This window comes from Ambystoma mexicanum, chromosome 8, assembly GCF_040938575.1.
Source record: "Ambystoma mexicanum isolate Mex_15411 chromosome 8, UKY_AmexF1_1, whole genome shotgun sequence".
NCBI classification, from domain to species: Eukaryota; Metazoa; Chordata; class Amphibia; order Caudata; family Ambystomatidae; genus Ambystoma; species Ambystoma mexicanum.
Genome location: NC_090929.1, coordinates 545,794,551 through 545,938,729, shown reverse-complemented (window position 1 = coordinate 545,938,729; position 144,179 = coordinate 545,794,551). Strand labels below are relative to the sequence as shown.

General features: G+C 46.5%; 1 long non-coding RNA gene across 1 annotated transcript; it reads left to right on the top strand.

Moving 5' to 3' along the window:
* Positions 1–37,368: 37,368 nt before the first annotated feature.
* On the top strand, positions 37,369–99,231 carry LOC138473631 (uncharacterized). The gene is made up of 3 exons (XR_011268823.1): positions 37,369–37,591; positions 39,399–39,646; positions 98,460–99,231. It is a non-coding gene; the product is annotated as an uncharacterized lncRNA (long non-coding RNA).
* Positions 99,232–144,179: the final 44,948 nt, after the last annotated feature.

Sequence of the window (144,179 nt, the reverse complement as noted above, 5' to 3'; positions counted from 1 at the left end):
TGTTTTGGCCATATCTGACCTCCACAGGAATGCCTTGCATTGACAGAATCAGGGAAGTAATTCTGTAATTACTTAGATTTCTGGTCTGGATTCTGTCACTTTGGAGATATTGTGAAGGCTGGTGGGGAGTCTCCACTATGATGTGTTCCCCCTGGATGAACAGACGTACATTTTTCAATGCCCACACCATTGCCAGGAGTGCCTTCTCACAAAATCGTTGAATTTTTCCACCACAGAGGATAAAGTCTTGCTTGCTTAGGAGATGACTTTATTGACCTTGTCATGATTTTGATATAATACTGCGGTCACGCATGTATTCAAGAACCCTGTCTCCTAGAAGAACTCCTTGTTTTTGACAGGGTAAGCTAGACAAGGCGCCTGTGAGAGGCTTCTTTTGAGTTGCTTTACTGCCTCGGCTTGTTCTGGACCCCACTCCAACTTGACCCCCCCCCTTCAACAGATGGATCAGGGGTCTTGTGATCTCTGCGTAATCCTCAATGAACTTCCTACTGCAATTAGTCAGTCCAAGGAGGCTTCCTAGCTCATGCAGAGTTGTGGGACTTTAAGTTTTAGGAGTGCAACCACTTTTTTCGCCTGGAGACAGAGACCCTCAGGAGTTATCTCATGCCCCAAGAAGTTGACACGGGTCCTGCACCACTGTGCCTTTTGAAAGGAAAGTTTTTCTCCGGCAACCCTCAACTGTGTCAGCACATAACGGATGTCCGCAATGTGTTCCTGCACAGTTGAGCTTTTTATCAAGACATCATCCACATAGGTCAAGTTACCCCTTTCACCCAAGTCGGGCATGGCCTTATGTAGGGAGATGTTCAATTTGTTGCCGGAGTTGATGTATCCGTAGGGAGTCCGGGTCCAGGTGTGTTGCTGCCTGTGTGTCGAAGGTAAAGGCCAGCTTGTATTGGTCCTCCCTACTGACAGGCACGGTCCAGTACCCATTGGTCAGGTCAATGGCAGTGTATACCTTTGACCCCTGGGTTGATGTAGGGGAGAGGCCATCGGGAAATATGGACACATTTGTTTAGCTCCCTAAGGTTCGCACAGAGTCACCACTGGCCGTTCGGTTTTAAAATCCCCAGCACCGGATTATTAAAGGTGCTGTGGACTGGACGAATTATCCCACGGGACTCAAGGTTTTTGATTATTTCTGTCAGGGACTCCAGGGATGCGGGAGGCAAGCGGTATTGCTTCACATACACCGGAGTCATTACAGGGTCCATGGGAATTGTAGTTGTATGGATTTCAGTGCGACCACAGTCTTACGAGTCCACCGCAAAAAGATCTTGAAAATCTAAGAAAACTTGTTTCAACTTTTGCTTTTGCTCCGGAGTCTCAGGCATCAGCTAGGTTGACTCGCTCTCCAACCATTTGCCTGAAGCCTGGAAAGACATCCGGTTTTGATATCTCAGCAGCCTCCTCCAGCTGGGTGGAGGGGTCTCTGGTTAGAGTGCTGGCCTGGACAGAGGGTTACAGGTAGGCGAGGCTGTCATCGGGGACCTGGAAGATCACCTCATCCTGCCTGATGTCACAAGTCACCTCTTCCTCCCCGTAAGGTCAGGAAGAGTACACCAGGAAATTCCCCCCTTGCCGGGTGAAGATCCTGTCTGGTGGTACGTCATTGGCACTATTACTGTCAAAACAGTCATTAGGGATTGGTCCTATCAGCTCATTACCTAGATCCATGGTGAAATGTCAGTCATCAACCGCCATTCCAATGATGGTGCCTGCGCCAAGAGTGATACTCCTAAGGTCGCTGTTATCCATCAATATTGGAATGGTGTTGTGTTCTATATTGACTAATGGTGTTGGGTTTAACCCCAACCCCTGCTGTTGGAGATGGGCATTGAGGTGTACATATGCGTCAGGATTTTGCAGTTTCTGTCCTCTTTTAATTTTTAATTCAAGTGGGAATAGTCGTGTCCATCCTGGGATGGTGACCTCCTCTCCAATTTGAACTTCAACTGCATACGGCAGCAATTCGGCTGACCAAAATGTTTTTTCTAAATCATCAAAGTCCATGGGATTGCCCCCTAGTCGGGACCAGGCTTTGTATTTTATCAGGTCCAAGTTAATGGCAAAATGATTGAGAATGTCACTGCCTAAATAGAATGCAGTAGGGACATCTCGCACGACCCAACAATTATGTACTATGCTTTTGTTTCCAATAGATATTTTGAACATACACCTGCTAGGCAGGAGATATTTGGAATTGGGAATTTCCAGGCCCATTTCCCTCTTATCGATCAATTTAAATGTGGGAATGGCTGGATCTTTTGGGAGCTTTCGGAACATGGCTTCGCTAATGAAGCTCTTACTGTTGTTCACACACACTCGGGCGAGAACAGATTCCTTCCCCTCATTTAACTGAATAGGGATGAATAAATGTTTTCTAATTTTCTGAATATCAGCTAAACTTTGAGCTGGTTTCTCATCACTTTTGGCTATGGTATTGGGATTTTCAGATTGTGAATTGGTATAGAATTTCAGAGTATTTGCTTTCAGTGTGGAATGCCACTTGAGACTGGAAGGAAGGTTGATTTTCGAGAATGAAGTCCCCATCACCAGTTTGTTGTCCTACAGCAAATATTGTCACGTCAGGTATTTGTTTATTCTGGAAATGAAACTCAATATGATCAGATTTCTGTTCAACCATGTGGCATGTGCCATTTAAACTAACATGGCTGACACTCAGTTTCAATTGTAGTGACCTGCTAGTCTGCATCCAGAGGACCTTGTTCACACAGTCTATTGAGGGGGACCACCTTTGCAGGATGTCATTCCCTAGTAGACAGGGTGTGCCCTCTGGAATTATGACTATGACAGGGTGGTTCACCTTATGTCACCCAATTTTTATTTCCAAATCCGCAGTCTCCTCGACAGGAATTTCGTTCCCATTGAAGTTCTGGAGTTGTCCAAGAAGAGGGGAGAGAGGGATCTGGTATCTCTCCCCCCTTCCTGAATTTAGCTGCTCAAAGGCCCTTTTTGACAGAAGAGTGGCTTGGGATCCAGTGTCCACCAGTGCTGGAATTGCACATTGCCCTTGCACTTGGACAGAGGCATAGAATCTACCTTCTTTCTCCTCCAATGGACAAAGGTAATGGGCATTCTGGGCAAGCTGGGTAGTCATTTTCCTTATTTTTGACTCCGACACAAGGGTAGTTTGGGCATAAGTCTGTGTAGTAGTTTGGGAATCTGAAAGAAAAATGTTGCACTCGGAGATACGAGGAGTTTCGGGCTCCTCCTTTTCTGATTCTGGGCTGCCCCCTCCCCCTTTTTGGAGGCGGTCACCAGAATCGCTTTGGGGAGTTTTGTAACCCCCTTGCAAGATTATGTCCTCTTGATGTTTATTCTGGGGCTCTAGGATGGGCGATTCAGAATCAGTCCCCACTCCCACCCAGTCTTCATTTAAATACCTTGGGACCCATTTTTCTTTTGAAGGAGTCCCCAATTCCCTGAAGGAGAAGATCTTTTTCCCAGAATCCTCTGAGGATTCTTCTCCTTCAAATTGCAGGACACTAACTTCCTCCACAAAATGGGTCTGTTTCGGTTCTTTATTTCTTCTACCCGCCCTCTGTTCCTTGGGTGGCAGGTTTTTGTGGGCAGGGGATTTTGGTTCCGGTACCGGGTTGTCCAGGGGCTTTTCATGAGTGAGAAAGGAAGCTTCCTCTAGGGCTTTATACCCCCCTTTCCTCCTCCTCTGGAACTGTTGAGTTGTCAGGGTTCTAGCCACGTCATTGTTCTGGGGTGCCAGATCCTTGGTTTGTGGGGTTCTGAGCCACCATGTTTGTCTGAGGGTTCTATTGAGCCCTCAACATGCGACCCAGATCCTGTGTTAAGTTTTGGACCTGGCGCTCTAGTTGGGATTCCCATTCCGGCTTGTACGGGGCTCTCTGGTCAACCGTAGGGGGATCATGGGAAGGGTAACTATCCCTTCGCCCATAGTACCCTGGATATGGTGAATTATGGTAACCCTTCATCCTTGGCCTCCCCTCTACCAGATTGGGCTGTCTGGGTTTCCGAAAGCGGGGAATGAAAGGAGGGTTGTCCTGCAGGTGGGGGTTTTGTGGGTATCGGGGAAAGAAGCTTAACCCAGCATTTGGGGAATTCCTGCCCTCCTGAGGGAAGCTAGGAGGGAAGTTTCCCGGGACAGCACTTACCTGGTTGGATCCCCACCTTGGGCCAGGGGAGTCCAGACATACCCCAGGATTGGTCGGTTGCCCTTGTCTCGGGGGCTCATATAATCAGGGGAGTTAGGGGTCCCATTAGTGGGATTACCTCCCTGAGCAGCAGGCCTTCTGGGTGTGGGATTCTGCTGATTTTGTGCAGGTGTATTTTTAGGCTCCCCCATCTCTAAGTCTAAAATGGGGGCAACCTTCACCTCTGCCACCTTAGCAGCAGCTGGGGTGTTGGCTGGCTTAGGGTTTTTGTTCAGATTTTTATTTTCTGCGGGTTTTTGGACCTCATAAATGCGGGTCGCCTGCTCTACTACCTATTCCATCGTTCTTTTCTCGTGGAAGTTCCTCACCGGCTGGGTCATAATATACTTGGGGAGAGCATGAAAGAAGGTGGTTACAAACTCCCTGCTATCTGTGCAAACTCTCGTGGGGCCTGATCTTCCCCACACTGCAGATTTTAGGCCGCTTTGCGAGCCTCCTGGGGGTTCCGGTGGGCGGAGAAGTGTTTCAAGATGGCCGCCCGATAGGTGGACCATCTTGAGTGGTTCTGGTCCTCCAGTCCCGCAAAGAAACTGGAGTATTCAGGGAGAATGTCGACCTTACATACTCGATACAGTTTTGATTGTCTCTCATATGAAAAGTGTCCATCATCTGCTCATATAGCTCTAGGTGTTCCCAAACAGAATATTTTGCATTTCTATGGTAGGGGGTTATGACACTCCTAAGGGCCTTAATCTGCCTAATGGAGTCTTTGGTCATAACTCGCTTGAGCTTGTTTGCCTTCTTTGGCTTAGTCACCCGAGCCCACTCGCTCTCTGACTCAGAGGCGCTACTAGTTGAGGTCCCCTTTTGATCATCTAGGCTCTCCCAGATTCTGTGAGCTTGAGAGGGGCATGCAGAATGGTGGGGCCTAGTTTCTCCACTCCTGTGGTGCACAGGAGAGTAGTCTACTGACTCCTCCCGACTCCCAGGGTTGACAGAGTATTCCCTCCACTGCCCTAATTGGGTAGAGGTCTTCAGGATACTATGTTTGGGCCTCACTTCATTTGGTTTTTCATGAAATTGGACCAACTGGTCCCTTGGAAAAAATATTTCGGCGGATCTAATTCCCTGACCCTCCCCTCATAGGAGACTTCCTGGTCAGAGACATCAGTCTGAATGTTTGGGTATCTATACAGGGAAGCCCTTCCATCAAATTCTGTGGGGTGCTGACCTGTCAGTTCCATCATGCTGGGTCTATTGAATTCTGCCGGCCTCAAGGTTTCAGGCTCATGTGAACTGGTAGACATGAAGCTGGCAGTATTCACAGTATTAAATGGGTTGGAGTCCCTTAGCATAGAGGTCCTTATACTATGATCCATACTATGATCCAGGGTTACCCTGTCCCTCTCTACCTGTTCAGGGTCCCTCCAGTTGAGATTACATCTAGCACCCGCTTGCTACAACTTTGCTAGTTTCTCCTTTTCAGCCCCTGCGTCTAACTGCGAAGCAAAGATCTGAGCTTTTTGTTCAGCTATCAAGGCTTTACTGGCCTCTATGACCCGCTCTTGCGCTGCCACTTGCTTGTTGAGCCCATCATTCTTTTCACAGAGAGCCTTATTGTATCTCTGCGCTTCCTGTATGGTCTGTGAAAAATTAGACCATTTCTGCTGCAGGAGACTCACTTCCTGAGTTTTAGCATCTTTGGTCTGGGTGTTCTCCTCCAGAGCACCTTCCACCCGTCTGGTGTGCTCCAGTAGCTTCCCATACTCTATTTTCAGTTCATTTAGCTCCTGGAGGACTAATTCACTTCCCTGTAAATTGTTTTTTAACTTGCTTATTTCCTGGTCTAGGGCGCCTTTCTCTTGATTTAGGGTGCCCCTCTGTTCAACCAGGTCATCCCTTGTTTTTTGATGGCATTGGATTTGTGGCGCACTTCATCAAATTCTGTCTGAGAGTGGAGGTCTCTCAAGAGGTATTATTTTCCTCTTTTAGTTCATCTCTCTGATTTTGCAACATGGTTATTTGTCCTGAACAGACCCAGTTATAGGTTAATTGTTGAGTCACCTTCAGTTGACTCTATTCTAGCGCGTCAACCTTCTCCTGGCACTCTATTTTTGCTGCTTCTAGTTGGGCCTCTTGCTCTGCATTATTTTGCTGATGTAGTTTCCCAATTCTACCTCCAACTCTTGGCCCTTCTGTGATTTTTGTTCTGCTAACTCTAAATCAGTCTGGATTTTGTTTAATAATGCAATTTATTCTGAGCCAGAGATGTGTTTTCAACATGCTTTTCCCGCATCATTCCCATGTGGAGATACAGGTAGGCCGTGATTCTGGCAATTTTGCTTTGCTCCGCTAGGTGTAACAGAGCATCGTCCTGCCATGTATCCAGGTTCATGGTGGTGACCTGTTGGATTATGTCTTGTAGCCAGACTTTCTCATCCTGTTCTGGCCACTCACCTCTGACAAATAGCTTGTGCAGAAGCTTGAGCGCTTGTGTTCGCGCTCTGAAACACTTGTGTACGAGCGCGATAGAAATAAAATATCAATCAATCAATCAATCAATCAGAAGGTGCTCCCTAGCCATATTGATCTCTACTGGAAAAGCCATTTTGGAAATGTCCTTTCTTTATCAATTATTTCAGCGTTGATTTAATTTAACTTTTATAGACCTGCCTGGTACTTAGAGTATTTGTTTTGCGAGGCGCATGTACAGTGTAACCCAGTATCCACACCACACAAGGTATTACTACACTGCAGGTTAGTCTGCTGTGCTAGACTATCACGGGTGGCAAGCAAATCAATCCCCCGCACGAGCCCCCAAATTTGTTAAGGATTTCAATCAGCGACACACACCTTAGTCTCGGCACAGTATGCAGCGCACGACTGAAATGCTTATGTTGTAGATTAGATTAGATTCAATATTGAGATGCTACACCACTCATATCACACCCCCTTTTCAAATACCCCGTGTCACATTGTACCATGAACCAGGCTGGTGGGTAAAATATAATATTTATTTATTTATTTCAAAAATTAAAAGAAATCATACCATTTTTAATATGGGGCAGAAATCACCAATGGGGTGATAAGAACAATAGGAATGTAAGCAACGCACCTTGTTAACCTTCTATTTACACATCTACAAAATACCAGGGAATAGTAGCACTTTTGATGTTAGGTAAGATAGCATTTGAGTTAGAATTTCCCCTACAATGTTCACTCAACCCACAAATAATCAATTCTAAATGGATAAACAGAAACAGCAGGTAATCGGAATGACAAATGGAAAACGGAATTGAAATCGGATCTTCCCTCCCCAAACAAGAGAGAAAAACAGATTTTAAATTGGCAATGCTAACAATGACACTCATAAATGGATGAATAAATGAATGAATGTGTGAAAAACTATGAAACAAAATACAGTTCTTAACTTAAGCAACCAGGTAGAAGCACAAACAATCACAAGCAATGTATAACCAATAGCATACAGTTCAAAAATGAGTGGCAGGTTTTAAAACATGTTTGCAGCAAATGACACGGGAATTTTGCAACTTTGCAATTCCAACCTGAAATTACCAAAACGGTTTGTAATAAAAACGGGTGAAATATTGTAAATCGCAATGCGTTTTAGTGTTGGGGTGTAGCTATAGATCATAGGTACAATATGGAAGTGAAATTAGGTCTCTAGCTGGTAAATTGAGTGAGTTATGCAAGATCTAATGAGGTTCGTTTTAAGGAAAATAGAGTAGTGAAAAACAGAAAAGCAGCTTTAAAATAGTTTGCGAATTTGACTTAAACTGGATTTAATGACTAAGAAAAAGAGAATACCACCCGTGAATCTCCACAGTTACGCGGTCGTCATAACTCTTCATGTGGTGTACCCCGTTTCCTTTATGGAAAATGTATTTATTTAATCAAAATCGCTACTGGCTTATGTTCTAGCAAAAGAAAAATGAAGAGAAAATCGGCGCTAACACTAGGAATCAAAGGCAGGGTTACACAGATAATGCTGACAATTTTAACAAGATATCGGGGTCAGAATAGGATAGCTTAGAGATTGGGATAGGACAAAGCAAGGCAAGGTATACTATGAATTTCTATGGTTCCTATTGTTACTCACAGTTCACTTTTTAGTTTTTGGATTTTGGACAGTCCGCGCTCTGGTCACCACAAGGATCTGGTCTAACAAAGCACAGCCAGACAAAATCAGCACGACAGGATCAGCTTGGCATGGACTGGATACCGGGTACCACTTTTGGACTGGCAATTCTGGTTATTGGATAATATAGGGCATCAGGGTAGCAGGATGTCATCTGCATGCAGTGAGTGGCAGCAAGCCAATCTGGATAAAGATACCAAAAGTACCACCGTTTTCCCTTGTTAATGGGAAATTAGTGGGTTTTCAATATTGTAGGCCTTGCTGGAAATTGGATAAGCAATGCTTGGCCTTGTAGTTGGGATCTGGAGTCTGGATAGATGAAACAGGAACGCAGCGCAGGAAATCAGGAAGAGAGTCCGTCAGAGTCTTGTCAGGGAACCTTATTCATGATGCCTAGTGACATCATCCAAGTGTATGACTGGGGCAGGCTTAACTAAACACTCCTCTAACAAAGGGATTGGACAAGTGTGCTAGTTCCATCCTCAGTCTCAGTTGGTTGGATTTCAGGAAAATTATGTCATATTTATGAGGTGAGTTTTACAATGCCCAACAACTCCTACATTTACTTTACTTAAAATACGATTTTTTGAAAAACATACATTTATACAATTGCAATCTCTTAGCAAATTATACACACGGGTTAAATATGATGTGCAGCATATATCAGTGAAATCATCAAGTCTTGTGGGACTTTGTTTCACCCTTCTGATACATTTTGATAATTTTACACATGACATATTTGGCCTAAAATTCCTTAACGTTGTACATATGTGGGATTGATCATAAGGTATGTAAGTATAAACATTTACATTTGGGACATATACACTTTTCTGGTAATTTGTCATATTTGGTAACTTCTGTTCCCCATGCAGCAATGAGTTGTACCAAGTCTTAAAAGAAAGGCCATCAAATTACTTCCAAACAGTGAAATATTTACATTTTTCCAAAACAGTCTTTATGAACAAATGGCAGTTCCTTTGTTCCTGGGTCCATTGTTTTTCCTTTAACTTCAACTGTTGCCAACTGCCATTTCCTTCAGCAGAGTGGAGGTTTCTCAGCTTAATTGAAGTTTTTATTTCCCTTCACACTTCATAGGTTAGTGTCCCAGGACTTCATTTGTCAGGGTCACAGCAGAGACAAAAGACTGTCCAACCCTGTAATTATCAGAGCTGGCACTTGAATAATTTTTTTTGTTTTTTGTTGGGGCTTGCAAACTCAGCCCATGTGTTTTAAACTCTTTAATTTCTTAATGTGGGTCCTGAATTAGAACAAACCTGTGAAGGAAGATAGCCTATGTGTGTATTACAACCACTAACATAATCTTTTTGCATTGCTAAGTAAGCAGGCTTTCATTCAAATTTTTTATTTTAAATAGGCCATTTTTTCCTTCAGTCAGCAAAGCTCATTTTTACACGTGTTGAAAACTGCTAGCATTTCTTCCTTTAAATTCGGTTTGGCATCTGTCTTTCCATCATGGTTTACACAACAAACTGGACAAGGCAAAGGTCTCCATAAAATTGACATGTGTACATACAGCTCTGATTTCTTTTCAAAACAGTGATTTTGATGCTTTTTGGCCAAAGTTAAGCACTTTTCTGTGTTTGATGCAGTACAGCTTTTGTTGGTTTTCAGGTTTTGGCTGGCACAGCTTGTCATTCTGGAATAACGCTTGCTTTAGCTGAGAGACAGTGGGGACATGCATGGGCAAGGCAGAGCCTTATTAACCACACTGGTTGGAGGAAAAACAGATGGACATAGTGTCAGAGCAACATTTATAAAGGTGAAATGGGTTTCTTTTCAATGGATATTTTGGCTTTTGCAGTAAAGCAATGCTGCTTTTTCACTTGGTTCCATTTCTATGTTACAGAACACACAGGCATACTTTTTCAGTGTGTCCCCTTCTTCCATCTTGCCTGAAGTGTGCTGGCAGGATGGTGCAGCCATCTTTTTGTGTGCTGCCAAAATGCAGTTTTGAGGTCCTGGTGCGCACAGGAGCCAGCGCAGCCCGGTTGCTGTTTCTTGCACAAATGCAACTTAGTGATGTGAGGCAATGCCGTTGAGTGGGTCAATATATCCCACAGTGCTGCAGCCAGGCTGTGCAGCAGGGGAGCTCCCCACTCTTCAAGAGGACCTGGAATCATGTTGCAGGGTCACCACAATGTAGGGTAGGCCCAAAACCCGAAACAAGAAAAATCAATCCAAGGAGCAAAAATTAGTGCACGAATTGCAAGAAAAACAAATTTGATTACATGCAATCTCGGCCGGGAAAAAAGACAAGCTTCATTGAATGCATCATCATTAAATTGTGGTATATATAGGAGAGAGTCATGAGGAAAGAGTTGACATTCATTCAAGACATATGAGAAAGTATTGCAATCTTATTGGCTGATGCAAATAATCCCCTACAGAAAACCATACATTTTTTTAGCCCTATTGGCTTAAACCTTTGCTCGTGACCAGACCAATACCATCCCTCTAACAGTGACCTAATGTCCGGGTCAAATGGAGTTCTTATCTCCATTTGCCAGTGTCCTTAGGTTAAATGTATTGCTTTCTGACCCCTTTGGCATTGGTCAACCAACTCGAGTATCTCATGGTGTACTTCATCCCTCAGATTTCATCAATCTACTTGTGAGGTGTAGGCAGTGTGGCTCCAAAATCAAATACTGCATCCTATTCCCATGGAACTGAAATGCTTGGCACTCCCTGATAGTTCTCACCCTTGTAGCAGTACAACTGACAGCTTATATTGTGAAAAAAATATTGCATAGTTTCTGTGGTACCAACTGAATGGCCTTTCCTTCAGTGGTGGCAGTAGAGTTACACCCCTGGTTGCACGTCAACATTTTCGCATTCATATCAACTTGGGTCCTTCGTCTTCTGAATTGCTGGCTATTGGTTTGAAACATTACTTGTTACATGAGCCATTGTTCGACACCTGGGATCCAACTTCATCCTGCATCCTTAACCAATCACTGTGTGGCATTTCACACCACCTCCAAGGATTCTAGCCCTGTCTGTACACCAGCTAAAACAAACAAGAATTAAGCCTACTGCAGAAGTCTCTAGCAATTTCCATAGCTTAGTCATCTTCAATATCCAGCATGACCTATTCCATGTTAGCAAGAACCTCTGCTTGCTGTTAACACACATCTTTATAGGTTTCCTTATACATTCTTTAAGCAATCTACACCTACTTCACTGCCACAATACATAAAAGCATTTCAGCTACCGGGGGTGCCTATTGCACTTCTCTATACCTGCAAAATCTACATTAGTTCTAATCAGCTGCTACTTTGCTGCAAAACTGTCCCATGATCCCACCTGGCCTGTCCTCTGCGTATGGTGCATGCTACATGTTACTGCCATGTATTTCTTCATAGAACATTCTATAAAATGCACGTGAACCTGACACAGCTAATACATAGCAGAGTAGCCACACACAAAGACAGAATCGCTGACCCTATAAATGGCCCACTTTCCTTAGTATAGGAACTTCCTTAACTGCTACTTTCGCATTTGGGGCATTGGACATGCATTCCAAACTAGCCACATACTGAAATGGCAGTCTAGCCTTGTAATAACACTTATCATGCTTGCTTTATGTCATACATGTGCCGTAGGTCTGCCAGTGCCTCACATGCACAAATAATCACATTCATTATGCATGTGATTATGTGTGCATGTGAGGTGCTGGGGGGCAGAGGGCGCAGATTATGTGTGTAAGGTTCTGGAGCGGGACAGCCATGACATTTTTTGCCCAGTAAAAATTGCCATGTCTGCCCCCATGTAATTCCCAGGACCTGGCCATCATATATAACCACATTGTGATTATGTATGTGCGTGAGGCACTGGGGACACAAGCGGGCAGCAATGTCAGTTATTGTTAGGTATCTATCAGAGATGCCCAGTCAAAAATATCATGCCTTCCCCCTGTGCCCCCAAGTTCCGTCATGCACATATAATCAATGATGTGTGTGTGCGAGGCGCTGGGGGGCTGGCATGTTATTACATGTGAGGTGCTGGTGGGCCAAGGGGCAGGTGTGAATTATTTCAAACTGCATCTATGATAGATGCGCAGTAAAAATGGTCATACCTGCTCCTGGGCCCCAATCAATGTGATTAAGTGTGCATGTGGGGTACTAAGTGCTCAGAATGAATGCATGGAATTTTTTTTACCAGGCATCTATGATAGATGCACAGTAAAAAATGCTATGCCTGGGCTCCCCAGCGCCCCACACAGGGAACTGATTTTGACTGGTTGGAGGGTGACAGTATTGTGTAACAGCAGCATTTATAGATGCCCAGTAAAAAATGCATTGTAGCACACCCACACACCCCCTAATATCAGTCCCACGGCAGCCGAGCGCCAAAACACACTCATTCAAATAACATTCACTATCTCATTTACTCACACCATTCACACTCACATACACTCACTTATTCACACACGCATTACATAATTAATAGTACACCCTTGCATGCATGCACACATACATATATACATTACCATAAACATCCAACACACACATATGCACACATTCTTACAAAACAATTGTATTTGTTATCTTATCTGCTTGCGTCTTCTCCTGTCTTCTCAGAGCTGAGGGAATCTGGATCCAGCTCACCATGCAGACAGGAGCCGGGAATCAGGGAAAGCTTCCTGTCTTCTAACTTGTGCAGTGGAGCCGCAGTGCCTCGAAACATAGCTGTATTAGAGCCAGTGACCTTGGAGTCTTGCAGAGGGTGCAAATTAAAGGTTGATGTTCTGGGAATGACACAGACTGTATTATTATTATTATTGGCTGTGGCCAGGCCAATCAACCTCTGTTCTTCAGTCTGTATACCAATTTGAGTGTTCTGTCACTGGCTTCCAAGTTGAGGATTATTCTGAACTGATGTTTTTTTCTCTTTTTTTATATCTTTGGGATGGTTTATATGTTGTTATGTTCATCACTAATCTAGTTGTAAGTTTTGAAATTGGCCATAACACTGTTAATATATGAGTGGTTCCTGTCCTAACCTGTGGATCTGCTGCTTAGTTATTCGATTCGTTTTAGTTGTATGTGAGTTCGTCCTTGTTTCAGCGCTTCTATGCCTGAGGGCCATGTTCCAATGCTTTAGAAATAAATGAAATAAATAAATAAAATAAATCAGGTATCACACTAGAATCCAGTAGTTGAGAGACCAGGATTGTCAATATATTCACCCACAGAGACGGGGAAGCCTTGAACAAACCATTATTTACCTCATTGGGCTCTTAGTATAGCCTTCAAAACCAAGTCATAAGATATAAGGTCTGGTTGTATCCGTGTGGCCACTTTGCCTCCTGCTAAGGAGGGATACAACTCCCTTTCCTTTTTATAAATAGTCTCAAAATGGTCCACCCATTTTGTCTCTGGGATTGGATTCAGCTTCATAGAAGCTTGAGAACTTTCCAAGAAGTTCACTACTTGCCAAAAACCAGGTTTGTAACATTGCTTCCCCATCATTTTGTAACATTATAGAATGAAGGCTAATCAGCCAATTTTTGTAGTCGTGTTTAACTACTCTAATATCTTCTGCTTGGACAACAAACTGGTCCCCCTTTTCTTTATTCTCCGAATAGAGGATCTTAGAGAGCAAAGTGATGAATGTGCCTCCCTCTAGATTGTTTTTCACCTAGGCTGGGATCCTACAACTAATCACTTCCTTATCTACATTCTTCCTCACATAATCATGGAAGAAAATAAAAATCGAAATGTTCTATTCAAGAGAAGTTGTAAACAGTGTATCATTGAAAATATTCATGGCCCAACATCTTCTCCCTCCTTATGTCAGATATCATAAAATCAACGGTTTGCATATTATGGTTACTCAAAGTAAAAATGATTACTTTATAACCCCTACAACATTCAAGTATGGCACAGTCCACACATATGTAATCAATAATAGTGTTTAAAACACAATTTTTCAAAGTGGATTGGGGAGGTGGAGGGAATCGCCATTAACTTGGCCATTTAACATAGTTAGTAACCAAGATTCCATTAAATGATTCCATGCTAGTCCCAGAGTTGTTTTATTGTGGGGAGAACATTTCACGAACAGTCCGTCCTCATCCTCTTCAATGCCGGGATCTAAAAAGGCAGAGTTTAAATCACCTGCTAGTATTATAAAAGTATTCCCTTCGACATCAAGTCACCACAAAACCCAGGTAGCCAGCTTGGCTAAGAAATCGGACAAAAAGGCTATTCCCTCATGCCAATACACATTTAAAATTAAGCATCGGCCAACCTTGCCCTCAACAATTAAAGGGATCCCCACCCCCATAACCTCTGTCTGAATTGTAATTTTTTTAGAACATGTCTCGAGGAGGCTAGATTTAACAACAGTAAGGAGGCCCCACGAGGGGCGTCCTCCCTTATAAATAGCGGCAAATTGAGAGAATACTTTATAGCCATCAAACACTGGGTCATTCAAAAGCCAAGTTTCTTTCATTAGAATAATGCTGAATACTTTTATATAGTTCCCCAGGTCAGTATTTGTAAATAAATGTTGATTTCCCCTTTAGTTCCAAGAGATCAGCTTCAATGTATTATCACAATTGGAGGTGTCAAAGGCAGACAGCCTCACCCCTCTTGTTTACGGAGGACCTGAAAGAACAAAGAAATATCGAGGCTGAGTACCACAAAGGAAATACACAAATCACGGGCTAAAAAGATTCACAGATCTTTTATTGCTGTACAGTTTACAAAGGAAAACAGATAGCTATCTGGCTCCCAACACCTTGCCGTGTGTACCAGCCGACAAGGAGAGGTAAGAGAGTGCTGAACATCTAAACATTCATGCTTTTATACAATTCATGTAATATTGTCCAGCCTCTCTTCACGTTAATAATTTGTGGTCTAGAGTTTGTGCCTAGTTCACATACAGATTATACAATATTATGCAAAGGATTATATAAATTTGCATTTCCATGAAGACACAATTGTGATGTATGTTCTTGGATCCCGTGGTAAGCCTAGTACTAAGTTCCTTCACAATGTAGTTCAGCCAAAGTATACGCTCTAAGCTTGTTCTTCATTGTCCCAATGTTTATACAAGGATGAGGCTTGTGAGCGCAGACAACACTGGTATGACAGTTCAGATGAAGCACAAGGTCTCTTTGCTTGGTCTAAACAGTCGGCTCTCGGACAACGTGAACATTAACAGAACTCAAAGGTCGGAAGGCTTGGCTGCAAGTCGAAAACATAGTCCACCATTTTAGAACGTAGAACACACGAGTAGAAATCAAAATGGCGGATGAATCTTAAAATGACGGTGAAGTTAACCCTTAAATCGGAACTTTGAAACGCGGTTCTCCGTGTAGCGCGAATAGGCTTAGGCCAATATAAATACTAAGTAGGCACTAAATAATTACCATTTAACAGACCCTCATTTTTGCCTAAGCCAAGAGCCTTACTAAAAATATTCGCTTTACTCGTAACTCCACATTTCAATGTCCATAAATCATGAATCACATTCATCAGATATATCAATTGCCATCAAATCTTTAACAGTAATATCTTTCATTACAAAAGCATTAGTCAACTTCTCAGGTGCGTGTATTTTCGGTCCTAATGTTCCTACAGTTTGCGCACAACATCCCCCTACCATCAAACATATGACAGGAAGACGTATGCAACAACAACAGAACAACAGAATACAAAGAATTACCATTAAAACTGAAAAGAGTTTCCATCCCCAAGACCGTAAAAAGCCCCAGAACTAAGTACTAAGATCCCAGTTAGCCTCGGGAACATGTACTTCTGTACTTAGGACGTGCAGATTTTGTATTGCCTTGAATATGGTAGGGGAGGAGTCAGGCACGAAAACGCAACAAGCAGATCCCACCAATTTACATACTCCACCACGCTCAGCCAGGATGACGTCTAACACCATCCGGTTTTGTAGAGCCACTAATCTAATTGCTTTCTGATCTAACCTCATGTTGTAGAGTATATTGGTGGTCCGGTTGATGGTTCTCTCCAATACTCTTGCTAGTCTCCTAATATCCTTGAAATTCATGATCTGTCCCCAAAATGACACAAAGGATTTTGCTACATCACCCATGACTTGTGAAGGAGTATCACCGTTCTCGTCCTGCTTCGGACGAGCCCTAGAGACCTCAGAGGTGCTAGCTACATATACCCCTGATAGCAAGATACCCAAATAACAAGTACCCTGCCAATCCCTAGGTAGCCAAGGATAAGCTTCATTGCCACAAACGAAATAAACAAGATCACCTACATACAAGGGTCATTCCTCACTAGTCAAATTCGCAATATTGGTACAACCTCCAAAAGTACCCATTAGCAGAGAACCATTTCTTTATATGCAGAAGGAAACAGAGTTGGGGCTGTGATTGATAGTGTAGGAAGGAGGTGTGGCATCCCGGTTGCCTACGTTAGCCATCTTGAAAGAAATTAACGATTGGAAAGGTCTAGAAAGTCTATCGGAAGACCTAATAGAAGCAACATTAAGCTTGCTCCTATTTGCGAAAAGGGAACATCCCAGGGGCGTCAGGACTTGCCTTTCAAACTCATTTAAATTACTCCCGTCAAAATTCCCTGAGATGCTGTCATTCCAACGACCAAAGAATAATGCCCTTAGAGAGGCATTGCATGCAGTAGTTAGAGCCAACCCTTTTTCCCTGTGTTGTGGCAGATGCGAACAGATCCAGCAATTAGTTCTGTTTAAAATCGCATGGGTCCGATTCATGATTAACAAAAGCGTATTGTTGTGATAACTCTCTCTGTGTTGGGAATCCCTAGAAGATAGAGTGTGCAGATGCACAAAAGGAGAAGACATAGTGGGATCGCTCTTAGTGGGTATAAAAGTTTCAAGTAGACGCACCCCCTCAATGTACCAAAACCCAAGAGCAATTACTACTGTCAGACCAGTTAACATAATTACAAGGAAACAATACGTCCTCAAGGACCATGTATTTTTCTGTCCAATGTCTTTGTTAGCCACACAATTGATCGGTTGCTCCGTACGAGTAGAGATAGCGACAGGCATTGTTCCTCAAAGCTCTTTCCCAAAAAGTTTCTGCGATAGAAGTTTGTTTGTTGGTGATCTCCTGACCACATGATTTTTCTTGATTGAAGATAGCTCTTGCCAGTCCTAGCCACTTATTTATGTTTCAGCAAGAGGGTGGCAAAGGACGAGCTCAACAATAATTTCCTGTTGGAACAGCCGTGCTGTGCTGTAAGTCTAGTGCCGCGGACGCAGATCGTAACTTAAAACTCCAGGCACTGCGTGATCTGCAAACAGTACGTTGTTGCTTCCTGATGGAAGTGGTGAAACAGAGTCAAGGTTGATCAAGGGTGCAGAAAGATCCAAAGAAGAATTCAGAGACAACGCAGCAGTCTCCCCAGGCCCCACGGGCTCAGGAAGAGTCTCCGAAATACCCTTGATGTTCTTCAAGACCGATTGATCACCAGAAGCAGAGCAAATAGTTTCCTTCTTTTCTTCACCAACGTGTGGCAAAGGGCAAGGTATCCTCTTGATGTGTGTGGCATGTATCCAGTGTCGTCGGCCAGCTTCTCGTACAGCCGTCTGTGTGGCTAACAGGACCTGAAATGATCCTCTCCAGTGCAGTGCGAGGCTGGATGCTCTCTCAAATGACTTCGTGAGCACCCAGTCACTGGGTCAAATTCTATGACCTGGCCCCTCGTATTTAACTGGGAGGGCTTCTTGCACCTGTTGATAAATCAAATACACGTTTTGAGTTAACTGGTCACAGTATTCAGCAAGAAGCAAATGCTCTACATCTTTTAACGCTCTGGGTCTTGGCAGGTTCCAAATGTTAGCTGGCCTCCCCATAATAATCTCGTAGGGGGAGAGTCCAGTTCTAGTCTGTGGGGTTGTCCGCATGGACAGTAGCGATATAGGTAAAGCATTTCAAATTTCAAATTATTGCTAGCACAGACCTTGGCAATTTTGTTCTTCAAGATACTATTATGGCGTTCTACAAGTCCAGCACTTTGAGCGTGTCTAGCCGAATGGAACCGTTTATTGATCTGTAATCCTGCGCATACTTGCAGAATAACAGCAGTGAAAAAATGTGAACCATTATCCGACCAGATGATCCTCGGCAAACCAAACCTAGGAAAATATTCCGTAAGCATGGTTTACGCCGTTGTCATTGCTGTAGCATCTTTCACAGGGAAGGCTTCAACCCACTTGCTAAAGGCACAAATGACTACCAAGACATATTTGTAGTTGTTACAGTGCTCCATCTCGATGAAGTCGAAATCAATCACTTCAGAAGGCACAGAGGGGGGACCAAAACTACACCTCGGTGTCGTCGTACCCTTCCCTGCATTATGCTGTAAGCAAACCATACAATTCTGGACAAAACGCTCAGCAGTTTTTGAGATGTTAGCATTCACCCAGACAGATTCTAGCATTTTACAGATTTTCCTAGCACATATGTGAGTGGGACCATGAGCCATTCTGACCATGGCGATGACATATGCATCGAGTAGCATCCATCCTCCCATTGAAATGTCTACCCATCACCCTTTCTCATCCAACTTTGCCAAACTCTCAGTCCAGTGTTTAAGTTCTTCTTGCATGGCATCAGCTTGAATAATCTTTATCGAGTCAATCCCTTCATCTACTATACAAGTGTTTGTGGCTTCTTTTGTAACATACATTTCTGAGTATAAATCAGTAGCAGTCTGTTTAGCTATTCTGTCAGCGAAAGCGTTCCCTTTCCCTACATTATCTACTACTTTCTGATGTGCCGTGCACTTCATGATTGCTTGTTGAGTAGGGAGCGCAAGTGCTGAGAGTAGCTGAACTATCAAGGTGCCATGTTGGATTTTCGTTCCGTGTGAGGTCAAGAAACCTCGTTCTGCCCATAATCTACCGAAGTTGTAAACCTCCCCAAAGGCATACTAGCTGTCAGTAAATATATTCACTCAAAGCCCTTCGGAAAGTTTGCAAGCTCGAGTTAGTGCAATAATCTCTGCGGCCTGCGTGGAGTTATGCGAAATTCTCTTGGTTTCCACGATCGTGCTTAATGTAGTGATGGCATAAGCAGCAGTGGATGTACCATCCGGAGGTTTGAAGCAGGAGCCGTCGCAAAACAGCTCCCCTTGTGGATCATTCAGAGGTGTATCTTTCAAATCAGTCCTGCCTTTAGTTTCTTTCTCTCTAGTATAAAGGCAGTCATGTGGCATTTCATCACTGTAAGCAATATCTTGCAGAAGAGGTAATAATTCAGCTGGATTCAATACGCAACACCTTTTAATTTGGATATGTGGTGCAAATAGGATCAGTTCATATCTTGTTAATCGCGCGGAAGTAAGGTGTTGCGTTTGCGCTCAATTTAATAGAACGTCTACAGAGTGAGGTACCATCACGGTTAAAGTATGGCCTAGGACCATACCCTCACTCTGCTTTACAGACGCAGCAGCAGCAGCGACAGCTCTCAAACATCTTGGCAAATCACATGCAACAAGATCAAGTGTGGAGTAAAAATAACTGCACAGTCTATTCTTCCCCCCATGTTCCTGCGTTAATACAGCCAAAGCACATCCATCACGTTCATGCACATACAACTCGAAGGCCTTATCATAATTTGGTGTGCCCAAACCGGTGCTGAACACAGCGCAGTCTTGAGGAGATCAAAAGCTTTCTGGTGTTCCAAGTTCCATGGTATTGCCAAAGAAATGCCCTTCTTTGTCAATGCCAACATTGGTTTGATCACTAGTGAGAAGTTAGGTATCCACTGTCTACAGTAAGAAGCCATTCCTATCAAGGCTCTGACTTCCTTCTGTGTATTTGGGACAGACATGCTAGAAATGCTTTTAATTCATTCATGTGTCAATCTTCTTCCCTCCTTTGACAGGAGATAGCCTAAATAGGCGACCCCCTGTCGACAATACTGACACTTTTTCAATGAAGCTTTATGCCCATTCATTGCTAGATGAATAATCAATAACACAGCGGCTTCCTTGCAAGCACTTTCTGAGTCTGCAGCTAAGAGAAGGTCGTCGATGTATTGCAGCAATGTACAAGTAGAAGGCAACTCAAGTGTATCGAGATTCTCTTTCAAAGCCCTGCTATAAATGCTCTGACTCTCCGTGTACCCTTGTGGTGCACGGGTGAATGTAAACAAGCGTCCCCCTTGGGTGAACGCGAACAAATATCTACTATCCACGTGTATGGGAATGCTAAAGAAGGCATTCTTAAGATCCACCACACTGAAATGAGTAGCAGAAGCTGGAATCATTGTTAGTATCGTCGTTACATCAGGCACAATTGGAAATTGTGGAGCAACAATCTTATTGATAGCGCACACATCGATAATGAAACAGAACGGAAGCGCATTATCCCCTTTCTTATACATAAGTCAAAACGGGCTATCGAACAAACTTCCTGCAATTTCTTTGATTACTCCACGATGTACAAAATCGGAGACTATAGACTTCAAAGCTTGCTCACCATAAACTGAAATCTTATATTGTGGAATTTGTTGCAACTTAACTCCTGGTTTCAAAACAATTTTAACAGACTCAATTTGCAAAATACTTACATCATTGTCGTCAATTACCCATCAACACGCCGGAACTTCACTAAATTCTGGTGGCAAAGGTCTAGTCAGAAACTGTGAGGCAGAAGATTGCTGAGGTGAAATTGTCAAACGCACTCCATCCGAAGAACAATGAATTACGCATTTAATTCCTTCAACAGATTCAACCCCAACAAATTCTCTCCAAAGTTCATTGTCAGAAGAAACAGACAGTGATCCGTGAATGGCTCCAGTGAAATCGGAACCGGCAGAGAAACCAGACTAACCACTGGTGTGCCAGAAAACCCTACAGAAACGTTATTTTAACCTGACAGTGGAATGTCTGGAACCCGTGAATGATCAATGGAACACTTCTGTGCTCCTGTGTCTATCAAAAATAGATGCTTCCTATTCCCCACCATCATCTCAACATAGGGACCTTTCTGATTAATGGGAATAGGCGTCAGTTCCAGACCCTGCTTCGGGCTGTCCTAACAAAACAATATATAGTCAAAGACAAGATTTTCAGAAAGATAGGCAGTTGAAGGAATATCAAAAATATTTCTCCTATCTACACTAGGTTGCCGATTATCTTGTGAAAAAGACTGAACATTTTGAGCGAACTGACTTCTACCAGGACCCCCTACCCCAGGGCGGCCTCTGGATCGTCTACCCATGACACCATATGTGTTATTCAACCTTTGCTGGAGAATCAGGCATTGTGATCGCCAATGACCCTCTTGTCTGCAATAAGCACATTGGTTCGCAGGTACAGGACCCAACGGCGCATTACTTTGTGGAACAAATTGACCTCAAAACTGTGTACTTCCACCTCTAGGCCCTCTGACCATCTGCTGCAATAATACCTTGGTTTTTAGATATCCCCTTTTCTTTTCGATCCTTTCTTTCTCATTATTGACTCTATTCTCGTAATACTGAGCCATATGCAATACTTCGGACTGTGATTTAGCTTGCCAAGCACTCTCAGAAGTCATAATTTGTGACTGGATATCAGGCAACAATCCACGCACAAACTTAACCACAAACAATCTTATTCCTGACTCAGTGCTTAAATCCTGTCCGCTAAAATCTGAGAATACTTGTTCGAACCGATTAAAGAATTCGGTAGCACCTTCAGATTTTCCTTGGGTACAAGCAGTAAGTTTGCCCAAACAATCCTTCTCTCGGGAATTCAAGTCTTCAGTTTTGTTACTATTCTATCTGGCAGAGTCATTATCACTTGCAGTGGTCTTTCAACAGCTTTCCTTTCTCCATCTACCCTAACCAAGTTAACCCACATGTCACCTAATCCTGCTGGATGAACTACAGTCCTAATCTGTTTCCATAAATCAGCAGGTCGGATCACAGGAAACAACAAATCTATATCACCCAAAGTGAACACTGACGAGTGCAAGACAGATTCCATTTCTTTGTAAAACCCTGTTGGATTTATGTCTGGAATTGACTCTCTAATAGTATTCACTTCCTGTCTTGAGAACTGGACGTGAACAAACTGTGATACACAGTGAGCTTCAATATCAATGGCTGCTGCACCTGTTGCAACATTAGCTGGAATCTCAACTTTTGGAACGAATGTCGGAGGAACCTCTCTCATAGGCAGCTGAGAAGAAGGCAACTCCAAAAGTTTACTAAGCAACAGAGCCAAATTGAGCGCTAAAGTGGTGGAAGCAGTATCAGACACAAAAGCTCTCTTATAAATATTCAATAATTCTGCGGGGCAACAAACCTTTTTCTTTATACATTCATCCTGTAAGTATTCTGCCATATCCTGTAACACTTTCCTCTGTATTTCTAGAGTATACTGACTATACGTATCATATACTTCTATGGGAGATATCAACATATCTGAAATCCATCTAAGCGCACCCCTCATGCAAATTCGCGCTTCTTCATTCGTTGACTTACAAGGAGGAAGGAACCATTTCTGCACGTAAAAAAGCATCCAAACTGAAATACAAACGATAAGGGTACTCCTTGTGCTTATGTGGATCAGGGGGTATAAGATACTATTTAACGAACAAAAAAGGGAGATCCACAAGCAAAACAATATTCATTTCATTGTCATTAGTTTATGAAAAATGATAAGTTGGAAGGGAGGGGTTTGAGTCTGTGCCCAAAGGGTCACTTGGGGGAGCAACAAAGTGAAAACATACTCAGATTGAGTTGAAGTTTTAATATATTAAGATTTGAAAAAAAAACATTAAAAACATATGACATTATTCAAAATCATACACAAGATTTTGTTGAAGGTATATACAAACAAAGGATACATGTATATTTACAAAACAAAATCCTTAGAGCTGACAAATCACAGGTAAAGAAAAATAGTTCGATTGAAATAATCAAACTAATAATCAAGAAGAGAGAGAAAAGGAAAACAAAGCACAACAATTTAACAGGATTTAACTAATTTGCAGAAAATTAAACAGTTCCTGCTTGAAAACAAGTCAGGATATTGTTATGTATGGATCCTATTAGGCTGTAGTCCTTTCAATACTGTAGACCTGCTTAATGTTTAGACAAGTCTATAGATTAAATAAATGCCAACGTGTGAAGATGAAGAATCTTGTAAGGAGTAATGGCCAGTGCTACTGAGGAGGATGTTTAGAATATATGTTCCTCCGTGGGGCTGTAGGGCACTGCAAAACACGTTTCGGCTATGCCATTCATTAATAGCATCTGTATGTGGCCTTCCTCAGGGCGGAAAGAAAGAGAAGCTGCGGTCTCTGTTGGAGAGGGAGGCAGAAATAGAAGGTACAGATATGTATCAGGGTTTGGACAAAGAATGCTGACACAATGTTGCTGGCAAGCCTCCTCCAAGAGGAATGCTAAAAAAATCAGCGGTGGAGTCCACAGAATACTTACCCTGTGGTGTGAGCAGGAGTAAGCAAGGTGCATGACTACACAACCGTATTTACAGAGTCACATATGGTGCTTGGACCTGGGCCGTCTCCTGCCGACCACTTCTGTATTCCAGGGAATCAAGTACCTATAAATGAAAGGAAAGGTGTTTTATGAACTGGCCCAAGTGGCTGGTTCAGGGAGTGATGGAGACAGCCATGCGTGAGAGGGAAGGACCAGCTGAATGAATGTGAATACCAGAAAACACATAAGGCAGGGGAAGTTGGATGGTAAGAGCCATGCCTACTTTGTTCAAACAACAGAGAAAACAAAGTCGCGAACTAGTGGCCTATTGGGGCCACAGCAGGGGAGCCCAATGGTGAATCTCTTGAAAGGGAGGCATGTATGGTGAGGGTAATATCCGAGTGCCTAGTTAAGGGATATAAAACACAAGTCCGTAGTGTGGAGGCTGGGAGCCTACCTGGAAGTAGAACTGGTCGTCCTTGTTGAAGCGTATCAGTGGTCCATGTAGATCGGTCAGCGTGTGGAAGGGATGGCAAGTGGTATTGCTCATTCCTCAGAAGTTAAGAAAAGGGCGGGGTCCATTCCTTCATGCTGAAAGGGAATGGAGTACAGTATGAATGATAAAACATATCGCCTCCAATGGATGGTGTGTTGATTAATGTGCAGGCTATCGTGAAGGCTTTCTGCTGTCAGTTTTAAAGGCAGTCTCTTGCATGGGGATCCGCAGTGTCACGGAACACGACTCAAATAGTTTGCGTGATCAGTGCACCACAGAAAACAAAGCACAGGGTATAAATACCTTTAGTGTGAAGGAGAGCATTCTGAATAAAGCCGAAGGCTGGCAATCCCGCAGGGTCACGGGCGTATGCAGCAGCAGAGAAGTTAGTCAGGCAGCAACGCGGTCTGAGTGAGTCGAAAGCTGTGGCCGTTGCCTAGACTACCTTCCTGGCTCTCAGACAGACCATACCAAAGCCGCTATAGCAGGGGGTGTTGCAAGTGTGTTGACTCGAATGATCCAAGGTAGCGGGTCATTCATTCCCTGAGTTATAATTAGGTAACGGCCCCTATGGCTAGAGGCACAGGGGAAGACAAATTGTAAAGACTGAACCTTAGGGTTTGGGTGGGCGTGGCCCAAACGCTTAGAAGCAACACGGACATAGGGCACTTGGTATGTACCAGTGCCATGTGTGCATGAGTTGCCGTGGCAACCCAAAACGCGGAAGCGGAGTCTGTGGAGCACTTAGTGCAGACTACTGCTGCGCGTGTTCTGTGATTAAAAAAATATATATATGTACCAGACGTTGCCCGGAATGTAAAGAACGTCTGGACATGGCTCCAGTGATTAGAGCGGCCCGTAGAGATATAAATACATCGCACTGGGGGGAACTCCAAAAATAGGTCCCCAGGTGCAGGATTGAAGCTGAAATGGGCTGGGTTTTGTAAAATGACCCAGCAGACAGGTGGCCTAGCTGGCGCTCCCTGCAGTGTGACCTACCAGGTGTGAGTGCTCTGCATTCTGCACAAAAGAACAAGAAAAAAGGGGGTAGGTGAGGTGGAGTTTGGACAGTGTATATTAAATGGGTCCTAGACATTCTTCGTTCAGGCCATTATAATAACTGTCTAGACGGTGTATCCACCTAGCCTCTTTGTGCAGAAGACTGCTTGTGATGTTTGTTGAGTTGGTGACAGTATCAACAATCCACCATGTTATATCATCTGGTGAGTGGTCTGCTTCCATGTAATGGGCCACCAAAGGTGCTGACAGGTTCTTGCATCTGATGCGAGATCTGTGCTCGCAAATTCTCACATGGACCGGTCATTGTGTTTGGCCCACATAGCGCAAACCACACAGACATTCAATAATATAAATGGCCTGTTTGGTCTTGCAGTTAGTTAGATTTCAAAGGGTCCACACTCGTTCGAATATTTTGAAATCTTTAATTTTGCGGGTTAACTTACAGGAAGAGCAATTCCCACATGGAAAATGTCCCTGGGTAGTTCGCAGATTCCATAGACCTAACCTTGGGGCTGGTTAAGCATCCAAACTATCACCATCTACTTCATCCTTCTGTAAACGCTCTAACTCCCTTCAAAACTCAAAAACCCTCTCGACATGCTCATGTACTTTCTCCGCGGCATCCCTTGAATAAGCTAAAACATTCAAATCTATCAAACCCTTGTGGGACATCTGTGTCCGTCAATCTATTCCACATTACAGCCAAATGTATCCCCATCCCCTCAATAAAGACATTCTGATCGGGAATACTTTCTAGATTACAGAGCGTAGCTAAAACAGTAGATTGTTCACCTTTCTCTATACATTGCTTAGCCCATGCATTCAAATCTCTCCTCTTCGCTTTGAAAACTGTGTTCGCATAACAACTTTGATTCAGCACTCGCCCCTACATCAGCTATAAGCGGAGCAGAACCGCTTGGGAAAGAGAGAGTAGACAAATCCTGTACAACAGGTAGTGGAGATACTACCACTGGCAACAAAGATGGATTTAATGGAACAGTAACAGTCGGTAAAGGTGAAGGTACAGGCGGAGGAACAACAACAGGAAGCGGAGCAATAACTAGCGGCGGAGGAGCAACAGGAAGAACAGGAATTGCTACGGGAGGAGGAGCGACAGCGGGAAGAGGTAAGACAGCAGGAATAGATACATAAGGAGGTGGTGCAGTGGCACCAGGCCCACGTTCATTAAAGAGTTTATCAATTAGCTCATCTGAGGCATGAAAATCTTTAGATGGATATATTTTCTGTATAGCAAGTTGAAAAGCCCTATCCATGTTTCTAAATGGCTCTGACTGTTTTTGTTGATCATACAATAATGTCTTTTCTGAATTTGACATATGACGACGTGCATGCTTCTCTTTACTCTTAAGTTGCTACATAGCTTCCTTTTTCCAATTTTGTATTACATCAAATGCTGCAGGTCTAGCTTTTTTCTTTAACACTATGGATTCTAAATACTGTATTCGGGGAATCTCAAAACTACCATTGACTGGCAACTGAAGTTCGGAAGCATGTCTAGTTTGTCTGTGCCAAATATTGTTGAATACTATACTACCAATGCCATACTTACAGTACATAGTACATGCTGGCGACCCCTCCTGTGGTGCCGGATGGCCAAATTCTAAAGATTGTCTGTCTCTGCGGAATAACGCCCTGAAACAGGCAGACAATTTCCCAGGCATGTCAGATTACTGGTATTACCTGGCACCGATTGTGCTTGCGAGTACAAATCTACAACCAAATCTCAGGATACTTAGGAATCGGGGCACGACTCACCTGATTCAAAGGACAAAGGACCCTCATAGTTGGTGATTTCAGCAAAACTGCCCACCTCGATATATGGACCCTCGTCAAGATGCCGTCTCGGACCACGTGCTCACCATCCAGGGATCGCATTGTGCAGTACTGTTGAGGTGTCACATCTCATCCAAAAAGGGGCCCCGTTTTCTCACCATCCGATCCTGGTCCGATAGCCGCGTCAACTCTTCAACGAGGTGGCATCAATCTTGAGGGTCCCTATTCGGGCGCCATCTGAAAGAACAAAGAAATATCGAGGCTGAGTATCACAAAGGAAATATACCAATCATGGGCTAAAAAGATTCACAGATCTTTATTACTGTACATTTTACAAAGCAAAACAAATAGCTATCTGGGTCCCAACACCTTGCAGTGTGTACCAGCCGACAAGGAGAGGTGAGAGAGTGCTGAACATCTAAACATTCATTCTTTTATACAATTCGTGTAATATTGTCCAGCCTCTCTTCACGTTAATAATTCGTGGTCTAGAGTTCGTGCCTAGTTCACATACAGATTATACAATATTATGCAAAGGATTACATAAGTTTGCATTTCCATGAAGACACAATGGGGATGTATGTTCTCGGATCCCGCGGTAAGCCTTGTACTAAGTTCCTTCACAATGTAGTTCAGCCAAAGTATACGCTCGAAGCTTGTTCTTCATTGTCCCAATGTTTATACTAGGATGAGGCTTGTGAGCGCAGACAACACTTGAATGACAGTTCATATGAAGCACAAGGTCTCTTTGCTTGGTCTAAACAGTCGGCTCTCGGACAACCTAAACATTAACAGAACTCAAATGTCGGAAGGCTTGGCTGCAAGTCGAAAAAATAGTCCACCATTTTAGAACGTAGAACACACGAGTAGAAATCAAAATGGCGGATGAATCTTAAAATGGCGACGAAAGTTAACCCAAAAATCGGAACTTTGCAACGTGGTTCTCCGTGTAGCGTGAATAGGCTTAGGACAATATAAATACTAAGGAGGCACTATATAATTACCGTTTAACAGACCCTTTTCAGGACTAGTCATTTTCCCCCCTTTGCATGGGAATACTAGTGGGACTGCATGAGACCTTACGCCAAACCTCATTCCTTTTATTCATGGGAATTACTACCTTCTTACGGTCCCAGTCCTGTTTACTGGCCCCCTGTTCCCCAGTATCCTCTACATCATATGTATAGTGTGAGACCAAAATTCCAAACTGAGTCAGATTTTCGGATTCAGACAGAATGAGTTCATTTATGTTCTCAGATACTGTATCTAGGTGATCCAAGTCATTCTGTTGTCATCCACAACTTCTATCCTCTCCATATCCCTAGACGTAATCATTCTCAGCCCAGTCAATTCTGTGAATAGAGCCAAAATCTTATTTCTGTTGAGTGGGAAGGAACACCCGACCTTCCCAACAAATTCAAACAGTAGTTTAGTCACCCACATCCCTGGAAAAATGAAGTACTTTTGCCCGGCTTATGGTCTTCAGCCTAGTTACTGGCCCGTTTACCAACCAATCCCCCCAGTTGAGCTTGCAATTATTCTGAGAGAGCACCCTTTAGGACACGGATTGCCTGGGTCTTATCCGTACCCTTGGGGGCCCAATCCTGTTGGGCAAAACAATTTGTTACCCATGATGGCCCTTGTATCCGACTGTCAGGCTCATCTGACCTTTCCCCCCTGTCTCTATAGAACCGAACTGGTCATATTGAAGGGCAGGGTGTGGTTTTAGATGTTGTAGGGGAGCGTTGTAGTTGGAACATGCCTCCAAAGGATCTACTGAACTTTCTACTCTTCCAACTACTACTGTTGTGTCTATAGGGCTGGGGAGTTGCACTGTCTCCAGCCCCTCTTTACAAATATTTGCACTCCCTGCTACACTCATAGAATCCTCAATCAACACTCGGGGGCTCATCAGGAGTCTGGCAGTAGCCTGGCGGTAATACTGCTGGGATACCGCCAGCACAAATAGCATTACTGCTACTTGGTCTGGCGCTATTAGCGCCAGACCACGAGTAGCGGTACAGCAGTAAGTACCCATTCGCCATTGGGTCCAATGGACTCAATGGATTTGGGGGGTACTATTACCTCCAGTGGTAATTGCGCTGGCGGTAATAGCACCGGAAACAGGCAGTAATGGAGATGGAGGTAAAACTCTGACTCATGATTGACCCAACCCTTAAATGCAGCGGTAATAGCATTACCGTCGCATTTAAGGGCGAAGGCCCAACTCATGATGAGGCCCTTTATGTTGTTTAAATTGGATCTCAAGAATCAGAGTCAACCCTGCCTGCAATCTTTCACCCATTATGTGAATCTTGGTTCCCATCTCTGTCTCTGTTTCTTGTTCACCTGACCCCCCATTCGTATAACCCACCTCTTTCCCCAGATCTAGGTCCAGGGTCTCCCTATTCACCTTTAGACCCATCCCCTTTGCTTTCTCAAAAATATTTTTTTGACCACTGTATTTGTTTCAGGTGGACTCAAAATCCTAAGGAATTTTCTAGATATGTTTGAATTACATTGCTCCACTTACTGATGTTTTTTCTTCCTGAGTTGTTTCCCTCCTTTTTTTGGGGCCAAATATGGATAGGTTCCTGGAGCTAAGGAACCTATTAGTGTTCCTGTTATATCAATAATGGTAGGTGTGGGTGGAATACTGAGCTCCTCCAGGCACCCATCCCCTCTTCCACCTGAGGGTCTGGGACCTATTTAACCCCTCTTTGTAACTGATCCACATCTCCTATAAAAGAATAGTCCAGACAGTTCATCAAGTTAGTGCGGGTGGGGCTCACAGAAGCCTCACAAACAAGGCCCCTATCATTGTGGATCAAGGCCTTCTCTAGGGACCCTGTGGCCAAAACATTGTCTCCACCGTGTATGTTTTGGTCCAGTCCCACAGTGTTAAACTCCAAACCTTCCACAAGTTTCTTTAAAATCTCTGAATGAGCTGAAGACTTTTCAGAAATGTTTTATAAAGTTCCACACATTCAGTTAAAACCCCATTAAATGCCACAATAGCAGAGGCATTTTGGTCGTCCCCCTGTGAAGTACGGAATATGGAAGAGAGACCTCTCTGTTGATGATGGGCTGGTGATGACATTGATGAACTGTCACTTCCACCATCACTGTCACTTTCATCCACCATCCGTTCTTTAAAAATTGGAGGAGTATCAATGTAGCTGTCACTAACTTGACCAGAGATCTGGCATTCATTTAAGTCCACTATGTCTGACATTGAGTCCTCACAATCCCTAAACTCCTCCAACCTTTTTCTAATTGGGTGGAAGAAAGACAAGATTTTTTTACAGAGTTCATTTTTGTGAAGTTATTGGTTTCACATTTACCAGGAGCTAGCGGGAGTGCCCTTGCGATCTCCTATTGATGTATTAAGTCTGCCCGGCCTTATGTGTCATGGTAGTTTGCCTTCTTTTATTGCTCCTTAGGTTGTACATAGGAGTATTTTATGACCAGTCTCAGTTTGAATAGTTACCCCTGTAAGAAAGTTCGGAGCAACAATATATCCGGGTTCAATCCCTGCGGCAATGTTCTTAGTTTACCTGTCAGACAATAATTGGTGCATGAAACCATTGTGCTTAGATCGACTCTTTCAATCAACAGCTCGAACACTCTAGTTTCCGATTGAGGACGATTTGGTCAATCAATCCCATTGGACTAACCGTTTCACAAAGCAATCCAGTATGATTTTTGATTTGGGATTCAACCCACATTGACAAACATTTGAAAGCCTTGAGGACGACGCTTATGTCTAAACACGTGTCGGCTGATTCAGTGTGCTATTAAACACCCCAAACACATGGATTATTTCTGTTTTTTACACATAACTTCTAATGCATTTTTTATAATACTGTAGAATTAGAGGAGGAGCGTGATTTGCTGGTCATCAGTCAGTAATATGTTCCATTTAACTGTGCATGTGTAGACATACACAGAACTTGACCTTAGCAACGCAGCTCAAACTCCACCACTTGAACAAACTTAGAGGCGTGTAGAGCGCACACACTGGTCCCTTGCTTACCTTCTGCAGTTTAACTAGTGCCAAAGGACAGTGGGCGACAGCAGCACATAAGAATTACTATTAAGCTATAGTAGTTTAAAATGATGGGTCAAAAATATGAAAGGACACCAGCCAACTACTAGCTACTTCTCATGCGTGTTAGTATTAAACGTTGAAGATTTGGATAGGTAATGGGCTTATGCCAGTAGGTCATATAATTGCCTAGCCTCGGGCCACCCGAGCCCAGTGTGCTCTGACTGAAAGTACAGGGTGCGGAAGCACTCACTGCATACATGTCCCGGTTTGAACAGTCACTGTGGACCACCCCAGTCTCTAGAAATCCCTACACGCTGGGAATTCCAAGCTCCTGAGAGGGCACTATTTCTGGCCAATACTCTCTAACTGGGAATATTCTGCTCTCCCACTTCAGGGCAGTCTGTACACTTCAATAAGCTTCAAGTGTACTCATCAAAAGTCACTTTCACTGGCCTGATGGCCCGCTCCTAAATCACAACAGGTAATTTCTGGATTCTCCCTCCCCACAGATGCCAAATGGTGTGAGTGGATCCAGACAATACAAGATAAATATGGAGCAATGAGATGGCAGCCCACTCGTGTCCCCATCCGATATTGAACAGAAGAGATTAAAATAACTGTCCTAGAAGCGTGAAGAACGCGTGTGAAGCCGCACTGCCGCACTGAAGGAAAGCGAACAGCCGCTTCCAATACGCATGACTTTCAGGGTCTTGTTGAACTGCTCAACAAGCCGGCTCGTTTGTGGATGGAAGGATGTGGACACCAGTAGGTGACTCCACCCTCTTCCCACATAGCCTTCATATACGCTCATATGAGGTTTGTTCCCCTGTCAGAAACGATTTCCTTGGGGAAACCAACATGGGAGAATATACCAATCAGGGCCTTCGCAACCACTGGGGCTTTGATGCTCCGCAGAGGGACAGCTCCAGAGTACCTATTGGCGTGGCAGAGGGACAGCTTCAGAGTACCTAGTGGTGTGGTCTGCTACCACTAAGATGTATCTGTTCCCTGAGCTGGTTTGGGGATCCAAAGGACCCACAATGTCCATGCCTATTCTATCGAAAGGCTCCCAACCACGGGTAGTGGATTTAAGGGGGCCCTTTGTGGCACCAGCTGACTTGCCAGAAGCTTGACAAGTCGGGCAGGATACGACAAATTCCTTAACTTTTACGCCATGTAGGGGCCAGTAAAAGTGTGCTGACAAATGGTCTGATGTCTTAGTCAGTCCCAAATGACCTGCTAAAGGAATCTGGTGAGACAAATCGAAAAGGAACTTTCTGTGGCACTGGGGAATCACCAACCTTCCAGTGCCTTCACCCTTAGAGTCTTTTGTCTCACTGTACCGGAGTCCATCCTCCCAGTACAGGTTGAACAGTCCAGGGGCCTCTCCATTATCCTGCTCTTACGCCTGCTTCTGCAGGCCTGCTAGAGTGGGACACTCTTTCTGGGCCTTAAAGAAGTCAGTCTGATCTGGGCCCAAGCTGATGTAAACTCATACATCTTGGGAAAGTCCTTCAGATCTGAAACTACCAGATCCTCCACCTCAGGTTCCTGTGCTGTGAACCTGAACTTTGGTCCTCCCACTTCCTGGAGATTACATCATGTATTCCTGGCTGTCACATTCCAGCTAAATATGACCGAGGCAGACTGTGCCTGTAGGCTGTGTCCATGCCAGAGTGAAAGGGTATGTCCTTTTGTTGTGGAGTGAGCATAGGAAATTGTGTGTGGATTAGCCCCACCCATATTCTTGGGGTTGGTTTATCCTCATTCCATTTTATTAAACGTGTAAAAAGCTCAGATGATTACACACCCACCATGCGGATGGGTGAATTTCTCACAGCTACACTACAAAGATAAACTGTTCATGCATGCTTCCTTGCACCCTGCAGCTGTGGAACAATGACTGCACCGCTTTTCTTTTTGTGAACATTACAACAATACAGGTGGCCATTATTACAATTACATTTCAGTGAGTGCAAAGTAATTTTGTACTGCAAAAATGACCACTTGCACTGACTTTGCACTGCAAAAATACACTTTGCACAGTTCCATGAATCAGGGTGTGTGTCGGCAGTGCAAAGTCACTTTGAACTGTGCAAAAAGTCCATGAATTGAGCCCCTTGGATTGATCCGAGCATGTATGATGAAAGCAGAGGAGGACCCAGCGCTGCACATTCATTCAATTCAGGAGACGTGGCGCAAGGAGACAGGGGATTGAAGGTATAAAAACATAAACACATTTTACCACGTGTTGTGAAGGGGGCTGCCCACACAAGTAGTGGGCATAGAGGCGAAGGAATGGGCTGAGATACAGGCACACACAGTGAAAGAGGTTAGAATTAAAAAAGACTGAGGTACAAGCGCAGAGAACAAAAGTCAAACTGATACAGAAAGAATTTGCAAAAGTAAAAATGGAAGGAGTACTTACTAATACAGCAGAAGGGCAAACGGAGTGGGAACAACTGCAGGGATGGGGAGAGGGGCAAAGAGGTGGAAGAAGGGATGCAGGAGGTTCTCAAGCAAGGAGAAGTGGTTCCCAATGAGGAAGGGGGTAGGCTTTGGGGAGTTAAGGTTGAGGGTTGGAGGACTCTGTTGGATGTTTGGAACAATAGGGAAATTTGTGCGAGGGTGTCAGAGTAGGCCTCCCATGCAGTATCACCCCGGTACACCACCAGATTAATATCACCCATATCACAGGATACTGATGCCAACTCCAGTGTCCCCTATGCCCCAGGCCCAGTTCAAGCAATCGCTCCTGCATATGTCCCAGGCCCTGCACAATGACACGCCTGGTGCCCACACAGCAGCAGCCCATGCAATACCAAACATGGAATGCAGTGCAGACCCCCAGGGAGAAGGCTTGTGCTATAGCTAATGTTCCCCCATGGGAGCAAAATGCATTACCACATAGTTCAGTAACCCACTTCATTGGAGCAAGTGTCCTGGGGGTTAACGCTTTGCAGCTGACAGGGGCAAACACGTATCCACAATAGGACAGCCCACAGTGAGATCTGACATGTCCAGTCCTGTCTGTCACCCCTGACCCGGAAGAGGAATGCCAGGTGGCAGTGACAATAGGAGACCGAATGATCACCTTTATGGTCGACACACGGGCCACCAATTCCTGTATCATGGAGGAGAGATTTCCATTGACCAACAAAAGTATGAACACGCCGGGATTCACTGGGGCTGCTTCCATTCAGTGAAGAGTTAACTATAACTGTAGGTGCACACTAAATATTCTCATCCTTACCTTATTCCAAAGAAAGCCCAGTCAATCTTGTGGGTAGAGATCTGTTAAGCAAGTTACAAATGACCATATCATTCTCAGACAAAGGGCTAGTGTGCTTATATGAGAGTAGCTGCCGGTCTCCAAGCATAATGTAGCACATACACTGTGCGATGAGTGCCCATACACGAGCAGCTGTTTCTGTATGGAGTTAGTGTCTTGATAGTATGGCTACCCAGACTCCAGAACATGATATTCCGCCTACCTCCGTAATTCTTGTTCAGACCAGCTGTCCCACAGGAAAAGGTACCAGGCACCATTTCCACTTTACACATAGAAGTGGTACAGTGGAACATCAAATATATCCATTGTCATGGCTGTGGCAGAAGAAAGTTATTGCTAGCAATGGCAATTTTACTCAAGTTTTGGCAGGCATACTGTGCACAGTTTACACATTTTTGATAAATCATTTGTTTTAAGGAATTATTAAGAGATGTATATTCTATCAATTCCAACCAAATGTAGGGCTGCCAAGGTTTTATTCTATTTTATTTCATTTTATAATCAATAATGTATAATTGAGTTGTTTGGTATTTTGGTGCCTAAAGATCTATATTGAATAAAGGCTAAATGAACTGAACTGAGAAGCAGTGATTACCTGAAAATATGCAGTGATCCTAGCAGGAATGGATGAGGATGGGTTGGAGTTGTGCACTATCCTTTGCATAGATCCCACAGTACCACTAAGAGAAGTGTCTGATGAAAGTTTGTTCAAGGACATAAAGGAGGAGGGAGAAATGGTGTTTGAAATGTGCATACCCTGTCATATAGTGATACAACACACAGAAGTGCCACACGCGGTATTAGTTGCCAAGTCACCACCATCACATTTGTATGAAGACACAGTACAAAGCCCAGCTGCCTCTGGGCTGGCAACACCCATGATGCAGGGCTACTAAACAGCATAGGAGCAGTACATATCAGGCTCAAACCAGGTACAATACTGCATCGAGTGAAGCAATGCACACTGTCCATGGAGGCTGATTAAGGAATATATGACACCATTGCTGCATTATTTGAACAAGGCATTATAGTGCCATCCACATCCTCATGTAACACGGCTATTTACCCTGTGAAAAAAGCAAAAGGATCCTCTTGGATGATGATACAATATCTCTTCCCTTTAAATAACATTTTTGAGGCAGAGTTCCCAGTAGTACCCAATCTAGCCACTGTCCTGTGTAACATACCCACAAAAGCGACCCACTTCACTGTGATTGATCTCAAGAACGCATTTCTTTCAATCCCACTGCACCCAGAATCCCTGTATCTCACTGCATTCATCTATCGTGGTCAGATATTCGAACACACTTGCTTGCCTCTGGGGTATTGTGAGTCCCCACGCATAGTCAACAGAGTGCACATGCAGGTACCAAGCATAGTAATCTAGTGAGTAGAAAGCTGCTTGGTTTGCAGTACAACAGAAGAACAGTGCAGAAAGGATTCAATACAGCTTTGGAAATTACTGGAAGATAAGGGTTGCAATGTTGACAAGGACAAATACAGTACTGCCAGAAGGAACTAGTATACCTGGGACAAATAATATCTTCTTAAGGGAGGAGAAGTGCCCCATATAGAGCAGCAGTCCACAATAAACCCCAGCCAACTATTGTGAAAGAGATGCAGCAGTATTTGGGGTTGTGTAATTATTTAAGATCACGAATCTTTGATTACACAACCTACATCAAGTCCCTACTCCAGGCACTGAAAGAGGCACAGAAAACTAAAGGATCCCTTGAGTGGACAGATTAAATGACAGACTGCTTTATTGGCCTCAAAGTAGCAATTACAATGTCCTGTATTGGCAATACCAAATTACAACAAACCATTCTATTTGTTATCACACTCTGATGGCCAGGTAATGACAGCAATCCTTACTCAACACACAACCATGGGACGTAAACCTTTAGCGTACAACAGTGGGCTCCTAGAACCAGTAAAGTAAGGACATTTTCCATGTGAACAGGCTCTGGCAGTCGCAGAATTTGCAGTGCAGAAATCATCCACAATAATGATGGTATGCTTAGTAACTCTATATGTGGAGAATTCCATTTTTGCCATCCTGGAAAAATCCAAATCAACCTTCACCACTCAGAGAGCCTCAGGAAATGAGGTGATACTATCCAATACTTCCATCCACATTGACAGGTGTCATGTTATCAATCAGCGACAATTGTGGCAAGGCCTGTGCAGCTACAAGATAAAGTACATGATTGTGCAGTCTATGAGGGCACAACAGAGGAAGGTACCAAAATAAGTAAAGATGCTCTCGACACAGGAGAGCCTTTATTCATTGATGGGTTATCGACAATCAATCAGGAGAATGGGCAGAGGCACACAGGGTCAGCAGTATTGAGATATGCAAAGTGACAAGAAGAGGAATATCAAATAATGATAACAAAAAAATTACCCTCATGTTATTCAGCACAGGAAGCACAACTCATTGAAGCAATTGAGATGTCAGAGTATGATAAAGTTACAATATATTCCGACTCAGCATATTTCACCTCCACAGTACATTCTGGGTTGTCCAGATGGTGCAGCAGATGGTTCAGGAAGTTGGATGGAGCCCCAGTACAGCATGTAGCCCTGTTATCCAGATTGATAGATGCATTAAAGTGTCCCCCATGGCTATTGTAAAGAGCACTGCCCACACCAAAGTAACAGACACAATCTCATTTGCAAGGCAGCTGCAGATGCAGCCACAAAACAGGCAGCTTACCTGCCTTTTAAAGAGAAAGAGAAAGCCTCTATTATAGCAGTACAACAGGAGGAAACCTCAATTGCTTATACTTCACTCCCGGGGGAATACATTATAGAATCACAAGGACAAGCCCCACAGCAGGAAAAGGAAATATGGGTCAAAAGGGGATGTGCACAGACCTGATATGGAGACAACACATTACAGGTAAAGTAGTTATGCCTTTGAAATTATTATTCATAGCCCTGGACCAACTACACTACCTCAAAATGCATCCAAGCAACACATTGCCACTGATATCAGCAAGGACTGGTATATCCCCAATTTATCAGAACATGTAAGTACATTTGTGGCCAATTGATCCATGTGTCATTTGTTTAATACAGGAAACACACATTGAAGACCTTGAAAGCAACATTTCCTCGACCCATGTGGCCCTTCACGGACCTCCATATCGATTTCACTGATATGGTTGACAGGTGCATTACTTTCCGTTATATGATTGTTGTTGTCTGCCTATTCTCTCGATAGCTTGAGGCTGGCCCATCCATCCATGTGTATGTAAAATCTGCTGCAAGATTTTTGGTTAGAGAGGTATTCCCATGGTGTGGAATCTGCGATGTTCTAAGGTCCACCAATGGACCTCATTTTGCAAATTAGTTGTTTAGGGAAATCACTGAGTTACTAGGCATAAAACATAAGCTCTGCTCATCATGCCACCCTTCTTATGTAGGCGCAACAAGACACTAGAAGACATGCTTCAGTGAGCCATAATGCACAGATCCTGCACTTGAATGTAACCACATAACCTTAATAAGTAGAGCAGCACCTAACATTAGCCAGGGAAACCTTTGGGGCACTCCTAATGATAGTAAATAACTGGGATTATTTACACTAATTGAGTAAATAACACATGGAGGCCTCAATAACTAGTTAGCCATTTCCAAAGCATGAACACTCTCACTCCCTCAATAGAAAATATCAGCTAGGTCTGTGCAGAGAGGCACACACATACCAAGCTGCAACTTCCCACAGCAAGACTGAATGTTGTACAGTCATTGTTAAAGACAAGGGGGTCAAACATGTTCCCAGGCCTGAAGTGCGGTCGTGAGGTCATGGAAAAGAAACCAAGAAAATATCAGACACTGGAGCAAAAGGACAAATCCCTGCACACAGATTTGTTAAAACATATCAGCTTAGCTGAGTTCCCAAAGAATATATAACAATTTATGTTCCTCGGTGGTGCATGAAAACGTATCATAATAAAGGTCATGAGCTGGTAATAACTGAACAATGAGCAGTGAAGATCATGCTTGTCAGGACAGAATGCTCAAAGAACAACACTGCCCGTTGTGGGAAAAATCCCACTGAAAGATCTCCAGCTCCTAAGGAAGGAGCCACACAAAACACAATTATTAATAGAAAAGATTTAATTAGGTATCAGTGGCCTTTATGGAAATTCATGACCAACCATCACTGCACATACATAGTATTAGAAAATTGGATGTTCCTAATATTGCAAGTTGCATAAAACACACGTGTCATGTCAATATAGGAGAATGAAGTTTGACACAACTAAGCCCTCTCAGCTTCTAAGGTCAGAGGCAGAGCAAATAAAATCATGAGAAAAGAAGGAAAAGCAAGTGATGTTTCCAATGAACAGTTGCAAAAGTTGAATTGGCGATAAACAGTTTACAATGATAAGAATGGTAAGAAGGTGTCAATCGATGAGGTCAATGGGAAGGGGTTGTAAAAGTTCTAATGTTGCAGTAACACAGTCACATCTAATAAAGGGATTGGTTGAAACGTACTCAGTCACTCTTCCACGCATTCTCTTCCTGAAACAGCCAATCCAATATCAAGTTTAACCAATACAAAATTAAAAGAGTACCATCCAGTCAGGACCATGCGAAAGGTGATTATCTCAATGCTAATTAAATAATAAACTGACATCTTGATCCGGTCACAATGATAGAATAAGCCAAATGGGCTAAATAGTGTATAGATTCACCAATTGTGCAAATGATGATGTCCAATCAGAGGCTGGGGAAGTACAAATAACCTGTAACGTTTGCTGTTATTTATAGTCTGTAATTTGCTATAAAACCGGCAATTTTCTGTAATATGGTTGTATGTCTTTTGATAATTCCCCAGCCTAGGTTGTGTTGCAATAAATGTTTTCTTTTTCTCACATCTGTTGCATTATTTTTTGGCTCTTTGAATTGGTTTTTATTGTTGACTTGGGACTTGCCTTACATATTTTGTTGGCCCATATGGGTATCCAAGTTTCTTCCGGACAGCTGTGGCCTCCTACGACCCACGCTTAGCGAAGCAAGGTCCGCCTGGAGAGAAAAGAAGACTGTACAGACCAAGAGGAGGTAGCAAGCGCAAGGGTTATCCAGATGGCTTGCCCAATCACTTCAGGCCCTGGGTCGCCCCCTCAAGTGCAGGCCTTTGTGGGGAGAAGCAGCCCTGGAAGACTTTGGAAGAGCATAGCGAGCCAGTGCAGCTGACCCGAGAACGATAATGGAGAAGTGAGTATAAATGCGGAAGTGTAGTGAGTGATGGTATGAGCCACATGGTCCATTTTGATTTTTGTTTTCTCTTGTAGTAGAAACTGAAGAGGGCTCCTGTAGCGAGGAGCGGTGATGTCACGTTAGTCTTAAAATTTGGTAAGTGAAGTGTACACATCCCTTAGTAAAGGAGGGAGGGCAGCGCTGCTTTAGAAATAAGAGAGGGAAGTCCTGCACTGGCAAGGACTGTACCCTCTGTCTGCAGTAAGGGACAATAGGCAGAGAGCATACAAAATAGTATATATATATATATATATATATATATATATATATATATATACATATATATATATATATACATATATATATATATATGTATGAGACGATCAGAGGCAAATGGTTGGTGTAACGTTTTGAGTGTGGGGAAAATATAGAGTTGGAGATGATATTTGGGAGGGTGTGTGGTCTTGGAAATTATGGTTGTGCGCAAGGACGAGCTGTGATACATTTTCCAAATTGTTGTATTATCCAAGGTTGTCTTGTATTTTGTGCTTACAAGGTATCTTAGGGGTGTGCCATAGGGGTGCATCCCGCAGAGATGAAATTGAAGGTATTGCTTTGATGTTGTTTTCTGTGTAAATAATAATATTGATTAGTTGTGTTTGTACTTTTAGAGTGCAGAAGAAAATAAGTACTCCAGTAGAACATATGTGTTGCAAATGGGGGGTGGGAATTGAAGGAAAAAAGGGCACACATGATAAGAACATAATCGCCATATGTACACCCATTGTTGCCCACATACACAGGTAAAATGCTGAAGAAGAGACAGAGTATATTAGAGTGGTGGAAATTATACGAGGAAGATGTGAGAAACAATAAAGAAAAGGGGAATACTGCGGGTGCATCCATCCCCCCTGACAGGCTGCGCCAATACGACACAGGCTTTGAAGCCTGCCGAGTCAGTAGCCCAGGCAAGTGTAGAAAAAAGCACCCAGTCGGCACAGGCTCCAGCGCATGTGCAGCCGACAGCCCTGCCTGCAGTCAGACACTATCCCTTAAAACCAGGAGCATGGTACACAAATCCCCGATATACACCCCCATTCTATTCTGAAATGAACCCAGTAAAGGCAGCAGGGGTGCCCAGTGATGGGCGAGACCCAGAAATAGTAAAATTAGCAAATAAAGTGCATAAGGATTTAGAAGCAGCAATCCATAAGACAGAAGAAGAATTGTGAAGGGCAACTAGACAAAGGGAAGGGCCTTGCCGTACAATAGATGCTGAAACATGGGTATTATTGAAATTGCATAAGGCAGTGATAAAAAATGTAAAAGTTGAAACTGAAGGGACAGAAAAACAGGATGTAGGAATCTGAGGCATTTGAAAGTGAAGACGAGCAGGAAGAGAGTCAGGAAAATTGGGAAACTGAAGAGGATCAGGAAGAGAAGACTGCATGGGAGAGACGATTAAGATCTTGTGCTAGAACAATGGCAGTAGTTAGAGGGAAGAGAAAGCATAGAAGACATCATAGTCAAAAAAGGGGAATGCATTTCCCACTTATACAAAAGGGAGTAGGTAGATCATAATATGTACCATGGCCCCATATGGACTTGAATAATTTGATCAAGACACTACCACCTCTTACAGCGGGGGCAGGCGAGAGGAACTGTGCGTTAGAGAAACATACAGAAGGGGCTACCCTATCAGGTGGAGATATGAAAAGTCTCTTAGCAAACATAATCGGAGATCAGAACAAAAACTATTTAGGAACCAGCAGGGTACCCAAAGGTCCAGTTAGAGAGTGATACACATGATGGGGCTCCATTTAATAACTGTCAAGCCTGCATGTGGGATGCATTGAAAAGGGCACACCCAGATAGACCTGATGTAGGTGCCATTACGGCATGTAGAATGAAACACGATGAGGACCCTGCATTGTATATTCAGTGAATCCAAGAAATGTTTCGAGAGGAGACAGGGGAAACATGAGAAAAGAACATATCATTCTTCTACCATGTTTTACGAAAGGGTCTTCCCACATAAGTGCAAGTAAAATTAGACAGAATATTAGGTATGGATGCAAAAGTATGGGGTGAAATACAAGAACATATAGGCCCTCATTACGACCCTGGCGGAAAGTGACTGACAGGACCGCAACAGCGTAAATAGCGTTTCCGCCATTGCACGAAGGAGCAAAGTGCGGCCCATTCCGACCCATCGGGCACGAGCACCACGGCATGGCGGAAGTGCAAAGTCCGCGATGGCGGAAATGACCCCAAAACGGCCCACACCGCCGCCGTACGGCGCCCTAGGTGCAATACCGCCACCCATCACAGCGGACACCGCAGAGTGCGCCTACCGGAAAGTACGGTGACCGGAAATATACGGAAACGGAAGTAAAAACATGGGCCCGGAACGGGAAACATCCCGCCGTACACCTATAAAACCACAAAAACCACACAACCACTAAAAACACTACCCCGAGACACACCCCAACCCGTCATCCACCCTAGCGAAACCAAGAAAAATGGGAAAAGTAGCGAAGAAAGCGTGCGACCGCAAGCGGCAGGTCCACTTCTCCCGTGAGGAACTCACCGTGCTAACAGAGCCCCTCCAGGAGAATGCTGCCGTCGTCTTCTCCACGCAAATGACCAGGACGGCACTTGCGAACAAGAAGGCCATATGGGCTCTGGTGGCACAGCGGGTAAGTGCGGTGGGGACCGCACCCCGCAACCCACAGCAATGCAGAAAGCGATGGGACGACCTGCGGATACGCGTCCGCAGCATACTCTCTGCCAACCGCAACATTGCCACAGCCACCGGGGGAGGTCCTGAATCACCCATCAAGTTGACCCCCTGGGAAGAAATCTGTGCCTCCACCATCGGAATGGAGAGCATAGAGGGAGTCGGAGGGATGGAGAAAGGAGTGCAGACATCCGAAGATTCAGGTAGGTGGGCCAGATAAAACAATGCTAAATCCACAATGTCCAATCATGTGAAGTACCATGTGTCCACATAGTGCAACAGAAACCCATGTCCAGGAGAACGTCCACACACATCGCCCTGATAGCGCACTTTAAAACTCACAATAAATACATAAATAATTAAAAACCCCTAAAAAACGCACTACACGTGCAGCAGGCACACCCTAACTGCAGGCTGCCAAACAACTGCACCCTCACTCCACACACAAATGAAAGCACCTCCAAGGCCCCGACCCAAATCACCCTCAGGTACCACCCCAATGCATGTGATACAATGCCATTCCAATACCCACAGACCCATTAATAACCCTCGCCCTCCTTTACTCCACCACAGGGTCTGATCCAAACAACGAGCATCAGGACACCCCTACCAGCGCACCTGCAAAGAGGGCCAGGACCAACGGCCAAAGACCCTCCACCTCAGCTGCACGCATCAAGACACGGCAGCAGCACACATCAGGTGGAAGCACAGAGGAGGGAACATCAACAGGCACCCCAGCAGCCAGCATGCCCACAACACCACCACCACAGGTCCCCCCAACGGATGCCACAGAAGGCACTGCCTCTGGTGGGAGCAGCACCATAGGTGACACCCCATTGATGGCAGCATGCTCCGACACAGAAGACGGGGATGTCGAAGTCAGATCCATCCATGACCTGTCCCATTCCCCCTGTCTGTCCCATCCCATACAACATGAGGATACCACGCAGGGGCACCCACAAGACGACGACTGGCCATCCCCCACAAGCCCTGTGGCAAGGCAACATGAGGTCAACAGCCCCTCTGTGACACCCCCGCAAATGGCCATGGCCCAGCAGAGGCAACAGTCCCTCGACCAGTTAATCGTGCAACAGCAGCAACTGGCCACGCTCCTCAAGGACCATGCCGATGAATGTGGGCGCACTAAGGCAGACATAGAAACATCAACTGAGACACTCAGGGCAGAAATGGAGAGAAGTACAGAGACACTAAGGGCACAAATGGAGAGTAGCACCGAGAGCCTGAGAGTCCAAATGGAGAGTAGCACCGAGAGCCTGAGAGTCCAAATGGAGAGAAGCACCGAGAGCCTGAGGGGGGAACTGCATGCGACGTCCAAAGACGTATGTGCCGAACTTGCCGCAGTGCGCCGTGTGCTCACTGAGCTCTCACAAACCCTTAGGGACATGCATGGACGTGAGCAGGCAGACACATCATCCGTAGCAAGTTCCGTCCAGGGCAGCCCCCAACGTAGATCTGGGAGGAACCTGCGCTCCACAGGCAGGGGTGCCCCTGACACCCGCAGAGGGGGCTTGCAATAGCGACAGCCCACTGACAATGAGCATCTTTGGACACTGGTGTTCGGGGGGGAGGTAGGAGGGTGGAGGGGGTGTGTTGGGCTCACTTGGGTGGCGGGTCGATAGGGTGTTCAACATGATATCACATATGCCATAAACAGTGCACGATCAACCAATGAGATGTGTGGACAATGATCTTTGTGTACTAGGCCATCATAGGCGTACAGTCCATATTGTGCATGTACCAGACACACACAGTGCCACGAGTCCCGTGTCCATGTATCAGCCACCAGGCGTGAGTGCTAGAAGCATGCATCAATGAGATGCTGACGAATGTCACGGCCCTCCGGTGCCTCGCAGACTCCTTGAGGTGCTGCCACATCCCCACCCTCATCATGACCATCATCAGGTGCTTGCAGTTCTGCGTCAGGGGGCATGGGCACATTTCTACGTACGCACATGTTGTGGAGCATGACACATGCCATGACCATCTTTGCAACCTTCTCATGGCGGTACAGGAGTGCCCCGCCAGACCTGCTGAGGCAGCGGAAACGAGTCTTCAGTAGGCCGAATGCCTGTTCAATGACTACACGGGTACGTGAGTGGGCATGGTTGTAGTCCTCCTCATGCTGGTCCCGTGGGTTCCGGACTGGTGTGAGGAGCCATCTCTTCAGTGGATACCCAGCATCACCTGTATGTGGACGATAAACGTATGATGTGGAATGCCATTGCTACGTACGCACACCCCCCCCTTCCTGCCAGTTCATTGCCGCATCACATACCCCACATCATCATGCATGAAATGAGACTCACCGAGTAGCCAGGATCTGTTCCCTGCGTGTCGCTCCATGTAGCGTGGTATAGTAGAGTTCCTCAAGACCATAGAATCATGGGTTGATCCAGGGAATCTGGCACAACAATGTGTAATGATCCTGTTGGAGTCACACACCATTTGTACATTCAGGGAATGAAATTGTTTTCGGTTGCGGTACTGGGCCTCCATGGCATGTGGGACGACCAATTCCACATGGGTGCAGTCGATGGCACCAATGCAACCCGGTATGCCGGCAAGTGCATGGAATCCCACTTTTGTGTTGGTAATTTCCTGCTCCGAGCGTGGTAGAGAGATGTAGTCGTCTGCGTGCTGCAGGAGGGCATCGAGCACTTGCAATAGTGTCCGTGAGAACAGTGGCTGAGAAATGCCATGCAACTGTCCGACTGTGTGCTGGTAGGTGCCTGTGGCCAGGAAGTGGAGTACAGACACCACCTTCAGTAGGGGTGGGATGGCGGTTGGGCTATCTATCATGCTGACAAGGTCAACGTGTGTCATGTCCACTATTGCGGCTATGGTGTCCCGGTCCAAACGGTAGAGGGTGTGGATCTGCTCATCAGTGAGGTTGAACGGATGTGCTCGGAGGCGTGGGATTGCGGGCTGCCTGCGTGGTGGTAGTGGCTGTGCTGGCGGCCCTTGCTGGCCCTGCCTTCCCCTCCTCCTCCTCCTGCGTCTCCTCCGTGCGGCCGGTTGTAGTTGGTGTTCGTCTTCTTCTTGGAGTTGGAGTACTTGCAGTGCTATCAGGTCCCCCAGGGCCAACATCGCGAGTCCTGCCGGTAGCATTTCGGAGTGGGTGTGGTTGTGGGAGGAGACTGGGTGTGCAATTTATGTGTTTTCAGGCTGTATGGCCTCCACCTGTGGTGATTCATTCCACCTGTGCAAGCTGCTCTCCCCTTTGGCCGAGCACGTCCCGCACACAACGCTGCAATTCGAGGAATGGCATCTTGCTATTGCAATCATGTATTTGTACCCGATGGCCGTGTAACATTTGTTGATATGTACATTCGGCTATGGTCCCATTGTTTCACATACAATCTTTGCAGTCGCGAACAGACTTGTGATGGGTCAGTGGAACGTAGTACTCGAGTAACGGTGGGCCCTCATGCATCACTGTACCGAGTTGCAACGACGGGCGGGGCGTCCCATTAGTGGGCGATGGCAGTTGCCATTTTCACACACAGCCGCACTAGATGGATTAATTTGTGATTTCAAACGGCCACAGATGCCTTTTCGACGTGATGTTGCAAATGAGGAATTCGAAGGGCGGCGCTTTCGGTTTTCAGCTAGCGGAGAGGAGATGCCCACAGGTATGACTGCAAATATAACTTTCTATTGTTCAATGTCCTTGAGACAGGGGCCATGGCGAGGAAGCAATGATTGATATGAATAGTTTTGGATGCGCAATAGTGACGTGGGCGATGAGGCCGGACGTTCCCAAATACATGTAACTTCACAACACTGGAATTACGGGCTGGGGCACTGTGGATTTTGCAGGCTGCATAACGCACAGACTCAATGGAAATTTCGAATGTTTTGTGAGTAAATATTCAGGCGTTTTTATAACAGGATGAGGGAATGATGAATGGATGCATGGGCAGGTGATTTGATACAGGGTTTGCCATGTACAGGGCTTCTTGGAATCTATCCGACTCCCCTGCGCTATGTGATGCAGGGCTGCCATAGTGGGACCATCGTCTATCTGGCCTTGTTGAGCCCTCCCTGTCTCGACGCGCCTTCAGACACTTGTGTCCATGCACGTTAACATTCCCATCTGATGGAATCTGTTTTGACAGACGCATGAACAGGTACACTCGTTTGTGATGGTGTTTACACCTCGATATAGATAGTTATGAGTCGCAAGTGGTTTTGGGGTGGTGATGATCCTTTCGAGTGGGCTAGCATGCATATGACTGTGGATTTAGTGTGATCATTGAAGTGAGTTGTTCGAATGTAGTTCTGATGGCCATTCTGTTCTTTTTCTTTTCTTTTGGTTGACAGGTATCTCTCCTCCCCTTTTGCCACTGCCATCTGTATGCCACTCCTGCAGATGGCGTTTACTCCCGACACCTGCTGCTTCGTGTTAATCAGTGGAGCAGCATTACGATCTTATGGGACGATCGCCAATGGGCCACATGCCCTTACGCAGTACTAGTGGCTCGGAGCAACATTTCGGCCTTTCAGCTGGACTAGTGCCTCCCCATTGGGACGGGCCTGCGGTTCTGTGCGCTTCCATGTTGCCTTTTCGTACGTGAATGTGGCTCTGTGTACCATGATGGAACAGGGCGTCACACAAGTAGTAGCTGGTCATTCCTTGCGGATGCAGCCCACAATGGTGATATGTGTTTTGGAGTTCATGGACTAATGGCTGTATGGGCTTGATGATTTAGTTGTGCATTAAATTTCTATTCTGATATGGGCCGTGTAGCGTTCTTCTTTGCGAGTGATGTGGCATATTCCTATTTGGGGAGCGATGTATTGTGAGGAGATCTGCATTGGGTTCCAGCTTCGGAGTTTAGTCGCGTGGTACTGTGCTGGGCGCGTTTGCCTACGGAGCACAGTGAGGTCAGGGATGGGGGCTGCCAATATGACTGTTTGAATGTTGTCATGCTCAGGGGCGGGGGATTGGGTTTTGTGTAACAGATGCCGGTCAGCCAGGTGGACTGGTGGAATGTTGTGATTTTCGGAATATTGCTGGTCACAGGTGCCTGTGTTTGCGTGCGTTTCTGGGGGGGGGACTGTGGTCATGTCCATTGGAATGGCTTCTGTATTCGTGCCATCTGTGCCCTGCAGCTCCCATTGGCCCCTCTTGTGATTCTTTTGTTCGTTGGCATGCATGGGTGACTTGTACATTTCACTGGTTGCATTGTGACTTCATTGCACCTACGGGGAGTTGTACTTTGTGGGCAGGGAGCGGTGTACAGGCACTCAGTGGGGCCGTTTACGGTTGATTCGCGATGCCGTACTTCTCACCATGGCGGAATGGTGCTTTCCGCCATGCTTGATGGCGTTAGGTACATGTCCGCTAGGGTCGGAATTCGCGTACCCTTGCGCCATGGTGGTATTTACGGTTTGGCATGGCGCGCGCGCGCGTACTTGGTGCAGTTAGCGTTGGCGTTCACTACGGTGTCGCTAATGGCTTCGTACTTTGCGGTGACGGGTCATAGTCGCACCGAGCGCTATTCGATGGCGGTATTGCATTTCCGCCATCGTTTTCCGATTTCCGCCAGGGTCGTAATGAGGGCCATAGTGTTTTTTTGTAAATGCAAGCGCAAGAATGAAAGGGCAGAAGAAAAAAGGCACTGCACGCAGAAGTCAAGCTAGTGCAGAAGAAACTAGAAAAAGTTATAATGGAGGTAGCAGTAGTAACCAGCCCTACAGATGTGCAGCAAAAGAAAGGACCACCACAAGAGTGGACAAATACTCCAGATAGCAACCAATGACATGAGGGAGGGGTGCAAGGAGTAAGGTGTAGTTCACAAAAAGAACCAGGGAGAGGATTAGGGGATTACAACTTCAATTTGGAGGAGCATGCTGGACATGTGGGAAGATGAAACACAGGGCTGAGGATTGTCTAACCATAAACCCCATGCAATACTACACAGGACCAACCCAACTCCATATTACGCACAAGTGCCAAAATAGGGATTTTATGTCCCAACCCAAGCCATACCAATGTTTGCCCCAGGGTCTGCGCAACCCCAGAACGTAGGCCCAGTACAAATGATTGAACCCACAGAGGGGCAGCCCATACAGTACCCAACTTCAAATGTCATACAGAATGTCACACAACAGGCTCCAGTACAAGCAACTACAATACCATGGGAGCAGAATGCCATTCCACAAGGAACAGGGACACATAAAACTGGAGCTTGAGTTTTAGGGAGCAATGCTTTCCCACTTTCAGGGTCTAACACATATACACAATAGGACAGCGCACAGCAAGCCATGACTTGCCCAGTTCTCTCAGTCACTGCGGATGCAGACAAGGAACCCAAGGTGGAAGTGAGGATAGGGAACAGAATGGATTTTCTGGGGCAATTGTAAGGGTTCCTTTTGCAGAAGAATTACCCCTCACTATAGGGACTCAAGAGATAGTTGCACCATTACTTTACAGCACAGAGACACCAGTGAATTTACTGGGGAGGGATCTCTTTCAGAAACTGAATATCACCATTTAATTTACCAACAAAGAAATAGTGTGTTCCATGCCTGGCATGCATTACAACAGAGTAGCCACAGTAATACAAGCCCTTTACAGTCCTAACACAATAAAGCATTACCATTTTACATGAGACTCTAGTTACATATGCATTGACCATTTTGGTTGGCTAGGCTGGTTTCCATTGACAAACAACAGTATGGACATGCAGGGAGTTTCTGGGGTGATTTTAAGGTTTTTTTTCACAGTGTAATGACCTCTCACTATAGGGACTTGAGAGATAGTTGCACTGTTACTTTACAGCACATAGACACCAGTGAATTTGCTCGGGAGGGATCTCCTTCAGAAACTGAATATGACCTTTTCATTTACTGACAAAGAAATGGTGTGTTCCACGCCTGTGTGCTTTACAACAGAATAGCCACAGTAATAGAAGCCCTTTGTAGCACTAACAGAATTCGAGCATGTTAGGCAGAAACCTGTGCAGTTCCCTCTGGGACCACTGCAAAAGATTTAGGACTACAGGTGTTTGGCAATGAACCCACTTAGTAGCAGTCTGTACCACACAGATTCACTTGGTAGCTGTGGCTGAGCAGTCAGACTTCCCTCAAGAAGAGTTAGACAGTATGTGGAGTATACAAAATAGGGCAATCTTCACAGGAGAGCAAGCAAACACGGAACAAGGCTTCGGTGTAAAGATATAAGGTATTTATTTATAACAACACATCTATAGAAAACACTCTGGCACTAATATAGCAAACAACTTCAATCACAATTACTATGCGAAGAAAAAATATCAAACCCCCTAACAATAGTTCGACAGGTCTAGGTTCACCGGCATCACTTATTTGCAGACTGAGGTGTATGCTTTAACCTAGATGGCACTCTAGTATTCGTTAGGACGTGAGAGAAAAATAAGGCAGGTTATGAAGTCAACTCGGTACCAATACTTTACGGACAAATGCAAGACAAGGAAGGCAGGGTCTACTGCAGATCACAAAGTTCAGAGGCCAGGCCCACTCGGAGAGAGGCAAGGCGATATGTCCCAAAAAGTGTCTCAGTGGAAATGCGCTTCGAGTCTTTATCGCAAATTGTTATGGAAAGGTTGGACCAGTTCAGAACAGAAAGTTAAAGAACCCTTGGAGGCGACCCAATGGAAAGGCGAGGATTCAGACACCTCACTCTATCCGGCAGAAAGGGAAGCCAGGCGGGTACGGTACCTTATTTGTGGAGAGACAACTCCGGCGGGGGCAGATGTTCCTGGTGGTGGATGCACGTCGGGTCTTTGTTAAGAGAAGAGATTATCTCGTCGTCGAAGAAAAGTGAAGTCCGGTGCACCACCAGGGAAGAGACCAGCCGCGGAGTGCTCCGTCACAAGGCACCACCTTTTGGTCGCGGTACAGGGGTAGTGGCTATCCGGTTGCCGAGGTGCTCTGCACGGGCAATTCGACCACTGCGTCCTGGGCGAACAAAAAGCAAAGGTGACTGGTTGTTCCCACCAGCCAGGGGAAGAGACTCTCCGGCAGGGAGATCTCCTCTGTCGTCGGGAAGTGGTGAGTCGGTTCAGCAGGGCTCCACCGGAGGTGTCGTCGTTGCAGGTCGGCTCAGCTTTACCCTCGTCGGATTCTTAGGTCCTGTGGCGACTTCTGAAGATCCAGTCCCAAAAGCCCTGCTTTTATGCAGAAAACCCCCATTCATTCAGCCTAGCTGTCACTCAAAACACGCTAAGTGGTGAGCGGGGAGGCTCACCACTCGGGCCAATCACACCAGAGTGGGACCGGAGTTGGCAAGGCAACTCGGTCCAAGGTGCCTAAACCCCCTCCCACACCCCTGTGGTAACCCAGACAGAATGGCACCACTTTGGAGGGTCTCTGTACAGAAGCCCGCCAAAAGTGGAACAAAGGGCTCAACCTTTGGTTTAGGAGTCACAGAGACGAACACAGACGCCATTTTAAAAACTGAGTTCTGGCAGAAAATACCATCCGATAGACTTATTTAAGATAAGTAGACCGGTGGTATGTTAGAGATTAACGAGGAAAAGTATCAATCTCCAACAATGGGAAGAATCCCATAGGGTTATATTCGGGGTCGAATATAACAAGTAGTTTCCACTGCCACCAGCCAAAACTCGACGAGGGGGGACGGGACAGTGCCCCCTCGAATAACAGACCCAGGAGTAATTGAATTACCCCTACTAGTACATCCACAATAGGATGGTTTGTACTAGTTCTGTTAGTAAATTTAGGTCTAGTAAAGCCAATGGTGACTACATGCCCGGGGAGACAGTAGTCTGTCCCCGGGTATGGAGTCTATGATGGAGGTCCGCTAGGACGCCCCAGTGTTACGACACGTAGGGTGCGGTGTAACACACATAGAAAAACATATGAGACCCTATGGAGTAAAAGACCCCATAGCCCATAGAACACATTGACATTCAAAGGAATTACACACATTCATGTCCAAGAGTGGGAGAAAAAGAGTCTCACTCTTGGCAGGATGGAAAAAACAAACTCCAGAAATCCAGCAAAGCTGCTGGGGGATTCACTAGGTTAGGAAATTCAGCCTAAACAGAGAATTCTCCCTAACACTCGCCCCCCCCCCAGACTAAGGGACAGGAGGATTTAATCCACTCCCGGATGAATCTCATACCTCTAGTCGATGACATACATCCTAGAGAGACCATCAGCATTTTGGTGGTGACACCCTGACCTGTGCTCAATGGTGAAATCAAACCCTTGCAGGCAGATCGACCATCTCAGTAGTTTTGGGTTTTCCCCTTTCATTTGCATTAACCATCTCAACGGTTGGTGGTCAGTCTGAATGACGAAAGTAGAACCATACAAGTACGGCCTAAACTTCTTCAGAGCCCACACGATAGCAAAGCACTCTCTTTCGATTGTTGCCCACCTTGTTTCAGGATCCTTCAGCTTGTGGATGATGAAGCAAACGGGGTGCTCCCTACCTTTCCCATCCAGTTGACTGAGTATGGCACCTATTCCTACATTAGAAGCATCTGTCTGCACAATGAAGTGTTGGCGGTAATCAGGAGCTCTGAGTACTGGGGCTTGGCAAAGAGCCTTTTTCAGGTTTTCAAAAGCCTGATTGCACTCCTCGTTCCATCGAACCTTCTTAGGAAATCTGGGCGAGGAGATGACATTCAGTGGAGAAGCTATGGTCCCATAGTTCTCTATAAAATTCCTGTAATACCCAGTGAGGCCCAGGAAGGCTCTCACTTGGGTTTGAGTAGTAGGTGTTGTCCAATTTTGCACAGCTTCAATCTTACTGAGCAAAGGCCCTATTTCTCTACCTCCTACCTCATGTCCAAGATAGACTACCTTACTCTGTCCAATTTGGCATTTACTTGCCTTTATGGTCAGATTGGCTCGTCCAAGAGCCTGCAAAACATCTCTCAGGTGGGTTACATGTTCTTCCCAGGAATTGCTGAACACTGCTATGTCATCCAAGTATGCCATGCAGAAGTCCTCCATCCCGTTCAGAACCTGATTTACCATCCATTGAAACATAGCAGGTGCATTCTTCAATCCGAAAGGCATTACCTTAAACTGGTATAAGCCAACGGGGGTAGAAATGCAGTTTTCTCCTTGGCATGGTCTGTCAGGGCTATTTGCCAATAGCCTGACATCAAGTCAAATGTGCTGAGGAACTTGGCGGCGCCAAGTTTATCCACCAACTCATCTGTTCTTGGCAAAGGGTGGGCATCAGTCTTGGTGACTGCATTAAGAGCTCTATAATCCACACAGAATCTAAGCTCCTTAGATCCAGCCTTTGGTACTAACACAACTGGGCTAGACCATGGATTAGTAGAGGGCTCTATTACCCCGAGATCGAGCATCTTGCTGACCTCACCTTTGATGTGGGTTTGTACGTGTTCTGACATTCGGTATCCTCTGCTTTTGACTGGCAGACAGTCACCAGTGAGTATATCATGCTGGCCCCAAGGGGTCAAGCCTGGTGAAAGCGAGAACAGAGAGGCAAACTGATTCAACATGGATTTGCACTCTTCTTGCTGCTCGGGTGTCAGATTGGAGGGAAGATTTACTCCTTCAATTTTTTCGTCTAAAGGTAAGCCTCTGAGGAGATCCGGAAGAGCTTCACTCTCTTCTTCTTCCTCGGATGATGCTAGAAGCAACGCTCCTACATCAGGTCGGGAGACATACGCTTTGAGTCGGTTGGTGTGGAAGACTGTCGGAGCCTCCTTGGGATTGCCCAAGTCCACCCGATAGTTGACCTCTCCGAGTTTACCCACCACTCTGAAGGGTCCCATCCATTTGTCTTGCAAGGCCCTCTGCCTTGTTGGGATCATAACGAGAACGAGCTGGTCTTGGGCGAACTCAACCATGTTAGCCTTTTGGTCGTGCCAGTGCTTGACCAATGCTTGTACAGCTTTCAAGTTATCGCTTGCTTCTGTCATCATGTGCGACATTCTCCTCCGGAGACCTATCACGTAGTCAGTCACTCTGACTGGCTTGGGGGAAGGAGCACTCTCCAACCCCTCCTTAATTAGGGCCAATGGACCTCTGACGGGATGACCATAGAGAAGTTCGAAGGGAGAATAACCTACTCCCTCCTGAGGGACTTCTCTATAAGCAAAGAGAAGGCATAGCAGTAGAAGGTCCCACTTACGTTTAAGGGGTTCCTCTAAAGCACCTATCATGCTCTTCATGGTTCGATTGAACCGTTCTACCAACCCATTGGGTTGTGGGTGGTAAGCCGTTGAGAACTTGTAAGTAACTCCACAGGTTTTCCACATGGCTTTCATGTGGTGGGACATAAAGTTTGACCCCATGTCAGAGATTACTTCCTTAGGAAACCCGACCCTAATAAAAATGCCAAGGAGGGCCTTAGCCACACCCAGAGCTGTAACCGTCCTCATAGGAATTGCCTCAGGATATCTAGTAGCATGGTCTACTACAACAAGTATAAACCTGTTGCCTGAGGAGGTTGGAGGACAAAGGGGACCAACAATGTCAATCCCTACTCTCTCAAATGGGACTCCCACAACTGGGAGAGGCACTAACGGTGCCACATTCTTGGAGCCAACCTTACCAGAGGTCTGGCAGGTGTGGCAGCTCCTGCAGTGTTTTTCTACTTCGGCCCCCATCTTTGGCCAATAAAAGTAGAGAGAGAGCCTTTCCTTAGTCTTCTTGAAACTCAAGTGACCAGCCAAAGGAATCTCGTGGGCTAACTGCAAGAACTGTGGTCTGTTCTCTTGGGGAACTACAAGCCGCTTGTAGTCTCCAGGTGCAGACACAGTCGGTTCACTGTAGAAGAGGCCATCTTCCCAGTGCAACCTGTATTTCCCAGGCTCTTGCCCTTCAGGCTGAGCTTCTGCCTGGTGGCGAAGACCTTCCAGAGTTGGACATTCTCTCTGTCCCCTACTGAAGTTCGCCCTGTTGGGTCCACCTTCTGCCAGTAAAGACTGCAGCTCAGGATGGTCAACAGGATCCAGATCTCCAATGAGTTCCTGGTCTTTCATTAGCTCTTCCTCAGAGTCTAATTCTACCACACAGGGTTGTACCTCCCTCTCAGCCTCAGCGGGAGGTGGAGTTAGGGGTGTAACTTTGGACAACCACGGGGAAGTCCTTGTTGTCCGCTCTGAAATGCTGGCTGCTGGTTTCGGGGTAGAAGTCTTAGGTTTCCCTTTCGCTTCTGATTTCTTCGAGACAGCTGCTGACAATTCCAGGGGAGCAGGAGTGATCTCTCTCTTCATCATGTCCTGGAGAGTACCACACATGGTCCTCTCTCTTGCGGGTCTGGTTAGCTCCTGTAACCGTTTACTAGGAGGTCTGGGAGTATGCGATACAACTCCGAGAGTTTTCAAATCGTTACTCAACAGTATGCGTCCTGGTACCTCACTCTGTATGCTAACAGGTATCTTTACAGTCATGTTGTTACACTGGATGAGAACTGGTAATTGGGGAAGCATCTGCACAGGCCCTCCAGCTAACTTGGTGAGGCGTTTGGGTGCCTTAGAAACATACTCAGCCTGAAAAAACAATTTATCCACCACAGTTATGCTGGCCCCAGTGTCCCTAATGGCAGGAGTCTCCTGACCATTCACCTGGACACTGTCCTTATAATACTCTTTAGTATTATCGGGGATAGAATTATAGACATCTAAATTCTGTTGTTCCCACAACCCCAGAGATACTAAAGAAACGCTGGCTCCAATGGGTTCGTCAGCTAGCAATAGAAAGTTTCCACTTGCCATTTTGACTTCCTCCTCTGGAGCGAAGGCTAAGGAGACAAGCTGGACCCCTGTAGATTTACCCTTACACCTGGGATCTCCTTTCACGTGGTCAGTCGAGCCACAAACAAAGCATTTCCCAAATGCTTTCTGGAATGGTGGCTTGTTCTGGCCTGCTTCTGGGTTGGCACCAGAAGACACACTATTCTGCTGCGGTTTTCCTTGTGGCTTACCCTTCTGGTTTTGTTTGGGGCCCTCTTTGGAATTTGAGTAATTCGAATTCTCTTTTGAGTCTTTTTTAGGCTGTTTTCCCTCTTCCTTTTTCTGAGTTGCCCCAGAATCCTTGTGAGTAGCCCTGTTGGCAACCCACAAGTCAGCAGCCTTAGCCAGTTTCCGGGAATCCAATTCCTTAGAATCAGCCAAGTGCTGTCTGAGCTCAGGAGAACAGGCATCATAAATCGACTCCAACATAAAAAGATTCTTCGTACCCTCATAAGTGTTCACTTTGTAACCCTTAATCCATCCCACTAAGTTTTTCAACCCTTCACTCACCCAGGTAGCCCAAGGGGTACATTCATGCTTTTTGAGGGTTCTAAACCTCTTAAGATACTGGGAAGGGGTCTTCCCAAATCTAGCTATCAAAGCTAGTTTCACACTTTCGTAATCCGTCTTATCCGCCTCCCCCAACTCCATTACCACATCAGTCGCAACAGGGGGCAGCCTAGAGAACAACCAGAAAGTAAGTCATTCCCGGTGATGTCCTGGAGCCCATGATTGTACTCAAACAGCTTCAACCAATCCAACACATCCAATCTCGGTTCATACATACCCACTAATTCCTTCGGGACTGGAGCTCCTAGAGGAACCAGAAGAGAGAGAAACATTTTCTATAGACAACTTTTTCATCTCTAATGCATGATTAAGTTCTATTTCCCTGAGCCTCAACTCAGCTTGCTTCTGCTCAGCCTGGGCATTCATCCGTCTGAACTCAAGCTCTTGGTTTCTTTCAGATTGAGCCAAGAACCGCTTGTATTCTAATTCGAGCTTCATTTTTTCAAGTTCAAAATAAGCAGGGTTACATGTGGGACCTGGTATGGGCCCCGTAGGTACAGCTGGTAAGGCAGGTAGAGGAGCAGGGGAAACATTTTCGTTAGCCTCTCCTTCCTCTTCAGCCTCTTCAGCACTATCATCAGAATTATGATTTAGATCAACACCATCACTGTTATCTACATTTGCTGGAGAAGTTGGTTCCTCTGAACCGGTACCCAGACTTTGGTTTTCCAGCAATCTCGCTATAAGTTCTAACTTCTTGCCTCTTACAGAAAGATTCTTTTGCCTACAGAGAGCTCGTAAGTTCTCAGTATTTTCGCCTGACAAGGACTCTTGACTGTAAGCTTCCATAGTAGACATGTTTTTGAAAGTTGCTTTTTAGTGCAAAGCTTTGTGGTTAGTTATCCTAAAGTGTCGAAAAGCACTCTAAACTGTATACTCGATAGATATCCCACCGCTGTGCACCAGTGTTAGGCGGAAACCTGTGCAGTTCCCTCTGGGACCACTGCAAAAGATTTAGGACTACAGGTGTTTGGCAATGAACCCACTTGGTAGCAGTCTGTACCACACAGATTCACTTGGTAGCTGCGGCTGAGCAGTCAGACTTCCCTCAAGAAGAGTTAGACAGTATGTGGAGTATACAAAATAGGCCAATCTTCACAGTAGAGCAAGCAAACACGGAACAAGGCTTCGGTGTAAAGATATAAGGTATTTATTTATAACAACACTTCTATAGAAAACACTCTGGCACTAATACGGCAAACAACTTCAATCACAATTACTATACGAAGAAAAAATATCAAACCCCCTAACAATAGTTCAACAAGTCTAGGTTCACCGGCATCACTTATTTGCAGACAGAGGTGTATGCTTTAACCTAGATGGCACTCTAGTATTCGTTGGGACGTGAGAGAAAAATAAGGCAGGTTATGAAGTCAACTCGGTACCAATACTTTACGGACAAATGCAAGACAAGGAAGGCAGGGTCTACTGCAGATCACAAAGTTCAGAGGCCAGGCCCACTCGGAGAGAGGCAAGGCGATATGTCCCAAAAAGTATCTCAGTGGAAATGCGCTTCGAGTCTTTATCGCAAATTGTTATGGAAAGGTTGGGCCAGTTCAGAACAGAAAGTTAAAGAACGCTTGGAGGCGACCCAATGGAAAGGCGAGGATTCAGACACCACACTCTGAGGCAGAAAGGGAAGCCAGGCGGGTACGGTACCTTGTTTGTGGAGAGACAACTCCGGCGGGGGCAGATGTTCCTGGTGGTGGATGCACGTCGGGTCTTTGCCAAGAGAAGAGATGATCTCGTCGTCGAAGAAAAGTGATGTCCGGTGCACCACCAGGGAAGAGACCAGCTGCGGAGTGCTCCGTCACAAGGCACCACCTTTTGGTTGCGTTACAGGGGTAGTGGCTATCCGGTTGCCGAGGTGCTCTGCACGGGCAATTCGACCACTGCGTCCTGGGCGAACAAAAAGCAAAGGTGACTGGTTGTTCCCACCAGCCAGGGGAAGAGACTCTCCAGCAGGGAGATCTCCTCTGCGTCGGGAAGTGGTGAGTCGGTTCAGCAGGGCTCCACCGGAGGTGTCGTCGTTGCAGGTCGGCTCAGCTTTACCCTCGTCGGATTCTTAGGTCCTGCGGCGACTTCTGAAGATCCAGTCCCAAAAGCCCTGCTTTTATGCAGAAAAACCCCCATTCATTCAGCCTAGCTGTCACTCAAAACAGCGGGGAGGCTCACCACTCGGGCCAATCACACCAGAGTGCGACCGGAGTTGGCAAGGCAACTCGGTCCAGGGTGCTTAAACCCCCTCCCACACCCCCGTGGTAACCCAGACAGAATGGCACCACTTTGGAGGGTCTCTGTACAGAAGCCCGCCAAAAGTGGAACAAAGGGCTCCTAAACCTTTGGTTTAGGAGTCACAGAGACGAACACAGACGCCATTTTAAAAACCGAGTTCTGGCAGAAAATACCTTCCGATAGACTTATTTAAGATAAGTAGACCGGTGGTATGTTAGAGATTAACGAGGAAAAGTATCAATCTCCAACAATGGGAAGAATCCCATAGGGTTATATTCGGGGTCGAATATAACAAGTAGTTTCCACTGCCACCAGCCAAAACTCGACGAGCGGGGATGGGACAGTGCCCCCTCGAATAACAGACCCAGGAGTAATCAAATTACCCCTACTAGTATGTCCACAATAGGATGGTTTGTACTAGTTCTGTTAGTAAATTTAGGTCTAGTAAAGCCAATGGTGACTTTACGTGCCCGGGGAGACAGTAGTCAGTCCCCGGGTATGGAGTCTATGATGGAGGTCCGCTAGGACGCCCCAGTGTTACGGCACGTAGGGTGCAGTGTAACACACATAGAAAGACATATGAGACCCTATGGAGTAAAAGACCCCATAGCCCATAGAACACATTGACATTCAAAGGAATTACACACATTCATGTCCAAGAGTGGGAGAAAAAGAGTCTCACTCTTGGCAGGATGGAAACAACAAACTCCAGAAATCCAGCAAAGCTGCTGGGGGACTCACTAGGTTAGGAAATTCAGCCTAAACAGAGAATTCTCCCTAACAGAGCATTACCATTACATGAGACTCTCGTTACATATGCAGTGACCATTTTGATTGGCTGGTTATCAGATGTAGGAGGTGTGATATTTTGCCTACCAACAGAGTTTCTAATCAGGCCAGCAGTTCCACATGAGGAAGCCCCAGGAACAATGTTCACATTACACATTGAGGCAGTGATCATGAGACTATACATAAAGATCATAACTGGCAGAGATGAAGAAGGGATCGAGTGGACAATAGTACTATGCATAGACCCTACGCGACCACTAAGAGAAGTCACAGACGAACAGGGTTTTGCAAACATGAAACAGATGGATAAATAATATTCAAAATCAGCATACCTTGCCCCATGGTAGTGCAGCACGGGGAAGTACACCAGACCTTACTGACAGCCACAGCATAACCCTCATAGCTACAAGAAGACATAGCACAAGTACCTAGCCAACTGTGGATGAGCAAACCAAATGACGTAGGGCAACTGACCAGCATAGGGGGAGTTAAAATCAAATTCAAACCAGGCACCATACTCCCTAGAGTAAAACAATATCCAATATTCAAAGAAGCAGATGAGGGAATTTATCAAACAATCAAAGCACTACTTGACCAAGGTTTCATGGGGCCCTTAGACTCACCATGCACCGGAGCCATATATCCATCGAAGAAAGCAAAGGGGTCATCGGGATTTATTCAGGATCTCCGCCCTCTGAACAATATAGTGGAAGCAGAATATCCCCTAGTGCCAAACTCTGCATCAATACTGTGTAAGATACCCACCAATGCAGTTTACTTCTCTGTGATAGATCTAAAGAACACATTCTTCATAATACCACTATACCCAGACTCTCAATACTTGACTGTGTTTTCGTATAACAGAAATAGATTCCAGCACATTCGTTTGCCCAAAGGGTACTGTGAATCCCCTAGTGTTTTCAACAGGGTCCCTCATATAGACCTGGGGAACCTCCACATGACTAGTACAGTACTACAGTACATAGATGATCTATTAGCATGCTGCACAATACAAGAACGGTGCAGAAAAGACACAATACAACGCCTGATGATACTTGCAGACAAAGGGTACAAGGTGGATAAAAGACAAACTACTATACAGCCAGAAGGAAGTGGTATATTTGGGACAGATCATATCCTCAGCAGGAAGAAAGATACGTCCTGACAAAGTCACAGCAGTACGAAATACACCACCAACTGAAACTGTTAGAGAAATGCAGCAATTAGTTGGCCTGTGTACTTATTGGAGAACATGGTTATTTGATTATTTGTCACATGTCAGTACCCGATTACAGTTACTCAAGAAGGCACAAAAGGTGAAAGGCACATTAGAATAGACGGAAGAGATAGCAGAATGCTTTGAGGATCCCAAAATAGCTATCATCAGTGCACCAGTATTAGCAACCCCGGAATACAACAAACAGCTTTTCCTATTCTCACACTCAAATGGACAAGTCATGACAGCAGTACTCACATAGCGATCATCACAGAAACACAAGCCATTGACATACTACAGTGGCCTTTTAGACCCAGTAATGCAGGGACACTTCCCATGCGAACAAGCATTACCAGCTGCAACATTTTCTGAACAAAAGTCTGCCACCATAGTTTTGAGATGTCCACTCATTTTGTACAATCAAGCACTCTATTCTAGAGAGAAACAAATCAACATTCACCACCCAGAGAGCAAGTGGGTATGAAGTAATCCTGACCAACCCAGCCGTTACCATAGTGAGATGGCACACAGCCAAACCAGTAGATCCACAAGATGAGGCTCATGATTGTACAGTATATGAAGGAGAACCTGACTATTACAGCGGGGTGACTGAGGCACCCCCTTGCCACAAGGGAAGTACTCTATGTAGATCGGTCATCAAGTATAGATAAAGAGAGCAGTCAGAGACACACAGGAGCAGCAGTAGTAAAATATGTGAAGGACCAAGAAGAAGAATTTCAAATAGTGATGCAATAGAGATTATTATCACACTATACAGTGCAAGCAGTAGAACTTTTAGCACTCATACAAGCACTAGAAGCATCAGCATACAATGATGTTACAATATATACTGACTCAGTCTATATGACATCTACAGTACATTCAGGACTATCAAGGCGGAACAGAAGAGATTACAGAAGGGCAGAAGGGTCACCAGTCCAACATGCAATCCTGTTAGCAAGACTAATAGAAGCATTGAACGGCCCCCTTCATGTAGCAATTGTGAAGTGCACCACACACTCTGTGATTTCATGTGTAAATGCAGTTGTGAACACAGCCACCAAACAGGCAGCTTATATGCCTTTTCCAGAGGAAAGCCAAATGCTTGTCACAGCAGTACAGCAGGGAAGGTTACCAGAAGCTCAGAGTACATTATCAAACTAACACATCATTGCATTTCAAGTAAGTGCCCTACCCAAAGCAAAAGCATTATGGAAAAAGAGGATGTACCATGTTACCTACTGACATCATATGGAGTCAAAACAGTACAGATGAAGTGGTAATGCCCATAGAATGATTAAACATTGCCTTAGAAGAGCTCCACCTTCCTACCCATGCACCTAAGCAGCACATTGCTGCTGACATTAGTGAGGACTGGTTTGTACCTAATCCGGCTGAACAATTCAGCACATTTGTGGCAAACTGCACTACATGTCACAGGTTTCACCCCAAACATGTACTCAATACCCTAAAAGCAACACTGCCCCGCCCTACAGGGCCCTTACAAGAGTTCCATGTTGACACACAGGAGCAGCAGTAGTAAAATATGTGAAGGACCATAGACATGGTGAACAGATGTAACGCATACAGGTATGTACTAGTGGTAGTGTGCCCATATTACCGATGGATAGAGGCAGGACACTGTGCAAATGTAGATGCTAAATCTGCTGCAAGGTTCCTAGTGAGGGAGGTGTTCCCTAGATGGGGCATTAGTAAAGTACTAAGGTCTGAAGATGGGCTCCACTTTGTAAATTTGTTTTATAATGAGATCACTAGGCTGCTAGGCATCAGACATAGGTTATGTACAGCCTACCACCCACAGGCAAATGAGGTGGTACAGTGGTTAAATTATCTACTTAAAAAGAAGTTTGTCAAGCTGTGCAATACTCTCAAAAAGAGCTGGCTCTACTGTCTGCCCTTAGCTGTGTTCAGTCTGTGCAACCAGCCAAGCAATGACCACCACCTGATCTGCCCATGAAATGGTGACGGGAAGGGAGATGCATACCCCGGCTGTGCCGACACAAACAGCGCCTGATGCACAAAGAAGTGCAGTGTTGTTGGGGAAGAGTTTAATTTATATCTCACGAATATATCAAACTGTGCAAAGCTCATTTCTTCACAGATAGACATCAAAATGAACCATCGGACCCCAACAGACACACAAGACACAGCAATAAGAGAACCTCTCCAGCTACAACCCAGTGAAAAAGTCCATGCCAGACAGCACACACGATGTTGGAATCAACCAAAGTTCACTGGCCCGTAAAGGGTAGAGAAAAGAACACCAACTGCTGTAAAGCTAAAGAATCACTGTGCTTGGGTGCATTTAACTGATCTGCGCAAAGACACAAGCACAGGACTACAGCCCACTGATAAGCAATCGATGTTGGGACTCAAACAAGAACCAGCAACCAAAATTGATTATTTTTAAAAGACTTTAGGAACATACAATCGAAGAATTAAGGGGGTAATTCATAGAATTCGGCGCACAAGTGGCGCATGCAGCTGGCGCACAGTGTGCGCGTGCGGCAGTCTGCGCCAGCCGCGTGCACCGAAACCCATTTCAGCGCACAGTGTATTCATGGATTTCAACATCCATAACCAGCCGTGGCGCAGAGTGGGGCAGCGACCCTGCAGCAGCGGCAGTTATGCCCCCAGCGCACAAATCCAGTACATGGCGCAAAGGCCAGTGGAACAGCATACAGCCCGCCAACCATGAAAACGCGTGTAAAACTTCCCGCGCACGCCCCAGAATACACGTACCCCTCCCATGGCAGTGAAAATGCGTGAAAAACTCCCAGCGCACCCCTCTGAATACACATAACCCGCTCGTGCCAGGCATATAGCGTAGAAAAAGCACCCCCCCCTGTGGGGCATGCCAAGGGTGGATGGGGTGCCTGCGTGTATTTGGGGTGTGCCCGTGAAGTATCACATGGGATAGGCCTTGTGCGAGCGGGGTACATGTATTCTGGGGTTGTGCGGGACGTTTTACATGCGATAGGCCTTGGCCGAGCAGGGTACATGTATTCTGAGGGGTGCGTGGGGAGTTTTACACATGTTGTCACTGCCGCGGGAGGGGTATGTGTATTCTGGGGGTGTGTGGGACGTTTTACACGTGATAGGCCTTGGCCGAGCGGGGTACATGTATTCTGAGGGGTACGCAGGGAGTTTTACATGCATTTTCGCTGCTGTGGGAGGGGTACGTGTATTCTGGGGATGAGCAGGATGTTTTACACGCGATAGGCCTTGGCCGAGTGGGGTACGTGTATTCTGAGGGGTGCGCGGGAATTTTTACACGCGTTTTCACTGCCGCGGGAGGGGTACATGTATTCTTAGGGGTGCGTGGGGAGTTTTACACGCGTTTTCGCTGCTGCGGGAGGGGTACGTGTATTCTGGGGGTACGCGGGACGTTTTACATGCGATAGGCCTTGACCGAGCAGGGTACATGTATTCTGAGGGGTGCGCGTGGAGTTTTACACATGTTTTCGCTGCCGCGGGAGGGCTATGTGTATTCTGGGGGTACACGGGATGTTTTAAACGCGATAGGCCTTGGCCGAGTGGGGTATGTGTATTCTGAGGGGTGCGAAGGGAGTTTTACACACATTTTCGCTGCCGCGGGAGGGGTACGTGTATTCTGGGGGTGCACGGGACATTATACATGCGATAGGCCTTGTGCGAGCGGGGTACGTGTATTTATGGGGGTGTGCGTGGAGTTGCACACGCGATTTTGCTGAGTGAGAGGGGTACGTGTATTTCTGGGGGTACGCGGGGAGTTTCACATGCAAATTAGCAGTGTGGGACCTCCCAGGTGTGCCCTCTCTCCCCTCCCAAGCTCTGCAGGCATCCCATCCACCTAGGCCATGCCCCACAGGTAGCCCATCCACCCTGGTCATGCCCCACAGCCAGCCCACATGTCACCATGCACCAGTGAGCACCCACTCATTTCCCCCTGCAACCCCACCCACCCAGCCGGACGGACACCTGCCAGCAGGCCCCGACTCATGTCCCCCTGCACCCCCACCCACCCAGCAATGACAGGCACCTTTCAGCAGGCCCCGACTCATGTCCCCCTGCACCCCCACCCACCCAGCAATGACAGGCACCTGCCAGCAGGCCCCGACTCATGTCTCACGGCAGCCCCACCCACCCGGTAGTGAGGGCCACCTGCCAACAGGCCCCAACTCATGTCCCCCTGCACCCCCACCCACTCAGCAATGACAGGCACCTGCCAGCAGGCCCTGACTCATGTCCGCCTGCACCTCCTCCCACCCAGCAGTGACGGGCACCTGCCAGCAGGCCCCGACTCATATCCCCTTGCACCCCCACCCACCCAGCAATGACAGGCACCTGCCAACAGGCCCCGACTCATGTCTCACGGCAGCCCCACCCATCCGGTAGTGAGGGCCACCTGCCAACAGGCCCCAACTCATGTCCCCCTGCACCCCCACCCACCCAGCAATGACAGGCACCTTTCAGCAGGCCCCGACTCATGTCCCCCTGCACCCCACCCACCCGGCAGTGACATGGACCTGCCAGCAGGCCCTGACTCATGTCCCCCGGCACCCCCACCCACCCAGCAGTGAGGGCCACCTGCCAGCAGGCCCTGACTCATGTCCCCTTGCACCTTCACCCACCCAGCAATGACAGGCACCTGCCAGCAGGCCCTGACTCATGTCCGCCTGCACCTCCACCCACCCAGCAGTGACGGGCACCTGCCAGCAGGCCCCGACTCATATTCCCTTGCACCCCCACCCACCCAGCAATGACAGGCACCTGCCAGCAGGCCCCGACTCATGTCTCACGGCAGCCCCACCCACCCGGTAGTGAGGGCCACCTGCCAACAGGCCCCAACTCATGTCCCCCTGCACCCCCACCCACCCAGCAATGACAGGCACCTGCCAGCAGGCCCCGACTCATGTCCCACTGCACCCCCACCCACCCGGCAGTGACGGGCACCTGCCAGCAGGCCCCGACTCTTGTCACCCCCAACACGTCATCATGATCCACAATCATGGGCCTTATGGCCACCCAAAGCCCACTGCACGCCACCCCTCTCCAAAGAGCCAACCAAGTATTCCATCCACCCCACATTGAAATGCCCATTGCATGACACAAACCAAATGGCAAGTATGTACATCAACATATGTCCCTCACACGCACACATAATGGGTGGCAGTGAATGTGAAAACTCACATTGTGACATGCATGAAACCAATGAGAGAATACCACAAATTGAAGTACGAAACAAAAATGTATTGAACACAAAATGAAGGGAATCAAATGAAAACACACAATAATGGAAATAAGAAATAAAATGCAGCATGTCCCAAAATTAAAAAAAAATAAGAAATCAAAATCCAAATAAATCCAAATGAAGATGTGTCCAAAGTCTCTGTCCAACAAAGCAAATCCAAAGGGAAAGAAATAAGTAAAAACCCATTGTTCCATGGTCAAATAAAAAAGCATAGTAATGATACAAAATCGACTGTTCAACTATATACAAACAACAAACCCAGGGTCCATGAGCCCAACTATTGAAATGAAACCTACAAAAAAGACTACCTAATAAAGAACTATCTACAAAAAGGTGGGGCATAGTCCAAGTGCCCCAAATGAAAGAAAAAAATAAATGAAACCTAACACTAACTAACTATATACAATGCCGGCGGGCAAGTCCTATGGCTCACTTGTCAATTTCCCGGGCCAGGGCATCATTGAACTCCTGTTCTATGTCCTGGAGGCAGGCCTGTTCCATGGCCCCAAGGTTTCACAGGGATAACGCCATGTCCACCTCCAACTCCCTGTGAATTGCCTCGAGGCACTCGGCCCGGCTCAGCGCCCTGCGCAAGGAGTTCTCTGCCCTGACCATAGTGAGCCTTGTCTCTTCTGCCCGCCGCAACTCCGCATCTATGTGCTATCCCAACCGCTGCCACACGGAAGACACTCCCAATACAGGGTCCTTCGGCCCTCCGGCCGATGCCTGCCCCTCTGATGTTGATGTCCCAAGGCCATCATCGCTCCCACCTTGAGCCTGCTGCTGCTGTGCCTGTTCCCTGGCTCTTGATGCCTGCACGTTCTCCTCCTGCTGGGGTGCAGTTGTTGGTGTGGCCACTCCTCCTGGACCTCTGACTCCCAACTGTGGCAGGGATGTGTCCTCCACCAGCCTGGCCGCTGGGTCAGAGGCAGCTCCACAGGGTACCCAGGTGATACATGGGCCGGAAGATGGCACAGAGTACGACTGGCGCATAGGGGGTTCAGGTGAGGAGGGGGTCGGAAGAAGGTCCAGCAGACTGAGGAATCCAGTCCTGGTGACCCGTCCCAGTAGGTCGACGCGGTCAAAGAGGCATCCGAGATGATGTGAAGTGTCTTCACGAAAACACTGGAGGTCATCTCGCATGCCCCGTTGACGCAACGCCACCCCACCCAGGGCAGGCTCAACACGGTCCCAGATTGCCACATTCGCAGGGAGAGGAAGGCCAGTTGTTGTATGCTAATGCCCTCCCTGAGAATGGGTCTGGACGTAAGCATCCCTGCTGGTGGGGTTGATGCAGTCACAGGATCGGGGACAGGATTACACACAGGCACCTCCGCAGCAGCCTGTGCTGCCTCCTGTCCCTGCCCCTGGACTGCACCACTAGCACCAGTGGAATCCCCCCCTCCAGACCCTGTGTGTGTCCCTTCCACGGCCTCCTCCTCAACCAAACCCCCCACCAACCTGTATGACTCCGTGCCATCTTCCTCCATCGGACCCTGTGGGGTCTCAGCTGCCCCTTCTGCTGCCGAGGAGTCCACCTCCGACCTCCGCCTCTTCGACCTTCCCTCGGCAGCTGCGGACACGGACGCGGCACCAGACTCCTCACTCCCTGATGAGATGACAACCTGGAAGGGGAGCCGGGCCTTGCGTCTCCGGCTGGCGGTGGAATCCCTGCCGCTTTGCTCCACAGCACCGTCTCCGCCCTCTTCATCAGTTGATGCTGCAGACAGGGAGAGATAGAACACAGGCATCAGAGCACTGTACAATGGTCTGATAAACACATGACAGTTGTACATGAGTGGCAGTGTCAAACTTCAGAAATGGCATCACACTCCCCAACACACATGTCCTTAGAACTCACACACATGAGCACATCAACAGGAATGTTGCACCAGGCAGCACCATCCATACACAAACAACAGCATGAGCAGCCAAAGGTGAGCTCACCTCACATGCAACACGGGGAGTGCAGAACACATGCACACATGCCACCAGACATACATGCATATGTACATCTCCACCACCTTCGCAGTGATAAGATCACCATCCATGTCACATCTGGCAATCAGCCTCCTACATGTCACTGTCACATGCATCCATGGTGTATCACAGTTGCACACTTGTCAAATAAACACACATGCACATGTACATATTGCAGATACATGCAGGTGGAACCACCATCCATGTGTGACACCACAACCATGCCACTGTACATACACATAAATGTAAAAATGTGTGCACCCACACCTGCATTTGGCCAGCATGCTTACCAACACATACACCATCGATGTGTCTCACATATGAGAGGACTCACATGCGGCAGGCTCATTTCCCTGTACATACACATGCATACATGGCCCTACACAGACATTTGTACAACCTGCACATTCCTGCCACACCTCAACATGCACAGCATCCAATCAGTACGCATGTACACTTACTGCTCGACCCCAGACGGGTCTGCCTCTCAAGGATCTGGAGTTGGAGCACTGGGCGTATACGTTCCAGGACCCTCATTTGGTTGTTGGTTAGGCGGGCCTGGCACCCCTTGGCATCCGCTGCCTTCAAGGGGCGCCGGGCCTTGTTGAGGGTCCTGGACCTGAAGTCCTCCCAGCGTTTCCAGACGTGTTGAATGTCGCAGACTTCCACCCTCTCCACGTTGATGGCAGTCACGATATCCATCCAGATCCTCTTCCGTCCTTCATTGTCGGCGCACGAACTTCCAAAGAGGGCATCATACTGCCCCAGGACTTGCTCCACCAGGATACCAACTTCACTGGCACTGAAGCTGGTAGCCCTCTGCCTCTCTGGCTGGGGGTTGCCAGTGGTGCCAGATGATGTTGTGTCTGACATGGCAACCCCAGAGGCAGGTGTGGGTGGGCAACTGGGTCCTGGGGCTGGGCTGTGGAGTGATGGTATCCCAGTCAGGAGTCTTCTGTTCCAGCAGGGGTGGTCACAGCAACTGCACCCCTGCAGATGGCTGACGTGCAGGCACAAAACAGCAGGGCATGTGGGCAGCAGGCAGGCAGCAGCAGATGGCATGTGGAAGCATGCTCGGGGCTCTGGGGGGCAGGAAAATTGCCTTCTGGGCAGGAGCGTGGTCTTCCGTGTGTTGTTGCATGGCCAGCTTGAGCGATTTGGCACGTGAAAAAAACTGCACGTCTGCGTGTAATTCGAGGAAAGGCCCTTAGCGCGTAAGCGCATCTGTGACGGGATGCGCACAGGCATTTCCCTCAGCACGGGTTAAAGGTGAACAGGGCCAGCAGTTCGCTGTACGTGCCTTTCGTGGAGACCGACATGTGTGTTGCTACTTCGTGTTGTTCCACGCACCATCACAACTTCACAGTGGATCAAGGACGTATCTCTTCTTTTGGTGGGTGTATTGGCTATGCGTGTTCTTCATTATCACGCTAGTCTGATGGTGAGTCGCACATGCTATTTTTCCCACTGTGGGTGCCCCTGTGTATCGCATACCCATTTTTGAGGTCATAGTAGCCTGCGTGTCCCATGTGGGCTACCGGGGGTTGCTTGCACGGTTTTACTGCAGGTTTGGGGTGCCTGAGTGTTGCGTGGCCCGTCACTTCATCACCGGGGTCACATACAGCCTTGCAGGTGCAGGAGTGCTTTTAACATCTTGTATCCCACCATCTTCACCCCAATTGCCCAGGACAATTGACGTGTACACCTCCCATTGGCACTACTCCATCTGTGCCGGCACTACTCCATCTGTGCCATGGTTGGGAGGCCACGAAAAGTGAAGACCGCCTCAGCTGGGCATACTCCTCATAGTGGGCGTGGTCAGGGACGTGGCCGGGGTGACCAGGGAGTAGGGGGACTCCAGGGTGTCCAGGGTGGCTGCAGAGGAGGAAGAGCCAGGGGTGCGGCAGCTCGGGACGATGTTGTGCCACGTGTTGGTGCAGTCATGCTACCACCCCCTGCGGCTCCGGGAGATGCAGTTCATGCATCTGGCACTGGGGCCCATGTGACCCGGCAGTCCGTTTCATCGACTGCCACGGGCCCAAGGGTAGTGGTAGCTGCAGGTGCAGCTGTGGACACCACCACCCAGGCTCAGGGTCTGCCAGCGCAGGCTGCGTTGGCACTTGAAGAGTCCATGGAAGATTTCCAGCAGGTCAGGAGGAACACAGTAGGTGCACGGTGGGCTGCCCTGACCGAGGCAGGTGTCCCTGGGGCAGTAATGTCATCTGCTGCCCCGACCAGCCGGGTGTTGGCAAGTGAAGGGGCAGATGCAGCCAACAACACCCTGGTTGTGAGTCTACCAACCAGGACATTCGCGGTCAATGACCCTGGCACAGCGGATGTTGCTGCGCAGGGTCCATTCCAGGGCACCCAGCAGCCACTGACGCAAGTCAGGCCTTTGGTCGTCCTTCCACCTGCCACTCCCTTGGTTCAATCCACTGGTGCCATTGGCCATACTGATCAGAGTGGCATTCGCCAGCCAAGGTCTGCACCACCACCCAAGAGGAGGAAGGTTGCACCTGCAACACAGGCTGGGACCCCAGACACAGCCACGGCCTCCTGCACATCAAGGAAGAAGCCTTTAAGTGCGCAGGAACTGGACTCCCTTGTGGATTACATGCGGGAACACAGCCGTGACATGCTAGTGGGGCTGAATTGTCAAACTACGGCTGCCCATCGGAATACCCACTGGAAGCATGTTGCGGATAATGTGAGTGCATTCGGCCATGAGGTGCGCACAGCTGCCGAGTGCAAGAAGCGTTTGGATGACCTCAAACGCAGCGCTAAGGCCAAGCGTGCCACTAATTAAAGCATGACTTTGGTGCCTGGCAGTGGGCATCACCTTAGGAGGATGACCTCACACCACACAAGTCACTCGTTGCGGAGTTCAAACCGGCAGAATCGGTCGAAGGAGTGGGAGAGATAAGCAGTACTCTCATGCCCCGTCCAGTGAGTATTGTTGCGTGTATGTCCATCCCATGTGTGGTTTGCCTGTGTGATGTGTTGTGCTTGACTGCCACTACATGCTATGTGTACATGGTTCTCGTGTGCTAGTCATGCAATGCTTCACTGATGCATGGTGGACATGTAGAGCAGACGGGGACTGTCCTAATCACCACACTTGCACCCTACTCACATGCTAGTCACCCAGAGGCTCCTCCGGTCCATGTTCCAGCTCACTGGCCCTTCTGCATGTAGCCAGGGGTGTCTTTACTCTCCACACTGGGACTATGTCATTACATGACTGACGTGCATGTGTCCTCTGCCTGCATGCGGGTACTCCATGTAGGCATGCCCCCTTGCCCCTCCACCAACCCTGCACCCCAATTTCACCATTGCACTGGTGTGCATCATTTTGGCATACTGCAATGGCCTGTTCAAGCCTCCTGTGTAAATGCTAACTTCCACCAGGCAACCTGCCAGACAAATGCAGTGGGGTACATCCTCTGCCCTTCATGCAGGGTGTCTCACTTGGACTGTGCAGATGGCAGATGCTCTGCAGGGACATGAGTGCCCATTCATGCACCATGTGCATTTCATGCATGCCCCTATGTGTCCTTGACTGGATGATCATTGTAGTACCTGTCCAGGATGAGCTACATTTCTTCAGTCATCCCATGCCCACTCTGGCTCAGTCCTGCATCACACACATGTTTAGGGTGTCACAGTCTGTGTGGGGCACAGTCCTCCCCCTGTTTCAGGCCCACTGACTCTGTCCAACTGGTGTAGTGGCTTCTGCACACATGGGTATACTACTGAGGGTTCATCATGTGTCCTGCCTACTGTCCCATCATCATCTGCTGTGTTGTCAGTTGACTCAGATGATGCAATTAATGCTAGTCAACACTGTCTGCCAATACACAGGTCTCTGGTCACCCTTTTGCTACCATGCAAGGCATCCCTGCATTTTCACTAAGGGGGGAGAGGGGGTGTTTCTTGTAGCCATGCAACCCATTGCATGCACATTGCATGTGATGCCTGAACTCCCCCTTGCAACGCCTTCACGTTTTTTGATACACATCATGAATTACTTGTACATGTAGATAGTGAGTAACGTACACATGTTCTGCACTGCATCAACCTACTTCTGGGCTGTATAACACCCTCCTACATGCCTACTCACTAATGCAATGTCAAATTGACCTGGCATGCATGGCAGCTTCTCTTTTGTGTGTGACATGTCTGCTTCATGTGTTGGCTGTCTGTGTGATGTGTATGTGTGTGTGTGTTATGTGCTTCTAACATGTGTACTAATGTTTTTTTCTCTCCACTTTTCAGATGATGACGCAATGGAGCAAGAATATGGTGTTGTCATGCCAGGCACAGGGTTGTTATCACAACAGCAACTCGGCACAAGTGGGGGTCGTGGGGTTGTAGACCATGAGAACCAACATGTGCTACAGACCATCTTGTCTTTGGCTGGCAATGAGTTCAGCCCAGATGACCACTCTGACGTACATGTCGAGTTGGATGTGCATCAGGTCCATACGTCAGGGGTGAGTGATTCTGATGTGGACACTCCTCTGTCCGTGACATCTGCACTGAGGGGCCAGACAGTGGTGGGACCTCTGCCTGTGGTGGATCGGGACGCAGGGTCACCCTCCACACCAGTCGCTGATGTGCCTGGGCCATCACGTCGACGGGGGCATGTAGTCGTGCAGCCGCGGGTGGTGCCAACCCAACTAGGAAGGCCGGTCCTTGGGTCCCACAGGTGTCAAGCCCAGCAACGCGGTGGCCGCACGCCACCGAGGTATACTGAGTGGGAGCAAGACATGACTGCCAACTCAGAATGGCAGGGGGCAGCACTTGATATCATTGCTGTGAGCATGGAACATGTGGCCCAATCCGTGCTCCCCCCTGCTAGGTAGGTGCTTCTCCAGCAGCAGGCAGCACGGTCCACGCCCGCTTGCTCAGGCTGGGCATGGCGGCCTCAGAAAAGGCACGCCAGACTGAAATGGTGTCTTTGCGTCAGGCAATTGCTGCTCACGCAGAGGCACACATGGAGGCCATGGAGGTTGAGTATGCTTCCCTCAGATCCACTCTGGGTGTGCTCATGATGATCCAGAGGGAGCGGGCAGAGGAGAGGTTTGTGCAGCTTGAGCGTACCATCTTGGCTGAGCTACGTGCTTGCCGGGAGGTGCATCAGTTGTCCAGCCAGGCCTTGCAGGAAGAACTCTGTGTTACACGTGTTACCTTGCAAGAGGAAGCACGCGTATCACAGGAGGTTCTGCATGCAGACCTACGTGTCATCGCCGCACAGAACCAGGCTCACCCGTCTGGCAGACTTGCTGCTGATGAGGGGCAAGCTGCGGCTATGCCTGTTCTGGCTCCTGTACCACGTCCTCCTTTTCAGGATGAGCCAGACTCGGACGATGAGATATCTCCCACACAGGTCGGGCTGTGCAGGTGTTGAGCCCATGGAGTTTTTTTTTTGTCTCAACATCATCGCATGTGGGTTTTGAGGTGCACCCTGTACCTCCCCCCTCCTGGGTGCCTTCCCCCCGGGTCGTATGTGGCCATTTTTGATTTTTGATTTTAGTTTAGTTAGTTAATATTGACTATTTGATAGTTATTTTAATTAGGTTATGTAGGTTGTTCATTGTTAGTTTACTTAGTTAATATAGTTTAATATTGTTTGTCTATTGTGCATTTTTTTGACGGTGTGGTGCTTTGTGGCTTTTGAAAGCATCCACTGTCTGTTCCAGCTGGGCCCTTCAAGCTTGTCTCGTGTATGTGTTTGCAGCTTGGGGTCCTGATTTACATAGGCCACTCCTGCTTCCCTTATCCATGGGCTTGCTAGGATGGTTCGGTGTAACAAACATTTACACAAGGGCTGTGGACTTTTGTCATAACTGTGGCCTGTCTGCTGCTGTACTACTTGTGTTAACACCCCTAGTGGGGATTTGTAGCGTTTTATCCACCCCATGTCTGTAATAAATTTTGGTCAGTCCGTGATTGATGTCTCCATTAATTGATGTGGATTGTTATGTATTTTATTTTCTTGCCTGTATATGTGCTTTGTTGCCCTTCATGCTGTAGACAGTAGCCTGCACCCTTGGCCTGTCAAAGTCACACTGATGGTGGGAGGAGTTTGGATGTAGGTCTGTAACCGGGCCCAGTGACAAATAGCATGAAGACACACACACAGGGAACTTTCAAGCCTTATTAATATCTTTTATGCCCTTTCTGCAGGCAAATGAGCCTCCACACTACCTTTGCCAGCAGACACAGGGACGAGTAATCCTGATGACTTGCCACGTTCGGTGGTGCAGACGTGTGCATGTGTGCGCAAGCAGAAGCACAGGGCTTGTGCTCAGACGTCCGACAGAAGCAGACGTGTTTCCAGGAGCTCCAGGCAAGGTGAGCAGCACAAGGGCCCACACCGCAGCCAACCTTCCACCAGGCCACTTGCACATGCATGCTAAGCAGCAGCAGTGCTGGGGAGCTTTGCCAGGCATTGTTGGAGGAGCGCACAGTACAGCTGACATGCGTTGAGGGCCAAATGCAAAGTGGCTTTACAAGTTATCAGGGGCACACGCAGGGGCCATCAAACATATTCTCGAGTACCCCCTGCTCCATTGAAGCAGAGTTATCAGAGCAGTATCGTTCCTAGCCAGAAACTGATACAGCGCACAGGGACACCCTGCGAGGCACAGACTTGTGTGCAGTGCATATCATTTGCATGTGCAAATTGCCACCTGCACTACCTGTTGAAATCCGCGACTGCCAGAACACAACTTGTACTGAAGTTGCACCTTGATATACGCGTGTAGCAGCTCACCCAGGGACCATTGCATCATGTGTGATTCTTGACGGATTGGTCTTCCATTTCCCGCGTGCCCATATGTGCCTGCCTTACTGCATTGACAGTGTATGAACCATGAGGGGGCCAAGCTAACGTATGGGTACAAAGCAGCAGACAGGAGTGTTTGTTTATGGAGGAGTCACTTACTTTGGGGCATGGATGGTGTTGTGTGTGTGTGTTGTTAACACACATTCAGATTAGTAACTCACACTCTCTTTACAGCATTGAACTGCTCCTGTTACCAGACCTGAGAGTGCGCAGGCAGGAGGCCAGCACTCACCCCAGAGATAAGTCTCTCTTTGGCTTGCATTTGACTCATTTGGTACAATGTGCATGATGAACATGTTTTCTCTGATTGAGTATGTGTTATTGTGAATAGTAGATTTTAGTATTTTGACTACTTTCCCTTGCCAATCCGACTCCCCTCTCCTGCCCCTCTTTCCAGTTATCCTGCATACCAATGCCTGTCCAAACAACATATCCCTGACCCTCCTTCCCCACCGGGGTCTCAGAGGCCTGTGTAAGTTTGACCTTGCAGGCACCCAGACCACGGAGTGGGTGGTTGGTTTATGCCACTCCTGTGCCTGGACACCGGAGCTGAGACACTACCCATCAGTTGTTGCATCCTCATTGTATGTTATGTACCGTAAATGGTATCCATCCTGTAGGACCATTGTTCAACTGTGCTACCTTGGTTGTTCTATCATTGCGCTTGTACATGTGCTTTGACATTTCCTGCTACTTCAAGTCATCTGCTGGAGACTCTTCCAGGGTTTTTTGGCGCCTACAGGCTTTTTCCGTGGTTTGTGGATTTGGCTCCTTGGAGTTCTCTGCGATTTGGTATTTTTACCAGTCAAGGAGGCCTTTGAGAGTGCTGGACCCCATTTACACGCAAGCTGGAACATGGAGACCAAGGGGTAGGGTGATCCTGTAGCCAGGTAGACTTGAAGGAAGAAGGCTACATACCCCAGACACAGTTGTTCAGAAGGTCACAGTGATGTGTAAATGAGGGAGGGCATTTTGTTGTTGGACAGTTGGCTTGGGATACAGTGTTTTGGGTACTCTGACATTGTAATTGTGGGGTACTATGTACATGATGTGGTGTGCTGGTCAATGCCTGTTCCTGTGTTGTCTTTACTTTTCAGGTGTCAGGGGATTGGTGTGGTTTGACATGATGGGGTGTTCACAAGGGCAATGTGCACATGTGATGTGTACAGGACAATGAGGGTCACTTTATTTCACATGCATATATTGAGTGCATGTCCCTAATGACACACACAGTTGCACAATGATCCACCACACGTACAACCACGCTTCCATGGCCACAGGTGCACACAGATTGTATTCTCGGGCCCGCTGTGTCCCTGCAGCACATGATCTATTACCATTTGGGTACCCTGTACATGCGTCATTTGGTTATTGATTTGATTTGTCATTTTCATGTGATGCTCAACGTGTATCTGCAACACAATGGCTGCTCAATATGCTGTGTGCAGAGCAGTGTGCTGCAGGAGACACACACAGCACACGGGTTTGGGAGTAGGGATTTTGCCATGCCCAATGAGCATTTGAACAGGCATTCAGTGTTGTGTTCATGCTACGACTGGTGGAAAGCATTTGTGTCTGACTTTCTATGTGTGGGAGGTTGCTGGTCAGTCATTTCATCTGATTCCATGTCAGGCATCATTGTCTCGTGCCAGTTTTCATTTATGACATGTCACTTTGTATCTTATTGGTCATGTGTTGGCCTTTTGCTATTGCATGCCATGTCATCGTGTGGCAGACAAGGGTGATGTGGGTTGGGAGGGTTTGGGTGACATACGTGGGATTGTGATGGCCTGTTTTGTGGGGGGAGGGTGATACACACCTTGCATGTGTTCCTTTTGGTCACACAGGATTGGTATGTTTCAGTAGCTAGGGATGCACACAATGTAGCACTTCCGTGGCAACATTCTCAGGATGGTAAGGTTGTGACAGTTGACTGTCTCTTTGTCATCATCGATTGTCACCTGGTATCTGCCAGGCCTGTATGCACTCCGCAGGGGTGGGAGTTTAGGTGGAAAATGTGGCCACAAGCTGGGTCCGGACTGCCTCGCCACGTTCCCTTTCCCCTCCCATGGGCAGCACCTGTGCCTGTGGTTGGGGATGTGGGGGCACCACCATATCCACCAGTACATCCTGCCGTGTTGCAACATTGTGCAGGACGCGTGCTGCCACAATGATTCTGCACACTACTGGGAGTGCATATAGTAGCTGGCCGCCAGAGCGGTCAAGGGAGAGGAAGCGTGACTTGCGCACTCCGAATGTGCGCTCCACTATGCCCCTGGTTGCAATATGGGTAGCTGTTAGGAAAGATTTCATGATTGTAGGTAATTTTCCTTCCATGTGGCAACCCCCAAACTTTTTGCTGTTGTTTTACACCCTGATCTAGACTTTGCTGGAAAAGCGCAGCCTTCCGCCGCACTCCTCTGGGCTTTCGCTCCATTCTTACGGGGAAACTGACATGCCCTTAAGACAATCAGTACCGGGAGACTTCGTTTCCCTTAGTCCTTTCCTCATGTTGCAGCTTTTGAGCAACATGAAACAAGAGTGCACCGTAATTTACATTACCGCGCTCTAGGGTCTCTAGTCATTGCAATGGCCCTAGAAACTCTCGCTGGACTTATCATGAAATGTGCAAGTGTGTCACAGACGGGCCTGGTGGCAGCTATCGTTTCTTTGAGTTTTGAACCCCTTTTTGCCATGTTAACCGTGCTTCCCGCGTTTGGTGCAAATGGGTGGCCTGGCCTCCAAAAGGGCCATGCCACGAGATTCTTTGTCCTGTCCACTGACCGTCTTGCCCCTTCATCTTCCCCCAGGTCGAGCCGACACGGGGCAGTCCTTATTTGGTCATGCACTTTCCCGCGAAACACAACGCTTTCGCTGGCTTCTGCATGCCTTGTGTGTGCCTCCAGGATGTGGGCTGGGATGTCTGTTCCCAATACACATCCTGGGTGCCAGAGAGTCTAGAGTGTCTTGAATGCCTGGGACCACCGTGGTCCGTGATAGGTCCACGTATGGTGTGAGTGTTTTGAAAGCAGATCTCCCATTGGGTCCTCTCCGTTTTGGCAGAAAGGGAACTCTGGATAAGAGGAGGCTGGAAAAACCACTACCATGTTCATCTCCTGAGTTCTCACGAACGAAGGATAAGGAGCCAAGTATCCTGCCACTAAGAAGCTGAGTCAGGGAATCGCTGGTGACCCGCTGAAGGTTTGGCACCCTGCACTGCTGTCGTCCTGTGAGACCCCTCTGCCTCTGATCGAACGAGAAGGCCTTTTAGAATAGTGGGAACAACTATTCTCGGCATCTTCACCAAATCCTGTACGTAAGCCTTCGGAAGAGTCCCTGGGCCATCCAGTGGACTGAAAAGCCTACACAGGAACCTTGCTCTGTCACCGCTGTCTGGCTTACTGCTAATCCCGTGTCCTCGGCACTCTCACACGATTCGTAACACTTGGCATTCCCAGGTCTGAAGTGAGACGTGTGCTTTGGGACCGGAATACCAGCGGTTGCCGAGTCGCCCTTCTGTGGTAACAAACCTGTGCGTCCTGCTGTCGCGGAATCTACACGGCGTCAAGACATCCTGCTGATCGCATCTGAACCTGCCAGTACCGAACCGGAACCGGAGAAGCCTGGGTCTGCCTGCATCGGGGACCGGTGAGTAGTCAATACTCTAACCGGTCGCCCTCCCGTAGGAGCCTGTGGCTCTCCACCGCTGTCGTAAACAGCAACCCTTTTCTGCACTCGTGCCCTGCTTCTGCCCACAAGCGGAGGCCACGCTTGAGTAGCGGGGAACTGTTCATCATCGTTTTTGTTCACCTCTCTGAACTGCATGATCTCCCTGAAGAGACTCTCCTTTGCCCGTTGGCACCCGCGTGTGCAGGTACTTTTGAGCACAAGGCTCCACTCTTCGTAGGGCTCAGATTTCTTTCTAGTTAGGTGGCCACTGATGTCGAACTGGGTCTAACGATTACTTGCACTGCCTGTTTTCCTCCCCATCTAGGTGGTCTGCATATTTCATGCTTCTAACTCTTTAGATCCCTTGGTCTTGTATATATATTGTATTGCTTGTGATGTGTTGGTTTATTGGAGTTTTACCGTGATTCTTTACTATGGTCGATGTTACAAAGGCCTTGTAATAAATGTGTCTATATTTTTAATATAACACCTGTCTGGAGTAATTTGTAAGCGTCCTTGCTTTGTGTGCTCATTGCAGGCTTTCAGTCACCCTCACCCCTCTTGAGACCTAGTCTTGACTGCCGCCATCGCTACCCTGATTGGTCTGGCTTGTCCAGAGGTTACCCTGTTCCAAGAAACTAGGCTGGCTTTCTGAACCTCTGCCCCTCCAGGACAGAGTTCAGAAATCCATCTCAACAAATTGGTGTACAGCGGTGGGATACGACTGAAGGTATCCAGTGTTGCGCACGAGAAAAGGCATTTCAAGTTATTCCTAACAGGACACGTAGTGAATTGTCGTAGTATAACTCTTTAAAGGCCATAATCCTATCAAACAGTATGGAAACAGGTACCTTGTTAACTTTAAATGCTTCTAAATCCGAAACATTGAAAAAGATGTGTGCTGAAAGAGGTGTCTCCTCGCAAGGCACAAAAATGGAAATGATCCAAAGAATCATGGCGTGGCAAGAAGCTCAGCTTGATGCTATAGCTTCCGAGGACAGTGCAGAAGGAGGTGGGGCTGCTCTCACTGGCAGAACTGACAGTTCTGCCGCTGCACTGGTCCACAACGACCATGAGGACAGGGAGGATGAAATGGCCAATGTTTCCTCTGCCAGTGCTGATGGGGAAGCCATGCTTGAATTCAAGAAGCAAGAGCTGCTGTTTAGGCATAAAGAGCTTGAGTTCAATATGGCCAAACTCCAGGAAGAGCTTGAGTTCAATGGGGTCAAGCAAAAAATCGAACAGGCAGAAAAACAGAAAGACAGGGATCACCAGTTGGAAGTGGCCAAGCTTCAAGTTGCCAATGGATCCAAGGGTCCTGGACATGGGTCTGGGGCCTCCTCTCATCCACGGTTTCCAAAAGATCTGCTCAGTGTGTATGAGGAAAAGAATGCCATTATGGACTGGCTGAATACATTTGAGTATGCATGTGAAGTTCAACAAGTTGACAATGCTGATAAAATTGCCTGGTTACTCAGCAGACTGCCCCATTCTGGCTGCAGTGCCATTATGGAAATGTCGAAGGCTGAGCGAGCAGATTTTGCAATGTTGAAGCAAACTCTCATTTTAAAGTTTGGAAAGACTCCTGCCCAATATTTGAAACGATTCCGAGAGTATAAGAAAAAAGAAGGTGGTGCTTGGGTATCTTATGTAACCGAATCCTTAAAAAACTTGACTGGCTGGGTCGAAGGTTATAAGGTTTCTACCTTTGAAGGTATGATAAGTCTTGTCATGCTGGAACATATTTTTGCATCTTCTTCCCCTGAGCTTAAGCAGCATTTGGCAGATTCTAAGGAGATAGATCCAAAGAAGCTTGCCATTGCAGCAGATTTGTGGGTGTCACATCGAGTGTCCCATAAGGACAAGACTCATCCTGGTAAGCAGGAGTAATGGAAAAAGTCCAAAGATAAGGAGGATGGAGAAACTGATAAATCTTCTTCTCAAAAGGGCCACAAAAAGAAAAATACGGGTAAGACACAAGAGAACTCACAGGGTAGTGGAGGTCAGCCTCCGAAACAGAACTCTGGTTATAATAAGCCTCCCTATGTAAACAGACCCACTGGATCTTGTTTTGCTTGTGGAGCAACTGACCACGTGAAGGGGGATCCCCGGTGTAAGGTTAAACCTTTGGGGGTCCACTCCGCTAATCTGGCCTTCGCCTCCTACGAGGAAGAAGAGATTACAGGAGCATCCTTCTCCTCAGACTCCTTCCCCATTGGGATGGAAGCTGAGGTAGTTTTAGTTTCCCTGGGTTCCTGGGAGCCTAAAGTCACAGAGGCTTATGCTAGGATTCCAGATAATACCAAGCACTACTTTAAAGACAGTGTGCTGATCAATGGAGTCGATACTCCAGCTCTTAGGGATAGTGGGTGCAGTCGAACTGTAGAGGATTCTACCGTGGTAGACTCAGAGGAAGTTGCCAGAGCTACTCTGATGCCCACTAAATTGGCTGACGGCCCACCTCGCATGTTTCCAGTAATACCTGTAAATCTTACTCTCAATGGTACAGCAGTCAGGATTCCAGTGAGCATTCAGAGGAACATCCCAGGAAAGGTCTTGTTGGGCAACGATCTCATAGCTTTAGGGCTTGTGGGAGACACTGCTGACAGACCCTGCACAAGGTCTCAAACACGGGCAGCATTGGCCAAGATATATGCGCAGCCCCAGCCAAAGGGGAAACCCAAGGCTAAAGGAGTAAGAAAACCAAAACGAGGGAAAGAAAATATTCCCCCGAACTCACCTACCACTGCGGTGGAGAAAGTTGGTCAATCACCCGGACCTGACGAGGAGGCGGCGATACCTGAAGTATTTGATGCTAATGACCATCCTGAACTAAACGACTTGTTAGTAGAAGGTGGTCCTGACAGGGAGGAGTTCAGTAAAGGCCAACATCAGTGCCCATCTCTGGAAGGCCTAAGGAGACAGGCCTGCTCCCAGCTTGAGGGTGAACCTCCTGGGAAGCATCAGATTTATTGGGAAGGTGTACTTCTTTATAGTGAGCACACAGAGTCTACAGAAGGAGACCATAGGAGGTTGGTGGTTCCCTTTGCTGTAAGACCCTTCATCCTGCAGCTGGTGCATGAAGTGCCCCTTGCTGGTCACCCTGGTATTAAGAGGACCAAGCAAAGGTTATCCATGCACTTCTACAGACGCAAGATGGGGGTGCAAGTAGAAAGTCACTGCAGGAGTTGTGCCTCCTGGCAGTTTTCTGGTAAGAGTGGCTCAACAATCCAAGCTCCATTGGTACCACTCCCAGTTGTGGGAATACCATTCGAAAGGGTAGGGATCGACATCGTTGGTCCCCTTGGCCCGCAAACATCCTCAGGCAATAGGTTTATCCTGGTGCTGGTCGACTATGCTACCAGATATCCTGAGGCCATCCCAGTAAAAACTGTAACTGCCAAGTCAGTTGCAAAAGCGTTACTTGGCATCTTTACTAGGGTTGGCTTCCCTAAAGAAGTTGTGTCTGATCGAGGCAGCAACTTTATGTCGAAGTAAGAACTGAGAGACACGGGAAACTTTTTTATTTCACCCTTAGACCTCCGCGACTTCCATTAGTATCACAATGATTTTAGTATATTTAGTGTCGCATTGGTGCATGCAGAAACCGAAGACAAAGAGTTTCCCTACTTCGTTTGTCATAAGTAGAAAGTATTTGTCTGCACACATCTATTACTGCGCCACTAGGAAGTATTCAATATCAACCAGAGCCAATTTCATAATTTTCTTCCTGTATTTTATTTTCTTGCCCTTAAGGATGACACGTGTTTCGGCACTTTTGGCGTGCCTTTATCAAATCCGGGCATTTTATAACCTTTGTGAGATCCAAAAGAAAAGGTGCAAATAATATCAAATATGACGATCAGCATCAAAACATAATATACATTTTGACACGTCATTTATCATTGCAGTTCAAACAACATACATCATTATGCATTTAAATTAAAATTAAAATGCAAAACGTTACCATCATAGTGCCCAGTTGTTGTGGTCAAACATAAGGGACCCTGTGTAGAGTGGAGGGGAAAGAAGCATCGAAATGGACCATAGGAAAGAAAAAATAAATAAAGATATATATGGGCTTATGGTTAGGTTTGTGTTCACTTATTTCACTTATTTATTTTATTTTACTTAATTTTAGGCTTCTTTTTTGCCTCAGCCTTCAAAATAATGCTTACCTATCGTCGGGGTGTAAGTTGCTAGTTAATGTCGTAATCATAGAACGAGTCCCCTCAGACTCACAAGCGCCTATAGCACTGCAAGAGAAAAAATAGAGAAAAAGGAAAGACAAAGCAAACCATCAGGTTTCCCAGGTTTGTTCCAGTCCCGTACTATTAGTGTTTCCTATGCCTACAAATTGTTTATTTTTTTATTTGTATTTATATTTTATTTTCATCTCTTTATGTGTTCTATTCTATGATTTAGAGAACATTGGCAAGAAAAACCCCCATTTTGCGAAAATTCACTGTTTTGAGTGTCGATTGTTTAGCAAAATGACCATTCAAATTTCTAAGCGTTAGCCAAGTGGCGCTCATAAGCTTTATAGAAATTAAAGTCCGTGTACAGAAAAACCACTGACTATGGGGCCGGCATGTCAGAGCATGCCTGTTTAATACGGTCCATTCCCTGATTGGTGGGCTACTCTGGTGGGCTTGCGCCAGACCGCCAGGGTTTACCTTCAAAATTCAGGTTCCTGCTTCACGCGTCGGATTGAGAATACAGAACGCGTGAGTGTGGATGTGTATGTAAAGTTGTCAAGGCAACCCTGGAGTCCTTTCTCAGTCTCTATCACTGCTTAGGTGTCAGACATATTTTGGGAAAGAGTACTTGTACTAATACTGATACATGTTCCTTTGCAACTAAGAAGCTGAGTCGAGGAATCGCTGGTGACCCGCTGAAGGTTTGGCACCCTGCACTGCTGTCGTCCTGTGAGACCCCTCTGCCTCTTATCGAACGAGAAGGCCTATACTTGCGCTTCAACCCTTTAGAATAGTGGGAACAACTATTCTCGGCATCTTCACCAAATCCTGTATCCTGTATGTAAGCCTTCGGAAGTGTCCCTGGGTCATCCATTGGACTGACCAGCCTATACAGGAACCGTGCTCTGTCACCGCCGTCTGGCTTACTGCTAATCCTGTGTGCTCGGCACTCTCACACGATTCGTACACTTGGCATTCCCAGGTCTGAAGTGAGACGTGTGCTTTGGGACCGGAATACCTGCGGTTGCCGAGTTGCCCTGCTGTGGTAACAAACCTGTGCGTGTTCGCTGCATTTTGGGACACCCTCGACCCTGACTCCTGCTGTCGCGGAATCTACACGGCGTCAAGACATCCTGCTGATCGCATCTGAACCTGCCAGTACCGAACCGGAACCGGAGAAGCCTGGGACTGCCTGCATCGGGGACCGGTGAGTAGTCAATAGTCTAACCGGTCGCCCTCCCGTAGGAGCCTGTGGCTCTCCACCGCTGTCGTAAACAGCAACCCTTTTCCGCACTCGCGCCCTGCTTCTGCCCACAAGCGGAGGCCGCGCTTGAGTAGCGGGGAACTGTTCATCATCGTTTTTGTTCACCTCTCTGAACTGCATGATCTCCCTGAAGAGACTCTCCTTTGCCCGTTGGCACCCGCGTGTGCAGGTACTTTTGAGCACAAGGCTCCACTCTTCGTAGGGCTCGGACTTCCTTCTAGTCAGGTGGCCTCTGATGTCGAACTGGGTCTAACGATTACTTGCACTGCCTGTTTTCCTCCCCATCTAGGTGGTCTGCATATTTCGTGCTTCTAACTCTTTAGACCCCTTGGTCTTGTATATATATTGTACTGCTTGTGATGTGTTGGTTTATTGGAGTTTTACTGTGATTCTTTACTATGGTCGATGTTACAAAGGCCTTGTAATAAATGTGTCTATATTTTTAATATAACACCTGTCTGGAGTAATTTGTAATCGTCCTTGCTTTGTGTGCTCATTGCGGGCTTTCAGTCACCCTCACCCCTCTTGAGACCTAGTCTTGACCGCCGCCATCGCTACCCTGATTGGTCTGGCTTGTCCAGAGGTTACCCTGTTCCAAGAAACTAGGCTGGCCTTCTGAACCTCTGCCCCTCCAGGACAGAGTTCAGAAATCCATCTCAACAAATTGGTGTACAGCGGTGGGATACGACTGAAGGTATTCAGTGTTGCGCACGAGCAAAGGCATTTCAAGTTATTCCTAACAGGACACGTAGTGAATTGTCGTAGTATAACTCTTTAAAGGCCATAATCCTATCAAACAGTATGGAAACAGGTACCTTGTTAACTTTAAATGCTTCTAAATCCGAAACATTGAAAAAGATGTGTGCTGAAAGAGGTGTCTCCTCGCAAGGCTCAAAAATGGAAATGATCCAAAGAATCATGGCGTGGCAAGAAGCTCAGCTTGATGCTATAGCTTCCGAGGACAGTGCAGAAGGAGGTGGGGCTGCTCTCACTGGCAGAACTGACAGTTCTGCCACTGCACTGGTCCACCACGACCATGAGGACAGGGAGGATGAAATGTCCAATGTTTCCTCTGCCAGTGCTGATGGGGAAGCCATGCTTGAATTCAAGAAGCAAGAGCTGCTGTTTAGGCATAAAGAGCTTGAGTTCAATATGGCCAAACTCCAGGAAGAGCTTGAGTTCAATGGGGTCAAGCAAAAAATCGAACAGGCAGAAAAACAGAAAGACAGGGATCACCAGTTGGAAGTGGCCAAGCTTCAAGTTGCCAATGGATCCAAGGTCCTGGACATGGGTCTGGGGCCTCCTCTCATCCACGGTTTCCAAAAGATCTGCTCAGTGTGTATGAGGAAAAGAATGACATTATGGACTGGCTGAATACATTTGAGTATGCATGTGAAGTTCAACAAGTTGACAATGCTGATAAAATTGCCTGGTTACTCAGCAGACTGCCCCATTCTGGCTGCAGTGCCATTATGGAAATGTCGAAGGCTGAGCGAGCAGATTTTGCAATGTTGAAGCAAACTCTCATTTTAAAGTTTGGAAAGACTCCTGCCCAATATTTGAAATGATTCCGAGAGGATAAGAAAAAAGAAGGTGGTGCTTGGGTATCTTATGTAACCGAATCCTTAAAAAACTTGACTGGCTGGGTCGAAGGTTATAAGGTTTCTACCTTTGAAGGTATGATAAGTCTTGTCATGCTGGAACATATTTTTGCATCTTCTTCCCCTGAGCTTAAGCAGCATTTGGCAGATTCTAAGGAGATAGATCCAAAGAAGCTTGCCATTGCAGCAGATTTGTGGGTGTCACATCGAGTGTCCCATAAGGACAAGACTCATCCTGGTAAGCAGGAGTAAGGGAAAAAGTCCAAAGATAAGGAGGATGGAGAAACTGATAAATCTTCTTCTCAAAAGGGCCACAAAAAGAAAAATACGGGTAAGACACAAGAGAACTCACAGGGTAGTGGAGGTCAGCCTCCGAAACAGAACTCTGGTTATAATAAGCCTCCCTATGTAAACAGACCCACTGGATCTTGTTTTGCTTGTGGAGCAACTGACCACGTGAAGGGGGATCCCCGGTGTAAGGTTAAACCTTTGGGGGTCCACTCCGCTAATCTGGCCTTCTCCTCCTACGAGGAAGAAGAGATTACAGGAGCATCCTTCTCCTCAGACTCCTTCCCCATTGGGATGGAAGCTGAGGTAGTTTTAGTTTCCCTGGGTTCCTGGGAGCCTAAAGTCACAGAGGCTTATGCTAGGATTCCAGATAATACCAAGCACTACTTTAAAGACAGTGTGCTGATCAATGGAGTCGATACTCCAGCTCTTAGGGATAGTGGGTGCAGTCGAACTGTAGAGGATTCTACCGTGGTAGACTCAGAGGAAGTTGCCAGAGCTACTCTGATGCCCACTAAATTGGCTGACGGCCCACCTCGCATGTTTCCAGTAATACCTGTAAATCTTACTCTCAATGGTACAGCAGTCAGGATTCCAGTGAGCATTCAGAGGAACATCCCAGGAAAGGTCTTGTTGGGCAACGATCTCATAGCTTTAGGGCTTGTGGGAGACATTGCTGACAGACCCTGCACAAGGTCTCAAACACGGGCAGCATTGGCCAAGATATATGCGCAGCCCCAGCCAAAGGGGAAACCCAAGGCTAAAGGAGTAAGAAAACCAAAACGAGGGAAAGAAAATATTCCCCCGAACTCACCTACCACTGCGGTGGAGAAAGTTGGTCAATCACCCGGACCTGACGAGGAGGCGGCGATACCTGAAGTATTTGATGCTAATGACCATCCTGAACTAAACGACTTGTTAGTAGAAGGTGGTCCTGACAGGGAGGAGTTCAGTAAAGGCCAACATCAGTGCCCATCTCTGGAAGGCCTAAGGAGACAGGCCTGCTCCCAGCTTGAGGGTGAACCTCCTGGGAAGCATCAGATTTATTGGGAAGGTGTACTTCTTTATAGTGAGCACACAGAGTCTACAGAAGGAGACCATAGGAGGTTGGTGGTTCCCTTTGCTGTAAGACCCTTCATCCTGCAGCTGGTGCATGAAGTGCCCCTTGCTGGTCACCCTGGTATTAAGAGGACCAAGCAAAGGTTATCCATGCACTTCTACAGACCCAAGATGGGGGTGCAAGTAGAAAGTCACTGCAGGAGTTGTGCCTCCTGGCAGTTTTCTGGTAAGAGTGGCTCAACAATCCAAGCTCCATTGGTACCACTCCCAGTTGTGGGAATACCATTCGAAAGGGTAGGGATCGACATCGCTGGTCCCCTTGGCCCGCAAACATCCTCAGGCAATAGGTTTATCCTGGTGCTGGTCGACTATGCTACCAGATATCCTGAGGCCATCCCAGTAAAAACTGTAACTGCCAAGTCAGTTGCAAAAGCGTTACTTGGCATCTTTACTAGGGTTGGCTTCCCTAAAGAAGTTGTGTCTGATCGAGGCAGCAACTTTATGTCGAAGTAAGAACTGAGAGACACGGGAAACTTTTTTATTTCACCCTTAGACCTCCGCGACTTCCATTAGTATCACAATGATTTTAGTATATTTAGTGTCGCATTGGTGCATGCAGAAACCGAAGACAAAGAGTTTCCCTACTTCGTTTGTCATAAGTAGAAAGTATTTGTCTGCACACATCTATTACTGCGCCACTAGGAAGTATTCAATATCAACCAGAGCCAATTTCATAATTTTCTTCCTGTATTTTATTTTCTTGCCCTTAAGGATGACACGTGTTTCGGCACTTTTGGCGTGCCTTTATCAAATCCGGGCATTTTATAACCTTTGTGAGATCCAACAGAAAAGGTGCAAATAATATCAAATATGACGATCAGCATCAAAACATAATATACATTTTGACACGTCATTTATCATTGCAGTTCAAACAACATACATCATTATGCATTTAAATTAAAATTAAAATGCAAAACGTTACCATCATAGTGCCCAGTTGTTGTGGTCAAACATAAGGGACCCTGTGTAGAGTGGAGGGGAAAGAAGCATCGAAATGGACCATAGGAAAGAAAAAATAAATAAAGATATATATGGGCTTATGGTTAGGTTTGTGTTCACTTATTTCACTTATTTATTTTATTTTACTTAATTTTAGGCTTCTTTTTTGCCTCAGCCTTCAAAATAATGCTTACCTATCGTCGGGGTGTAAGTTGCTAGTTAATGTCGTAATCATAGAACGAGTCCCCTCAGACTCACAAGCGCCTATAGCACTGCAAGAGAAAAAATAGAGAAAAAGGAAAGACAAAGCAAACCATCAGGTTTCCCAGGTTTGTTCCAGTCCCGTACTATTAGTGTTTCCTATGCCTACAAATTGTTTATTTTTGTATTTGTATTTATATTTTATTTTCATCTCTTTATGTGTTCTATTCTATGATTTAGAGAACATTGGCAAGAAAAACCCCCATTTTGCGAAAATTCACTGTTTTGAGTGTCGATTGTTTAGCAAAATGACCATTCAAATTTCTAAGCGTTAGCCAAGTGGCGCTCATAAGCTTTATAGAAATTAAAGTCCGTGTACAGAAAAACCACTGACTATGGGGCCGGCATGTCAGAGCATGCCTGTTTAATACGGTCCATTCCCTGATTGGTGGGCTACTCTGGTGGGCTTGCGCCAGACCGCCAGGGTTTACCTTCAAAATTCAGGTTCCTGCTTCACGCGTCGGATTGAGAATACAGAACGCGTGAGTGTGGATGTGTATGTAAAGTTGTCAAGGCAACCCTGGAGTCCTTTCTCAGTCTCTATCACTGCTTAGGTGTCAGACATATTTTGGGAAAGAGTACTTGTACTAATACTGATACACGTTCCTTTGCAACTAAGAAGCTGAGTCGAGGAATCGCTGGTGACCCGCTGAAGGTTTGGCACCCTGCACTGCTGTCGTCCTGTGAGACCCCTCTGCCTCTTATCGAACGAGAAGGCCTATACTTGCGCTTCAACCCTTTAGAATAGTGGGAACAACTATTCTCGGCATCTTCACCAAATCCTGTATCCTGTATGTAAGCCTTCGGAAGTGTCCCTGGGTCATCCAGTGGACTGACCAGCCTATACAGGAACCGTGCTCTGTCACCGCCGTCTGGCTTACTGCTAATCCTGTGTGCTCGGCACTCTCACACGATTCGTACACTTGGCATTCCCAGGTCTGAAGTGAGACGTGTGCTTTGGGACCGGAATACCTGCGGTTGCCGAGTTGCCCTGCTGTGGTAACAAACCTGTGCGTGTTCGCTGCATTTTGGGACACCCTCGACCCTGACTCCTGCTGTCGCGGAATCTACACGGCGTCAAGACATCCTGCTGATCGCATCTGAACCTGCCAGTACCGAACCGGAACCGGAGAAGCCTGGGACTGCCTGCATCGGGGACCGGTGAGTAGTCAATAGTCTAACCGGTCGCCCTCCCGTAGGAGCCTGTGGCTCTCCACCGCTGTCGTAAACAGCAACCCTTTTCCGCACTCGCGCCCTGCTTCTGCCCACAAGCGGAGGCCGCGCTTGAGTAGCGGGGAACTGTTCATCATCGTTTTTGTTCACCTCTCTGAACTGCATGATCTCCCTGAAGAGACTCTCCTTTGCCCGTTGGCACCCGCGTGTGCAGGTACTTTTGAGCACAAGGCTCCACTCTTCGTAGGGCTCGGACTTCCTTCTAGTCAGGTGGCCTCTGATGTCGAACTGGGTCTAACGATTACTTGCACTGCCTGTTTTCCTCCCCATCTAGGTGGTCTGCATATTTCGTGCTTCTAACTCTTTAGACCCCTTGGTCTTGTATATATATTGTACTGCTTGTGATGTGTTGGTTTATTGGAGTTTTACTGTGATTCTTTACTATGGTCGATGTTACAAAGGCCTTGTAATAAATGTGTCTATATTTTTAATATAACACCTGTCTGGAGTAATTTGTAATCGTCCTTGCTTTGTGTGCTCATTGCGGGCTTTCAGTCACCCTCACCCCTCTTGAGACCTAGTCTTGACCGCCGCCATCGCTACCCTGATTGGTCTGGCTTGTCCAGAGGTTACCCTGTTCCAAGAAACTAGGCTGGCCTTCTGAACCTCTGCCCCTCCAGGACAGAGTTCAGAAATCCATCTCAACAAATTGGTGTACAGCGGTGGGATACGACTGAAGGTATTCAGTGTTGCGCACGAGCAAAGGCATTTCAAGTTATTCCTAACAGGACACGTAGTGATTTGTCGTAGTATAACTCTTTAAAGGCCATAATCCTATCAAACAGTATGGAAACAGGTACCTTGTTAACTTTAAATGCTTCTAAATCCGAAACATTGAAAAAGATGTGTGCTGAAAGAGGTGTCTCCTCGCAAGGCACAAAAATGGAAATGATCCAAAGAATCATGGCGTGGCAAGAAGCTCAGCTTGATGCTATAGCTTCCGAGGACAGTGCAGAAGGAGGTGGGGCTGCTCTCACTGGCAGAACTGACAGTTCTGCCACTGCACTGGTCCACCACGACCATGAGGACAGGGAGGATGAAATGTCCAATGTTTCCTCTGCCAGTGCTGATGGGGAAGCCATGCTTGAATTCAAGAAGCAAGAGCTGCTGTTTAGGCATAAAGAGCTTGAGTTCAATATGGCCAAACTCCAGGAAGAGCTTGAGTTCAATGGGGTCAAGCAAAAAATCGAACAGGCAGAAAAACAGAAAGACAGGGATCACCAGTTGGAAGTGGCCAAGCTTCAAGTTGCCAATGGATCCAAGGTCCTGGACATGGGTCTGGGGCCTCCTCTCATCCACGGTTTCCAAAAGATCTGCTCAGTGTGTATGAGGAAAAGAATGACATTATGGACTGGCTGAATACATTTGAGTATGCATGTGAAGTTCAACAAGTTGACAATGCTGATAAAATTGCCTGGTTACTCAGCAGACTGCCCCATTCTGGCTGCAGTGCCATTATGGAAATGTCGAAGGCTGAGCGAGCAGATTTTGCAATGTTGAAGCAAACTCTCATTTTAAAGTTTGGAAAGACTCCTGCCCAATATTTGAAACGATTCCGAGAGTATAAGAAAAAAGAAGGTGGTGCTTGGGTATCTTATGTAACCGAATCCTTAAAAAACTTGACTGGCTGGGTCGAAGGTTATAAGGTTTCTACCTTTGAAGGTATGATAAGTCTTGTCATGCTGGAACATATTTTTGCATCTTCTTCCCCTGAGCTTAAGCAGCATTTGGCAGATTCTAAGGAGATAGATCCAAAGAAGCTTGCCATTGCAGCAGATTTGTGGGTGTCACATCGAGTGTCCCATAAGGACAAGACTCATCCTGGTAAGCAGGAGTAAGGGAAAAAGTCCAAAGATAAGGAGGATGGAGAAACTGATAAATCTTCTTCTCAAAAGGGCCACAAAAAGAAAAATACGGGTAAGACACAAGAGAACTCACAGGGTAGTGGAGGTCAGCCTCCGAAACAGAACTCTGGTTATAATAAGCCTCCCTATGTAAACAGACCCACTGGATCTTGTTTTGCTTGTGGAGCAACTGACCACGTGAAGGGGGATCCCCGGTGTAAGGTTAAACCTTTGGGGGTCCACTCCGCTAATCTGGCCTTCTCCTCCTACGAGGAAGAAGAGATTACAGGAGCATCCTTCTCCTCAGACTCCTTCCCCATTGGGATGGAAGCTGAGGTAGTTTTAGTTTCCCTGGGTTCCTGGGAGCCTAAAGTCACAGAGGCTTATGCTAGGATTCCAGATAATACCAAGCACTACTTTAAAGACAGTGTGCTGATCAATGGAGTCGATACTCCAGCTCTTAGGGATAGTGGGTGCAGTCGAACTGTAGAGGATTCTACCGTGGTAGACTCAGAGGAAGTTGCCAGAGCTACTCTGATGCCCACTAAATTGGCTGACGGCCCACCTCGCATGTTTCCAGTAATACCTGTAAATCTTACTCTCAATGGTACAGCAGTCAGGATTCCAGTGAGCATTCAGAGGAACATCCCAGGAAAGGTCTTGTTGGGCAACGATCTCATAGCTTTAGGGCTTGTGGGAGACACTGCTGACAGACCCTGCACAAGGTCTCAAACATGGGCAGCATTGGCCAAGATATATGCGCAGCCCCAGCCAAAGGGGAAACCCAAGGCTAAAGGAGTAAGAAAACCAAAACGAGGGAAAGAAAATATTCCCCCGAACTCACCTACCACTGCGGTGGAGAAAGTTGGTCAATTGACCGGACCTGACGAGGAGGTGGCGATACCTGAAGTATTTGACCCTAATGACCATCCTGAATTAAACGACTTGTTAGTAGAAGGTGGTCCTTACAGGGAGGAGTTCAGTAAAGGCCAACATGTGTGCCCATCTCTGGAAGGTCTAAGGAGACAGGCCTGCTCCCAGCTTGAGGGTGAACCTCCTGGGAAGCATCGGATTTATTGGGAAGGTGGACTCCTGTATAGTGAGCCCACAGAGTCTACAGAAGGAGACCATAGGAGGTTGGTGGTTCCCTTTGCTGTAAGACCTTTCCTCCTGCAGCTGGTGCATGAAGTGCCACTTGCTTGTCACCTTGGTATTAAGAGGACCAAGCAAAAGTTATCCATGCGCTTCTACTGGCCCAGGATGGGGGTGCAAGTAGAAAGTCACTGCAGGAGTTGTGCCTCCTGCCAGTTATCTGGTAAGAGTGGCTCAACAATCCAAGCTCCATTGGTACCACTCCCAGTTGTGAGAATACCATTCGAAAGGGTAGGGATCGACATCGTTGGACCCCTTGACCCGCAAATATCCTCAGGCAATAGGTTTATCCTGGCGCTGGTCGACTATGCTACCAGATATCCTGAGGCCATCCCAGTAAAAACTGTAACTGCCAAGTCAGTTGCAAAAGCGTTACTTGGCATCTTTACTAGGGTTGGCTTCCCTAAAGAAGTTGTGTCTGATCTAGGCAGCAACTTCATGTCGAAGTATATGCAGGCTATGTGGAAGGAATGTGGGGTCACCTACAAGTTCTCTTCCACATACCACCCACAGACCAATGGTCTGATGGAACGGTTCAACAGAACATTAAAGAGTATGATTGGGGCTCTGGAAGAACCCCAAAGAAGAAAAGGGGATCTTCTTTTACCATGCTTACTGTTTGCCTACCGAGAGGTACCACAGGAGGGTGTTGACTTCAGCCCCTTCGAACTTCTGTTTGGTAACCCTGTGCGGGTACCCTTAGCCATAGTCAAGGAGGGATGGGAGATGCCCTCTCTTCCCATTACTACCAACATAGTAGACTATGTGTTAGGGCTCAGAAAACGGATGGTACTTCTGATGGGTCTGGCTAGTGACAAGTTGAAGGCAGGACAAGCGCTGGTGAAACATTGGCACGAACAGAAAGCTTCCCTCATCAACTTTACACCTGGTCAGCAAGTCCTGATCATGAATACAATAAGGCCTAGAGCTTTACAGGACAAATGGTCAGGCCCTTACATAGTGGTGGAGCCCCTGGGTGAGGTCAACCATTTAGTGGACCTTAAAGGGCCTGGACAGGCTCCAAAAGTGTTCCATGTAAATAGGCTGAAGGCTTTCGTCCCAAGAGTTGAAATGGCAGCACTGCTACTGGCTTCAGATGTTGAGAAAGAGGAGTCTGAACCTCTCCCCGACCTGTTCCAAAGCGGTCCTTCAGATAGCTCCTTTGAGGGTGTCCGAGTGGCCCCTCACCTGACTTCTGATCAGCAGGCTGAGGTGAAAAGTTTGCTCAGGCAATTTTACCCCCTGTTTTCGCAGTCCCCTGGTTTGACACCTTGGTTCAAACATAACATAGACACAGGAAACAGCGTACCTACTAAAAGTAGAGGATACAGAATGTCAGACAAAGTACGGTCTTACATTAAGACAGAGGTCAACAAAATGTTAGATCTTGGGGTGATTGAACCCTCTAGTAGTCCTTGGTCCAGCCCTGTGGTTTTGGTTCCAAAGGCAGGTACTACTGAATTGAGGTTCTGCATGGATTACAGGGCTCTGAATGCTGTCACCAAGACAGATGCACACCCCTTGTCTCGAACAGATGAGCTCGTGGATACCTTGGGTGCCTCCAAGTATCTCTGCACGTTTGACCTCACTGCAGGCTATTGGCAAATAGCCCTAGCAGAACATGCCAAGGAGAAGACAGCGTTCTGAACTCCAGACGGTCTTTACCAGTTCAGGGTAATGCCGTTTGGGTTGAAGAATAAACCTGCCACTTTTCAGAGGCTTGTGAATCATGTGTTAAATGGGTTGGATGAATTCTGTCTTGCATATCTGGATGATATAGCAGTTTTCAGCGCCATCTGGGAAGACCGTGTAAAACACCTCGGAATTGTGCTACAGGCTCTTCAGAAAGCAGGCTTGACCATAAAGGATAGTAAATGCCAGATTGGACAAGGCTCCATGGTTTACCTTAGACATGAAGTAGGTGGAGGGAGGATACAGCCTCTACCCAGTAAAGTACAAGACTGGCCTACCCCCACTACACAGACCCAAGTGATAGCCTTCTTAGGACTCACGGGGTATTACCGCAACTTCATGGCAGACTATGGTACCATAGCTGCCCCTATGACTGCTCTCATCACTCCGAAGAAACCCAAGAAGGTAACTTGGACAGACTAGTGTGAGAAGGCCTTCAAAGGCTTAAAAGACTCCTTGTGCCAGGCCCCTGTTCCCAGGGCCCCTGTTTACCAAAGACCTTTTATTGTGCAGACAGATGCCTCTGACACTGGAATAGGAGCTGTACAATCGCAAGTAGATAAGAAGGGTAAGGAACACCCTATTGGTTTCATTAGTCGCCAGCTTAAGGACAGAGAGCTCAGATGGTCCACAGTAGAGAAAGAATGTTTCTCTGTTGTGTGGGCCCTACGGAAGCTGAGGCGCTACCTCTATGGGACCCACTTCACTGTGCAAACTGACCATAAGCCCTTAAAGTGGCTAATGAACAGGAAGGGAGAGAATCCAAAGTTGCTTAGGTGGTCCATAAGTCTGCACGGCTTTGACTTCACTATTGAGCATAGGCCAGGTGTCCAACATAGCAATGCTGATGGGTTGTCCAGAATGTTTAACCGACCTGAACAAGAAACTCATCCAGGGATGGATTAGTTCCCCCTGTCCTCAGTCTAGGAGGGGCAAGTGTTAGGAAAGATTTCATGATTGTAGGTAATTTTCCTTCCATGTGGCAAACCCCAAACTTTTTGCTGTTGTTTTACACCCTGATCTAGACTTTGCCGGAGAAGCGCAGCCTTCCGCCGCACTCGTCTGGGCTTTCGCTACATTCTTACGGGGAAACTGACATGCCCTTAAAATAGTCAGTACCGGGAGACTTCGTTCCCTTAGTCCTTTCCTCATGTTGCAGCTTTTGAGCAAAATGAAACAAGAGTGCACCGTAATTTACATTACCGCGCTCTAGGGTCTCTAGTCATTCCAATGGCCCTAGAAACTCTTGCTGGACTTATCATGAAATGTGCAAGTGTGTCATGGACGGGACTGGTTGCAGCTATCGTTTCTTTTTGTTTTGAACCCCTTTTTGCCATGTTAACCGCGCTTCCCGCGTTTTGCCCAAATGGGTGGCCTGGCCTCCAAAATGGCCATGCAATGAGATTATTTGTCCTGTCCGCTGACCGTCTTGCCCCTTCACCTTCAACCAGGTCGAGCCGACCCGGGGCAGTCCTTATTTGGTCATGCACTTTCCCGCGAAACACAACGCTTTCACGGGCTTCTGCATGCCTTGCCTGTGCCTCCAGGATGTGGGCTGGGATGTCGGTTCCCAATACACATCCTGGGTGCCAGAGAGTCTAGAGTGTCTTGAATGCCTGGGACCACCGTGGTCCATGATAGGTCCACGTATGGTGTGAGTGTTTTGTGAGCAGATCTCCCATTGGGTCCTCTCCGTTTTGGCGCGAAGGGAACTCTGGATAAGAGGAGGCTAGAAACACCACTACCATCTCAATCTCCTGAGTTCTCACGAATGAAGGATAAGGAGCAAAGTATCCTGCAACTAAGAAGCTGAGTCGAGGAATCGCTGGTGACCCGCTGAAGGTTTGGCACCCTGCACTGCTGTCGTCCTGTGAGACCCCTCATCCTCTGATCGAACGAGAATGCCTGTACTGGCGCTTCAACCCTTTAGAATAGTGGGAACAACTATTCTCGGCATCTTGACCAAATCCTGTACGTATCCCTTTGGAAGCGTCCCTGGGCCATCCAGTGGACTGACCAGCCTACACAGGAACCTTGCTCTGTCACCGCCGTCTTGCTTATGGCTAATCCCGTGTGCTCGGCACTCACACACGATTCGTACACTTGGCATTCCCAGGTCTGAAGTGAGACGTGTGCTTTGGGACCGGAATACCTGCGGTTGCCGAGTTGCCCTGCTGTGGTAACAAACCTATGCGTGTTTGCTGCATTTTGGGACACCCTCGACCCTGACTCCTGATGTCGCAGAATCTACACGGCGTCGAGACATTCTGCTGATCGCATCGGAACCTGCCAGTACCGAACCGGAACCGGAGAAGCCTGGGTCTGCCTGCATCGGGGACCAGTGAGTAGTCAATACCCTAACCGGTCGCCCTCCAGCAGGAGCCTGTAGCTCTCCACCGCTGTCGTAAACAGCAATCCTTTTACGCACTCGCGCCCTGCTTCTGCCACAAGCGGAGGCCTCGCTTGAGTAGCGGGGAACTGTTCATCATCGTTTTTGTTCACCTCTCTGAACTGCCTGATCTCCCTGAAGAGACTCTCCTTTGCCCGTTGACACCCGCGTGTGCAGGTACTTTTGAGCACAAGGCTCCACTCTTCGTAGGGCTCGGACTTTCTTCTAGTTAGGTGGCCTCTGATGTCGAACTGGGTCTAACGATTACTTGCACTGCCTGCTTTCCTCCCCATCTAGGTGGTCTGCATATTTCGTGCTTCTAGCTCTTTAGACCCCTTGGTCTTGTATATTGTATTGCTTGTGATGTGTTGGTTTATTGGAGTTTTACCGTGATTCTTTACTATGGTCGATGTTACAAAGGCCTTGTAATAAATATGTCTATATTTTTAATATAACACCTGTCTGGAGTAATTTGTAAGCGTCCTTGCTTTGTGTGCTCATTGTGGGCTTTCAGTCACCCTCACGCCTCTTGAGACCTAGTCTTGACTGCCGCCATCGCTACCCTGATTGGTCTGGCTTGTCCAGAGGTTACCCTGTTCCAAGAAACTAGGCTGGCCTTCTGAACCTCTGCCCCTCCAGGACAGAGTTCAGAAATCCATCTTAACAGCAGCGTTGTATCTTACCTGGGGTGTTGTGGTGGGGTTCCGGATTGGCGTCCTCAAGTGGTTGCTCAGAGGGTAGGCACTGTCCCCTGGGGAGGTGATAATGGTTGTGATTATTGGGGTTTGTGTATTTGGCTGTGTGAGACATGCATGCATGTGCACTCACCTAGGAGCCATGTGTCGCCATGCTGCCCAGCTTCCAGGGCCCGGCTCAGGGCAGACATTCTGTATATGAAACTGTCATGGGTAGAGCCAGGATAGTTTGCATAGACAGAGGTGATGATTCCCTTTGCATCGCATACGACATGCACGTTGATGGAATGCCAGTGCTTGCGGTTTCGATATATGTGCTCAGTGGCCCTAGGTGGACATAGGGCCACATGGGTGCATTCTATAGCACCGAGCACTTTAGGAAAGTATGTCACCCTGTAAAAGTCCTGGACCATGGCCTGCCTTTCTGCGGGTGTTCTGGGCATGTATATGTGCCTGCTAACTGAGGGGCGCTCAGTGATGATTGCCAACACCTGGTGTAGGCAGCGTGACTGTGTGGCCTGTGAGACCCCCCCTCCACTATGGCAGTTGTCCACTGAAATGACCTAGTGGCCAAAAAATGCAGGACAATGAGCACCTTCTCCAAGGGGCTCAATTCTTGGGAGCACATGGTGGGTGATGTAAGGTCATCTTCCCACTCCCTGACCAGGTGTAGGGTGATACGGGGTGGAAACCTATACCTGCCATGGACATGGTCGTCAGGCATCCCAAAAAGGCTAGTCCGGGGAAAAAAAATCCCGGCCCTCGCTATTCTCCTTCTCCTGCAGTGTCCCACGATCAGTGCTGCGACAAATGGGGCATTCATCGTAGCTGGATATAGGTGTTTCTTGTTTGCACGCACTTTTATACTATGCGCGGGGACGCTTTCGCCTGCCTTCGTGTGGCGGATGTGTTGATGCCTATGCGCGTCTTTTGGCATGCACGGGTTTCCCGTATTTGATTTCATGAATACGTGTTGTTCGCGTGTGTGTGGGCGTTCCGTGTATTTCTCTGCAGTACTTCCCCCAGTTACACCTTCTTTTTCACGTGTTGTTCCCCATTCCACGTTGTACGCCCCATGTCCTGCCCCCTTTTTGGTGTGTGCGCTGATGTTGTGCGCTTTCCCTGTGCGTGTCGGGCACGGCGTTCGGGATGTTGCAATGACGTGTGCGCCCGTGTGCGCCACGCACGGATTTGGTGCACATCCTGGGGAAAACACGCACAGGCCCTTTCTTGAATCGCACGCGTGCGCATGCGCTTGCTTTTTAACGCTTGCACCAGCTTGCGCCAGCTTGCGCTGAGATTTTCAGCACACATTTGTTCCATGAATCGGCCCCTAAACCTTTTCGGGCACTGCAGAGCAAGTGCAGCAGTCAATATCCAAGAAGCCAAAGTGAATCATCGCAGAATTGTCAAGAATGTATTCATATGGATATGTTGTCTATTTTGCTCTCTTTGTTTTTCTTTTGCATTAATAGAATTAATGAAATTAGGCATTAGAGGTAGAAGGCATAATGATATAAAGGTAGAGAATGTACTCACTCTTAGAATAACCTTGTGACCAGACAAAAAAGACAATTGAATTAAGAAGCAAGTACATCATTCAGATGGTACAAACGTGTGGAACGACCTAATGAAAGCCACTGGTAGGGCCAGGAAAATGAGTTATGTTACATATGTGGGCTTATCTCACATGCAGTTGGCACCCCTGGACTGTTCTTATCTACGGAAGGGCAGACTTTAGAGGCACATTGCATAGCACATTCGATAATTTGTAGAATGCAAGTGCAGTTTCAGGGATAGACTGGAAAAGAGATCCAAAAGTGAATGTGAAGGGATAGGGAAATACGAAGAAGCACAGTGAACTGCAATACTACAAATGATTATAGAAGGAGGGACATTTCGGAATAAGAAATGGGTGAAGGGGCCGGCAGAGTTTAATGCAGAGCGACTGATTGAATTCACAGAAGAAGAAATAATGAAAGCAGATGGAAGCTGTAGAAATGTATTGCCATTGCATGTAAATAAATTATCCAGTCTACATCAACCTGAACAATATGTAAAAAGACAGAAACTCACCCAATCTTTATTTTGTTTCAGGGGCAAAGGAAGCGTGCCAGTTGGAACCAAGAACAACTGAAATCTGACATATGTGATGCCAACACTAAATGATTGAACCACCACTAACATGGACTTCTTGCGGCAGTTTTGAACTAAGGCCTACTTGTATTTACCTCCCTCATGGAACGGACTCTGTTCCTTAGTAACTTTGCATGCCCCTGTAATCATGATTCCATCAATGAGTTTGCAGCTCATAAGGTCAGAGGTAGGGCAAATGGAATCATGAGAAAGGAAGCGGAAGAAAGTAATGTTTCCAAAAAAGAGTTGTATAAGTTGAACTGGCGATGAACAGTTCATAATGATGAGAATGATAAGAAGGTGCCAATCGATGAGGCCAATGGGATGGGGATGTAAAAGTTATAATTTTGTTGTTGCACTGTCACATCTCACACGGGGATTGGTTGAAACTTACTCAGTCACTCAGTCCATGCATAATCCTCCTGTACCCAATACAAAATTAAAAGAGTACCATCCAATCAGGACCATGGGAAAGGAGATGATCTCAATGCTAATTAAATAATAAACTGATATCTTGATCTGGTCACGCGGATAGAAAAGCCAATAGGGCTAAATAGTGTATAGATTCACCTATATTGCAAATGATGATGTCAAATCAGAGGCTGGGGAAGTACACACAACCTGTACAATGTGTTGTCATTTATCTTCTGTAATTTGCTATAAAACCGGCCATTGTCTGTCATATGGTTGAATGTCTTTTGATAATTCCCTAGCCTAGGCTGTGTTGTAATAAACGTTTTGTTTTTCTCACATCTCTGGCATTTGTGTTGGCTCTTTGGATTGATTTTTATTGTCGACTTGGGACTTGCCTTACAAGAGATTCTGGTAAACGAGTTTGGGCAGGCTAATTGGTCTGCCTATATATTGAAGAAGCTATTGAAGCTCTTCCACATTTACTGGGAATCTTTCAGAGAGGACTAGGGTCTGTTGCTATTGAGAGGTAGAGGGGCATTTTACTTTCTTTTCTAGGTGGGGATGTTAGGTTTGTGAAACAAACGGTCAGTGCATGTTGTGCATTTCATATTTTTAGATTGAGAGGCAGAAAGAAGGGACATTTTAAAGTCAATAAAGCTTTAGGAGTCTGTTGCTGTTTGAGAGTTGGATCATTTAATTTTTGTATTTGTAGGAAAGGCTTTTTGGACTTTGAAACACAACACCATTGCATGTGGTGCATTGAAATGTATATGAGAGTACTTGGTTTGAGTGATTTTAGGCAGTTTTTGAAAACACAATTTAAAAGCAATCTGCATTTTACAGAAAGTCAAGCTAGATTTTGGGATTATGTTGATAGATTTCACTTTCTCTGCCAGGCACCTCAACATTTGACTTCATATATATGAACTAGGGCTGCAGGTGGTGCACATTTGCGATGCAGGTTGATTGGTGGTGTGTTGCAACAAAAAACATCACCTTCTTTAGAACAATAAGCATTAGTACAGAGGATGGATTTGCTCTGTACCAGCTTGTTTGAACGAGTGCACCCACACGCGAAAGAAACAGTTGAATTGTTTTGGGGAACAGAAAAGAAAATGTGCATGCCGGAAAAATTGTTGAAGGTAATGATCACATGTGGTGGGTGTTTGTGGCAGGTTGATTGACTTTATAATGCCACACACCACCTGCTTAACACCAGTACTATTCAAGAGGAACTTAGTTCAACACATCTGAACATGTCAACTACTTTCAACAGTTGAGTTGAGGTTAGTGGTGTTTGAGGCAAATAGCAAAACTAGTAAAGATGTCCTCAGAGCCTGTGGCCAAAAGTGGGAAGCAGAGCGGAAAGTACCATGGAAATGTTGCACAGTTCACTACAAAAACAGTAGCTGCGAAGAATGCTGGAGATGCATGAATCCTGGGTAGCAGAATAGTACGTCAGTCAATAATCACAAGTTATACATTCACCACTGCTACAACATGTACTGCATGCATTCAAACTATAGTTGTGCTGGTGGCTATCACTTGTTCCAATGTCATCTCTGGCTTAGCTGTTTCTGCCACTTCACTGCAGCCATCCCTAACGGCAACTTCCCTAAGATGAAAGACAGGACAAGCAGTGATGTATCCTATGCTCCCTTGTTGCAACAGACCACTATAAACATCCAGGTTATGTGGGCATTTGATGAGATTCCAGCTCAAGAGACTGCCTTAGAATCCTTGGCAAAAAGAGCCAATGTTTTTGAGAAGAGGTGGGGGGTTGAATTTGCAGCTCTCCGCTGTAGGTCGAAGGTAGCATAGACATGCCTAATTGCAAATGTTAGAAGAACAGAATGTTTCTCAGCCTTGCACACCAAATGCATCTCCCATGCCTTCCAATTCTTTAACCTTTGATTTTGATGATGGCAATGGTGGTGATGATGATGAGGGTGATGATGGTGACTGGGAAATTGCCTGTGGCATCCACCTTCTCACAAGAGAACATTGGGAGAGGTTTTTACAGCTACAAGCACTAATAATTAGTCTAACGCCAGCGACGGTTAGAGGCCTCAAAGGGATCCCACGGCAGCCACAACCGCATAAAGGTTCAGAGTGTGGAGATACCACCACAAATGATTTGTTCTGTATACACTCTCTTTATACCACCTCTGGGATCCTGATGTGGCACTGGTGTAGGTCAATTAATGACAGCACCTACGAATCACAGCAAGCAGTACTACCTCTTGTGCATGTGCACCTTGCAGAGAACCATGTTTTGTCTGCTTTGTCAGTATGCGCCATGATGCCTGAGGGTCCATTGTGCGCTACATATAAATACATACATTTAAATGCTTATGCCTCTGCTGAACTGCTAATGAAACCTACTGTGAGTTCACTGCACACTTCTATAAAGTGTATCCCATGGAACAGGAGTGGTCTATCTAGAACCACCTTCTTTGCTTTGCCAAATTAATTGGCAACATGCAAAAAAGAGCAACCAACATACTGCACAGCTTACATCAGAAGACAGCAAAAACTCATCAGCATGCTTGCACTGGGCAGAACAGCATGCTTGCACTGGCCAGCACCATGCACTCAGAGCTGATAGGTGTGTCAGTCCGGCAGCAACATAGTTTGCCTGCCACTGCCATCATCTGGACCCCAAGAAAAGTAACAGTTGGGTAGCAATGTCTATGTATCATCCCATCCTCAACAAGGCATTTGAGCTCAATCAGAATTATCATTGAAACTGTCCAAATGTACAGCTACTTCATGCTAAATTGATGATAATGCTAACAGCAGACTTTCTGACATATGGCTTTGTTGAAAGCAAAGGTTTCACAGAGCTGATCACTAGTGCTGATGCCTGATCACAAATTCCCAACACAACCTACTCTTCATGCAAGTCTGTACTTGCTTGTGTGATGCAATAGATATTGTGATGAGAAAGGCCTTGGAACGGTCACAGGGTGGGAACGTTCACTTCACTATGCATATGTGGGCAATCAAGCAAATCACTGATTACAATGCTGCAACAGTGCACTGGTTCACATTCCCCTCTGGGTGCAAGGAAAGCCATCAGAGAAGCTGTATGATGTCCACCAACAAGACACTTTGTGTATGCAAGGCTTTGATGGTAGGAGCCACACAGGGGCAGACATCGGGCCTCATTACGACCCAGGTGGTAAGTTACCGCCTGGGCCGTCACTTTACCACCATGGCGTAAACTACGTTTACGCCATGGTGGTTGGCGGACTTACCGCCCCATTCCGACCTTGGCGGGGCGGTAAGTCCCCAATCCCCATTTACCCTTCCCCATTCCCATTTTTGCCCCATAGGGCATAATGGGAGTGGGGAAGGCGTTAATTACGCCACCGTAAATTACGGTGGCGTAATTAACTCCATGGTCCCTTAGCGCCATGGATTTTAACACCCGCTAAAAGCGGGTGTTAAAAGCTCCATGGCGCTAAGGGACCTCGTAATTGGCGGTAAGGGGTCGGCGCAGCTAACGCTGGCGTAAACCCCTTACCGCCAGGGTCGTAATGAGGCCCATCGGGTTTAAATTGGAGCAGGCGGTGTCAGAGTGGTTAAGACCGCTGGAACTTGCATTGGGCTCTGTGGCAGCAGACAATGGCTACAATGTCATTGCTGCACTAAGTCTCATGAACACAATGCATGTGCTATGCTTTGAAAATGTTCTTCACCTTGTGTTGACATGTTTTACCACTGACTGCTTCCCTCTGATAAGCTTGCTGTGGCACGCAAAACCTGCTCTAATTTCTGCTGGTCATACAGGACCAGAAATGCTTTCAGTATGTTTCAGGTGTGGCAAAATCCCCACGCTACTAGCTAAAAATATTTGTGCCAGCCTGCTGGAATTCAACATTGCCTATTCTTGACAGGCTCGGTGAGCAAATCAACGCTGTGAGTGACTACAGCTATAGTCACAGTCGAGAATGGGATGGAGTTTTCTTCAGCTCAAACCACTGGCATCTCATACTCAACATCTGCTATTTGCTACGACCCTGCGAGAAAGCCACACAGTGTATGGGCCAAAGATCTGTGTCAATGAGTGATGTACTTTCATTGATCTACTGACTCGAAATGAACCCGTCTAACTGAGAAAGAGATCATGATAGCAAGGGTGAGTCACACATTGTGCAGTTGTTGAGAGAACTGGTGTCAATCACCAAAATGACACACGTACAAAATGCACGAAAGAAAAAAGTATATTTTTCCATCATTCATTGAATCCCCTTTTAAAGGTTACAGTGGCTTCATTCCAGTGTTTAGGCAATAGTATGACACATACAGAAGATATAGTTGGAATGTGCAAGACTGCACCTGAGGGTGATTGCTATCACTTGCTTTCAGAGCTGAGGCTTGAATGACAGGCAAGAACTGAGCATCCCTAATAGCCAGTAATAAGTCTGCCTTCATCTGGTAGTACCCTCCCCACTCCAACTGTATCACCACATACACACAACCACTCCTGTGGGACTTTTCTTCCAGATTTTGCATTCTTCAATGTGCCTGGGCCTGGGAGATCAACAGGTTGTGGAAGTGGGTCTGCAGCTACATAGATGTTGATGCAAATGTGAGTGACGCATGGCAGCTTTGAAAGGACAATGATCCACTGTAGTACTGGTCCTATAAGCAGTGTGTATAGTCAGCATGTATTCATGTAGCAATTGACACCCTAAGCTAACCCCATCTAGTGTACATTCAGAGCATGTTTTTGGTGCTGCTCGCACTGTAAGTGATTTCAATCCGGCACACACCCAAGTCAATGCCTAGTGTGTAATGCACAACTGAAATCCCTATTTATTTTTGCCTAAAAGTTATTTTATTCTGAACGATGTACCACTCATATCACGCCCCTCTCCTGGAACCCCTCTGGTCAAACTGAACCAGAAATCAGGCTGGTTTGCAAAGTTAAAATATTTATTTATGTATTCACAAATTAATCACACTATGTTTTAATGGGTATACAATAATCACAAATGGGGTGATGTAGCACAGAATAATCTCTTTAATACACAAGGAGTGACAATGAGCAGAACAATTCAACACAGAAATAATATTTTTGTGTGTGTGCTCAGATCTGATTGCACTGTGGTTAAAGGTTCCCCCTGCACACCCCTCAGCCCCCCCCAATAGGCAATGTAAAGAGATGGGAGGAGAGAGCAGGTATTCAGGAACGGCAGAATTCAAACAAACTAACAATCCCACTTTCCCCCAGCAAACACGAGAGAAAACAGAATTGACTGTCCAGCTGTCTGAATGGTTTTTAAAGTTGTCTTGAGAATGGATTGGCAAAAACACTAAATATGGTTTAAATTGCTGAAACTGTTATAATTCTGATGGGAGCCACTTTAGATAGTTGCACACAAACACTAGCAATGATTTAAAAGCAAGAAACAATTTGAAATCTTAAAATTAAGCTCGGGAACAATCACAAGCTATTTTACACGTGTCAGAATTTCCCAAAAATGAAATTCACGGCAAACCTTTCACTGCGCGATAATCGCGGTAACGGGATAACTGTAAGGATTTGGGATGCAGTTTTAGATGTGATTTAAAGCAGTGGATGTTAGCTACAAGCAGAAGTTGTTTCTAGCACAAAAACTGAGGAAGTTATGGACGGTTTAGTGGAGGTCGTTTTTCGAGATAGGTGCAAGAATGGGAAAACGGGAATGCGCTTTTAAAATGACAAAAAGGATTTCTTACACTAGAGGATAACTATGAAGACAATGAATACCACACAGGAACACAGCCACTTGATCAGGGCGACTGCCTGCAGTGGTCCCACCTTCTTCAGATGAGAAAAGGTCAGCGCAGAGATAGTTTTAACAAAACTAGCACAGGAGGAAGATAGGAGGGATTGGAAAGAAAGTTCGGGCAATTCAAAAGTACTCCTAACAATGCAGGTTCGAAAGACAAGATAGGATGGATTTAAGATAGGGATTGGACTAAGCAAGGTACAGATGCTAGTGACACAGTTCCATCTATAGATACTCACTAGATATGTTTCAAATGGAACCGTCAGGATTCTGGTCAGGGATTTGGGTCAGGGATTCGGGTCAGGACAGACTGCTGGGCGCATCGGATTTGGGCAGCGTCAAAGCGCTCTGGACACCGCACGGCACAGGACTGGATTGGATCTGCCCCTTTTTGGTTCTGATGATAATTCTTTCAGCAGGCAAGCAGTACAGCGCAGCCCAGCTGTATCTTAGTTCCCCTTAGGTTTGTGGGGTTGGATCTGGTTCTGGAGATTGAGGCCTAGATGAAAGTGGTTCAGCTATGCAATGGGTTCTACTTTGCCAAGTTTCTGGAGTCTGGAGCAAGGAAGATGGAAAGTTCTGCAACAGGGTGCTCCGCCAGCATTCGGATAGTGGGTGAATCTGTCTGTCTTTTTTTTGCCCTCTGCTGTCTCTATTTATGCTATGCTGAAGGGGTGTGTCTGCTGGTTTAGCCTAAGCTCGCCCCTTTGACAGGGATTGGTCAGAATCTCCTCTCTACCTTGATAGGAGGAGAAAAACAGTGTGTCATCATTAGGATGTGGGTTTATGAGGCTTAGAGTCCACCCCTAGCCTCTTGAACACAAAATCTACTTTTGACACAATACATATTTCCACATGTGCAACCTCTATAAGAACCAGATATACAGATTACATATTTTGTACAGCAGCTACTCCTCCAAACCCCGTAGCTGTGAGATCTTGTGTCTGCTTTTCCCAGAATTTCGCCATTTCCATCAGGAACACAATGTCCCATTTATCAACAAATGTCTACAAGTTTGCGCGTATAACGTGGGCATACGTGTATAAAGTTTCATACTTCTAGCAGAAATACATTTGGTGTAAAATCACATTCTCTTCCGTTGCCTTACAAATTATGTCACACGATTTTGCCGCCTCTTGAAATGTGCAGCCAAAAATTAGATTTACAATTCTGTTATTTTGTGTTTTTGACAATTTTAAGTGGCAAGTTATATGTATTTAAACAAAATGTTCTTTGTGAATGTCCAGCCACAGATGGCTGTTTGTCTCCGCCTCTTTTTGTCTCCCTTCAGTTCAGGAGCCATCTCCCCCCTGTTCTTTTGGCAGAGGCCATTTTACGATGGTCCTCACACTTAGCCTTTCCTGCTTTGCAGCTGTTCATTATTTCCTTCCCCACTGAAAACCAGGTTCTTCCCACACCCTATAATTATCATTTAGGTGTGATTTCCTGGTGGAGGGAGCTGGAGGGGGAGGCCTTGCCTCTATGAGGAAAACTGTTATTCCGGTTTGGTAGCTTTAGCCAAGCTTTATTTTAAATGTTAATTCTGTTGAATTTTCCCTTAGCATACAACAAACTTGTGGGATCAAATCACAGCTAAATACTTCTTCAAGATTTTAAACCATGGAATCAAAACAATTACAAGATGGGTAACTCTTAATAACAGGCCTCTTAGCTTGCAAACATTTGATTTTAGTTTATACATGTTTAAAGTTGTAATCCTGCAGGCCCCTGACAGCTGTCATTCAGGCGGCCGAGGATACTGCACCCAGATTTTGACAGATCCACAGAGCCACCTTTGCTGTGGAAATCCCTTGATGCTTTCAGCTTTTCAGGACATTGTAAATTCACAATGGTTTCTTACACTAAGTGAATTGTAGCAGCCAGCAAGAATTCTGGATGTTTGAGGGTGTTTTGTACCGGCATTCTGGAGTTTCAGCAACAAAGAAAAAATGATTTAAAGCAAGATTTTGGGTTTCATCTAGCAAATCACTGCCTTTCCTTCTGTATTCCATCTTCACATGTTGTGAAACCCAGTGACATGCTTCAGGAGTGAGATCTCTGTTCCACCACTGGCAACATGCATGGCAGATTGGGCAGCCATCTTTTTGTGCTTTGCAAAGCGCGATTTCAGATTTTGGCACGCACAAGGGTTTTGCGGCCATTTTGATGTTTCTGGCACCATCAGAACACAGTGTTGCCGCATGGCAGAACAAAAGTGGGTTAAGACATCCCACAGCACACAGGAGAAGCCTCTCTGTAGCTCCTGTAGAACACCTGATGTACAATAAAATGAATGTGCACCATTTCCCAGTCGACTATGTCAAGATAACATTGCTTTTGCAAGCACAGCAGCAGGATCCTCCAAGTTAGCAGCAGATCATAGTTGATTCAGAGGGTGGCCTGTGTCCCAGTGGAAAGAGCAGACAGAGCAGTGGAGGGGTGGTTGTGGCTACTTTGGTTTCCATTGATACTAGTAGTTCCAGCTAAAGAGATTAAATTGTTTTGTGGGAATGAATGGTGACCAGGGCAATGATAAACAACAACTTTAATGATGCTTGCACCCACAGTATGAAGTACCAAGTACCAAGTACAAAGTGTGTTGCATTTTGCAGAACACAGGTGTGCATAATCAATTTACCCTAGATGTTCCAATAATTGAACAGTCAATCAAACATAGAATATTAGGTCTCACCTCAACTCACAGGGGTGGGTGCACACACTCAATTATTGTGTCTCTCTTTTCTCACAGGGGTGATGACACACACTCACCATTTACTTTTTTTCTGTCTTGCAGGGGTAAAGGCACAGACTGAAGTTTTACTTCTCTCCTCTCCCACAGGGGTAAGGACATACACTGAACTGTTTAATCTCTTCATTCTCACGGGTTAGATCACACATTCAATTTTGATGTCTCTCCTTTCTCGCAGGGGTGAGGGCAAACACTACATTTTAACATCACACCTGCCTTACAGGGGTGAGAGCACACTGACATTTTACTTCTCTTGTGTCTTACAGGGATGAGGACAAACACTCAATTTGTATGTCTGTCATGTCTTGCAGGGATGGGGGCGCATTCAGTTTTTTCTTGCAGGGGTGAGGGCACAGATTGCATTTTTACACTTCTCAAATCTTACAGAAGTGTGAGGTCATGCTCCATTTTTATGGCTCTCCTGTCTCGCAGCAGTGAGGGCACACACTCAATTTGTATGTCTCTCGTAGCTCAGTAGGATGAGGACATACACTCCATTTTGATGACTTTCCTGTCTCGCAGGGGTAAGTGCATACATTAAAATGTTTAGGTCTCTCCTGCCTAACAGTCATTAGGGCACACACTACATTTTTACATCCCGCTTGTCTTCCATGGTTAAGGGCATAGACTGCATTTTTATATTTCTCATGTCTTGCATTGGTGTGCATGATCACTAAAATGTTACATTTCCCCTGTCCTGCTGGTGTAAAGGCACACAGTAAATTTTTAATATTTTCCCCTGTCATGGGACTAGGGGCACAGACATAATTTGCAGTAGGACTGGGGGCATGAGTCAATTTGCATGTTTCTCTCAGGAGACATGAGCCAGATTAGAAAGAAGTTGCATGATGAACCAATGTCAAGCCTGTGTTGAGTGGCTTCATGGGGTGAAACCCACTGCATAACACCATTACTAAATCTCAGAAAGGCATACTGCACTGTGGCAACAGGTTAGACTCTCAAGCATCTTTAATTTTTAGGGTTTATTGTGTTAGGAATGATAACTGTTCCTCTTTACAGGCTCTCTCCCTAGACAAGTGAATGGTTCACTGCCTACCCAAACGTTTCAGTGGGTGTCACGTAATTCCATTCTTATCCAAAAGTATTCCAACTTGAAACCTGAAGTACAAAAAATGCTTTTCAAATTTCTAACCTCACTTTTAACACCCAAAACATTAGATGAAACTAAATGGAAGAATGTTTAAAATGTCATTTATGGGGCTATTTGTATTGGTTTGAGAGAAATTCCTTTTCAAATTTTGATCTTTTGTAATTTTTTTGTTTACTTTTATTAAGGACTGCAAGGAGAAAACAAAAATTATATTAGGTTTGATAGTTTCCCTATTTTTAACATGTTAAATAAGTCTTTTTATACTGTTTAGTGGGTTTTAAATAATAAGAAGTAATGGAACTACGTTCCACAAAAAATGACTCAATTTTCCACAAAATGAAAAATGCAAATATAGGTCCACATAGTAACATACCAGAATTTAGAACCAATCGTGCATGTAAAAGGAAGATAATTTCCCAAGCTGGCCTATTGACTGAAGGTAAATTAGCCAAAATGACAACTTTTTTTAACAAAATTGAACAACCAAAGGTGATTGAAGCCCCTATATCACTGCTAACTGACCAAGAACTTGCATGTAGTACAGTCGAAATTATGAATGAACTAGCAGCTGCATTTCGCTGTATTAGTAGCAAATTAATATCACAAGTGATAAGCTCTACTCCATCTAATTTAGAGCCAAGTACTGACTCTCCTGACATGTTAGGTCTTCCTGAGAGTATATACCCCTCTACCCAACCTGAGTCTATGAGTGACCATATTGAATGAGAAAATACAGAGATATTAAATCCTGGTGAACGGTTTGAAATAGATCCTGACTCTGGTCTGATTGTTATTCGCCGAACACGTTTGGCGATCGATAATGTAATAATAGAAAAACAACAGACGGAAACTAATGATAGTAAAATTGTGAACCTTGATGTGACAAGCCTTACGAATACGAATATAGAAGAACTTTTTTATGCACTCGAAAATGTACTAGCCATGTTAGTTGAAAAATGTGACTCGATTGAAAGTAAACTAGCGATACACTCCCTGTTATTGCTTGATATTAATGCTAAAAAGCAATATAAGGTATGTGAGCAAAGCACGAACACCCATGCTGAAAAAATTGAAATAGGAGTGAACGCTGATCTTGATAATCTAGAGCTGAATAAAAAGAACATACCAGTAGAATCTTACAATGATTATAATGTCATTGAATATAGTGCCTCTAAGAAGAAAAGAAGAGAAAGAAGGGAGAAATGTAAATATCAAGGCTCTAAAAGGCAAAGCAAAACGAAATCTAAATGTAAGAAAAGAGGTTATGGACAAGCAGCCATGTATGGTACCTCTAAGACTAAGAAAGTCAACAATGGCTGTATAGTTGTGACAGATGAAAATGCTGAAATTAATCTATGTGATTCAGAAGAATCTGTGAATATACACAAAAACACAAAAAGTGTATCGAAAGCAAGTTCAATTTACAAAGAACCCAACTTTGTAGGAGAACATAAAGTAGATATACATCAACAAAATGGGAAGCCTACCTCTAAAGAAAAATAATGAAACATAACAAAGTGAATGATAGTGATATCAGAGAATTCTTCATTAATCCGTCAAAGAAACAACAAAATAATGAAGAAATAGAGATAGTAGCTGCCCCAAAAAAAGTGAGATCTAAGATGAATAAAAAATTTAAACAAAAACAAAAAGATGTAGAAATAATAGATGAAATCATTTCAGATGTCCATAAGCTATATGAAAATGCTTTATGTGCTCAAGAGAAAGATGGAAGAACGGAAAAATAAAAAAGACAAGTTCTGGTAAAAACAGAATAGCAAATAAGGATATAACATACCAACCAAAACAAGTGGCTATGGAACGGGATGAGTCTAGTGAAATGATACGGGTACTGCAAATAGAAAAAATAGACACAGCTGAGTTTGTTGTTCTTAATAGACGACAAATACTGGCATTATGTTCTTCCATTGTCCCATTGCGGATGATAGTGTCAGATGATTTTAAGATAGTAGATCAGATGGTGAGCTACAACAGAATTGTGACCAATGTGAGGTGTGGTGAATGGTCTATTCATGAATTTATTCTGAGCCAAAGTAATCTGTTTGAGAAATTGGGCTAATCCTGTACTGAAAGTATGATGTCAAAAGTAAAATATGAAGTGACGACTAAAACCCAGAAAAATGCACGAGATACAAACGAGAATAATGGAAATAACGTAAATACTAGTATGCAGAAAATAATTAATGAAGAACTAACCCCTAGACCAATTGATAAAAATGTACCTGATGGATATTGGCAGGTGCTCCCTGTAGCATTCAAATGTCATTTTGATATGTGTCCCTGATGAAAAAGATAAAATTATTATTCTCTCCTGGAATACTCGTGGAAATGCACACTATACACATGATGATGGACTGTTAGATAATATAAATATGTTTAGTATCATCGCTTTACAAGAGACATGGATGGTCAAAGAATGCGAACTTGATGGACGTAGCAATTTTACATCTAATGCTACGCAAGGCCCCAGAGGTCGACCTAAGGGAGGTTTTATGATCTCGATTAAACAGCCATGGTGTGGAACAAAGCATAAAAAATCCACTAGCATGGTACTAATTGTAACTGTATGCTGTGCCTCCCTAGCTAATCATACTATGGTAATAGTAAACATATATAACCCACCCGGGGGGAAATATAATAAACAAAATATTACTACAGTCTCTAAAATTCTAGATGAACTTAGCAAGAAATTACCAATCATAATAGTAGGTGATTTAAACACAAAACTTAATTGGGAAACTGAGATTTCCTCTGAACAATACAAATCTGAGCCTGATGTTAAACAAAATAAGTCCAGAGAAAGTAAAGCCTGGATGGCTTTGTTCAATAAATACCACTTATCTGTGTTAAATGGGAAAACCCCTGGAGATGCAATGAATAATGTTACTCGGATTTGTGGGAAAAGTATGAGTACTCTTGACTATATGATTGTGAATAGAAGGGCCCAAGAGTTGGTTTGTGACATGGCTGTCGGCTGTAGAGATGAAAGTGATCATCTTCCTTTATTCCTGCTATTAAGAGAGAAAGTTCCAAATAGAAATAGTTACCAGTTAAATGGTGACATTGGAACAAATATAGCAGGAAATCATATAAAATGGAATCCAACTAATATTAAAAAAGGCAGCATTGTAGCCACCCAACTTCTGGACACTTTTATAATAAAGCATGAACTTGTATCTACAGAATCGGGAGGGGATATTGTAAGTGACTTTGAGAATATGACTGAAGAAATTAAAAATAAAGTCATGGCTAAGCGTAAACACAGATCATTAAATGGAAAATGGAATTTGACTCACCATAATAGGTTTGATAAAGATATACACATAAGAAAAAAATTGTTAAGATCAAATATTCAAATATGATGCAAGAAGAATGAAATTGGTGGTATAGTAAAGACACGTGAACTAAAAAGCCAGTATAAAAGGTGGCAAAGATCCAATTGTAAAAAAATGCAAAATGAGATCTGGCTTAATCTGGCAAACGCTGCAAAAAATAAAAACGATCGAGAAATGTGGGATATTATCAATGATAAAAAAGAAAAAAACCCTTTCAGTTAATTGTATTGACGAGAATGGTTGGATTGCACATATTGGAAAAACGTTTGCTAATGCATCAGATGAGTCACCTAGTGATAACAAAGCTGCCATGAGTTGGAAGGGAACATATTCTGTAGCCTCCCTGACACTATTGATAAGATCTTTAGCCAACTCTAAGGCTGCTGGGCCTGACAGTACATGTAATGCTCGTCTTAATCAGTCACCAGAACGCTGGGCCAAGGCCCTTTACATCTTGTTTCAATGGGTTGGAAAATCCGGAATGGTCCCAGAATCCTGGAAAAAGAGCATCATCCTTCCAATCTATAAAAAGGGCACATATAAAGATCCGGCAAATTATAGAATGTTGGCTATGCCAGATATTCCAGCTAAAATGTTTGCAAACATTTTATTAATGGAGCTAAAACAATGGATCTCTAACTGCGCGATTCTACCACCGAATCAATCTGGATTTAGAGCTAAATCCTCCACATTACATAATTTAACCATATTAGTCAGTGCAGTAAAATATTCATGGAAGACACAGAGATTGCCAGTATACGTTGCATATATAGACTTTTCAGCTGCCTTTGATACGGTATCTCGAGCAAAACTATGGGCCATATTAGAACAATGGGGAATTCCGTGTGCCCTACTTAGTATGATTAAATTATTATACCAGGGTACTTCTGTAAGAGTGCGTTTGGACCTTGAAGGAAAGTTGTCAGCAGATATAACGACAACACGAGGTGTTAAGCAAGGCTGCACACTTGCAACAACGCTTTTCAATTTATATCTGGCTGATTTCCTGAGAGAAGAAATACAAGGCCAAATAAATGACATCAAATTAGGATTAGTAAAACTGGGATGGCTGGGCTATGCCGATGATCTTCTGTTGTTGGATTATACCCCAAAAGGATTACAAGTAAAATTGGATGAACTTGAGAAATTTGCTAAAGCAAATGATTTAGTAATTAATACTGACAAAACCAAAATAATGAAGTTCACATGTAACAGTGAGAAGATTTTTAATAATCCTATATGGCAGATAGATAAGAGAAGAATTGAAGTCGTAAGTGAGTATAAATACCTTGGTGTAATCATTGACAATAAACTTAAATGGAAAACACACTGGCTCGAAACCAAAAGAAAATGTATGATTGCCACGATGGCTTTAAGTAAATTTATTAGCTGTCAAGGTAATGTATCCGTAAGTACTGTGCTAAAACTATACTCTGCAAAAATTGTTTCTATTATTGTTTATGGCGCAGAAATATGGGGATGCTATTTTTTAAATGAACTGGAGAAATTTGAAGCAAAGGTTTTAAAAATGTTATTGAGGATGCCAAAAAACGTGTCTTATGAATATATACTTCTAGAATGCGAAATTTACAGTGTCAATAGTCGTATCCAAGTAATGTCAGCCATGCTATACACTAAATTGTCAAGGCTTAATAATGAGACATTTGTTGTGAAGTTAATGGTGCAATTTAGAGATGGAGAGTATAATTTCAATTATTTAACACTATATAAATGGAGAGAGGTATATTTGAAATGGATAGAGAATGACACTTTTAGCTGGGTATTATTAAGTACTCTACAGATAAAAAATAAATTGAAAAAAAAGATATATGCACTTGATCATGAACAAAAGGTAGTCAATCTGGCAACTAAAGGAAACAGTGGGCCCTTTCTTGAGCATGTAACAAAAAGAGAGTTTAAACCTGCTTATCTAAATGCATACCCTGATAGTAATACGATTAGATGGTATTTGAAGTTCAAATTCAATGTATGCAACGTAATGGCTATACTTGGAGCTAAAATTGCCATCCCTAGAAATCTTAGATACTGTAGACTGTGTGGGATTAATACAATAGAAACATCCTACCACATAGTATGTGAATGCGAAAGTTTGGCTTGGTTGCCTCATCTTCATCTAACATGTCTTGTTATAAGCATATTAAATAAAATAAATAAATATCACAAACTGCTTTTAACACCAAAAAAAAAAAAACAATATACATGTTAACCTTCCAGCAACAAAGTAACCAAATGTATTAAATAGTTTATACCCATGTGCCACACCACCACAGAAAAACTCTCAGCATTTCCAAATGCATTCGAGGTGGTGCTTGTTAAAATTATGCTCTTGACTGGCTCTTATCACTTCAATGAACAGTTTTCCCTGGCTGAATGTATGCCTGAACACTATGCACAATGTCCCTGTTCTATGTGGCAATATTATCTGTGGCCCTGACTTTCTGGACATTGAACCTGTCTCCTGCACACCCTGGAATGGCACCTATAATTAGCCTGGCCTTTTTGTGTAAGGCACGGACACAGCAACTGGAAACAAAGGCAGGATGGGGAATTATTTTGATGAGGAGGGCATGCCACACAACCCCCCATCCACGCCCAGTCCCACCAGCTGCTCTCAATCCACCCAGGCCAACCCATCTCAAAATTCGAGGCATTAGGCACACCATGAGTCATAGGCCCCAAATGGCACTTTAGGATGAGGGTCTAACCAAGTATGTTGCCACTGTGTGGCTATCAAGGACACCCCCTGCTCATTCACAGCACTACTCCTGCAGCTGGTAAGTTTGCACCTTTTTACCACACAGAACTTGCATTTTTACCACAACAGTTTGATTGGAGCTCGAGTACGCCTCTGGAATACTGCAGAATATGGCGGAATACCAGCAGAATGCTGGGTGTGGTTTGATGGGCCTGAAGGTATGGCCTAATATTGGACGCCAGCTAAGCTCCTATTCCCGTTCCCTGCTGGAATGGATGAGAGTGCTGGATGGAGAAACTGATCACCTGTATATCCACACTATGTTTACTGGTGAGTTCCATTACTGGAACTACGCAGCTTGCCCCAGTGATATGGAAGTAGAGTGGGGTCTTCATGCAATGTGTGCATATGAAGTAGAGCACACGCTGGATGCTTGTTTTTTTACTATATATATCCATCTCCTTTTAGTATGCCTGTTACCAGAGCAGGAATGATTAAATCTGCATTGAGACCAATAGAAATGCGTCCTGCCAATACGATGCAAAAAGCACTGGGGCTCTTGAAGCTCTTAGTCATAATGACTCCTTAGAGGGCCAACCACCTCACCTTTTTGGGAGCGGGCAGGTGGCCCTTTAACACCAGGTGATCGCCATCTGATTGACGTTCTGGCTAGAGGTGCCCAACAAAGACAGCGATTGCAAAAAGAAAGTAAAGATTTGATGGGTTATGAAGCCTGTCATATTACAGATCAATTGCCCATCAACCAGGACTTGAGAAAAGACCCAATGACAATTATGCGACCAGGTAGTAACACCCTAGGTCCCCCTGAACCTCCCCCAACAGGTTTATCAAATTCAGTTGGTGGACGGTACCTTTGAACCTCAAATAGAGAAAAGAGATTGCATAAACCTGGCATTGAGTAATGCACTACAATCCCTGTCTAACAGCATGGATAGCGCCATTGTTGAAGCCCTTTCTAACTCTAACCAGGATCATAAGGGACTGAATGTGGCCAGAAGTTGGCAGACTGTCAAGGACAGAAGTATCTGTGACCTGGCTGAATGTGAGATGCTTATGGACTTTTGAGCTGGGTTGATTCTTTTGACACCATAATTCCCCAGTTAGGTAGGGTGGACAGAGAGTGTCAAACTGACCATTTGATAATATCAATAACTGTTCGAAAGGCAGAGGTAAGCTGTCAAACTGATCTAGAACCTATCAAAAATCCATTGGCTGTAAATGATTAATTTAAATAATTATTTTGCCCAGCCCTATTACCCCAGTTCGTAATGTGAGTGCAAACTGCCCAAACCCACCTGTTTCTAAGTGTTCTTAGAGCAATTTAACTTGCCATCCATCGAGGTAAGACATATTTGTTAGAAAGGCCTCAATGCTGCAGATTGTGGATTCATACCTTAAAAGATTGGTTGTGTACAAAATAAATATGATTATTGTGAATGCAAATTATGTGAAGGGACCTGAGACAAGGGAAGACCTTCGGAACAAAGTTCTGGACTGGCTACGATCTAAAGCTTGGGGGAGATGTATTAGAACTCACGACTTTAGATTTCCGTTGAGAGTTCAAATTAAGGAGTGGTCTTTAAAGAATGGATCAGGTTGCATTGTTATGGTGGTGCCCGTAGTCATCTTCCATTTTTTCTCAACTGTTGTAACCTATTAGGAAAGCTGTCATTGACTACAAGTCTAAAAATTGTTTTTTTTTTTTAATTTGTTTATTTATAAAGTTTTACACATAGATAATCAATCAAACAATCAGAACAGTAATACTCAGCAAAAATACACAGATGAACAGAATATTATATATACATAACTTGCAATAAATCAGTAAATACTCAAAAAGTCATCCCACACCTTTCCGTACAAACTCAATTTCCCTTGCCTCTTGAACACCATCCTTTCCATGGATGCAAGGGCAGACATCTCCTCAACCCAATCATCAAGAGTAGGCGCATTCCGTGACTTCCAGCCCCTCAGGACCAACTTTTTGCCCAGACAAGCTCCACGGAGTAAAAACTTTTTCCGTGACACAGAGAGATCCTCCAGCAATTTACCTCCCAAAATCATTGTCACAAAATCCAAATCAACATCCAAATTCAAGACACGCAGACAGGCACCACAAACATCATGCCAAAAACCCCATACACGCACACATTCCCACAGTAGATGCTCCAGACTTCCCAGTCCATTCCCACAACACCAGCAATCATCCGAATCCATCAACCCCCTCTTAAACATTCATTCCGGGCTCCAAAACACTCTATTGAGGACCTTTATCTGTCTAGACCGTTCCACCAGATCAATTGCACAAAGTTTAATGTTCACACACATATCCAACCACATCTCGGATGAAATCTCACACCCCAATCTCCTTCCCCATTCATCTCTCAATTCAGAATTCTCCTTATAAGCAGACACAATACAATTGTATATCCTGCTAGCAATCGAGCCACCACCTGGCTCCCTTTCTCTAACAAGTCTAAGAATTGTTATTGATTGAGTTGTTTGACCATTTTTAAATTATACCCTTATGTTTAGATAGAGCTGATATCATGCAGCATTGTTATATATGGTCTGATAGACATCTTTTGGCCTTTAGGTTGTGATGTGTATTGCTTGTATTGTGCACCCTCATGCATTCGAGCCACCGGTATGCGTTATAAATGAAATAAGCTAAACTAACCTGACATGGTCCCATGCTCACTAAGAGCAAGTGTGAGTTCTGGCTAGAGTTATTTGGATTCATGTTCCAGAACAAAGGAATATCAGTGGACCACAGAAAATCAAGGACATCAAAGCAGCTCTTGCTCAGCAAATCAGTTAACAGTGAGGAGCTCCCTAAGATTGAAAAACGACTGTGGTAGGTTCAGCCCGAAGCTTGCCAAAATCAAAGAACACCAAAGGTGCCTCACCAAAGTAAAAAGCACAATGGGAATGGGGAAAACTCCATTCCACAGCATTTAAAAACTTGGAGAAAGCATAAGCAGAAGACACAAGATGGCATACTTCAACCCCACACTTGCCACTGGACTGATCATGGATGTAAGACCCCATGGACTGTCTGCCATCCTCAATCAACAGACACCCACAGGTAAAGTAACACACCAGCTGCATTCGCAAGTCATCATTTACCCTGTCTGTGACATGCTAGATTGAAAAAGAAGCTAACTCTGTAGTTCGGGGGTGCAAACACTTCAATGTGTACCTTTACAAATGGGAGACCATTTCAAGTATTAACTGATCACAAAGTGCTTATACCCATCTTCAAAGGCTCAGTGCTTATACCATCTTCAAAGGCTCTTCAATTCGCTCCTGCCCCCTTGCACTGAAAAGTGGACACTCCAACTCCAAGGGTATTTATTGGGTATTTATTGAGTATGCACCTAGCTTAGGGAAGCAACAGATCCAAGAATGGTAATATCGAGCAACATTCCCCAAGCATTGTCACTCAGAGAAATTAAACTGGCCACATACAAAGATAAATGCATTACAGCAATCAAAGAAGCACAGGCTTCTAAAGACACAGTGACATCGCACCACATTAGCCCAAAAGCAATTCAAGATCCACTTTTTGAGAAAATATTAACCCTCCATGTGTTAAGAAAGTCTGCTCCTGCGGGACTTGTGAATTGTGATCCCTGCCTATCTAACCAGTAGTCCACCCCTTGCAAATGCTGGGCACCAAGACCTGTGAAAAATAAAGGCCTGCTTGTTCGAAAAAGTATATAGTTCCCTGTACTGAAGCTGGCCATCAAAGGCCTCATATAGAGAAGCATAGCCTGGCAAGTAACAGGGGTCACTTCTCGACAGGCCCCCTTCCAGTCAATGACCACAGGAGATAAAACATGGGAAAAAGTCTGCATGGACTTCGGCTCGTTAACAAATGGAGGTTACACTCTGGTAGTGATGGATGAATGTTTGCCTTATGCTGCATTGGACATCATTGCATCCACAGCAGCATGCACAGTAATTCCAAAGCTGGTCTATATCTATGCCACTCATGGCCTACACGTGTCTCCCACGTCCAATTATTGGCCACCAATTTAAGGAAGCGAGATCAGGACATTTCTGAGTGACTTGTGTGTCCAGCACTGAAGGATGACATCCCCTTGGCCCCAGGCTAATGGAGATGCAGAACTCGATATGCTCGCCCTGAACAAAACACTCCGAATAGTAGTATAACACCAAGAAGACCCAGAGCGAAACATATTCTAATTCCTGATGGAGTATCGATTTACACCCTAAAGAGCAACTGGAGAAGCACCAGCCAGCCTCATTCTATGGAGTGCACCCAGGGTCACCATTCCAATGTCTTCAGGTTGGAAGCCCTATGTTTAAGACACACAGAGATGTGCGGCATGGACAATCAAGCATAACATAGCATGGAGTGTTCAGTGGGATGCCAGTGAACCAAAACTGGGAGTCGGAGACACCGTTCTAGTAAAGAACACCTGCCCAAAAATCTAATTTAATCTGCCATCTGACCCTCAGCCACTCACAGTGACCGCAAAGGAGAGCAGTATGGTGACTGCCTGCCATTGAGAGCTGTCCATTACAAGGAATTCATTTACTTCAAGCAGCTAGAGAGAGGCATCGACAACAACGGCATTGACAGGGAACTAATGTACCTGAACAGTGACCATTCACCTGAAGAAAGGAGAACACCTACAGCAGAAAAAATAATGATAGATGAAAAGGGGACTGAATGCCTGGAAAGCAGAATGATGCTACTACCCACTGACCGTGAAACACCATGTGAAAAACCACGGGATAAACAGTACCCAGAAAGGAGAGCTACTAGACTACCAAGCACATTCAATGATTGTGTAATGGGGTGAGAATGCTGACCCATGAATATTCGAACATTGCTATCGGTATAGGGAGGGATGTGGTACAATCGGTACAAGCATAGGTTCTGGAAGAGCGCTGCATGCCCACCCTTGTGACTAACTGCACAAACCTACCACCATCCCACAGTTTTGCCAGGCAGTGTAGGTGTGGACAAAAATGACCAAGGCCTCATAATGAGTTGGACGCAAAGGGATACTGGGCACCGGTAAGGACAGCGGTGCCGGTAATCCCTTTGTGCCCTATTCCGAGTTCCCTTAGTGGGTCCCTTCCTTAACGCTTGGTTTTACCAGGCGTTATGGACAGGACCCATTAAGGGACTTTAGAGCTAATAACGGTACCGCAAATTGCGGTACCGTTATTAGCGCCTTCCCCCTTCCCATTGAACCCTATGGGGGCTCAAATGGGAATGAGGAATGGCTTTTTCAATGGGGACTTACAGGTCCCTCAAAGGCCGGAATAGACCGGTAAGTCCCCATTGAACCAGGGCGGACTCGGTACCGGTATTGGAGGTAGTCATTGCGCAAATAGCGCCATGATTACCTCTATACTCGGAATGAGGCCCACAGTCTGAGCGCACAGGTTCAGAGCCGGTGAAATAATGGAACCTGGCCCACCAACGGGGCCTGCCTGACAACTCTTCATCCAAAATGCAAGGCCTATCCTCTCAGGGCCCATTCAAGTCTACCTAATACACAAGAACCCACACCACTACCAGGGTCTGCCCACATCTTAGGTAAAATGAGGACACAACATATAGGTACCAACCTGTCACTACATGAGCATAACCTGTTCACTGCGTTAACAGCCTGTATATGTGATGACAGCATCACCATTCCCCTGTGCCCTCTGGCTGGTCCATGCCCCAGTCTCCTATTCATCAATGGTATGGGGTTCGGGTGGGTGGAACTTGTCGCACAAGCATGGTGCCAGCACCACAAGAGGTTCAAGAGGACTGTCCAACCCAGTAGCAGAGATCTTCCTATTGATATCGATCTGGGACCCCGGGCACAAGGTGCACTCCATAGAGTCAGCATCTGCTGCTGATATCCCACCAGGCAACAAAGATAATTGAAAGGCCAATAGGATGATGGGATAGGAGGGGCTGGCTCTCTTCCTGTCTCCCTCATGCTTTCAGATGAACTCCTGGGCCTACCTAGTAGTAACCTCATTATCAGCACTGCAAATGCCAACAACTTTCTCAGCAGCACAATCTGCTAGAAGAGGCAGATTGTCTGTGTGCCTCCGCTCAAGAATGTTCATCATCTGTGTGCCCCCCTGTTCAGATTCCAGGTAGGAGGGCAAGAGGTACACATTTACATGTGGATCCAGATCACTATATTCCTCCTGCACAGAAAGCACCACATCAAATTCCCCCCTGCAGCTCTGTTATTTTTCCTAACAAAAAATAGGTTCTCCCAAACAAAATAAAAATGTAAGTTTCTTTCTCTAAGAAAAGATAAAAATGCATGTTTATCAACTAAAATATTAAAGTTTCCCTAAAACAACTCGCTTTGCAAGTAAACTTGCCTCAAAAGTAAGAAACAAATCAAACTTTCTCCAATTTAAGAAAAGTTTCAAATTAAAATCACAACACTAAAGAAAATATTCCTTAACAAACACAATGAATGGCTTCCTAAATGATCTGACTTGCTCACGAAGAAAACAAAAAGAAATGTTTTCCAGCTAATCACAAAAAGTTTTCAAATCCCAAATAACTCACACAGTGCCCAAATAAAAAAGGAATACTTCTACAGCCTCAAAGGTGCATCTCCTTCTCCAACTCCTGGTATCAATCAGCCCTGTCTCACTTTCCCCACAACCACACTCAAGCCACAAAGAAAAGAGGAAGTTTCTTGTTCCTGATATAGGCTTTCAAACTTACGTTCTTATTAAGACTGCACCCAAATCCATGCAAGTATACCCAAATCCGATGTCACTGGGACGCTCTCAGCTGAATCTATATCATACACAGGCTTTGCACTCCTCACAGAAATTCCGGCATTGCAATTCTTCAGCGGTATCAAGATCTTCAACTGAATCTGGTACTTGAGCTTGCAGAGATTTGCGGGGGGTGACTGGGGAGATTCGCCCAGGCTTAGTACTCATACCATATTTCCTTCATTATATCTGTAATAATTTTCCTAAATTGTGTTAGTTTCTATGTGGTTTTGGATCCTAAGTGCATGCTGTTGATAAGTGTTTATTTTATTTTATTCATTTTAGTTATGATATGATATTTTATTTATATCGCGTTCATACACAGGTGTTTCAGAGCGCAACATTTTTGTAACACCCAGGCCTTGGGGTATCACAGCGTTTGGTAGAAAAGACAGTGGCACAGGTAAATAGTTAAAAGGAATTGTATGATTGTTCATTTCAAATGTTGCCCAGTAGGGAGTTCCAGAACATAGGTGCAGTAACACAAAAGCTGCCCCCTCCTGCTCTTTTTTTCTTAAAGCGAGGAGTGAGTAGGGTGATGCTTGTGCTGGATTTTAGTGAACAAACGGAGTTTCTGGATGATGCTGTTATTGAGGTAGGAGGGTGCCTCATTGTGGATGCACCTATGTGCAATAGTCAGTGTTCTGAAGTCAACACGTGCTTTGGTTGGTAGCCGATGTGCTTCGCGTCTGGTTGCTGAAATGTGATAAGATCAATGTAGACCGAGAGCAGCACGAAGGCCTTTACTCTGTAGGAGTTGAAGTTTAGCCAGATTAGACACTGATGTGCCCATCAGTAGCACATTGCAGTAGTCAAGTTTGGTGAGTATAAGAGCTCAAGCCAGAGTGAGGCAGTTACTCAGGGACAAGAATTGCCTGCTTAGTGAGATGAGCCTGGACGTGTAGGTGGTGGAAGATTCTAGAGCATTAATTAAGTTCTGCTTCATGGTGAACACCCAGTGTTTTGACCTGTTTCAGGACAGGGATGATGGATCCGTTGATGCAGACTGTGAGGAAAGAGGAGTCATGGTTTTTCAGCCGATTGGGAGAGCCGACAATGAGGAGGTCTGTCTTATCATCGTTAAGGCAGAGGTTGTAGGTAGCCATCCAGTTTTGTATGGTGCTGTAGATTATATTGGCTGTGGCTGTGTCCCGAGGGTAGTCACCTGTGGCAGCGATGAGTATTTGGGTATCATCTGCAAAGTTGGTGTAGATGACCCCAGTGAGTCTGAGGGGTCGAACAGTGGCTTGGTGAATGTGTTGTACAGTGTGGGTGATAGACAGGAGCCTTGTGGCACACCTAGTGGTGCATGGATGTGGTCGCTTGCATTCTCATCAATGAACACTCTTGTGGTGCATTAACTGAAGAATGATTTGATCCATGATGTGGCTTCTGGTGAGAAGTGCAATTGATGGGTAAGGTGATGGCAAAGGGTGTTGTGGTCTACTAAGTCAAACGCAGCAGACAGATTTAGTAGGTGGAGGATTGCTAGGTTGCCTGAGTCACAGATCGTATCCATTTGGATTTCAGATTGAGAAGTCCAGTTTCCATGCTGTGCTTTGGTCCAGGAGGGTAGGCTTCAGTAACTCATGAGTCAGTTTACAGGTGTTCCAAACTCGTACTGGGCTTAGCAATGGAGAGTGGGTTTTAAGAGGTGTTAGCTCCTTCTTTTATCTTGGGCACATTCCCCTTGCCAATATCCTTTGCCTGGATTATCCGCTAAACAAAACGACCAACCCACTATTCCTGCACTATGGTAGAGTCTTCTTAGAATTCAGGTACTAACCCTCCCTTTGTGCACGTTGCTTAACATATTTAAACACGAAATGCTCAAGCAAGAATTCATCAATGGCCTGTTTTACTCTAAAATTTCGGGTTGGAGAGTTTGTTAATGCATTTTACAACCCACTATCACATTGGCAATCACAGTCAAGTCACTGGTTTTGACAGTAATAAACTCCTCACTCGAAGATAACCATTTATGTACACTGTCAGGGTAATTAATGGAATTTCGCACAAAAGTGTCGCACGAGGCTGACGCACAGCGTGCCCGTGCGAATGTCTGTGCGAGCCGAGTGCGATAAAATCCATTTCAGCGCACAGCGTATTCATGGATATTAGCCTCCAAAACCAGCCGTGGGGCAGAGTGGCGCAGCGACCCTGCAGCAGCGCCAGTTACGCCCCCAAGAACGCCCTTGCTCACTTGCTCAAGGAAAGGCATCAAAATCCCCAATCCAGCGCAAAGGTCTGCGACAACCCAAAACCAATTTACCGGACTGCCAAATAGCAAACGCCAAGCGGGGAACGTGTATTACGGGTTTCGCGGTAACTTCCACACATGAAAGGGCCTGTGCGAGCGGGTACGTGCATAACTGGGGTTCGCGTGAAGTTTCACACGCGATTGGTCTGTGTACGTGTATTTCAGGGGTGCGCAGGAAGTGTTACACGCGATTGGGCTGGGTACTGTATTTCAGGGGTGTGCTGGAAGTTTTACACGCGATCGGGCCTGGGGGAGCGGTGTACGTGTATTCCAGGGGTGCGCGGGAAGTTCTACACGCGATTGGCCTGTGTACGTGTATTTCAGGGGTGCGCGGGTGTTTTCACACGCGATTTGCCTGGGTATGTGTATTTCAGGGGTGCGCGTGTGTTTTCACATGCGACTGGCCTGGGTACGTGTATTTCAGGGGTGCGCGGGTGTTTTCACACGCGATTGGCCTGGATACGTGTATTTCAGGGGTGCGCGGGAAGTCTTACACGCGATCGGGCCTGGGGGAGCGGTGTACGTGTATTCCAGGGGTGCGCGGGAAGTTTTACACGCGATTGGGCTGGGTACGTGTATTTCAGGGGTGCGCGGGTGTTTTCACACGCGATTGGCCTGGATACGTGTATTTCAGGGGTGCGCGGGAAGTCTTACACGCGATCGGGCCTGGGGGAGCGGTGTACGTGTATTCCAGGGGTGCGCGGGAAGTTTTACACGGGATTGGGCTGGGTACGTGTATTTCAGGGGTGCGCGTGTGTTTTCACACGCGACTAGCCTGGGTACGTGTATTTCAGGGGTGCGCGGGTGTTTTCACATGCGATTGGCCTGGATACGTGTATTTCAGGGGTGCACAGGAAGTTTCACATGCGATTGGGCCTGGGCGAGTGGGGTATGTGTATTTCAGGGGTTCGCGGGTAGTTTCACACGCGAATGTGCTGGGTACGTGTATTTCAGGGGTGTGCGTGAAGTTTCACACGCGATTGGCAGTGTGGGTCCTCCCAGGTGTCCCCTCTACCCCCTCCACGGCCCCTGCAGGCAGCCCACACCACAGGGGACTACCCTGCACCCCTGGTCATGTCCCACAGGCAGCCCATCCACCATGGGCATGCCCCCCTGCCAAGCCACATGTCACGTTGCAATATGATCACCAACTCATGTCCCACTGCACCCCCCACCCCCCAGCAGTCAGGGGCACCTGCCAGCAGGCCCCCACACATGTCCCCCTGCACCCCCACCCCCCAGCAGTCAGGGGCACCTGCCAGCAGGCCCCCACACATGTCCCCCTGCACCCCACCCCCCAGCAGTCGGGGTCACCTGCCAGCAGGCCCCCACACATGTCCCCATGCACCCCCACCCCCCAGCAGTCAGGGGCACCTGCCAGCAGGCCCCCACACATGTCCCCCTGCACCCCCACCCCCAGCAGTCAGGGGCACCTGCCAGCAGACCCCCACTCATGTCCCCCCCAACATGACATGAAGATGCACAATCATGGGCCTCATGTCCACCAAAATACCACAGAACGCCACTCCAGTCTTGACACGCAATGATCTTCCCAATCCACCCCACACTGACTTGGCCATCTCAAGACAGAAGTCAACTATGTACATCAACACATGTCCGTCACACACACACACCGGTTGCCATTGATACTGTAAACCCACATTTTGACATGCATGAACCCAATGAGCAAATCACACACATGGAAGTAAAATATAAAAATGTATTATGACCAAAATCAATGCAATGAAATGTAATCATAAAAAAAGTCAAACATGAAATGAAAAGCAAGTAAAAAAATAAGAAAATGAAAAGTATAAGCAATCCAAAGAAATCCTAATGATCCATTGTCCAAACTCTCCGTCCACCAAATCAAATCCAAAGGAAACGTAAAAAGTAAAATCCATTGCTCCATGGTGAAATCCAAATTATAAGTCCACAAGAATCCAATGTCCAACTATTTATAAGCAATGTTCAAGGGTCCATGAGCCCGACGAAAGAAAAGAAACCTACCTAAGAAACTACCTACGAAAAAAACGATATACAAAAAGGTGGGGCATTGTCCAAGCGCCCCAAATGAAATGAAAACCAAAAGGAAACCTAACACTAATTAACTATATACAATGGCAGCGGGCTAGTCCGACGGCTCACTTCCTGATTTCCCGGGCCAGGGCATCATCGAACTCCTGCTCGATGTCCCAGAGGCGGTGAACTTCCATGGCCCGAGGGTTCGTAGGGACGATGACATCCGGACCCCCAGGTCCCTGCGAATGGCCTCGAGGCACCCGGCCCGCCTCACGGCCCTCCGCATGGAGTTCTCCGCCCTGACCATCGTGAGCCGTGCCTCTTCCGCCCGCTGCCGCTCAGCATCTATGGTGTGGCCCAACCGCTGCCACACGGAAGACACTTCCCGTCCTGGGTCCTCCTGCCCTCCGGCCGATGCCTGCTCCTCCGATGTCGAAGGCCCCGAGCCAACATGGCTCCCACCTTGTTGCCGCTGCTGCTGCTGTGCTTTTGCCTGTGCCCTGGCTCCTGCTGCCTGCACATCCTCCTCTGGCTGGGGTGCAGTTGTTGAGGTGGCCACCCCTGCTGGACGTCCGACTCCCGACTGTGGCAGGGATCTTTCCTCCACCAGCCTGGTCACACGGTCAGAGGCAGCTCCACAGGGCACCCAGGTGATACATGGGTGGGAAGATTGCATGGAGGACGACTGGCGCATAGGGGGTTCAGGTGAGGAGGGTGTCGAAACAAGTTCCAGTAAACGGAGGAATCTGGCCTGGGTGACCTGTCCCAGTAGGTTGACGTGGTCAACGAGCCATTCGAGATGACGTGCAGTCTCCCCATGAAAAGACTGCAGGTCACCTCGCATGGCCCGTTGACGCATCGCCACCCCACCCAGGACAGGCTCAACCCGGTCCCGTATAGCCATGTCCGCAGAGGGAGGAAGGCCAGTGGTTGTAAGCTCATCCCCTCCCTGAAAACGGGTCTGGACGGAGGCATCCCTGCTGGTGCGGGATGATGCAGTCACAGGATCGGGAACAGGATTACACACAGGCACCTCCGCGGTGGCCTGTGCTGCCTCCTGTCCCTGCCCCTGCGCTGCACCACTAGCACCAGTGGAATCCCCACCTCCAGACCCTGTCTCTGTCCCTTGCATGGCCTCCTCCACCACCAAACCCCCCACCAACCTGGATGACTCCGTGCCATCTTCCGCCATCGGACCCTGTGGGGTCTCAGCTGCCCCTTCTGCTGCCGAGGAGCCCAACTCCGACCTCCGCCTCTTGGACCTTCCCTCGGCAGCTGCGGCCTGGGACGCGGCACCGGACTCCTCACACCCCGACAAGATGACAACATGGGAGGGGAGCTGGGCCTTGCATCTCCGGCTGGTGGTGTGATCGCCGCCGCTGTGCTCCACAGCACCCTCTCCACCCTCTTCATCAGTTGACGCTGCAGAGAGGGAGAGATAGGAGACAGGCATCGGGACACTGTACAACGGACTGATACACACATGACAGTTGCACATGAGTGGCAGTGTCAGACTTCAGACATGGCATCACAATCCCCAACACACATGGCATGTCAACTCACACACATGAGCAATTCCACAGCCATATGGCAACAGCCAGCAACATCCATATACATACAACAGCATGAGCAGCCAAAGGTGAGCCAGACATCACATGAAACACAGGGAGTGCACTAGACATCCACACACGCCACCACACCTACATGCATGTGTACACCTCCACCAACTGTCGCAGTGATGAGATTTGCACCCATGCCACATCTGGCAATCAGTCTTCTACATATCAGTGTCCCAAGCATCCATGTTGCATCACTGTTGCACCCTTGTGAAATACACACACATGCACATGTACACGGTGCAGATACATGCAGCTGGAACCGACATACATGTGTGACACCACAACCATGAAAACTTACATACACAGTCATTCAAACATGTGTGCTCAGACATCTGCATTTGGCATGCAAGCTTACACACACATGCACCATCCATGTGTCTCACACAAGAGAGGACTCGCATGTGTTAGCCCCACGGCCCTGTACATACACATCCATACATGGCCCTCCAAAAACACATGTGCAACCTGCACACTACAGGCACAGCACCACACGCACAGTTTACAATCAGTATGCATGTACACTTACCGCTCGGCTCCAGACGGGACTGCCTCTCAAGGACCTGGACATGGAGCGCTGGGGAAATGCGTTCCAGGACCCTCATCTGATGTTCTGACAGGTGGCCCCGGCGCCCCTTACCATCTGCTGGCTTCACGAGGTGCCGGGCCTTGTTGAGGGTCCTGGACCTGAAGTCCTCCCAGCGCTTCTTGACATGTTCGAAGTCGCAGACTGCCACCCCCTCCGCGTTGATGGCAGTCACGATGTCCGTCCAGATCCTGGTCCGTCCTTCCTTGTCAGCGTGCAAATTTCCGTAGAGGGCATCATACTGCCCCAGGACTTGCTCCACCAGGACACCAACTTCGGTGGCACTGAAGCTGGTGGCCCTCTGCCTCTCTGGCTGGGGGTTGCCAGTGCTGCCAGATGGTGTGGTGCCCGACATGGCAACCCCAGAGGCAGGAGTGGGTGGGCAACTGGGTCGTGGGGCTGCGCTGTGGAGCGATATAATCCCAGTCGGGAGTCTTCGGTTCCAGCAGGGGTGGTCACAGCAACTGCACCCCTGGCTGATGTACAGGCAGCAAATAGCAGGGCACGTGGGCAGCAGGCAGTCAGGCAGCAGCAGATGGCAGGTGGGAGGCTGCTCGGGGCTCTGGGGGGCAGTGATTCGGCCTTCTGGGCAGGAGCATGGTCTTCCGTGTGCTTATGCGTGGCCAGCTTGATACGGAGTGATTTGGCACGTGAAAATCTTGCACGTCAGCGTGTAATTCGAGGAAAGGGCCTTAGCGCGTAAGCGTGTCCGCACGCATACGCAATTTCATTGGACCAAAGGCCCTTAGCGCGTAAGCGCGTCTGTGATGTATTGCGCACGGGCGTTGCCCTGGCAGGGCTTGAAGATCCTACATGCCTTTCCATTGCTCTGTACGTGCTTTTCGTGGGGTGCGGTGCGTGTGTTTTCCAGGCTTTGGGGTTCACACGCCATTACTTCACAGCGGGTGGGTGTTGGCTACGCGTTCTTCTACGCGCAAGGCAGAAGGTGAGTGGTACCCCGCTCCCCCAGGCCCAATCGCATGTAAAACTTCCCGCGCACCCCTGAAATACACGTACCCAGGCCAATCGCGTGTGAAACTTCACGCGAACCCCTGAGATACATGTACCCCGCTCCCCCAGGCCCGATCGTGTGTGAAATCACCCGCGCACCCCTGAAATACACGTACCCCGCTCCCCCAGGCCCAATCGCATGTAAAACTTCCCGCGCACCCCTGAAATACACGTACCCAGGCCAATCGCGTGTGAAACTTCACGCGAACCCCTGAAATACACGTACCCTGCTCCCCCAGGCCCGATCGCGTGTAAAACTTCCCACGCACCCCTGAAATACACTTACCCCGCTCCCCCAGGCACGATCGCGTGTAAAACTTCCCGCGCACCCCTGAAATACACGTACCCCGCTCCCCCAGGCCCAATCGCGTGTAAAACTTCCCGCGCACCCCTGAAATACACGTACCCCGCTCCCCCAGGCCCAATCGCGTGTGAAACCACCCGCGCACCCCTGAAATACACGTACCCCGCTCCCCCAGGCCCAATCGCGTGTAAAACTTCCTGCGCACCCCTGAAATACACGTACTCCACTCCCCAGGCCCAATCGCGTGTGAAACCACCCGCGCACCCCTGAAATACACGTACCCCACTCCCTCAGGCCAATCGCGTGTGAAACTTCACGCGAACCCCTGAGATACACGTAACCCGCTCCCCCAGGCCCGATCGCGGGTAAAACTTCCCGCGCACCCCCGAAATTCACGCACACGCTATTTTTCACACAGCGGGTGTCCGTGTTTGTCGCGTACCCCTTTGCACGTCATTTGTCCTAGGGGGCCGCAGTATGGGACATTCATCAGAGCTGTATATTCGTGCTTTTTGTTAGCGCACATTTTGGCGCACATTTATTTCCTGCGCAGGGCCGCTACCGCCTGCCTTCGTGTGGCGGACGGGTTTGGGTCTGTGCGCGTCTTTGCCCGTGCGCTGGTTTGCCCTATTCGATTCCATGAATACGTGTTGTAGGCGAGCGTGTGGGCGTTCCGCGCACTTGCCTCCTGTACTTCCCCCATGACGCCCACATTTTCACGAGTTGTTCCCCATTCCGCTTGTCACGCCCCATGTTCCGCCTACTTTTGTAATGTGCGCCGCGCTATGTGCGCTTTCGCTGTGGCCTTAGTGCACGCCGTTAGATGGCCTGTGCGCCGGCGCACTTTTTCATCGCACATCCCACATTTACCTCGCGCACGGACTTCCATGAATAGATGTGCGCTGCTTTCCCTGCGATATTCGCACATGCACTGCGATTTTCACTCTTTCACTGCGAATCGCATGATTTCGCACGCTTGCGCAGGGATTTTCAGCGCACATTAATTCCATGAATCGGCCTGTGTATTTCTCCTGCTGGATATCAAATCCCTGATACTCAGGTCCTAGTTCTAAATTGTATCCTTATCCTGATTCTATGATTGGGCAAACGTTAATATCAGAAAACAATGCATAGGCAGGTATGTTAAACATGAAAACTACTGTTATTAATTATCGAAGGTTCTTTATCTCCTCTCTGCACCCCAAACTTAGCAATAATCCATTAGCCCACTGATCAACTGCCACAGCACTGCACCAACTCACACAGCAACTCTTCACCCGCTAACCATACACCCACCTAACCGCCGACTCTCCTATTAACTCAAACATTCAAATAACACATAGTCACTCGCCTGTGAACCCACTAAACTATCAACCCACTCCTCTCTCTACACTGGCCCTCATTACGACCCTGGTGGAAAGTAACTGACCTGACCGCCATAGCGTAAATAGCGTTTCCGCCATTGCACGATGGAGTAAAGTGCGGCTAATTCTGACCCATCGGGCACGAGCATTACGCCATGGCGGAAGTGCAAAGTCCGCGATGGCGGAAATGTCCCCAAAACGGCCCTCACCGCCGTCGTACGGCGCCCTAGGTGCAATTCCGCCACCCATCATAGCGGTCACCGTAATGAGCGCTAATCGCAAAATACGGTGACCGTAAATATACGGAAACGGAAGTAAAAACATGGGGCCGGAACGGGAAACAGCACGCCGTACACCTATAAAATCAGAATCCCAACACAACCATCAGAAATCCGACCCTGAGACACATCCCAACCCGTTAGCCACCCTAGTGAAAACAATCAAAATGGGAAAAGTTGCTAAAAAAGCGTGCGACCGCAAGCGGCAGGTCCACTTCTCCCATGAGGAACTCACCGTGCTCACAGAGACCCTCCAGGAGAATGCTGCCGTCGTCTTCTCGACGCAAATGACCAGGACGGCACTTGCGAACAAGAAGGCCATATGGGCCCTGGTGGCACAGCGGGTAAGTGCGGTGGGGACCGCACCCCGCACCCCACAGCAATGCAGAAAGCGATGGGACGACTTACGGATACGCGTACGGAGCATACTATCAGCCAACCGTAACATTGCCACAGCTACTGGGGGAGGATCGGAATCACCCATCAAGTTGACCCCCTGGGAAGAAATCTGTGCCTCCACCATTGGAATGGAGAGTATAGAGGGAGTCGGAGGGATGGAGAAAGGAGTGCAGACATCCGAAGAATCAGGTAGGTGGGCCAAATAAAACAATGCTAAATCCACAATGTCCAATCATGTGAAGTACCATGTGTCCACATAGTGCAACAGAAACACATGTCCAGGAGAACGTCCACATACATTGGCCTGATAGCGCACTTTAAAACTCACATTAAATACATAAATAATTAAAAATCCTAAAAACACCCTCTACACGTGCAGCATGCACACCCTAACTGCAGGCTGCAAAACAACTGCATCCTCAATCCACACAAAAATGAAACCACCCCCAAGGCCCTGACCCAAATCATCCTCAGGTACCACCCCAATGCATGTGATACATTGCCATTCCAATTTCCACAGACCCATAAATAACGCTCGCCCTCCTTTACTCCACCACAGGGCCCGATTCAAACGACGAGATGCAGGACACCCCTACCAGCACACCTGCAAAGAGGGCCAAGACCAACGGCCAAAGACCCTCCACCTCAGCTGCACGGATCAAGACACGGCAGCAGCACAAATCAAGTGGCAGCACACAGGAGGGGACTTCAACAGGCACCCCAGCAGCCAGCATGCCCACACCAGCAGCACCACAGGTCCCCCCAATGGATGCCACAGAAGACACTGCTTCTGATGGCAGCAGCACCATAGGTGACACTGCATTAATGCCAGCATGCTCCGACACAGACAACGGTGCTGTCGATGTAGGACCCATCCATGACCTGTCTCAATCCCCCTGTTTGTTTCATCCCGTACACCATGAGGATACCACGCAGGGCCACCCACAAGACGACGACTGGCCATCCCCCACAAGCCCTGTGGCAAGGCAACATGAGGTGATCAGCCCCTCTGTGACACCACCGCAAATGGCCATGGCCCAGCAGAGGCAACAGTCCCTCGACCAGGTGATCGTGCAACAGCAGCAACTGGCCACGCTCCTCAAGGAGCATGCTGATGAATGTGGGGCTTCTAAGGCAGCCATAGAAACATCTACTGAGACACTTAGGGCACAAATGGAGCGAAGTACAGAGACACTAAGGGTACAAATGGAGAGAAGCACCGAGAGCCTGAGGGGGGAACTGCATGCAACGTCCAAAGACGTATGTGGTGAACTTGCCGCTGTGCGCCGTGTGCTCACTGAGCTCTCACAAACCCTTAGGGACATGCATGGACGTGAGCAGGCAGAGATATCATCCGTTGCAAGTTCCGTCCAGGGCAGCCCCCAACGTAGATCTGGGAGGAACCTGCGCTCTACAGGCAGGGGTGCCCCTGATACCCGGAGAGGGGGCTTGCAATAGCGTCTGCCCACTGACAATGAGCATCTTTGGACACTGGTGTTCGGGGGGGAGGTAGGAGGGTGGAGGGGGGGTGTTGGGCTTACTTGGGTGGCGGGTCGATGGGGTGTGTAATATAATTTCACATATGCTATAAACATTACATAATCATCCAATGAGATGTGTGGACATTGATCTTTGTGTACAAGGCCTTTATAGGCGTACAGTCCACATTGTGCATGTTCCAGACACACACAGTGCCACAAGTCCCGTGTCCATGCATCAGCCACCAGGCGTGAGTGCTAGAAGCATGAATCTATGATATTCAGACGAATTTCACGGGCCTACTGTGCCGCGCGGACTCCTTGATGTGCTGCCACATCCCCACCCTCATCATGACCATCTTCAGGTGCTTGCAGTTCTGCGTCAGGGGGCATGGGCACATTTCTACGTACGCACATGTTGTGTAGCATGACACATGCCATGACTATCTTTGCAACCTTCTCATGGCGGTACAGGAGTGCCCCGCCAGACCTGCTGAGGCAGCGGAAATGAGCCTTCAGTAGGCCGAATGCCTGTTCTATGACTACACGGGTACGTGAGTGGGCATGGTTGTAGTCCTCCTCATGCTGGTTCTGTGGGTTCCGGAGTGGTGTAAGGAGCCATCTCTTCAGTGGATACCCGGCATCACCTGTATGTGGAAAATAAAGGATGTTTGTGGAATGACATTGCTACGTACGCATCCCCCCCCCTTCCTGCCAGGTCATTGCCGCATCACATACCCCACATTATCATGCATGGAATGAGACTCACCGAGTAGCCAGGATCTGTTCCCTGCGTGTCGCTCCATGTAGCGTGGTATTGTAGAGTTCCTCAAGACCATAGAATCATGGGTTGATCCAGGAAATCGGGCACAACAATGTGTAAAGATCCTGTTGGAGTCACACACCATTTGTACATTAAGAGAATGATATTGTTTCCGGTTGCGGTACTGGACCTCCATGGCATGTGGGACAACCAATTCCACATGGGTGCAGTCGATGGCACCAATGCAACCCGGTATGCCGGCAAGTGCATGGAATCCCACTTTTGTGTTTGTAATCTCCAGCTCCGAGCGTGGAAAAGAGATGTAGTCATCTGCGTGCTTCAGGAGGGCATCGAGCACTTGCAATAGTGTCCGTGAGAACAGTGGCTGTGAAATGCCATGCAACTGTCCGACTGTGTGCTGGTAGGTGCCTGTGGCCAGGAAGTGGAGTACAGACACCACCTTCAGTAGGGGTGGGATGGCGGTTGGGCTATCTATCATGCTGACAAGGTCAGCGTGTGTCATGTCCACAATGGCGATTATGGTGTCCCGGTCCAAACGGTAGAGGGTGTGGATCTGCTCAGCAGTGAGGTTGAACGGATGAGCTCGGAGGCGTGGGATTGCGGGCTGCCTGCGTGGTGGTAGTGGCTGTGCTGGTGGGCCTTGCTGGCCCTGCCTTGCCCTCCTCCTCCTCCTGCGTCTCCTCTGTGCGGCCGGTTGTTGTAGTAGTTGTTGTTCGTCTTCTTCTTGAAGTTGGAGTACTTGCAGTGCTATCAGGTCCCCCAGGGCCAACATCGCTAGTCCTGCCGGTAGCATTTTGGAGTGGGTGTGGTTGTGGGAGGGGGTTGGGTGTGCAATTTATGTGTTTTCAGGCTGTGTAGCCTCCACCTGTGATGATTCATTCCACCTGTGCCAGCTGCAATCCCCTTTGGGCGAGCACTGTACCGAGGTTCACCGACGGGCGGGGCGTCCCATTTGTGAGTGAAGCCAGTTGCCATTTTCACACACTGCCGCACTACATGGATGATTTTGTGATTTCAAGCGGTCACAGATGCCTTTTCGACGTGATGTTGCAAATGAGGAATTCGAAGGACAGCGCTTTCGGTTTTCAGCTAGCGGCGAGGAGACGCCCACAGGTCTGACTGCAAATATAACGTTCTATTGTTTAATGTCCTTGGGACAGGGGCCATGGCGAGAATGCAATGATTGATATGAATAGTATGGGATGCGCAATAGCGTAGTGGACGATTAGGCAGGACATTCCCAAATACATGTTACTCCGCAACACTATTATTCCGGCCTGGAGCACAGTGGATTTTGCAGACTGCATTACGCACAGACTCAATGGAGATTTCAAATGTTATGTGAGTAATTAATCAGGCGTTTTTATACCGGGATGAGGGAATGATGTATGGATGCATGGACAGATGATTCAATTGAGAGTTTGCCATGTACATGGCTTTTTGGAATCTATCCCATTCCCCTGCGCTATGTGATGCAGAGCTGCCATAGTGGGACCATCGTCTATCTGCCCTTGTTGAACCCTCCCTGTCTCGACGCGCCTTCCAACACTTGTGTCTATGCACGTTACTAATCCAATCTCATAGATTCTGTTTTAACAGACGCATGCACACAAACACTCGTTTGTAATAGTGTTTTCACCTCGATTTATATTGTTGTGATTGGCAAGTGATTTTTGGGTGGAAATAATCCATTTGAGTGGGCTAGCATGCATATGGCTGTAGATTTAGTGTGATCATTGAAGTGAGTAATACTAATGAAGTTCTGATGCCCATACTATTCTTTTTCATTTCATTTGGGTGACAGGTATCTCCTCCCCTTTTGCCGCTGCCATCTGTATGCCACTCCTGCAGATGGCTTTTACTCCCGACACCTGCTGCTTCGAGTTAATCAGTGGAGCACCATTACGATCTTATGGGACGATCGCCAATGGGCCACATGCCCTTACGCAGTACTAGTGGCTAGGAGCAACATATCAACCTTTCAGCTGGACTAGTGCCTACCTAATGGGACGGCCCTGCGGTTCTAGGCGCTTCCATGTTGCCTTTTTGAACGTGAATGTAGCCCCTGTGTACCATGAAGGAACAGGGCGTCACAGAAGGAGTAGCTGGTCGTTTATTGCGGATGCAGTCCACAGTAATGAAAATATTTTGGGGTTTATGACCTAATAGCTTTATGGGCTTGCTGAATTTGATGTGCTTTAAATTTTATTCTGATGTTAACCGTGTAGTGTTATTCTTTGCAAGTAATGTAGCATATTCCTATTTGTGGAGCGATGTATTGTGAGTAGATCTGCATTGGGTTCCGGCTTCTGAGTATGGTTGCGTGGTACTGTACTGGCCGCGTTTGCCTACGAAGCCCAGTGAGGTCAGGGATAGGGGCTGTCATTATGACTGTTTTAATGATGTCATGCTCAGGGGCGGGGGATTAGCTTTTGTGTAACAGATGCCGGTCAGCCAGGTGGATTGGTGGAATGATGTGATTATCAGAAAATGGCTGGTCACAGGTGCCTGTGTTTGCGTGCGTTTCTTGGAGGGAGACTGAGGTCATGTCCATTGGGATAGCTTATGTATTCGTGCCATCTGTGCCCTGCAGCTCCCATTGGCCCCTCTTGAGATGAGCCTGGCTGCTCAGTCACTCTGCCAACTTGTGTGGTACATGCTTATGCTGATGGTTGGTTTGTTTACTGGCAAGAGTACAGGGCTGGTGCAGTCTCCCTCAGGATACTGCTTTGAATGTTGCCTTACACTGGTGTCAAGCGATGGGGGCCTGTTGTTGTTTTGTCTCATATTTCAGTTCATATTGCTGTACTTGAACCTTCACATGCCTGTGCTGCATCAGTACGGCAATGGTGACATGCCAAATATGGATGGCCACTCACAAGGCACTTGGAGCCCCTACATTCATTTGTTCGTTGGCATGCATGGGTGACTTGTACATTTCACTGGTTGCATTGTGTGACTTCATTGCACCTACGAGGAGTTGTGCAATGTGGGCAGGGAGTGGTGTACAGGCACTCAGTAGGGCCATTTACGGTTGTTTCACGATGCCGTAATTCTCACCATGGCGGAATGGTACTTTCCGCCATGCTTGATGGCGTTAAGTAAATGTCCGCTGGAGTCAGAATTCGCGTACCGTTGCGCCATGGTGGTAATTACGGTTTTGCATGGCGCGCGTGCGCGTACTTGGTGCAGTTAGCGTTGGCATTCACTGCGGTGTCGCTAATGGCATCGTACTTTACGGTGACGGGTCATAATCGCACCGAGCGGTATTCGATGGCGGTATCACATTTCCGCTATCGTTTTTCGATTTCCGCCAGGGTCGTAATGAGGGCCACTGTATTTCTTCCACCCATCAGTCCAATAACTCATTAATTCAACCCCAACCACTCAACCAGCCATGCCTACTTTCATCTATCTACCCATCCACCCACTCGTCCATCTGCCCACGCATCCATCATCAATCAATCCAGTGACCTATCGACTCACCCATTCATACACACACTTGCCCGCTTTCCCACCTATTCATGCATCCAATATCAACGCATCCATCATTGCACTTACCTATAAAATTCATTAACCTACATCCACCAGTCCACCCAACCCATCCACCTACCCACTCACCCACCCAAATATTCGTCCATTCACTCACGCCCCCATAGACATAATTGTGCATAAACCCACACTTTCATCTATTCACTCATTCATCTATCCACAGACTTACTCACAAATCCATCCCTCTGTTCATTCACTCACCCATCCACTCATGTGCTATTCCATCTGCTCACCCAGTCACTCCCTCATTCAACAATTGATGCAGTCATTCGTTCACATACTCACTGACCCATTCCTCCAATACCCCATACAGCCTCTCACTGACCCATCCACCTGATCACACATCCACCCGCTCACTGACCCACCCGTCCACCCACTCATCCATCCTCCATTTCGCCCATATGCTCATCAAACTGCTCAAACAACTAACCAATATCCCAGTCAGACACTCACGATTGCACCCATCCATGCATCCATTCGCCCATTTACCTATTCACCTGCTCGCCCATCGTTCTACTCATACCATACAAACATCCATCTACATCTCTCCACGCAGCACTTATTAAGCCCACCCACTCATCAACCAACTCACATATTCACATGTCCAGTCCGTTATACACCAATCCATTCACTCATCTACTCACTCCACTCACTCATCCATTCTACGTAAAAAGGCATACGTATTTGCTTTGCCAGTCGATGTTTCTATTGTATCCTTCCATCTGCCTGGATAATATCAATAGCCTGGCCCATATAATGTCCTCACACTTTAAATGAGGGCATTGGAAATAAAAACAGCAAAGGAGGGAAGGAGTGGAACCAAAACTAAAAGACACGAACGATGACATCCAAGACTGCTTCAAAATTAGCGATCCACGTTTTTCTGTCACAGGATTTAAAATCGTTATTGTTTAATGTTCATCGTGACATTACACATTAGATGATTTAAGTTTGATAGAAACAATGAAATTAGATGCCATTAATCTAATAAGAATTGTTTTAATAATGTATGCGGCTTATTAAACAGATCTGTTTTATTAATTACAATAAACCATACAGTCGGATTAAACATTGCATTTTTCATTACACTGTTAAAGAGCCTCTCCCCTACATGCATTATTCAGAGCGGAGTGTGCCGCCGTAGAGCAGACTGATTTGCACAGACATCAACATTTCCACACTGGATGCTGACAGCAATACCCATTCTTTCTGCTGGAGTGCCAGGAGGGTTTTGCGAATGCCTTATCGAATAATTACTGGTGATGATATTGGGAGCTAGCTCAGTGTGCATGCGTATGAGTTACGAGATTACTCACAGATGGGGAAATAACACTAGAGCTGAATGGAGATGAGCTAGAGAGACAACAGGAACCTATTCTGAAAAACAGAAATGGTTGCTAGGAGGAGAATTCTAAGTGGAGAAGATACACATATTAGAATAATAATACATGTAAATAACAGCACGTTTTAGTGGCTAACACAATGGTCCTCAATTTTTCAACCTAGCTAGGATGAAGGAGATGCCTGGATTTGAACCTGTGACCCGCAAGGTCGCATATAGCTCACATAAGCAACCACTTAATTCAAATAGCCCTCTGTCCTACTGTTAGGCAAAATTGTATGCAGTACCCCTTGGGTTCACTACAATAACCGTGACCACCTGGCAATAGGGATCCAACCTTTGGTATAAGTCTGAACTACACAGGTTGGTAGTGTGGTCGAGCAGCCAAGCTTATCTGAAGAGGGGTCAATGTGGGAAGTAATGTTGTGACACAGAGTTTCACAATACAATTATCCAAATAAACACATACACTCAAGGTTTCTTGATAAAACAATGATTAATTTATTTCACAGTCAGTTGTATAAGCCTTCTTCAGAAAAGGAGCAAAACATGTAACACTTAATTATACTCCAAAAAACACTCTTAGTTTCTCTAAATAAGATCATACCCATTGGGGATGGCACACAGACTCTTTCTACACCCTCAGGTGACTTAAATAGCTAGGACACTGTGGACATTGATTTATCACTGGTACATTTAGAGCAATACTGAGTTCGGTGAAACAGATAGAATTGAATAAAACAAATGTTAACAAATAATTCATAAACAGGTAAGTACTTTAAAAAACATTCCAATGCAGAGTAGATTAACCCTTTCCTGGAGGAAAGTTCAATGCACAAAGTCAGAGGTAAAGTGGAGTCTCTCAAGGAGCCAGGACAGCCAATGTTAATTGCACAATGTCAAGGGGAGCTGAAGATCTTCTTTTGTAGGTAGGTAAAAAGTATTGCACAATGTTTGTAGAAATGTCTGTAGAAAATAGAACTTGTGAAGGGCCACAAGCTGAGAGATTTGTGAGGGGGAAAGCTTTAGCAACTCTGCAAGGCAGCCAAAATAGGTCTCAACTGAGATCAAGTAAGGTTAAACAACAAGAGGTAAGTTTTATTAGACGTTACAGTATCTCTGGTGAGAAGAAATGGTTCCAGCTGGCTTTTGTTTCTGTACAGCTCTGCAGATCCTGTTGTTCCTGAGCCTCAGTCGTGGGGACAAGAGGTAAGATGTCTGGGGACTCCTGCTCTGCAATGGGACGGTCACGGCATTAATGGGCAAACTTCAATTCAGCGGCACCTTTGGTGTTTCAGCTCCTCGCATCTGAAAAGCAAATATCAATACTGTGGTTCTCGGATACCACTTCAGACTTTCCTTGCTTCTGGGGTCCACCACTCTGTTGAGGTGGCTCAGGCTTGGTCAGTCCTGCATTAGAGAAGTCAAGAGAATCTTTCTAGCGTATGGTCTGACTTAAAAGTAACACGCACAATCTGGTATTCCTCTCCCTGGCTCTTCGGTTCCAGCAGCAATGTAGTGTAAATACAACCAGCTTCGAGAGGATGTCCAGCCAGACTTACTTTGGGTTTGATTGGTCCCACCAACTCGTCCTTGGAGGGCTTCTCTAGTTGAGGTGAATTCGGAGCTTCAGCACAGCAGTAGGCAGCACAGCAGTAGGGCTTCACCAGGCAACCAACGGCCCAGGAGTTGCAGCAGGCGTCTCTTCCAAGTTCTTCTTTAGATTGCTTCATCCAGTGGTCGACTCTTCCTTCCAAGCCAAAAAGCCTTGCCTTTTATGCAGTTTTCTCCCATTCATTCCAGCCTAGCTGTCAATAACACAGCACGGTGGCTGTCCTTGCCCGACAGCCAGCCGGCCAATCACCTTTGGTGCATTCCTGTAACCAAGGGGATTAAGCACAGGGCCATTCGGGCACCTCCCTCACTTCCTGCCCCTGCCAGACATACTGGAGCCAGAGGCAGGCTTCACACGTGAATCCTGCCAAAGACAAAATAAACAAAGAGACCAAACCTGGTTTGGCGCACAGAGAAGGACTTTCCCGACAAGAAATGGTGAAAAAAGAAGACCGGGGCCATTTTGATGAAATGTGCACTCATTGGTGCTTTACCGTGGCTGCAAACGCATCCCGTGGTAAAAACACACAACGGTACTAAAAAGTAAACCACTGCCACCAGCCATTAATTGTAGGACGGGTAACATACACATTTTACATGAGAAACTAGACAAAGGGGATACTAAGTAATCCCTCCAGCACCCCATGGTAAGATAATGTGTGCTGGGTCTAGAAAGTTACATCTTAGTAAAGTCAATTTCACTTTACTGCTCTTGGAAACAATAGTTTCACCAAGAGAAGGTATTTAAACCTTTGGGAAATCTAAGAGACTTCCCTGTGCCACTGCACTGAATGTTCTGTGTGACACCATGAAAAGATGATGCCTATGGAGTTTGTCAGACTCCAAAGTTAATAGAAACACAGAGAATAAATCACATTAAAATTACATGAGAGAAAACAAGTCCTAAAGTCCAGTAAAAAGAGCTGGGGGTCTCTAAGGTAGAAGGGAATTAGCACATTTCTGAGAATTCTCCCTAACAAATACAATAGAATTAAACAATAAAGTATGGCTGATAAATTGAGGCGTTTTATTTGTTAATGCTTATCGGATTTAGTGATTGCATGTTCTCCAAAGGGTCTCCTTGCACTAATTGCAGAGTAAGCGTGGGAATAAATTGTAGGATCCATTCAATCATGGAACAGCCAATTTTCAAGACTGTGGGCCTCATTATAACACAGGCGGAACGGGGTTAACGGCGCCTGCACCTTTACCAGTGCCATTAACCCCGTCCCGCCTGATTACGAGGTCCCCTCGCGGGACCCCGTCTGCACGTCTGGTGACGTGCAAAGCGGGTCCCGCGAGGGGAGGAGGGAGCAATCAACAGGCCGCTCGTAATTGGCCCGTTGTTTGCTCCCTCGCCCACTCCCATTCAGCCCTATGGGGGTTGAAATGGGAATGGGAAGGTCCGGGTCTGGGTTCCTAGAGGAGGAATTACCGGGCCCTCTGAACTCGGAATGGCTTAGTAATTCCTCATTCTGGGAACCCGGAACCGGACGCGATTTCGGCGGCAGCCATGCTGCCAATAGCAGCATGGCAACCGCCGAGGTCGTAATGAGGCCCTGTGTCTAAAAAAGTGATGATTAACAATTGAGCAGACCTTGAAAGGCAGAAGGTTCTGCTAAGTGGCAGTACTGAGAATCCAAGCCACCAAGTAATTTCTGACCGAGGCAGTAGAGCGGCAGTGGAATGTGATAAGCTTGAAGTGGCATATTTCCAGAGTTAAGAGAGAAGAAACCGGGGTTCAGATTTGTAAAAGGACTTATGGTAGCCATAGAAGGTATTTGAAATATATACACTAATGAAGAGAGTGGAGTTGACAACGAATTGAATAATATTGTCGGATTTAAATACATCGGCCAAGAGCTGAGCAGGAGCATTCACAATAATCTGAATATGCTGTATTAAGTAGGGTAAGAAACCCACACTGTGGTGGTTGCAGATTTTGAGGCAGTGGACCGTGGCTCCAATGGGTTTACAGTGAAGCCAAGTGGTCTCCACAAAGTATGCAAGTCAGATATCAGCATTAAATAGAGGTCTATTTTTAGGGAACAACAGAACGTGGTGCCAGAACTAACGTAAAAACAAAAGTAATCTGAGTTAGAGTGGCACATTCTTCTAAGGGGATTGCTAAAGTGCAAGGCAGACAACACAATGTTCTATCAATGCAAAACATCTTTCAGGTCTTTTTACGGCGTCACTCACAGTCCAGGTCTCTAATTTGTGAAGTTGTCTTATCATTTTACCAGTTAGAGGTTTGATGGGTGGTATGCTCTCCAACCAGGGTGATTCATAGATGGACACCAGAATGCTCCATGTAGCACACACCTATCCACAAAGGTAAATCAGGTTTACAGGGCCTAATAGCAGATATCAGGCAGTCAAACTATGTCCCTGTTGCAGGGTCCCAGTAATGCCTGCACCCATATGACTGTGTTATTTGTTTGGGCTACCTTTGAATATATTTTCCTCAATGCCTGTCCACAAGACACTCTGTCTTTGCTCCTTATACCACCAACAGAGACGTCTGCCTAGATGCTACCTCTTTAGAAATCTATCTTTGCGCTGGATCCTGATGTACATCTTTGATGTCTTGCCACATGATTGTACCTTCTCACACCACTCTCACACACTGAAACATGGGTTCTGTGTGTGAGACCCCTCTTTGTCGATGCAACCTCATCCACCCCTCTGTTCTCCCTCTCTTCTGCTCTTATTCTTACCATCTCTTCCTCTGCTCTCCTTCACCATCTCGTCCCTAGTTTACTCCTTTCTCCACCTTCTCCGATCTTCCTTTCACCAGCCTCCTTACTCTCCTCCATGACCTCTTTTCCTCCTTTCACCAACCTCTTCTCTGCTAATCTCAATCTGCCCCCCACCTTTTCCTCTTTTAGCATCAACCTCCTTGCTCCCTTTTCCACCTTGAATACATCACCCATCTATTGATTTCCTCAACCATTCTCTTACCCTCAAACCAATCGTATCCTTTCACTCACTCACCAAACTACAACTCAGTCTCCCATTCATCACCCACTCAACCATCCAAAGTACCACAAACAGACAGGTTAACTTAGAAGGAATGCATTTCTTGAAATTGAACTCTAGCAATATTACTTTGAAGAAGTGTGTGTGTATGTGTGCATCTGCGAGAGAGGGGGGGGGGTTGAGGGAGACAGTGGGAGAAAGGTAGCAATGGCATGACTTTTGCTGTTTGGGCTAAATCTGCAGTGTGTGAGTGAAACTTAGATTCCCACTGTTATAACTGTTATTTGTATGTGTGAAGCTTGCAGGGTTACTGCCTGTACTCACCTTGCTGTGTATGTCAGGCAATCATGGAGATAATAACACATGCTTGGGAGACCTGCCTTTCAGTGCAGTTTAACAATCCAACCCAAAATCAAGTTTACATTATTCAGCTTCAGCTGTTTCACTTAGTTCCTTTAACAAATGAGGCTAACAACTATGTAATAATCCTTGTGATCACTCCTCCAATTCGCAATAAGTGAGAACAAAAAACGATTCTTTTGGATATAATATTGTTACGAAGATGCAGGCGCAGACAGGTAAGTGGTTCTCAAGGTTTATTTAGTACATAACAATATAAGAAGACCCCCAACATTGAGAGTCCCTTCTCCTCCAGCTCTTTCTCCAACTGACAAAGTTAGAACCCTATTATCCCTCAACAAGGAACACTGTGAACAACATTCTATGACATCATACTAGGGCTGCATCACTCAGTAGAGAAACACTATAGAGAAGAGGACATTCTTAACTCACACCCCACAAGTCACTCCAACAAATATATTTATTTTTTATTTTTTACAACTAGAAATGTATGTACATGTATGCACCCCACCTTGCAACAAGAGGAATCACCAAACATATTGCAGATAAATCCAGGCTGTCATGAAATACCAACATTACTATGCAACCCGCTTACATTTGTTTTGCTAATCAAAACCATAAAACAAGAACTAACATTGTTTATTCCAACAGACCTGCATACTTATATCATCATCCATGAACAGCTATTTGAAATATAATCTCAGAAAAATCATCTTACTTCAATAACAAACTCTGAAAAGATCATGGCAGACTCCTTGAATCTTTATTTTATAACAATGTACGCAGGCAACA